The sequence below is a fragment of the Petromyzon marinus genome, chromosome 49, assembly GCF_048934315.1.
Source record: "Petromyzon marinus isolate PM22_M1 ecotype Great Lakes invasive population chromosome 49, UKy_Petmar_22M1.pri1.0, whole genome shotgun sequence".
Classification (NCBI taxonomy): Eukaryota; Metazoa; Chordata; class Hyperoartia; order Petromyzontiformes; family Petromyzontidae; genus Petromyzon; species Petromyzon marinus.
In genome coordinates, this window is record NC_133715.1 from 7,828,101 (window position 1) to 7,941,585 (window position 113,485).

Consider the following 113,485-nt stretch of genomic DNA (forward strand, 5'->3'; position numbering starts at 1 on the left):
GGAGGGAGGGTTGGGGAAGGAAGTGAAGGAATGATGGAGTTAGTGGGAGAAGAGGGGAGGGAGGGGAATGAGAGGTGAGAATCTTGGAGAGAGCAACGGGGTATGGGAAGTACCAGGACTGGAGTGAGTTAGTTCAGGTGGGGCTATGTAAAGGGGGAGGGGGGATGACGGTGTGAGGCGTAATGGGTGCACGCTTAATGAGGGAACGCGTGATGAGTGGGACGGGGGGGTGACGAGGGGGGGGGTCGTGTGATGAACGATGGAGGAGGGAGCGTGTGATGAGTTGGAGATGCGTTGGGGAGGAGGAGGAGGGAGCGAGTGTCGTTGTAAGGCGCGGCCTCTGCGTAACTTCTTGTCTGGGCGTCTGCGCTGAGGCGTGACGCGGCGACTTCTCAAGCCACACGCGGAACAGTCACTCACACGCACACAGAGAGACACGCACACAGAGAGAGAGACACACGCACACAGAGAGAGACACACAGAGAGACACACGCACACAGAGACACACGCACACAGAGACACACGCACACAGAGACACACGCACACAGACACACGCACACAGAGCGAGAGACACACACACAGAGACACACGCACACAGAGAGAGACACACGCGCACTCTCTCCTACAGGCAGCGAACCAACCTGCGCACGGTCCTCAACCGATTTATCGACTCTCCGCCCCCCTCCACAACCCCCTTAAAATCATCGCCACTGCCACCCCCCCCCCCCAATCGCCGCGCGCGTAACGCGCAGCAGAAGACGCCTCGCGGTCGTGGTGAGCGCGAGGAGGGCGCGCCCTGGGAGAATCGCGACGCGGAACCTCTCGGGGTGTTTTTATTTTCTTCTTCTTCACTACCGAAGAAGACGACTTTGGCGACACCTTTACGCGTTTGGGAGCATCACGCGGGGAGTGACCCCCCCCCTCCCCCTCAAGTGGACCGGAGCGACTCGCTGACACGCCGGGGGTAAGTCCCGTGTACCCCCCTTCCCCCCTCTCCCTGTCCGTCCGTCTTTGTATCTGTTCGCGACCAAATTATACTTTTCGTAAAAAATATATATTTTGTTGACTCGAAAGCCAGCGTGCGCTTCGTCGAAAGAGTCGGCGGATCACGTCGAGGTATAGGCGCAGCCCCGCAAATTCGCTCGCTTATGCTACTGCCGGCGTGAGGGCCTCCACTAAGAGGGAGATGTAGAGACCCGCTCAAGAGGGCATTTGGCCTACTCTTCCACGCCGGTCAGCCGTCTTGAAGGATAGATCATATTTTTGTATTTAAAATAGTGCAGGTCACAGGTCCTTTGTCAATCCACCGCTGCATGAATGCCTGCGCACGCCGTGATGATCATTGGGGTTGTTTGACCATACTTCACCGCGCTGGTCAATGCGAGTTCGTGGAGGGGTGCAGGAGGCCGGCGGGAGGTCAGGACTGATTCAGGTATCGCCCGCCACTGATGTTAGCCGTGGCTGAAGCATCGAACTGTGGACCACCAGTTTCATAGAGCCGCAGTGCGCTCGCCAATAAGCCGTAGTAGTAGTAATAATAACAACATCAACAGCATAGTAGTTGTAGTAATAACAACAACAACAACAGCAACGAAGAGATTCACTTATCCAGAAAAAAAGCTCCCCAATGAGTCTCGGGGCACCTTTGTGAGGAGGGCGCTGCCACGTCAATTCCATTTTGGCAACGCGAGTTCTGGCTTTTCGCGTGCATTGGGAAATTATGGAACCGTGGAGGAATCCGCCGAGACATACGAAGGGAATAGCGACTCCAAGGGCCCGCACAGACGGATTGACGAACCCACTTGCTGTACTGCTCACGCCCTGACTCACATTGCTCGCTCGCAGCTCGGCGGGTTTGGCAGCCAAGTCTCTGCGTGATCCACCAACCCTTGCCTCCAAAGCGCCGGATATACCAGGCGCGCAACCACGTGGGTCGCGCGGCATTCCACGGAGCGTTGCTGTGAAACGTGCGGCGGCTGTGGGTAGTGCAGTAAGTCGGTCACTGGGACTCGAGTGTATTCAGAGACTCGGAGAGCTACCTATCTCACCTTTGCAAGCGTGTTGGGTGTTCTCGGGGTATTCCGGTTTCCTCCCACGCACTAAAACACAGGTGCTCAAGAAATAGACTTTTGTCTGAAACATACCAAGGAAAACATTGTTGTGTTGAAACTAGTTGCAACTGTCGTAGCCGCAGAGAAAGAGAGAGACACTCGCATTGCTTACACAGAGACCCTCCGACTTGCAAAGATGCATTGGGCGATCGCAGGGTTAAACAGAGACCTGATATCGACTCGCTGACGCACATAGACTTACACGGGCAAGCATGGTCTTACATAGACTTACATTTGAGACTCAGTGATTTACATATATACCCTGACATACACAGACTTAGACGGAGAAGCATGGTCTTACATAGACTTGCATTGAGACTCAGTGACTTACATACAGACCCTGACTTACACAGAATAGCATTGCCTTACATAGACTTACATAGAGACTCAGTGACTTACATACAGAGACTCAGTAACTTACACAGACTTACACTGAGAAGCATTGTCTTACATAGACCTACATTTGAGACTTAGTGACTTACATACAGACCCTGACTTACACAGACTTACTCAGAAAAGCATTGTCTTTCATAGACTGACATTGAGACTCAGTGACTTACATATAGACGCTGACTTACATATACTTACATACAGAGACTCAGTAACTTGCATAGACTTACATAGAGACTCAGTGACTTACATAGTCGTATACCGAGACCCATAGACACACATCGACATTCGTGACCTTTATTTTATTGCCAGAGGGGAGAGCCCGTTGAGGCGCAGAGGCTATTTTGTAATGGAGACCCGGGGTTAAATAAGTGCAGCTAAACACCACAGACTAATAATACAGGCTGACGACGAAACCCATAGGGTCCCATAGACACCAATAGGGTCCCATAGACACCAATAGGCTTGGAAAACCATAGCGCTACATCAACTCCTCGAGACTTAGAGACCCACACGTTTATATAGACACACCGGCAGAATGAGAGGCATGTAGATTTACATAGACAGCCATAAAACTACAAAGACGTCCAGAGACCAAGATCCATAGGCTGACATAAGGGACCCAGAAACCTAGAGACACGCACACTTACATTGACACCAAGGCCGTAGCCATGGAGTCAACATTGTGGGGGGGGACCAAATCTTCCAGGGGGTATAGGGGTTCCCCCCCAGGAAAAAAAATCTAAATTTGAAAACGAATTTCCTGCCTAAAATATAAAAAAAATCACTAACACATAGGATGGATTTTTATTTATTTTTTACAATAATGTCTAATAGTGTTATTGTATTTACATTGCTCTGGTTTTACTTTTTTACCTTTTCTTGTTTCATTGTATTTAATGGCAGATATAAGGGATTAATAAAGTAAAACCATAACCACAATCATATAAACAGAAATCTATTTTATAGCAATATATTGGGGGGGACATTTTGAGCGTATTTGAATATTGGGGGGGATGTGTCCCCCAATATAAATATTATAATTACGGCCTTGATTGACACAATATATTATAATTACGGCCTTGATTGACACAATACAAATATTATAATTACGGCCTTGATTGACACAGTATGAATATTATAATTACGGCCTTGATTGACACAATATGAATATTATAATTACGGCCTTGATTGACACAATTAGAACTAGAGAGCCAGAGAAATGACACGGAGATCAATAGACTTAGAGACCCGTATCCGAACCAAAAATCTCTCTTTAGACTGGAGAAATCCGATGAGCTATAAAGCTCTTTTTCACAGATGTTCAGTAGATCCCCATAGGGATGCCTAACGATCCAGATACTTACACCGACTGATAAAATTGCCTCTGGAGTCAGCTAAGAGTCACGTGATACCAAGATCCTCTCCTCTGATGAACGCCTGGGATGCAGTGTTACACGCAGAGTCCCCTTGCTCGATCCACTCCTGGATGAGGTCCGCCCGCACTCCAGTAAGCTAACCGTGCTTCGAGTGAGTGGCAGCAAAAAGACTGCAAAATTCCCAATGTGCACACAAAATCAAGCCACGTGGACTTGCGATTCTACGCCATCTTCACAGTTAACGAATACACATTGAAGAATACAAATGTGGTCAATTGTCAAGCGCGTTCCTCGTGCACGCCGTGGCAAATTGTGTTTGCCTGGCCCGCTCGGCGTTCAGCCGCCGAGGTGGCGACGGGTTTCATTTTTCTCATCCCTGGTCGCTCCGTGCCACCCCCACATCCCCTCTCCGCGTGCATCGCTCCCGTTCCGTCGCCACGCGCCACCGATAGCCCGCGGTGATCCAGGGGCGATGTAATGATAATAGTTGTCGTCGTCGTCGCGACAAAAAAGTTTAAGATCCGTTTCCTTCGAGCGTCGCTCGAATTGTCGCGATCTGTGCAGGGCACGCGACCCGTGGCGTCTGCAGCTTGGGGGAGGTGGGGAAACGATCTCCGTTTTACTCTGCTCGACAAACGGCGAGTTGGGCTGGCGCGTAACACGTCGGTGAAGAAGGGGTTGGGTGATGGTGGTGGTGATGGCGGTGGTGATGGTGGTGGCAGTGGTGGTGGTGGCGGTGATGGTGGCGGTGGTGATGATGGTGGTGGTGATGGTGGTGGCGGTGATGGTGGCGGTGGTGATGGGGGTGGTGGTGGCAGTGGGGGTGGCGGTGGTGGTGGTGGTGGTGATGGGGGTGGTGGTAGCGGCGGTGATGGCGGTGGTGGTGGCGGTGATGGCAGTGGTGATGGTGGTGGCGGTGGTGGTGGTGATGGTGGTGGTGGTAATGGCGGTGGTGATGGCGGTGGTGGTGGCGGTGGTGGTGGTGGCGGTGAGGAGAGGCTTGCGGAGCCCCAATGCGGTTTCAGGAAAGGGCGGTCCTGCACAGATGCCATATTATCTGTCCGTCTGCTACAGCAGAGGTGTAGGGAATTCCAACAAGACCTACATCTCTGCTTTATTGACCTGGTCAAGGCCTATGATACTATCAGTAGGCCTGGGCTCTGGGTTGTTCTTCGTGCTTTTGGAGTCCCTGACCCTCTGCTCATGATCATTAAGGACCTTCATGATGGTGAACGGGCCCAGGTAAAACTACGTGGCTGGGAGTCAGAGCCATTCCCTGTACACCTTGGGGTGCGACAGGGATGTCCTCTGGCTCCCACATTATTTAACATCTATTTCGACCACGTAGTTCGTGAAGCCTTCAATAGCTGTACTGGGGGAATCTCCATTTGGTACAGATATAATGGGAGGCTGATCGATGCCCGGGTGCGGTCAAGGGATGGCTCCCTATTGCTCAACCACGTTACGTATGCCGATGATCTGGTAATAGCTGCTCATTCAGAGGAGGAGTTGGAGACGCTGCTGCTGAGACTAGAGCATGCCACTAAGAGATGGGGCCTTACCATCAGCCCCACCAAAACTAAGCACCTGCCTGGGTATTTTGTACCATCGGACACTCCACCCCCACAACTCCCAATCGGTGATGGGGCAGTTGTGGAGAGAGTGGAGAGTTTCCCATACCTGGGCAGTGTGCTTATGACCGGCTCCAATTTAACAGCAGAGGTCTCACTCCTAATCAGTCGAGTGGCAATATCTTTTCATCGGTTGCGTAACGCTGTGTGGAAGCTACCTGGTCTGTCGGTCCGCACTAAGCTTCAGGTGTTCTCGGCCATGGCCATTCCCTCCCTTCTCTACGCTTGCGAAACGTGGACCCCCCTAATGGAACATTTTCGCCGGTTAGAAACCTTTAAGGGTAGCCTGCCTACGACCCATCCTGGGTTTAACCAGGCTGGATTGTGTGAGGAGCTCACAAATCTTTGAAAGATCTGAGCAAGGTCCCATCGGTGAGCTCCTCCGGCAGGCAAGGCTGCGTTGGCTGGGTCATGTAGCCCGCATGCCCAGCCACCGCATGCCGAAACAGCTTTTTTTCGGCCTGATCGAGGGGGCTAAGCGGGCGCGGCACGGGCTAGAGAAGAGATGGAGTGATGTGGTAGAGGAGGACGTGGAGCTGAGTGGACTTGCCGATGACTGGTACCAGCGGTGTCAAGATCGGCCTCTGTGGAGGAGGCTCCTGAAGGACGCTACTGGGCAATTGGAGGCAGTCGCCCTCCAACAACAACGGAGGGCGGAGGAGCGACGCTCACAACAACGAGCGGAGCGCCGGGTGGTTAAAGCACAGCAAGTTGGCACAGTCGGGGGCACAGGTGGTGCATCAGCCAGTCATCTCAGTCATTTTAGTCAGTCGACTCGTGGCACTTGGGTCTGCTCCGTGACCAGCCAGCGGGCGTTCGACACTTCACGTCGCCTCAGGGTGCACATGGCCTGGCACAAGCGTCGTGGTGACGTCACCGCCACTTAATGGCGGTCGTTGGTGGCGGTGATAGTGGCGGTGGTGATGGGGGTGGTGGTAGCGGTGGTGGTGGTGGTGGTGATGGGGGTGGTGGTGGCGGTGGTGATGGCGATGGTGGTTGTGGTCGAGGCTGGGGATCGGGGTGACGGCCAGAGTGGCAAAACGCGCCCGGAGAGAGAGGACGCCCGGTCTAGAGAGATGGAGCGGCAAAATCAGCTCCAGGGTGGGTGGGGGGGGGGGGGTGGTGCAGCGTGCTCCAGTGGATTGCTCCACCGCCCGGTGACCGTGCGATATTTCGGTGTCTTGGTGGGGGAGGGGGTTCACGTAGCAGGGGATAGATCATGACCTGATGATAGAGCACCGCAGTGTTCACGGCAACCGATCCGTGGTGACTCTACCAACTTGATCCGTGAGATCCTCGGATCGCCTTCTGCTCAGTACTCCGAGGTGGAGGCACCGTTCCTGCAGGGCTGATCGCGCTTCTTGCCAGTGCAGAGCTCTCCAGCCTCTGTTTTTGCTCACGAGCAGTGCCGGATTTATCCTCGGAGCACAAGTAGCTACACATTCTACGGGCCCCGCACTTTCAAGGGCCCCGCGCTAAACGCTTCCAAGCTATCAATCCCGGTTCAGTGAGTCTGCACTTGCTCTGTTACTATAGTACTACACCACCTTCAACTTTTACGAACGACCGGGTGTTTGAGGTTAGCGATATGTCGTATTATCTGGCTGTATAGCAAATGAAAAAAATCCAATTACTTTATGATGCAAGTTAAACGTTTGTGTCGTAATATTCACGTGTTTTTTTTTTATTTAGGGCCCCCTTTATAGCATTATGCTACAGGCCCTGCACTCGCTAAATCCAGCAGTGCTCTCGAGACAATGAGAGTGCACCTCTTGAGACTGGCCTTCAGCCCCTCTTAGTCCTGGCCGTGTGCCCTGCAGATTCTCTTCTATTCCCTGCTTCCCATACACGGCGGCGAATTGGTGAAATCTCCGGATGAAATGCGCTGCATTGCAAATGTAAATTATTTTTATTATTAAGAATGATGATGAAAGTATGAATTGTCCAGTAATCATGGAAAACTATGTCCGACTTTCCATGCGTAGCGCCCTGAGAATGATTTTTTTAAAGCCGCTTAATGAATTGAAAGTATTATTAATAATGATTTGAAGCTTTCGTGACTGCAGGAATCCATACTCTTTGCTTCTTTCGGTAAAGTCACGTAGTTAGAAATAAATTAAAATTAAACAAATCACGACGTTTCGATTGCAACACAAGCAATCATCATCAGATGGGAAAACCACAGCAATATATATTTTAATTAATAATACACTTTGCATTTAGTACAATCGATGTGACTGTGACTGCGATTCGACATTAGGGGTCGTCGCGATGAGCGAATGGGGATGATTTAAGAAGCGGCTGTCACTTAATTTAATCTGGTAATCAATCTGTTATTTCTACCGCGCAGATTCCCGACGCTGCGCCGTACATCTCGTATCGCGCGTTTGTTCAGAACCATGTCCGACGTTTCGCACCAGGTCCTGAATCGAGCCGCCCTCCCCCCCCCCCCTCTTCTCTCATTCGATTCTCCCTCCCGCTTTCTCCCCCCCCCCACCCCACCACGCCGGACTATTGCATCGCGTGGTGTCACAACCACCGCGAGCTGACCAACAAGCCAGGAAATCTCGCCGGCACGCGCAGCGAAACGTCGTACGTCGCGACGCGCGCGGAACGAGCCGGAAGCGCGCGTCGCTCTGCCGCTGCCGCGCCGCGGAAATGCGTCCACCGCGGACGAAGGCGACCTCCCTCCGGCGGACTCGCAAACTCGCCTCTCTTTTTGCGTTCCGCAGAATGGACCGACTCATCGGCGCGTTCGCCCCGCTGCTCCTCTGCGTCCTCGCGGCGACGGAGTGCGCAGGTGAGCGAGTGAGCGAGAGAGCGAGAGAGCGAGAGAACTAGTGAGCGAGTGAGCGAGTGGGCGAGAGGGCGAGTGGGCGAGAGAGCGAGAGAACGAGTGGGCGAGAGGGCGAGAGGGCGAGAGAGCGAGTGGGCGAGAGAACTAGTGAGCGAGAGGGCGAGAGAGCGAGAGAACTAGTGAGCGAGTGAGCGAGAGGGCGAGAGAGCGAGAGAGTGAGTGGGCGAGTGAGCGAGTGAGGGAGTGGGCGAGTGGGCGAGAGAGCGAGAGAGCGAGTGGGCGAGTGGGCGAGTGAGCGAGTGAGCGAGAGACCTAGTGAGCGAGTGGGCGAGTGGGCGAGAGGGCGAGAGAGCGAGAGAGCGAGTGAGCGAGTGGGCGAGTGGGCGAGTGGGAGAGTGGGCGAGAGGGCGAGAGGGCGAGGGAGCGAGAGACAACGAGTGAGATGGTCAAAATGGGAATCATTTTTATTTGTACGGGAGGAGGAAAGCGATGAGCTATGAAGCTCTTTTGCGCAGATGTCGATTCGGGGACACGGGGTCAGAACGTTACAACAACAAACAGTACAAAAACACCACAGGGGTGTAAAGTATCGGACAGGTAAACATATCACTTATATTTTTTTATATACTAGGTAAAGCTCACTCAGCTATTAGCTTCTTGTTAAGACGCGACCAGTCCACAAATGCTAGCTCATCGAAGTGGCCTATCATCACGTGGAAATTTAGAGCAGGAACAAACTCTGAATAAGCTAAACGTGCGTTTATAAATTTAAGAGGGAAATAATGGGAGGGCCCGCGTAAAAAAAATCCACGCGACCACGGGGAGAGAGACACGCAAACCCCAAATATACAGCAGGCGTCAGGGTCGGGATCACAAGCCCCCGACTTCCTGCATACCAGGCGAAGATACAAAGAAACGGAGAGATGCCGAGATAAATTGAGAAGTAGAGAGCATGAGGGAGTCCCCGTGTCTACCTAACCATACAACAGGGTGTCTACCCACACTCTCACCGTGAAGTTAGTCACTCCTGAAATGAAGCGGTACCGATTTTATCGATCTCCAGAGGGATGATGATTATGGCGGTGGTGGTGGTGGTGGTGGTCTGTCTCAATGCTCCAACCAATCAGTATGAGAGGCTCTGCTGGACTTTATTCAAAGCCACCAAAAGATTCGTTTTTTGGGGGGCTCACCAATCTGAGCCTGGACGTGTAAATTGTAGCTGGGAATGGAAATTCTTCAAGTACACTCGTTGCTGGAAAATAAACGGATCACCTCTGTTTGCACGTCGTCATGTGCCGCTGGACGGGAGGTGTTCGATGGTGACGCCATCTCGGTGGCATCATTCATACCTGTCAACCCCTTATCAGTGCCCCCTCACTTATTACAGACCAATTCAGACCTTATTGGCCACCCCGTGCCCTTAAAAATCTCAGCGTTCATCCTACAAAGTCCCATCACAAGGGAGAAACACAAATAAATAGACATATTATTGGTTCTTTCGGTAAAGTCACGTAGAAGGGAAATAATAAAAATACAATTTTATTGTTGTATTTTTATTATTTTATTATTTACCTTCTACGTGACTTTACCGAAAGAACCAAGAATATGAATCCCTGCAGTCACGAAAGCTTTAAATCGAAACTCAATTTCCCTGTACAAGAATACTGGGTAAACCGTGTGGGATTGACAGATATGCGTCATCTGGCTGTTCCTTGTCAAGATACACCTAAACACACACACATTGGTACACCCAGACACACGCGGACACACTGCCTATAATTGAACCCTTATTGCACTGACGTCACACACCTATGGGGGGGAGGGGTCAGATATTTGTGACGATGTGTGACGAAGGGGGGGGGGGGGTTTGAGAAATGTGACGTCACATCAAAATGCTGCAACTTTAAATAAATATAGACAACACGTTCTACTTAATTAAATAGACTTTTTAATAAATGCTTTCTCCTACAACATCAGAGTGCAGCGCCACGTTAAATTAGCAACTACAATGACAATAGTTTATAGCGATTTGAAGCATCTTCTTGGTTATTTCGGTAAAGTCACGTAGAATAAAACAATAAAAACAAAATAAGACAATACAATTCTCACGACGTTTCGGCCACAACACAAGGAGGCTACTTGTGTTGTGGCCGAAACGTCGTGAGAATTTTATTGTCTTATTTTGTTTGTATTTGTTTTATTCCCATTCTACGTGGTGACTTTACCCGAAAGAACCAAGAAGATTAATCCTTGCAATCACGAAAGGTTTAAATCGAAATTCGATTTGAAGAATGTTTAATTTTGGTGGGGGGGGGGGCAAAGCTTTGTGACGTCATATTTGAGGGGGTCGGTCTGCCTTTTTGTGACGTCGTGTGACGAAGGGGGGGGGGGCTCAAAAATCGTCCCAAATCGCGTGACGTCATTTATGGACGGCCCCAAACTGAAATCACCCGTCACGCATCCACACGCCGAATCACCGCTCGCCGTTGCGGCAATGCGGTGTCACGGACGCGTGTATGATGGAACTTCTTTCGCACCGTACGGTAGCGTGTTGACCACAAATGACGTCGTCAATGAACAATGAATAGACGGCCATAGAAAGCGGGGACGGCCAAAGTCTTTGCGATAGAAAACAAATACTAAACGATAAAAAAAAAATTGCCTTTTCGGCCAAGACAAATTACGTCACACGCCACGCGCCTCGCCCTATGACATCATCGTGCGTGACGTCATCGGGAATACCCCCCGCGGTGATGGTCAGAGTTACACAATCCACGTGCGTGTGTGCGCGTGTTGTGGTTTGTTTGTTTTTTTAACCTTAGTATTATTATTATTGACAATGTTGAGTGTTTTTTGTTGTTGAAAATGTGGCCGGGTGCCTCATGTGTAGAGCGAGTTCAAATCCTGGTTGGAGGGTTGGCTCAGCACATCATCCCTCAAGGGTGGCTAAATTAAGTACCACTGTCTGGGGTAGTCAACAGCGGTTTGTCCTAAGGCTCGAATCCCCACGCTAGCCCCGCCATAGAAATGTGAAATTTCCACCACTGTCTCAGTTCAACGGGAGATCAGCACCAAAGCCTGGACGCTCACTTGACCAGCAGGAACCCCACTTTGAAATGTTTTTTGGCAACACGTCACCAAGACATAAAATTCTCTCCCGATCATATCCTCTTGGCCTGTTGGGGGCAAAGTGCTCTTAGCGAGCGCCCTGCGAACCCCAAGCGAGCACCTAACGAGGGTTGGCGATGTGGCTAGCACCACGCCCGGCCGCCTTTGTCTCCCCAAATGCTGCTGCTGCTGTTCGCAATAGGGTGTATTTTGTTTTTTTTTTTCGCTTCTAATTCGTCGACTCTCCAATCCGCGCTGTGCGTGCAGCGGCCGCTGCAGGCGCGTGCGGAGGGCCGTTGACCGACCCGCCGAACGGCACCGTCATCGAGTCGCCCTCCTACCCCAGCAAGTACCCCAGCAATCTGAACTGTCGCTGGGAGATCACCGTGCCCAGCGGCTCGTCCGTGCGCCTCACCGTGCAAGAGCTGCTCCTCGAGTCGCAGACGAGCGGCTGCAAGTACGACTACCTGCTCGTCTCCTACGGGTTCGAGCACGTGAGCGCGCCCACCATGGTGTGCATGATGCCCAGCGCCGGCCAGCGGGCCATGAGCTCGCCCGGGAACAGGCTTGTGCTGCAGTTCATCACGGACGCGTCACTCGAGGAGAAGGGCTTCCGAATCACGGTCGACACCATAGGTGAGTCGCGCCGGCGCGCGCGTGGTGTGTGTGTGCGTGTGTGTGTGCGTGTGTGCGTGCGTGTGTGCGTGCGTGTGTGTCTGCGTGTGTGTGCGGTTGGGCGGTTACGCGGGGTGTGTCGCGCGTGGTGTGTGCTGGGTCGGTTGGTGGTATGCGAGGTGCGGTGGGTGGTGCGTGGGGCGCGATGGGGTTGTATGCGGTGTGTGGTGTGCAGTGGGTGGTTAGCGTGGTGTGCGCTGGGTGGTTTGCGTGCTGTGTGGTGGGTGGTACGTGGTGTGTGGTGAACGGTACGTGCTCTGTGGTGGGTGGTACGTGCTGTGTGGTGGGTGGTTGCATGCTGTGTGGTGGGTGGTATGCGGGGTGCGGTGGGTGGTTACTTGCTGTGTGATTGGTGGTACGTTGTGTGTGGTGGGTGGTACATGGTGTGTGGTGGGTGGTACGTGGTGTGTAGTGGGTGGTACGTGCTGTGTGGTGGGTGGTACGTGCTGTGTGGTGAGTGGTACGTGGTGTGTAGTGGGTGGTACGTGCTGTGTGGTGGGTGGTACGTGCTGTGTGGTGAGTGGTACGTGGTGTGTAGTGGGTGGTACGTGCTGTGTGGTGGGTGGTACGTGCTGTGTGGTGAGTGGTACGTGGTGTGTAGTGGGTGGTACGTGCTGTGTGGTGGGTGGTACGTGCTGTGTGGTGGGTGGTACGTGCTGTGTGGTGGGTGGTACGTGCTGTGTGGTGGGTGGTACGTGGTGTGTAGTGGGTGGTACGTGCTGTGTGGTGGGTGGTACGTGCTGTGTGGTGGGTGGTACGTGGTGTGTAGTGGGTGGTACGTGCTGTGTGGTGGGTGGTACGTGCTGTGTGGTGGGTGGTACGTGGTGTGTAGTGGGTGGTACGTGCTGTGTGGTGGGTGGTACGTGGTGTGTAGTGGGTGGTACGTGGTGTGTAGTGGGTGGTACGTGCTGTGTGGTGGGTGGTACGTGCTGTGTGGTGGGTGGTATGTGCTGTGTGGTGGGTGGTACGTTTTTTGAGTGGCGTTTGCATGGTCCGTGGTGCGGATGGCTCCCTGGAGGAGTGACACTTTCAGGCCAACCATTTACAGCCACAGGTGAGGTGGTGAGGTGGCGAGTCGTGGTGGTTGGGTGGGTGTAGAGCGTGGTGAGTGGTCTGGTGGTGGTTGATAGGTGGCAGGCGACAGCTAGCAGGTGGCAGATGACACGTGCCACGATCGCGATAACGTTGACCTCCGTTGAGGACCCTCTCCTGCGTGCCACATGATTTTCTTCAGTTCAGTTTGCTATACTATGTCGGGTTTATTATTATTATTTTTACAAGAACGCCCGCTATAAGTTTGGACTGAATGCTCAAGTTTATCCCACCAAGTAAGTGGGGCTTGGGCCAGGGCAGGCCGCTCGGTGGGTTGATGGCCGGTGGTCGAGACGAACGATGGAGCGGCAGCCCAAAGGTGGGAATCGCGGCACAGTCGTGAGAGGTGTCGTTCTCTACGGAGATGGAGCAACCACATCGACTTGTGTGCAGTAGTTGGATGGATCGTTGTCTCAGGAGTTCGATGTGGTGTAGCGGGCAACGCGCTGCGCTACGCACCCGGCGAGCCGAGTTTGATTCCCGCTCACGGCCAATATCAGTGACGATTATCTGAACCGGTCCTAGGTCTCTCCTAGGTCGACTCAGCCTCAAATTAGTACCTGGTGCGGTGTGTAGTAAACATCGGCACTCGCGAGACAAAGGCGGTCGGGCGTGGTGCTGGCCACCCACCCCCTTGTGTGCTGTGCCAGCCTTCATATGTGCTCGCTAACAGCACTTGCCCCTACAGTCTGTTACAGGCTACACGGGGGATCTTTGTCTCTGTTCCTTCACGATACTGTAAGGGATCGTGATGGCTGTGGCGGGGGTGGGGGGGGTCGAGGGGATGCCGTCAACCAGCAGTGGATAGATCATGGCTGCCACCCTTCCCTCTTGGTGCGGCTGATGTTGGTGTCTGGAGCAGCAGCTGTGACGTTTACGTTGAGGTGGCTGAGCCAGATGGTCGCGTCCGGAGTAAACGAGGTGTAGCGTCATCGCAGCTGTGACGACGACGACGATGACGATGACGCCTCCTTCGCGTTCGTGAATCGGGGACGCACCGACCGGAGGCTGACAAGATGATGACGACGATCATGACGCCGATGACGATGATGACCACGTTGACGACGATGATGACGCGGATGATAACGACTTTGACGATGATGATGACGACAACGATGCCGACGATGACGACGTCGATGAGGTGCCACGATCGGTAATGAAATACCTCGCTAAGAGAAACAAAACAGACAAACACCCTCCCCCCCACACCCCCGGGTGGATTTTAATTTCCGCAAAAAGTTTCACGCTCGCGTAATGAACTCCCGTCGACGACGATGATGATGAGGATGAGGAGGTGATGGTGGAGGAGGTGAGGGTGTCACCGTGCGGGTCGCTTGGCAGACGCCGTCCCCCGCACGGCGGGCACGTGGGGAGGCGCCGTCCAAACACCGCGCGCTGATGAACGCCGTCGTCTCGTCAAGGGTTGCTGGTGGTGGTGGCGAGGCACGCGTTGTTGGTGTGGAGTGCATTCGAGGCCAGGAAGTCGCCCCCCTCCACCTCAACTTTTCTAAGCCAGACTCCCCCTCCACCCACCCCCGCTTGCCTTCCCTCCCCACCCAAAGCTCCCCCCCCCCCCAGCCCGCTCCTTTTAAAGGCTCCCCAAAACAATGTGGTCGTTTTCTGGTCAGCAATAATGAAGCAGCCCCCCCATCCAGTGCTAAGTCAACAGCCCTCTGGCGCGGCTCTCCCTCGAGTCGCGGGGCCCCGCTCGCAGGAGGTGGCCCACCCACCACCCGTGCCAGCAGGGACATTGCAGGGCGACCCCACGTGGTTACCACGCGCGCGTTTTTCGCTTCTCCTTCTCGCTGGCGTTGAGCTGACACGCGTGGTGCCCTTGCCTGACGCTGCCTCGCTTCTCAGCGCACTCCTATCCCGAGGCCATCGTCTCCGCGTGCACTCCGCGGTCCTTCACATCCTTCACATCCTGCACCGCGTTTCTCTCTCTCGCTCTCTCTCTCTCTCTCTGTCGGCCTGCCTCTCTAACTCCGCCCTGGTGCTTCCACGTTCATCGTCACCGTTCTTCTTGTGGCGTGGCTTTCCTCTCTTCTCACGGCGCATCCTACCCAGACACCTGTACAGACTTTATCTCATCTTGTCAGAGTTGGGTACCACTATCCCTGAACCGTAACCGGCAGTCCTCCTAGCCACCAGAGTTGACTTTCTCTCATCTTGTCCGAGTTGGGCCCCACCACTCTTCCCGTCTTCATTTCTGACCCGACACAGTCTCTGTGGTCCCTGCCATCAACAATTCAGTCCAAAATGCAGACCCCCCCCAATACCGCTGGAGAATTGACGAGGGTTTAACCCGCAAAGTTCGGAGTCAAGCAGCGGGCCACCCGTGCAATTTCCATCCACCGCCTCGACAAGTCTCACGCCGCCACTACGCAATCTCACGGCACCAATGGGCAATAACCCCTGGATAATTGACAATCCCGGGATAGCCACCTCGAGAGAGATGACGTCCTGGGAAAACCAGGGCAGGTGGCAACCCTATACGAACCACCCAATGTGCTTGTTTATTCCACCACCACTCAGATGATGTGACGATGTGATGTGTGTGACTTCGGTTGCCACCTGTTCCACTCTTGACCAATTCCGGGGCATATTTCTCAGTCAGCACTCGATATGTACCACAAACCTGTCTACCCATATGGTTTACCACGTATTCTTGTACAGAGAAATTGCGATTTCAGGTCCATACGGCGTACAGCCGTTTCAATACGGGCAAAAAAATGTCTATTTGTTTGTGTTTCTCCCTCGTGATGGAACTTTGTGGGATGAACGTTGCGATTGATCAGGGCACGGGGTGACCAACGAGGTCTGAATTGGTCTGTATTAGGGGAGGGCACTGATGAGGGGTTGGCAGGGATGGTACTAGGGGATCGGCGACCTGCGCCCCACCAGACGCACGCGGCTCTTTAAGGCGAGCACTGCTTCGTGACCCGCATTCACCACGTAGCTCTTGAAATATGAAAAACATATTTTTCTTATTCTTTTGGGGGTTTTTTTCCCGTAAAGTCACGTAGGTAGAATAAAATAAATGAAATCAATTAAATTAAATCACGACGTTTCGGAGGCAACGCAAGCTTCCGTCTTCAGGTGGAACCGACAGCACAATCAGCTGTGTCAAGTGAACAGCTCTGGGACACACGAGATTATATACAGGTTTTAGGGGGGGGGGGAGGAGCCAGGAAGGGATGTGGGTGGGGGCTAAGTGTAGCCGTTTTTTGTTATTCTGCAGGGGGTTCTGGGGGAGGCGGTGGTGTACTTGCGCGTAAAACCACCTTTTGTTATGCTGCAGGGGGTTTGGGGGGAGGGTGATGGCGTGCTGCACGAGAGCGAGTACAATCCCGGTAGAAACGGAAACGGCTGTATAATTATAAGCCAGCTAAAGTTTGACTTGGTTGATGACATCTTTCCCAAAAGTTGCTCAATTTAAAACCGTCCTCTCGGTTGAAGTTGTGTCTATGTTTGAATATCTGGATGGCTTCATGGACACATCTTTGGTAATAACCGGGAGGTCTGCATAGTACTTTGATATCGGAGAAAATAATGTCATGAGAACCCGCTGTGTTGAAACAATGATCAGCCACGGCCGAAGAATTCGTTCTGCCATTTTTCTTACCGAATTCTATAAAAAAAAGGATCGTCTTGTTATTTTGCTTGCCGATCCCCTGGCTCTGTACCAGCCGTCAGAGTTCTGCGCAATGCACCGGTACCAACACACAGACACACACCAACACACAGACACACACCAACACACAGACACACACCAACACACAGACACACGCCAACACACAGACACACGCCAACACAGACACACGCCAACACACAGACACACACCAACAAACAGACACACGCCAACACACAGACACACGCCAACACACAGACACACGCCAACATACAGACACACACCAACACACAGACACACACCAACACACAGACACACACCAACACACAGACACACGCCAACACACAGACACACGCCAACACACAGACACACGCCAACACACAGACACACACCAACACACAGACACACACCAACACACAGACACACGCCAACACACAGACACACACCAACACACAGACACACACCAACACACAGACACGCCAACACACAGACAAAAAGATCCCCCAAATAGCCTTAACAGACTGTAGGGGCAAGTGCTGTTAGCGAGCACCTATGAAGGCCGGAACAACCGCCATTTGCCACTAAGTGGCGGTGACGTCACCACGACGCTTGTGCCAGGCTATGTGCACCTTGAGGCCACGTGAAGTGTCGAACGCCCGCTGGCAGGAGGTCACGGGGCAGACCCAGGTGCCACGGGTTGACTGACTGAGATGAGTGGCTGATGCACCACCTGTGCCCCCTACTGTGCCAACACACAGACACACACCAACACACAGACACACACCAACACACAGACACACACCAACACGCATAGACGGCCAATTTGCAATACTGCCCCGGTTTTTACCCGTCAAGTCGACATTCCGAGTGGGGGGCCAGAGGTGGGTGAAGGGCGAACGGATGGAGTAAGCAGCGGAGAGGGCATTCCATCCGTGAGAAACTCTCTTTCGGAGTGTTGCTCTAAGTGGTTCTTAACTTTTACCGCAGCCCTGCACCTCTTTGGTTCTCAATCGCGAAACAATGTACAATGTTCACAAACATATATATACATCTGGCCGTCTGCCTGATGGAGCGAGTTGTAATTACTGGCCCTCAATTCTAGATTTGAAGTTTTCGTGACTGCAAGGATTCATACCGTTTATTTTTTTTCGGTAAAGTCACGTAGGTGAAAACATTAAAAGAAATTAAACCACGACGTTTCGGGCGCAACACAAGCGTGTCACGTTTAAGCGGCGTGCTTTCGCCAAGTTGTTCCCACCTCAAGAAGGACGCTTGTGTTGCGCCCGAAACGTCGTGATTTAATTTATTCAATTTTCTTTTACCTACGTGACTTTACCGAAAAAAAACAAAGAGATCGTCCTCAGATTGTAAATGGTGTGGGTTTAATCTCCAACACACCGGTTTGTGCTGTACTAATAACGAATTGGCCACGTTCTGTCTACGTGACAACCCTTACTAGTTGGCTGTGTCGGGTGGTGGCGGGTTTAACGACGCAACATTTATATATTTACGCGATCTAACCCAAACAAGACTATTATGACTACATAGAGGGTGTGATTAAACAAAGTAAATTTCGATTTAACTTACGTTCCCGTGCTTAATTTGTGTTTCGATGATTTAGCTTTAAAAAATTTTTTTTTTTTAAATCTGACCATGCCTCGCACCCCCAGAAAGGGGCATCTCGCACCCCCTAGGGGGTGTTGCGTGCACCCCCAGGTTAAGAAGAAGAACAACTGCTCTAAGAGAGAGGGGGGGGTGGGGAGGGGGTCACGATCGGCTACGCCCGATGCGCGATGGAGCAACTTTTGTAAAACAAGTCGCTACGAAGGACGCGCGCGGAACGCGACGCAACTGTTGCCCGCTCCGAAAGCGACGAAACTTCCACAACAGCAGCAGCGCGTCTCGACTGTTGTTGTTGTTGTTGCTGCTTCGGTGTTGTCTCCGTTACGCTGGGTGGAGCCGACCGGGGTTGGGTCTGCGCGTGGTGAGATATCTCGAGAAGGCAACGCCACCACCCCCTCCACCACCACCACCACCCCGACTCACCCCCCACACCAACCCGCTCGCTCCACACACCCCCCCACCACCACCACCAAGTGTTATTTCAACACGTCCTGTGTGCCAGCGAAATGAGTTGGTGGGGGTGCTAAGGAGCCGGGGGAACGAGGGGATGTTGAGTGTGTGTGTGTGTGCGTGAGTGTGTGTGTGTGTGAGTGTGTGAGCGTGTGAGAGTGTGTAAGTGTGTGAGCGTGTGAGTGTGTGTGAAAGTATGTGAGCGTGTGTGTGAGTGTGTATGAGAGTGTGTGAGTGTGTATGAGAGTGTGTGAGCGTGTATGAGAGTGTGTGAGCGTGTATGAGAGTGTGTGAGTGTGCCAGTGTGTATGAGAGTGTGTATGAGAGTGTGTGTGTATGAGAGTGTGTATGAGAGTGTGTGTGTGTGTATTATAGTGTGTGTGTGTGTATGAGAGTGTGTGAGCGTGTATGAGTGTGTGAGTGTGCCAGTGTGTATGAGAGTGTGCGAGTGTGTGTGAATGTGTATGAAAGTGTGTGAGCGTGTTTGCGAGTGTGAGTGAGTGTGTGTATGAAGTGTGTGAGAGAGTGTGTGTATGAGTGTGTGAGTGTGTGTGTGTATGAGAGTGTGTGAGTGTGTATGAGAGTGTGTGTGAGTGTGTGTGTGTATGAGAGTGTGTGAGTGTGTGTGTGTATGAGAGTGTGTGAGCGTGTGTGAGTGTGTATGAGAGTGTGTGACAGAGTGTGTGTGAGTGTAGTCCGGCAAAAACAACCCCCTACCTCCTCGTGGTGCCGGACGGCAACGCTGTGGTGGGCAGTTGTCTAGGGAGGAGGGTCAACTTAGGTTGACCTTTCCCTTCGTGGCGTTCGTAGCCACCACAGGGGCCAAATGGGGACTTTGGACGGGTGCGAGTGGCTGGTAACCCCTCCACCTTCAATTAATTACCACGCGCTGCGCTACGAACCCGGCGACCCGAGTTCGATTCCCGCTCACGGCCAACACCGTTGACGATTATCTGAACCGGTCCTGGGCCTCCCCTAGGTCAACTCAGCCGCAAATGAGTACCTGGTGCAATGTGTAAACATCGCCACTGGGGAGACAAAGGCGGCCGGGCGTTGTGCTGGGCACCCACCCCCTTGTGTGCCGTGGGAGCCTGGATAGAGGTACTCGCTGACAGCACTTGCCCCTACAGTCTGTGAAGCCTACACGCTTCGGGGGAGGGGTGGCTCAGATGTTGGCCGTGAGCGGAAATCGAAATCTGGTCGTCGTTGTATTTGAAGCGCACCACCACCACCACACCGCCACCACCACCACACCACCACCACCACACCACCACATCGCCACCACCATCACACAAACCACAACAACACCACCACCGCCACCACCACACCACCACCACCACACTACCGCTCCCCGTGTACACGCACACACACGCGCACTTACAATGGACACACACGCGGACGCAGTGTCGGTGTCTCGACAGAGAATGTCCATCGGGATCGCATCTCGACCTTGAAAGCTTCTGCTAAGTGATCACAAACCCAGAATGGGTACGGGTGTCTTTCAATTCGAGCGGTACCCCTTGTAGTGCACGCGAGGTAAAGGCGCAGCCCTGCAATTGCCCGCTCACGCCACTGCTGGCAGCAGGGCATTCACTGGAGGAAGCTCGAGGGAGAGAGGGCGCGCGTGCACACTCACACGATGTGCACACGCATGCACGCAGACAAAGATCCCCCGTATAGCCTTCAGCAGACTGCTGGGGCAAGTGCTGCTGGCCAAGATAGCACTCACAGAGAGGGCGTGTGGTCAGCACCACGTATCTGTCTCCCTGCGAGCATCTTGGGCTCACTTGGGGCTGCGTCGACCTGGGGGGGGGGGGGGGCGAAGACCGGTTCAGATAGTTGTCACCGGTGTTGGTGGCCGTGAGCGGGAATGGAACTCGGCTCGCCCGAAGCATGGACGTCGGAAATGTCCGTGCGGGGAGCCCTCATTGGTGCGGATGTGTAATACAAGGCCAGCCGGCCGAGTTACCATCGATCGAGCACCCAAACAGCGCTGTAATAACACGGGGCAGGATGCTCCGGTATTGATCGTGTTATTTATTTACATCACGTGTCGTAGGGTAGGTTTGATTTTCTGTCTGCCTATTCTATTTTTCCGGCGAACGCACGCGGCAACGCTCAGATCCCCTAATGCAGTTGTCCTTAACCTTTCGTGCAGCCTTGCACCACTCTGGTTCTCACATCGTTAAACGATGTACAATGTTCATAAATGCATACAATACTTGTGGTATATATATATTTTCTTGGTTCTTTCGGTAAAGTCACGTAGAAGGGAAACAATAAACTAATAAAAATATAAAACAATAAAATTCTCACGACGTTTCGACTGCAACACAAGCAATCATCATCAGGTGTGATAACCACAACAAGAAAAAATGGTTTTCACACCTGATGATGATTGCTTGTGTTGCAGTCGAAACGTCGTGAGAATTGTATTGTTTTATATTTTTATTAGTTTATTGTTTCCTTGTACGTGACTTTACTGAAAGAACCAAGAATATGAATCCCTGCAGTCACGAAAGCTTTAAATCAAAATTTAATACTGTATGCATTTATGAGCGTACTTGGCTGCTGCTGTACACCTTTTGGCGTCTTCTGGTCTAACACCGTTTGAGACGAGGCTCAAAAGAAAGCTGTCTCTGGTGTGGACCAATCAGTTTCAAGGACAATGCATCATATTATCAGTGTGTTTTTTGTTTGTATTTTGACCACAAGTATTGTGGTTAATTCAGACATGATCCCTTGTAAAAGGTTTCAGCTTGGTGTTTTAACAACTAAACACCCGTTTTGTTGCCAGATTAAAGGGGACAAACCTATTCTCATGTTTTGGAACTGGCAAAGGAGGTCCCATGATTAGAAACACGCGTTTAGAACATTTGTCTGCTGCTATAAATTTGCGCGCGGTGAGCCACTCCGTGGCTGTATCGTATGTGGCCAGAGCTACACAGCTCGTTGGACTTTACCTGGCCAAATAACAATAGTTGGTTCGTTAATTAAATACATTGCTGCTTCGGCACACCGGTGTCTGGAGGTCGGTGTACGACCCATGTACATTCATGCATTCCAACCCCCCCCCCCCCAAAAAAAAAAAACCCCGCTTAAATCGTGAACAGTATCGCTCGCGAAAGACCCCACGTGTTAATTTTGTTAATTAAAATAAAAAAAAACAACAACACTAAAGTAGGAATCTTTCTCCACAGACGCCCCGCGGTTGCAGGGCAAGATGGCCGTCTTCCTCCAGAGTCCCGTGTCCTTCATGAGCCTCAGCGACCCGGGCATCCTGCCGGCCCGCCTCTCCTCCATCGCTCTGTGCGCCAGCGTGCGCATCGCCGGCCCGGCCGACTGGACGCTCTTCACCTACTCCTCGCCCCAGGCTGACAGCGAGGCCACCACGCCCACCCTGGGCCTCTCGGGCAACCGCACGGCGCTGGCGTTCTGGCTTGGCGGGCGCGCCACCTGGGTCCCCTGGAAGCGGCCTCACGACGAGGCGTGGCACCGCGTTTGCGCCCGTTGGGTCGGCGGCAGCGGCGGCGGCACCGGCGGCGGCACCGCCACCGTCTTTGCCGACGGCTCCCTGATCCTCAACGCCAGCCTCGCCTCGGACGATCCCGCCGAGCTCCAGGGCTCGGGAGACCTCCTGTTGGGGCTCTTCCAGACGGCGGCGGCGGCGGCCGGCGGCGGCGGCGCGAGGGCGTGGGTGGCGGTGCCGCAGCGGGCGCTGGTCGGCGAGTTGGCCGACGTGCGCCTGTGGGCGGAGGGCGCTGGGGGCGAGAGCGACCCCGGCCGCGCGGCGTCGTGCCAGCGGAACGGCAGCCTGGCGTGGTGGAGCCGGAGCTTCTGGCAGCCGACGAGGGAGGGCATGCTGGTCGACGCGGGGCTTCCTGCTACCCGTGAGTCCAGCCCGACCATTGGCGCCGTTCGGGCGTACGTGGCCGCCGCTGTAAACGTCCGCTCGGTGGCGATGAGCCACTCGGTTGAGCTGTCATTTGTGATGGCCGGGTCGCTTCTGGCAAAGAGATACGTGGCTCAGCGGGGCTAACCTGGTCAAATTAAATAGTTAAAAAAAAATAGTTTATTCATGTTTAACCGAGGAGAGCCGCACCGAGTCTCAAGGCGCGAATTCAGGATGGTCCTGCCGGATTTTTTTGCAGAAGGTGGGGGATGTTGCTGCTCTCTACTACTACTGCTGCTGCTGCTGTGTGTGAGTGAAAAATAAGAATAGGTGTTACCCTTTCTGGCAGTAAAACAGGAGGTGGTAAGATGTTCAAACACCAAATATAAACCATTTGCAAGGAATCAAGCATGAATTTACCACATGTACTTGTGGTGAACATTTAAACAAACATGTTTTCATAATAGGTATTCGGCTTTTCGATTTAAAGCTTTCGTGACTGCAGGGATTCATATTCTTGGTTCTTTCGGTAAAGTCACGTGGAAGGGAAATCATAAAATAATAAACGAATAAAACTATAAAATTCGCACGACGTTTCGATTGCAACACAAGCAATCACAGCAGGAAAACGTATTGCTGTGGCTTTCACACCTGACGATGATTGCTTGTGTTGCAATCGAAACGTCGTGAGAATTGTATTGTTTCATTATCTCACTATTTCCCTTCTACGTGACTTTACCGAAAGAACCAAGAACAGGTATTCGGCTGCAGGATGAAACCGGAGAACCCGGAGGGAACCCATTGCGGAACAGTGGGGTGGACACACACAAACCGCGTACAGACAGGCGCCCGGGTTGGAAATTGAACCCAGGTCCTTCTTGCTGCAAGGCGCGAGTGTTGTACGGCCGCGCCTCCCTGCCGCTCGTCAGTGTTGTGTGCGGCGTCGCTGCGCAGCACTGGGATTGCGTCTTCCATAATTCGCCCGTGATTGGCAGCTGTCTCAGCGACGTGGTTTATTTACATTTTCTTTTATATTTTTCTTGAGGCTTTATCAACAGGGAAAAAAATGTTTGTTGTCTAATATGAATACCGATACCAATGAAAATATGGAATGCTATTTCAATCGCACGACAAAGTTTGCGCGATCGGGTTAACGTGGATTTTGGTGGAAATTATTGGGTTTTTTACGAGAATGTAAATACCGTGGCACGCCATCCGTGAATCTCCGCCCGGTATTTCGAGGGCCCAACTGTGCCAAGCGCGGCCACGTCTTTGTGCCAAATCTCCGTTGCTCCTCTCATCTCTTTGTGAACATCGGTGAAAAGGGGAGCTTTCGAGCTCATTGGATTCCTCCAGTAGAAATACACACATTCTGATCCTGATAAATACCAAAATAAAATATCCCACTCTGATTGTGATCCCTTAAATAGCCCCCCTACCCCCACCCACGTCGCTTACGAGCATTGGGCAGTGGTCACCTCCCATTTACAGCCAGAGGTCAAATATTCTACATTCCGATGGGAGTGCCAGTCTGTCCAAAGAACAAGCGCTGTTGATCGCTTTTGTTTGTTTAACATCTAAGCCGTGACTCGTTAGTTTTTTTTTTCTGGAGTGGGGGGGTCTGGGATTAAAATCAAATCCTTTACAGGGACGATTGGACCCGACTCTGATCCTTGACCGGTGTTTGAAACTCGGTGACATTTGAGCCAAATGTGAGTTGAGTGCCTTCGTCGCGTGCCGCCACCCCGCCCGGTGCCTTTGATCGTTGCGCAACCTCGGGCGGGGAGAGAATTGACCCGAAGCGCGCGCACGAGAATCGGTGATCCGCCCACATTCCTTGCCAACATGGACGACGCGGCGTCGTCGGCACGCGCTGTTGCCGAAATTCTGCGGCGAAGGAACGATGGAGCCCCGCGACAAGGAGGTGTTCACCACTTCGCCTGGTATACAGGAGGTCGTGGGTTCGGTCCCAACCCTGACGCCTGTTGTACATTTGGAGTTTGCGCGTCTCTCTCCCCGCGATCACGTGGATTTTTCTCCGGGTTCTTCCCTCCACACTTGGAATCAACATCACCACGCGTTCAGAGTATTTGGCTGCTGTGAATTTGCACGCGACAAGCCACTTTCGTTCAGCTAATCATTTGTGATGGCCAGGTCGCTTCTGAAAAAGAGCTTCATAGCTCAGTGGGCCTTGCCTGGTCAAATTTAAAATATTTAAACAACAAAAATGTCAAAATAGTTCCTGAATACGTTTTGCTTACTCGTTGTCTTGATGCACCGGAAGGGCGCGTAGCTTTGGATTCACAAGTCGTGAGAAAAGGATGCACCTGCAATACGCCAGCCCGCTCTCTCTCGGAGATGACATCAAAGTAACTCGTGGAGCGGCGGGTGCCGCGGGTTAGCGCGCTGCGAACGCAGCGGAATGGGTTGAATTCCCGGCCAGGGCTAAAAACAAGTGGCGATTGATCATCTGAACCAGTCTTGAAGCCCCCCCCCCCCCCACCGTCACCACCGGGCAGTTACCAGTGTGGGGAAGTATGGGCAAATAACTCTATGCCTGACACAGCGTGGACAGACCTTCGAGCAATTCGTGAATTGGCAAAGTGTAATTGAAAAACATGTGAGATGAGTCTACTGGTCATTAAGCATATTATTCAGACGGTGATACTCATTGTCCCAATCAACGCAAATGTGCCAGCGACATCTTATCAGTTTAAAACGTAGGCTTTCGCGACCCAATATCATCTATAATAAATCTAATTATGGATGAAATGTTATCACTTTAACGTTGAATATAAATGTTTTTTTTTACGAGTAACATGTTGAGATAATTATTGAAGGGGTTTCGTCTGTTACTCAATAAGCCAAGGTCAGTGTAACTATTCATGCGCGCCTATTGAAAAAAAAACTGGTGTCACCGGAAAACGTTTAAAAATATATAATTGTCACCAGTTCCCCGCGGTGTACAGAAGTGCGGTTTCCAGCTGTTATCATCTCCTCTCGACTGACCTATTTATTGACGTGCCATGAAGAAGGGCCATCACCCGAAACGTCACGTATTACGTTTTTATTTTGTAATTTAAAGGCCACGCGTTGACGGTGCTGCTATCATTGCGAGTTAATTCATCCCCCCACATGGTCGCCGTGAAGATCTGCAGACTCCACCCTTCTGTCGGTAGCCTCGATCCCGGCTGCGTCCCTGGGGGGTGAGCGGGCGTTTGCTGCGTCAGCGCCACGGTTGTGGAATTGCCTTGCGTTAGGAAATTCGTTCATTCGACGGTGTGGATACTTTTAAAGTCTCGTCCCAAAAACCACATCTTCTTAAGTCAGTTGCATCTATTTGGCTTCTCTGTCTATCTCGGCCTTTCCTCCGCCTCGTTCTTACAAGGCTCCTTGGGACATCAGCGGAAGACGCCTTACAAATAAATGTCAATTATCATCATCGCCATTCACAATTGCGCGCGTGCGTCAAACGTTGCAGCATCCGCAGCAGCAGCAGCAGCGCCACAACAATTAGTTTTGACTCTTCTCCCGTCGATCATTCTCGCCCATTTAATGAAGCGAGTTTGCATGCTCACGCTCACTTTGAACATGTTTAGGAATTATAATTGTTTTCTGTAACCAGACCAGGGCGGGGTTGGTGGCGGTGGTGGTGGTGGTCGAGGCATGAGTCGTGAGCATCGCGGCGGCGGTGATGTGACGCCGTCTCTGTTAGGGAGCAAGTCGAATCTCTCTCTCTTTCTCTCTCTCTTCTTATTTTTTTTGTTGTCCTCGTCGAGCCGGCAAAACCGGAACAGCTGCGGCCCGCGGCGACGAGCAACAGCGCTCGTTGCACAATGCGAAACAATGCCGATGCAGCGAGCGCATCGCATCGCACGCACGATGAACGTAGCCGACCGTGCTCATCGGAGGTGCATCTCCACTCGTTAGCCTGCCGACCCCGATCGTTACTGGGTCCCTCTCCCCGCCCGCACCCCCCTAACTCCGCATCTCCATTTGGGAAGGGAGGGAGGGAGGAGGGGCGCTCCCCTCCTTACGCCGAAGCGTGCCTATGAATTAACGTGTGTACGTATGTACAGCGCCTCCTCTACTTACGAGCGTTCGACTTACGAACTTTGAGAGATACGAACAAAGCTGGTACGTATGTCCAGTTGCCTGTTCGTAAGTTCAACCGCTGCGCAATACATGGCGGTGGTGGCACCTACATCTGCAGAACGTGAAGAACCGGTGACATCTACAGAACGTGATGAACCAGCGGCATCTACATCTACAGTAGATTATATAACGTTTAAAGCTACTCCCCGTGCTTAGTGTACCTGCCGTACAACATGTTTGGAATCGACAGGAGTAAAGTTGGACTTACAAACACATCGACTTACGAACAGACCTCTAGACCCTAACTCGTTCGTAAGTATAGGAGTTCGTGTATGTTTGTTGAACTTCTTTTGCACCGTACGTCGCCGCCAGCCGTGCTGATCGGAGGTGCTATGGACGAGTCAGCAATCCACGTTCTCTAGGCACGACGTTTTGTCCAATCTTATTCTTGTTCTAAGCCACAAGTCCCATTGTTTCCTGGGGTCAGCTGCTCGGATTGTCTCTCTCTCTTTGATCACATCCGCTGTCCTCGTAACTAAAACTATTTTTTTTTATTTTGGCAGGTGAGGCCCACTGAGCTATACAGCTCTTTTCGAGAAGCGACCGAGCCACACATGATTACTCAACTAAGTGGCTTATCACGTGGAATGTTTTAGCAGCCAAATACTCTAAACGGGAAAAACATGCAAACCCCAAATGTACAACAGGCGTCAGGGTCTGGATCAGACCCACGACCTCCTGTACACCAAGCGAGGTAGTTAACATCTCCTAGCCACCGTGATGATGAGAGAGAGAGAGACACGTAAACCCCAAATATACAGCAGCAGGCGTCGGGGTCGGGATCACTCCCACGACCTTGTGTATACCAGGCGAGGTAGTTAACATCTCCTAGCCACTGTGATGATGATGATGAGAGAGAAAGACACGCAAACCCCAAATATACAGCGGGCGTCAGGGTCGGGATCAATCCCACGACCTCCTGTATACCAGGCGAGGTAGTTAACATCTCCTAGCCACCGTGATGATGAGAGAGAGAGACACGCAAACCCCAAATATACAGCAGCAGGCGTCAGGGTCGGGATCAATCCCACGACCTCGTGTACACCAGGCGAGGTAGTTAACATCTCCTAGCCACTGTGATGATGATGATGAGAGAGAAAGACACGCAAACCCCAAATATACAGCAGCAGGCGTCAGGGTCGGGATCAATCCCACGACCTCGTGTACACCAGGCGAGGTAGTTAACATCTCCTAGCCACCGTGATGATGAGAGAGCGAGAGACACCACGACCTCCTGTGTACCAGGCGAGGGAGTTAAAACCTCGCCACCACAGGTCGGTGGCATCACCATAGGCCTTCTAATTGCACCCACAGATTTGGTGTAATCAATAACAATATTATTGCTAGAGCCCTTTATCTATCGAGAAAGCCTTTCAACCGAGTCTCAACAACAACATGTGCCACGAGGGGTTCCTGGCACAACGGGTTGTGTGGCCAACCCCACTGCTGAGTGTGTTTGGCTTCAGTGTGCGCAGTGAACCTGGACAGAACCCCGAGAATGGCCCGATCAGGCGAGGGGGTCACGCCCCGAAAGCTCCACACGGACAGATTCAATAATCCGATGCTGTGCCGCAAACTCCGGGGGCCTGCGACCCCCTTTGCAGTGCCAAATCCGCAGGTGGCCTCCCGTCCAAGCATCAGCCGGGCCCATTCGCTGCCGAACTTCTGAGATCATGGCGCAGTCGGGGTGGTTCATTTGAAGCGACGAAGGGTTGCGTTTCGCACCTCCCACCTCGTCGTCGTCGTCGTCGCCTTCATTTTTTGTCAAATTTGAGATCACCGCGAGGCAGCGGAGGGACAACCGCCCCGCGCCGTCGCTTGTGATGGCCCTGTATCTGTGTACGCACGGCGTGCGGGGGGGGGGGGCTAATTCGTCAATCGGATTAAATCATCCCCCCGTCGGTGACAAAGCTGCCCAGTCGTCCGCGAAAAGTCACCCAAGCTGTATCTTCGTCCCGCCGCTCGCCGTGTTGTTGGTGAAAGTTGATGCTACCCGGCGCATGACGCAAGTCGCTCGCTGGCAGGCATCTTCAATTTGTGTCATCTTGAAGTTTTTTGTTGCAGTTGTTTTTCGTCGTCGTCGTCACCGTCATTCTTTCCCGGTGTTATCCTCGGCTGAGTTTATCGGCGTCGTATTGCGCCAGCAAAAAGGGAATCCTTTCCGGTCTCTCAGACAGCCAAGCATGCTGGGGGGTGGCCACGGATGAGCCAAGGTTGAGATTGAGAACCCCAAAAGCGGGAGGGCGAGATGGACAACGATGCTTTGCACAGCACGCGGCGCTTACACAACGTCCATCAAACGTCTTGCGTAACTTCTCACGCCTTAAGGGGGCGCCCGTCGCCGTCGTCGTTTCGTTTCGCTGCAACAGTTGCAGGTTGACGGTACCCAGGAATATTTTCCACTGCAGAGCGGCCGCGGCACAGAGTGGCGGTGGCTTCCGCCCGGCAAGATTTGGCCCCAGCCAAGCCAGAACAGAACACTCACCGCACACAGCGACAACTCAATCTGACTCGTGGTGGACATGCTGGGCCATTGATGGGGTTGAGGTTTTTTTTTTTGGGTCATGTGTCGCGTAAATTGTTTTATTTTCTCAAATAATTACTAGTTTGCTAATTGGCACGTTTTCTTTACGTGACAATGCTTACTAATTGGCTGCGTAGGGCGGTGGCGGGCTGAACGGCACATTTATATTTCATACGATTAAACTACACAAAAAAACCCTTTATTATGGATGATATTGGTCATGAAAGCCTACGTTTCGAACTATTCTTTTTTTTAAATCATACGTTGCATCAACGAGCGACTTGGCTCGCGCACTGCGCTAGACGTGAGCGGCACGGCTCCCAGTCCCGCAGTGGAAAAACAAAAACGAATTGGCGCCTTCTAAGCTGGGCCGGGCTGGCTCGGCAAGGCAGCTCGGAACAGCTCAGTTGCAGAGTCGAGGGAACAAAAAGTTCATGGTTCAGTACAAGGCCCGCAGGCCACTGGCAACCCCTTGGTGGCCTTTAGTGCGGCCCCTGACGTCCGGCCATCCGACAGCACACTATGAGTGACAACACCACTCCCATCATCGTCATCACCGTCGCCATCGTCGTCATCATCGTTGTCGTGCTGCTGTCAAATCCCCATTGGTTTAAAATGTGCGGCTGCAACCTCACTCACACGGACGATGTCTCATCCGCGAAAGTGCCCCCACCCCCTCCTCTCCCTCCCCCCCCCCCCCTGAACATGAGTGAAGAGCCACTGAGATAGTTTGTTAAACCCAATGAGGGTTTAAGGGAGGTCTATCGGCCTCCGGACCCCTGCCCTCACCTCTCTCGATGAGCCTGGCAGGGCAACCAGGGCAAGGAAAGGTGCCTGTGCTGCCCGAAAGCACGGAGTGTATTGGCGTTGCGATTATTCATTTGCTTATTGATCCCATTCATTGTTGATATTAGCGAGGACTGAATATGGTTTGTCTCGCGTGCACTGTCTGTGCCTCATTTGTGCTGTCTGTCTCAAGGGTAGTATCTGCCTCGTTTGTGCTGTGTGTCATCTGTACCCACTCCTTTCTTTGGAACATTTGCCCAACGAAGGAAATATTTTCATAAAATTTGCATAAACCCTCTGACCCCCCCCCCCCACTATTTCCACCAAGACCCCCTGTGTAGCCTTAACAGACTGTAGGGGCAAGTGCTGTTAGCGAGCGCCTATGAAGGGCGACACGGCACACGAGGGGGTGGGTGGACAACACCACGCCCAGCCGCCTTTGTCTCACCAGTGGCGATGTTCACACACTGCACTAGGCACTCAATTAAGGCTGAGTCCACCTAGGGGAGGACCAGAACCGGGAATTGAACCCCGAGTCGTTGGGTTCGTAGCGCAGCGTGGCTATCCTCTATACCACCGCTTCCCACAGTTGCCACACACACATACACGTACACACACACACACACGTACACACACACACGTACACACACACACACACGTACACACACACACACACGTACACACACACACGTACACGCACACACGTACACACACACACACGTACACACACACACGTACACACACACACACGTACACACACACACACGTACACACGTACACGCACACACGTACACACACACACGCACACACGCGCGCGTGCATTTCGTATCTACTGAGCAACGAAATTATTCACAAAGCCTGCCTGGGGCCCAGGGTGACTTTAAATGAGCCAGGCGAACTGCATTTGTGAGTCGATGCCCAGTGGCATCGACGTGGTTGGCATGGGCCCTGTGGTGGTGCGACGAATGAGACGGGGCCGCCCTGGTCGGTCAAAATACCACTTTGGAAACTGTGGGTGTCCTACGAGTTGTGTGTATGGACACAACTGATAACAGCACAGTATGTTAAGGGAACATGGGGGACATTTGTCTTTGGTGCTGGCCACCCCCACCCCCTTGTGTGCCGTTCCGGCCTTCATAGATGCTACTCGCTAACAGCACTTGCCCCAGCAGTTTGTTAAGGCTATACAGGGAATCTTTGTGTTTGGTTTTTTTTATGTTGAACGTCTTTCGCACCGCACGTAGCCAACCGTGCTAATCGGATGTAGTTGGTTTAAACACTCCAACTATAGGACCGTAAAGCTTGGGCAAATTGTTGCTTTTTTGGGGGGACAATTGTTGGCACCGGTTGTGTCTGCCTTTGCCTGTGGCTTCCCACGCCTCCGTGCGCGGTACAAATTCTGCAGCGGCGTTTCGAGACGTAATTTGCATGTCTGGCGCCGTGCCCGCTGTAGATTTAAAAGCAATATTTGTCTATTATGTTACAATGATATAGTATTATAGCGAATGCTTCCGAGTGGTTATTTAGATTATGGTGCCGCAGATAATAGGGGTCACAGGTAACTGTGCTCCGGATAAGTAGCGTTCCACTGTCCCTATAATTATATTAATAATATTAAATATAATTAATATAATTATATTATACTACTGGTATGTCTCTGCACTAGGCCTGCTTGTTCACGCGCTCCTAAACGCTTCAAGGTTTCCGTCATCAGCGTTATTGGCGTCAGCCCAGGATGGCTCATGGCCAGAGGGTCCATCAACCCAGACCAGGTTATCATCTCACTTTGTCGGTGACCACCGGACATGGCATCGCTTCGGCTGGTTCCAACGTCTCTATGTGGCCAACAGCAGTTAATTCTGCGATAACCAATTAATTAATGATCAACGATAACCATTGTTCAACCGAATAAATGCATCGGTACGACGGGAGACGGTCTGCCTCAGGTGGTATCGCTCTCTGCTCAGGCCCTGCACTTAACAGCCGATCTTGACACCGCTGGTACCAGTCATCGGCAAGTCCACTCAGCTCCACGTCCTCCTGTATAACATTACTCCGTTTAGCCCCCTCGATTCGGCCAAACAAAAGCTGCTTGGGCATGCGGTGATTGGGCAAGCAGGCTACATGGCCCAGCCAAGGCAGCAGATACACACACAGACACACACCGACACGCACACACACAGACAGACACACAGACACACACAGCCACACACAGACACATTCACAGACACGCACACACAGACACACACACAGATACACAAACACGCAGGTGCGTGCGCGGGCACGTCCCTGCCGTGAATGAATAAACTGTCAATCGTGTGGCTGGATAATAATTAAACAGACAGACAATGAGTCCGGTCGGCAGCACTGCTGGCAAACGACGGAGGAAGCGATACGTCTTTTGGGTGCTGTTGACGAACGTTATTTCATTTGCGCTTCGAAGCATCCCCGTGCACTTCACCAGAAACGTAAACCCTAGCCCTAACACTGTCTGTGTCTGCAAACCCTACAGCCTAACCCGAGCCTTGCCCTGCCTCAGGCTCCTGCGAACCCTAACCCTCAGCTCTAACCCTTTACCGTTCCCACCATACACTCGCCTAACCCCTAACCCTGACCCCTAACAGTACACCTAAATCCTAACACTGACACTACCAGAACACCTACATCCTAACACTGACACTACCAGTACACCTACATCCTAACCCTGACCCTACCAGTACACCTACATCCTAACCCTGACCCTACCAGTACACCTACATCCTAACCCTGACCCCTACCAGTACACCTACATCCTAACACTGACCTCTACCAGTACACCTACATCCTACCCCTGACCCCTACCAGTACACCTACATCCTAACACTGACACTACCAGTACACATACATCCGAACCCTGACCCCTACCAGTACACCTACATCCTAACACTGACACTACCAGTACACCAACATCCTAACCCTGACACTACCAGTACACCTACATCCTAACCCTTACCCTACCAGAACACCTACATCCTAACCCTTACCCTACCAGAACACCTACATCCTAACCCTGACCCTACCAGTACACCTACATCCTAACCCTTACCCTACCAGAACACCTACATCCTAACCCTGACACTACCAGTACACCTACATCCTAACCCTGACACTACCAGTACACCTACATCCTAACACTGACACTACCAGTACACCTACATCCTAACCATTGCGAGGCCCGTGGGCCACTGGAGGCCCCCTGGTGGCCTTTAGTGCGGCCACCCGACAACACACGAAGAGTGACGGCAGCCACCCCCATGATCATCATCATCGTCGTCGTGCTGCTGTCAAACCCCCACAATGGTGCCAGACGTGCGGCGGCAACCTCGCTCACGCTGGCGATGTCTCCCCGGCGACAGCGCCCCCCCCTCCCGTCCCTCTGAAAGTTCGTGAAGAACCACCGAGTCCAGCCCGACCCGGTGTGTGAGACATGGCAGGGTGTGCGAGGGCTCCTCCTCCCCCTGACGCCCCCCCCACCCCCCCTCTCTGTGCTCCACTCACGCAGGAGACGTCGTTGACAACTTCCGAGTTCGATTCCGGGCCGAGGTGACCGCCGCGGGCAACCGGTCTGTGGACGAGCAGCTCCTGGCGACGGTGGCGACGTCCTGGGTGAGACGGAAGGGGGTTGGCCCCCCACCACCCCCCCACCCCTCGCACCGGGGCCCCCCACGTGCCGGAGGGGGCAAACAAGCGCCGGGCTAAGAGGGGTGGGGGAGGGGTATACAGGAGGGGGGGGGGGCCCATTGCGTTGCTTGGAACCCAGGCAATGCCAACGACGCCACACGATTGAGACCTATAGACTTACGCAGAGACCCATGGACTAACATTGGAGCTTTCGTCAGTCTAGCACGGGACCCACAGACTTGCATAGAGATCCATAGACTTACTGTCGACCCATAGACTTACGCAGAGATCGTACACTAACATAGGACCTAGAGTCAGTCGAGCATTGGACCCATATAATTACATAGAGACCAATACACTCCCATATCCCACGATTGACTAAAATAGAGACCAGTAGACTCACTATCCACCCGTATACTTACATAAACACCCACAAACGCACGATCCACCCGTAGACTTACATAGAGACCAATCGACCCACTCTCGACCCATAGAGATACATAGAGACCCGTAGACTAACATAGGACGCAGGAACGTAGCTACTGAGTGTGCAGGCGGTGCAATTGCACCGCTTGAGGGGCCCAGATGGCAGCTACAAAGTTTGGGGGGCAGGCGTTGGTGGCCGAGGGTGGGCATTTGGACGGGGGGGGGGATGTAATGTACTGCGCGAGGACCCACGTCAACCACGCTCCACCACTGCCCATCGTAGCCCTAACGGCCTAACCCTAACATGGACAACCACGCCGAGGTTAACCATAAACCTCACAAGTAGCCACCACAGCCCTATAGCGCAAACACCAATCAGTGTGTGAAAGAATAAACATTTGGGTGAGTGAATGAAAAAAAAAAAGCTTTATTATGAATGAAAAAATTGGCATTTGGGCGAGCGAATGAGTGAATGAAATAATTAGCATATGAGTGAGTGAGTGAAGGAAAAAAATTGCATTTGTGTCAGCAAGTGAATGAAAGAATGATAATTTGGGTGATTGAGTGAATGAAAGAATGAGCATTTAAGTGAGTGCATGAAATAACTCCCACGTGTGTGGGTGAGTGCGTGTTTTAGCCTCCCTTAGGTCGACTGAGCCTCAAATGAGTACCTGGTACGACGTGTAAACATCGCCACTGGGGAGACAAAGGCGGCTGGGCGTGGTGGTGGCCAGCCACCCCCTCGTGTGCCGTTTTGGCTTTCATAGGTGCTCGCTAACAGCACTTGCCCCTACAGTCTGTTAAGGCTATATGGGGAATTTTTGTCTTTGTTTTATCCATTTTGTATAAGTGGGGAGCCGTAGTGCACCGGTTAGCGCACTGCGCTACGAACCCGGCGACCCGAGTTCGATTCCTGCTCACGGCCAACACCGAGCGACGATTTTCTGAACCGGTCCTGGGCCTCGCCTAGGTCGACTCAGCCTCAAGCGAGCACCCAGTGCGGTGTGTAGTAAACATCGCCACCGGGGAGACAAAGGCGAAACATTCCCCTCTGGCTGCGATTGTTCACAGCAGCCGCTCGAGACAGACTTAGCAGGGCCTCTTGGGAAGGGTTACATACGCACATGCGCACACACACGCGCACAAACAAATCAACAATAACCCCGTCTTGATTGAAAGCTTTCGTGACTGCAGGGATTCATATTCTTGGTTCTTTCGGTAAAGTCACGTAGAAGGGAAAACAATAAAATAATAAAAATATAAAACAATCCAATGAGGAGTCGAAACGTCGTGAGAATTCTATTGTTTTATATTTGTATTATTTTATTGTTTCCCTTCTACGTGACTTTACCGAAAGAACCAAGAATATAATAACCCAGTCCTTTTGCAGTTGCAAAACTCGAGATAAGGAGGCACGCACGCACGCCCCCTCGCTGCCTTTTCGCACAGTCAGAATCGGAATCTTTATTTAGGCCGCATGGAATCCGATGAGCTATGAAGCTCTTTTTGTCCCACACACGTCCAGTAGTTTCAAACACGTCCAGTAGTTTCACACACGTCCAGTAATTCACACACGTCCAGTAGTTTCACACACGTCCAGTAGTTCCACACACATCCAGTAGTTTCACACACGTCCAGTAGTTCCACACACATCCAGTAGTTTCACACACGTCCAGTAGTTTCACACACGTCCAGTAGTTCCACACACGTCCAGTAGTTTCACACACGTCCAGTAGTTTCACACACGTCCAGTAGTCTCACACACGTCCAGTAGTTCACACACGTCCAGTAGTTTCACACACGTCCAGTAGTTTCACACACGTCCAGTAGTCTCACACACGTCCAATAGTCCCACACACGTCCAGTAGTTTCACACACGTCCAGTAGTTTCACACACGTCCAGTAGTTTCACACACATCCAGTAGTTTCACACATGTCCAATAGTCCCACACACGTCCAGTAGTTTCACACACGTCCAGTAGTTTCACACACGTCCAGTAGTTTCACACATGTCCAGTAGTTCCACACACGTCCAGTAGTTTCACACACGTCCAGTAGTTCCACACACGTCCAGTAGTTCCACACACGTCCAGTAGTTCCACACACGTCCAGTAGTTTCACACATGTCCAGTAGTTTCACACACGTCCAGTAGTTTCACACACGTCCAGTAGTCCCACACACATCCAGTAGTTTCACACACGTCCAGTAGTTTCACACATGTCCAGTAGTTCCACACACGTCCAGTAGTTTCACACATGTCCAGTAGTTCCACACACGTCCAGTAGTTTCACACACGTCCAGTAGTTTCACACATGTCCAGTAGTCTCACACACGTCCAGTAGTTTCACACATGTCCAGTAGTTTAACACACGTCCAGTAGTTTCACACACGTCCAGTAGTTTCACACATGTCCAATAGTCTCACACACGTCCAGTAGTCTCACACACGTCCAGTAGTTTCACACACGTCCAGTAGTCTCACACACGTCCAGTAGTTTCACACATGTCCAGTAGTTTCACACACGTCCAGTAGTTTCACACATGTCCAGTAGTCTCACACACGTCCAGTAGTTTCACACATGTCCAGTAGTCTCACACACGTCCAGTAGTTCCACACATGTCCAGTAGTCCCACACACGTCCAGTAGTTCACACATGTCCAGTAGTTCACACACGTCCAGTAGTTCCACACATGTCCAGTAGTTTCACACATGTCCAGTAGTTTCACACATGTCCAGTAGTTTCACACACGTCTAGTAGTTTCACACATGTCAAGTAGTTTCACACACGTCCAGTAGTCTCACACACGTCCAGTAGTTTCACACACGTCCAGTAGTTTCACACACGTCCAGTAGTTTCACACACGTACAGTAGTTTCACACATGTCCAGTAGTTTCACACATGTCCAGGCAACCCGTTGTTGAACGTAGACGTAGCACGGTTGGCTAAGTACGGTGCTAATTAAGTCCAATATACAGACGTTCCACGTATGTGTCTATGTGTACATATGTTACACGTGTGTGTGTACGCGTTTTCCACGTGTGTGTGTACACGTGTTCCACGTGTGTGTGTACACGTGTTCCACGTGTGTGTCTATGTGTACAAGTGTTCCACGTGTGTGTCTATGTGTACACGCGTCCCACGTGTGTACACGTGTTCCACGTGTGTCTGTGTGTACACGTGTCCCACGTGTGCATATATGTGTACACGTGTTCCACATGTGTGTTGCACACGCGTTTCACGTGCGTGTGTACACGTGTTCCATACGTGTGTATGTGTGTATGTGTACACGTGTTGCCACGTGTATGTGTGTATGTGCACACGTGCCTCGTGTGCGTACACCGTTCGCGTTAGAACCCGGTTGCGTCGTCAGAGTTGCCGCCACGTGACACAACTTGCGATTTGCCCACCCGCAGCTTCAGCAGGCGATGAGCGACCTCCCGTTCAGCACGGCGCTCGGGAACATCAGGCATGAGCTTCACACACGCACCCCGCGCGCCAAACCCTCGTCGCGATCCCAATTTTGGAAGAAGAAAAAAAACATTTTACTATTCATTGCCACGTGCGCTCGATGGGGGGGGGGGGGTCACACACAGCAAGAGACTCGTTCCCTCTTGCAGGTTCCATGCAGACTCGCTGCAAAGGGACAGCTGCCGCTGGGGGGGGGGGGGATCCGTTGAGCTAAATCACGCGGCAACTTTTCCCCCCGCTGGCAGATCCATGCCCGCTTGGGGGGCCCGTGTGTTGTGTCAGCCTGCGCGAGACGGAGGCCCCGTTACTCGGCACCTTGACTCGGCCCCCTCCTCTCGAGTTGGGACGATGTCTTTCGCACCTTTGGGCAGGATGGAGGTCGTGGGGTCTCAGACCTCCACCCCCCCCCCCCACCCCCGGAGGGGAGTTGCGTCTCCGCGGCTTGCCAGCTCACGAGATGCGCGTGAGCGCGTGCGTGCGGGGGGGGGGGGAGCGGTGGTGGAGCGGTTAGCGCTACGCTGCGCTACGAACCCTGGCGACCCGTGGTCGATTCCCGCTCACGGCCAACACCGGTGACGGATTATTATCTGAACCGGTCCTGGGCCTCCCCTAGGTCGACTTCGCATCAAATGAGTACCCGGTGCGGTTGAGTAAACATCGCCACTGGGGAGACAAAGGCGGTCGGGCGTGGTGCTGGCCACCAACCACCTCGTGTGCCGTTGCGGCCTTCATAGGTGCTCGCTAACAGCACTTGCCCCATTGGCCTGTTAACGCTATACGGGGGACCTTTTGTCTTTGTATGATGTTGAGCTTCTTCTCGCGCCGTACGTAGCCAATTCGTGCTAATCGGAGGTGCGGGAAGCGGGAATCTAGCGAGCACGTGATGATGATGATGCTGAACCTCAGCGACCCCGTGGGTTCTCGCCGTGCAGCTCTCCGGGTTCTGCCGCGCGTCCATCGGCGCGACGCCCGACGTTTCGCTCCACAAGCGCCGGGAGTTTTTTGTTCAATTCTTCTTCTTTTAGGAAACTCCACGATGCAAGCGCTGATTGTTCCCGAAGAGCCGAACTGATGTTGGTTCTCACTGCCCGCATCGTCTTCCCTGCCACCATCTCTCCCCCCCCCACACCCCCGTCCCCTCCACCTCTTTCCTTTGTCATAGCTTTGTGAGGTTGGACGCAGAGGACGTGGAAGAGGTGAGTGAACGTTGCTTCGGGCTTACCTCGGCGCGCTCTGGAATGCGAGGCTTTAGTCGCAGATGCCTTACGGATTATTCGAGTGAGAGAGAGGGGAGCAAACATGGCAAAGTCCGGCCGTGCAAGTGACTCTCTCAACGCCACTACTCGCGGACAGAGTTCCACTTGAACGAGCGATACGTTGGGCCACTCTGCGGCGTTGGTCAGGCACCCTGGAAGATGTCCGAGTATCCACACTTCACCCCACCACACGATTGACTAATTGTATGTACGCGCACAAAGACAAAGATACCCCGTATAGCATTAACAAAGTTGTTGGGGGCAAGTGCTCCTATGAAGGCCGGCACGGCACGCGATGGGGTGGGTGGCCAGCAACACGCCCGGCCGCGTTTGTCTCCCTAGCGCTGATGTTTACTACACACCGCACCAGGTACTCATTTGAGGCTGAGTCGACCTAGAAGAGACCCAGCACCGGTTCACATAATCGTCACCGTTGTTGGCCGTGAGCGGGAATCGAACTCGGGCCGCCGGGTTTCGTAGCGCAGCGTAGCGCTAACCGCTACACCACCGCTCCCCCCCCCCCCCACACACACACTAACACAAGACAAAGACAAAGATCCCCCGTATAGCCTTCACCGACTGCTAAGGGGCACTCTCACACACGGGCGCGACAGTGACAGCCGCTTAAAGGCACCGTGCCGGGGCAACCCGTGACATTGTTGTGTTGTTGCGATCCTCCTGCGGTCGAAGCAAGTGGAAGGGGAGATAAAAAAAAAACATAAATTCCACGTGGTGTTTATTGTCCAACGTGTGACACACGTGCGTCCGCGTGCGTCCGCGTGCGTCCAGGCGCAGGGATCGCGAGGTGTCACTCAAGGCGGGGGAATTGCGTCACTCAGGTGAGGCGCGCACCATCACACAGGCGCGGCTTGATCTCCAGAATTCGTTCTGCGTGCCCACAGCCGCATTATCACGAGGGAGGCTTTAAGGGGGTGCAGACCCCCGGGAAGGGGGAGGGGGGGGTGCTGAGGCTTGGATTTTGAAGTCCACCCCCTCACCACCGCCCACCACAATAAAACTTAACTTAATACAGCGTTATATTCTTAGTTTTTTCGGTAAAGTCACGTTGAAGAGAAACAACAAAATAATAAAATATATATAAACAATAAAAAATTCTCACGACCTTTCGACCATAACTCAAACGGTCATCTTCAGGTGTGTTGGTTTGCATAAATTTATTTTTAAACGGCGCATTTATTGTTTTATATATATTTTATTATTTTGTTGTTTCTCTTCAACGTGACTTTACCGAAAAAACTAAGAATATGAATTACTGCAGTCACGAAAGCTTTAAATCAAAATTTAATACAGCGTTGTAATGAACGAAATGGAATATGTGCAGCACGGTGATCCATCCTACGGGGTAAAGCTGTGATTACCCATAGCGTCACTGCGCGTGTTACTACTGCCGGTCACGTGCAGATTGTGAATACGTTTTGTTCGTTTTGACCGCGATTTCGTCTGCACGGGTCGCATATCGCGATGCATTTAAAGCACGGAACTTCACGCAGCAATCAACGGCGAATGAATGCCCACGGAGCGATCGTGGTAGAACAGTGAAATAGTTGAATATACAGAGGGACCCACCTCCCCCCACCTCCACCTCCAAACTATAACAGCCCCCCTCCCCTCCCAACTTCCCCACCCATCATCAAACTTAATCCGGCTCTGTGGGCGAGTAGTCTCACACAAAGACGTCCGTTCATTCGGTCAGCAGGTGTTCACATGCGTGCCGTGTTTCGTGTTGACATTGTTTCCTTTGAGCGTCAGGTTCATTCCGAGCCACGCATTGCGAGCGCAGGATATGCACGTGATTTGCGCTCTAGCTCTCTCTCAAGCACGGCGGGTTCCGAAATTAAACAGCCTTTGTGATTTTGAGCGTTTTTTTGGTGCGAGGACATTTTATTCGGTAGTTGGGACGGTTGGGCTCCTGAGAATGGGCAGGTTCCTGAAAATGGTCGGGCTCCTGAGAATGGTCAGGTTCCTGAAGATGGTCGGGCTCCTGAGAATGGGCAGGTTCCTGAAAATGGTCGGGCTCCTGAGAATGGTCAGGTTCCTGAAGATGGTCAGGTTCCTGAAGATGGTCGGGTTCCTGAGAATGGTCAGGTTCCTGAAGATGGTCAGGTTCCTGAAAATGGTCGGGCTCCTGAGAATGGTCAGGCTCCTGAGAATGGTCAGGTTCCTGAAGATGGTCAGGTTCCTGAAGATGGTCAGGTTCCTGAAGATGGTCAGGTTCCTTCCTGAAAACGTATCAGTGGGATGTAACTTTTTGTGTGTGTGTGTGTTTGTTTGTGTTGCGTTCTTGCCAACCTTGTGCCATCGGTGTCGTGTCAAGACGAAGCGATAATTCGGAACTTTTGTCGTAGACTGGCGAGACACCCCCCCCCCCTCCCTCCCCATCCGTGTTAGAGAAAACGACCCTTGGAAGGAGATGTCACATAACTACTTCTGAGAGCCCTGATGGACTGGACTCATAAGAGTGTGCGCAATATCAAATGTTCTTACTTACTTTAAGTCAGAATCAGAATGAGAATATGTTTTTCATACTTTGATACTGGCAAAAAAGGTCCAATTGAGAATCAAAATAAGTATTTATACGACAGGAATCCGATGAGCTATAAAGTTTTTGTCACAGATGTTCAGTAGGGGCACGGCGTCAGAACGTAACAACAAGCAATACTAAAAAAACGATAGGTGTGCAACGTATAGGAAAGGTAAACAAATCACTCTTAAAAGAATATTAAATGAAACGGAGCTATGTTTATGTTACCAGCTAAAGCCCACTGAGGACTTAAATTATTTTTCAGAAACGACCTGGCCACAAAATCTAGCAAAAAAATAAGCGGCTTATGATGTGGAAATGTATAGCGGCGAAATAATATAATCTAAGTCACTTTATCCACACGAGGGTTCAGTGCTTTGATCACATGGGAAGTACAAATGATTAATTCTTAAGTGCTGGAACGTGGCCACATTTAGGAAGAAATGTATTTATAATTTTACCACCGTGATGGATTTCTTAGTGCAGTCATTCGGTGTGCGGAAGTGAGACCACTACATCCATTAGACAGGAGGCGCTGGTTTAATCACGGGTGGCTGAATCCCACGGTTCAGACTCACAATGTCATTCGCTGCCAGCTTGAGTGCCCTTGTGAATTTTTGAACCACGTGGCCACTCTATATATAAAAAAAGACATTTGTTTTATATTACCTTAAACGCAATATATATATACATGTGAACTGAAATGAAAGCGCTGACATGCATGGCTTCTTTCAAAATATTGAGAATATATCGGTTACATTTTTTGAGCTTTTGGCGGATTCATGAGCGACTGGCGTTATACATCTGTTTCGTCTGATTTGCGGTTGAAGTTATTCCAATGTCCCCACCACAAACAATACGGCAATTCACCAAGGTAATATGCTTCAGCTGTTCAATCAAGGGTCAGACCTGGCCTCGTTGTTATTGGGTTTTTCACAACTTTATTTGATGCCATTAAGTCTGTGCATATTAACGGACGCAAAACACGAGTTCACATCAGCGTTGTCATCCTCTGCCATACAACAATCGTCGTTTTTTTTCACGTCCTCAATTGTCACAGTGAATTGCAAAACATTTGTTAATCTTTTTATGCATTCCGAAGGGTCATTGCCCGAAACGTCACCTATTATATTTTTCCTTAAAGGCCACACAAAGATAAAGATCCCCCATATAGCCTTAACAGACTGTAGGGGCAAGTGCTGTTAGCGAGCACCTATGAAGGCCGGAACGGTACACGAGGGGGTGGGTGGCCATCACCACGCCCGACCGCCTTTGTCTTCCTAGTGGCGATGTTTACACACCACACCAGGTACTCATTTGAGGCTGAGTCGACCTAGGGGAGGCCCGGTTCAGATAATCGTCACTGGTGTTAGTCGTGAGCGGGAATCTAACCCGTGTCGCCGGGTTCATAGCGCAGCGCGCTAACCGCTACACTATCGCCACACATACACACACACACAGTTGTTATTCACGAATCTGTTGAGTTGCAATTAAATGGAATAGCTCAGAAAATATGGCATCATTAATCGTGATCTCGTCACATTCTTTTTAATGATCGGTCATATCATTGGCCGGATGTTGCCTTAAGGTGATGGCTCACTGGACTTGCAATCCAGAGGCCGCGCGGTTTCATCTCCAGGCGCAGCAGTTAAAAAAAAACAATGGCCAAATTTTTTCTTAAATCTCCGACCACCTCTCTACCATTCAGTACGCCACGGTCGATGGGCAGATTTGCGTGTGGTGGTGGTGGTGGTAAAGTGTGGGTACTCTCATCTCTTCAATGTTGGACGTCTGACCAGCATGGCAAAGGCCAATAACACTGTCCAGAGGGGTTATCCAGAACGCCCCCTAGTGCAGGCCCTACTGGCAGCAGTGGCGTGAGAGAGAAAATGCAGGGACTGTGCCTCTATCTATCACCTTCTCCCTCGTCTCAACCATACAAACGTCATTCCTGCATCATCATTTTGTGCAATGGTCCCAAACATTAGCGGATGGCAATCTTATTTTTTTATGTAGTTGACCTCACGGGATTAAATGGATTAACGCATTAAATATGGCGTCATCATCATCATCATCTCGTCATCGCATTACACACGAACGAGTGACATTTTTAATTCGATTACATTGTACGGTTCCACTTGTTAATGATGACACCGTTTTAAAATGCCACACGCAAATAGAGGTGGCAGGGCGTGTGTGTTGTTGTTTTTTGATAGCTGAACCGGCATAACAGGACGGGAGAAAACTTTTGATTTAAAGAAAAAATAAGAAACCGATGTCTCCCTTTGCGACGATGTCCCCACACGCAGCTTTGCGGGGACGGCGCAGCTGACGGCTGTGGGCGCTCTAGACGGCGTGGCCTGTGACTCTGCCACCACGCTGAGCGAGATCATCCGGAGCCTCAACACCAGCCGCTCCATCAACAACGCGAGCGGCGTCACAAACAACAACAACAACAGCAGCAGCAGCAGCGCGCAGGTCTCAGACGTCAACCAGACGGGGAGCTACAACAGCAACCGGAGGAAGCGATCAAACGGAAACAGCGACAACAACAACAACAACAACGGCAACAACAACGGCAACAACAACAACAAAAACAGCGACAACAACAACAGTAACGGTGGTGGAAACAATAGCAGTAGCAGCAGCAGCAACCAAAACAACAGCACATCCACGAGTGCCAGCAGCACCAACAACCCGGACAACCGCTCGAATGACAGCAGCAACAGCAGCTCGGCAATCAACCAGACTGAGAGCTCCAACACCACCCGCACGGATGGCCCCGACGACAGCCAGAACAGCAGCAGCAGCAACAGCAGCAGCAACAGCAGCAACAGCAACAGCAGCAACAGCAGCAGCAGCAACAGCAGCAACAACAGCAGCAGCAACAGCAGCAGCATCTCGGTGGGGGACGTGGGTACAAGTGAGGCCGGCACCAGCTACGTCGCCCAGCCGGAGCTGAGCGTTCGTCTCGTCCTCTCCTCCGTCGCTGATCTCGGTACGGGGGAGCACGCTGAGAGTTGTCTCTCTCTCTCTAAGTCTCTCTCTCTTTAACTCTCTCTCTAGCTCTCTCTTTAACTCTCTCTCGCTCTCTCTTTAACTCTCTCTTTAACTCTCTCTCTAGCTATCTCTCTAGCTATCTCTCTCTAACTCTCTCTCTCTCGCTCTCTCTAGCTCTCTCTTTAACTCTCTATCTCTCTCTCTAACTCTGTCTCTAGCGCTCGTCTTCTTCGAACGCTGGGGTCGGGAACAGCCCCTCTGTACGGGCGTGAATGGCACCCTCGTCACCGTCCCGCGTGCTCGGTCGTCGGGCGTGGCGTGCGCGGCGACCACCATCACGTGACGTTTCTTTGTGTCGCGCGTGGCGCGTGTAGTGCCACGTGCCGCAGCGCGTGGTTTTTCTTTATTGTGTTCGGTTATTTGTTGCTGGTGACATTGTTTCGTATCGATATCGGCTCCAATGCCGTTGCTGCTGGCAGCAATGAAAGTGGTTTAAAAGTCTAGCTCTCACTCTCTCTAGCTATCTCTCTGTCTCCCGCAAGAGGTCACACGTTTCAGAATCAGAATATTTATACTGCAGGAGCGATCCAAATAGCTGTAAAACAAACAACACAAAAAAACATAGGAGTACAAAGTGCAAGAAAAGTGAAAAAAATCACCCATCCGACCACTCCACCCACCGCTCTCCACCCCGTCGCATGCCAGATAATTTTCAGCGCTGCACGCGTGTGTCTCTGTGTGTCGGCTGTGTCGCGGTTAGCGCGCTGCACTACGAACCCGGTGACCCGAGTTTGATTCCAGCTCACGGCTAACACAAGTGACAGCGATTATGTGCACTGGTCCTGGCCCTCCTCTAAGTTGACTGGTGCGGTGTGTAAAATCACCGCTACTGGGGAGACAACGGTGGTTCGGGGCGTGGTGCTGGCCACCCACCCCCCTCGTGTACCGTTCCGGCCTTCGTAGGTGCTCGCTAACAGCACTTGCCCCTACAGGTATGTTAAGGCTACACGGGGGACCTTTGTCTTTATCTTTGTCTGTGTCTGTGTCCGTGCGTGTGCTCCTCGAGCAGCCGTCTGCCAGGACGAGGTGAACGCGACGCGCAGCAAAGGCGTCTACAGCTGGCCCCGGACGCGGTCGCCGTTCAGCGCCTCCGTGCCCTGCGCTCAGAACCCCAACCGGACGGCCACGCGCACCTGGTCAGCGACGCTACAGCCCGATATAAAGAACTAAACTATCATCACGTGGAAATGTATAGCAGCCGAATACTTGACACACGTGATGTTGATTTTAAATGTGGAAGGGAAGAAAACCGGAGGACCCGCAGTCAAATCCATGCGACCATGGTGGGAGAGAGACACGCAAACTCCAAATGTGCAGGCGTCAGGGTTGGGATTGAACCCACGGTCTCCTGCATACCAGGCGAGGTAGTTAACATCTCGCCACCATGGCGCCCTCCTCCACGATGCCTCCAAACTCACTGGAGATGCGCTCCCAGTTTGTGAATTCAACAGCATCATCAGCCATGGTCAAAATTAATCAGCATCGTCGTCACCGTCCCTCGCAGCAGCGGCTTTTGGCTGGCCATCGAACAAAGACGGTCACCGCATCACGCGCTTTCAGATGCGATTCTGTGGCCGTCTGGAACGCTCATATTAGGAAGCACATGGAGTCATGCAACTTTTAAATCTAAAATTTAAAAACGCGTTTCTTTAGAACTGCTTTTTGTGTTCAGTTTGTTGCCCTTCCCCCGCACCTCCGATTAGCACGGTTGGCTAAGACAGGTGAAAAAGAAGTTCAACATACATACGTACTTAATCCACTGCTGGATGAAGGCCTCCCGGAAGCCGATTTTGATGTTGTTTGTTGTTGATGTTTGCGACAGCGAACGGGAGCCGTTTGCAGCCAGCGCCCATTGGCTGGATCCGGACGTCAGCGCCTGCGAGAACATTCAGGGTAAGAGTTTGAGTCGCGGTCCGAGCCGGCGCGTCTAAGCGGGCACGGTGCACAGACTGCCCCCCCCCTATCACCCCCTCGAAAACCTGTTTGCGAGCAGCCTTCATAGGTGCTGCTCGCCAGCAGCACTTCGCCCAACAATCTGTTTAGGCTATCCGGGTAGGGGGATCTTTGTCTTTTATTGTATCCCTGTGTACGTTTTGACGCACGTGCGTGTCTGTCTGTCTATGTGTGTGTTTGTCTGTGTGTGTCTGTGTGTGTGTTTGTGTGTCTGTGTGTGTGTCTGTGTGTCTGTGTGTGTCTGTGTGTGTGTGTCTGTGTGTGTCTGTGTGTCTGCGTGTGTGTCTGTGTGTGTCTGTGTGTGTGTGTGTGTCTGTGTGTGTGTGTTTCTGTCTGTGTGTGTCTGTGTGGGGAGTGGTAGTGTAGCGGTTAGCACGCTGCGCTATGAGCCTGGCGACCCAGGGTTCTATTCCCGCTCACAGCCAACAACAGTGACGATTATTCGAACCGGTCCTGGGCCTCCCCAAAGTCGACTCAGCCTGAAATGAGTACCTGGTGTGACGTGTAAACAACGCCACTGGGGAGACAAAGGCGGCCAGCCGTGATGTTGGCCACCCACCCCCTCGCGTGCCGTGCCGGCCTTCATAGGTGCTCGCCAACAGCACTTGCCCCAACAATCTGTTAAGGCTATACGGGTGATCTTTATCTTTGCTTGTGTGTGTCTGTCTGTGTCCGCGCGCGTGTTCCTCGAGCAGCCGTCTGCCGGGAAGAGGTGAACGCAACACGCGACAAAGGCGTCTACAGCTGGCCGCAGACGCGGTCGCCGTTCAACGCCTCCGTGCCCTGCGCTCAGAACCCCAACCGGACGGCCACGCGCACCTGGTCAGCGACAATACGGCCACCCCCCCCCCCCCCCCCATCTCAAGAACTAAACTATCCCCCCCCCCTCTTGATTTGAAGATTTCGTGACTGCAGGAATCCATACTCTTTGATCGCAACACGAGCAATGTTCATCAGGTGGAACAACCACCTGATGAAGGTTGCTTGTGTTGCGATCGAAACGTCGTGATTTTGTTTTATTTGATTGTATTTCTACCTACGTGGCTTTACCGAAAGAACCAAAGAGTATCCCCCCCCCCCCTCTTCCCCCTCCACCCACCCTACTACACCAGGTTTCCCTCACTTGGTTGGTTATACTTCCCCCTCCCTCCGTGACCTCCGTCCCTATACGACCGTCCACTTTCTCCCCGACTTTGCGTCCTCACTTGGTTGGGGCAGTGAAGGGCACCCCCCCTCCCCTCCCCCCACCACCTTTTACCTCCGGCCTCCTCCATACAGTTCAGTCGCTTCGGGGGACTATCGTCCGTGAATTACAACACCCGCTTGTGTGCTGTATCGGGCTCCCGTTTTGGTAATATAAAAGCAAAAGGAAACCCCCATAAACTATTTTTACCGGGACAGGCCCGCTGAGCTTCACCGTAGAGCTCTTTTCCCAGAAGCGACCTGGCTATCACAAAATGACGAGCTCAACTCAGTGGCTTATCTTCACGTGGAAAAAAATATATTAGCCAAATGCTCTGAACGCGTGATATTGATTCTAAGTATGGAGGGGGGAAAAAACTGGGGTACCCAGGAGACAAATCCACGCGACCACGGGGAGAGAGACATGGAAACTCCAAAATACAGCAGGCGTCAGGGTCGGGATCGAACCCACGACCTCCTATATACCAGGCGAGGTAGTTAACATCTCCTAGCCACCGTGGCGCCTTCCACGATGTCTTCATGCTCATTGGGGACGCTTCTCCCAGTTTGTTAAGTCATCAGCATCATCAGCCATGGTCAAAATTAATCAGCATCATCATCATCCCTTGCAGCAGCGGCTTTTTGGGTGGCCATCGAACAAAAATGGTCACCGCGCCGCATGCTTTCAGATGTGCTTCTTGCGGCCGTCTGGAACGTTCTTCCGTCCGATATTTGGAAGTCACGGGAGCTCTGCACTTGAAAACGCAATCGAAAGCTCAATTCCTTGCAACTGCTTTTCGTGTTTAGTTTGTTGTCCTTCCCCCACACCTCCGATCTGCACGGTTGGCGACAGACGATGTAAAATAAGTTCAACATGCATACACAATCCATTGCTGGATGAAGGCCTCCCCCAAGCCGATTTTGATCGTGTTGTTGTTGTTTCTTGTTGATGTTTGCAACAGCGAGCTGACGCCGTTTGCCCTCAGCGCCCAGTGGCTGGATGCGGACGTCAGCGCCTGCGAGGACATTCAGGGTGAGAGTTCGAGTCGTGGTCGCGGTCCGAGCCGGCGCGTCGTGGTGGGCATGGTGCACAGACTGCCCCCTCCGTCACCCCCCCCCCCCTTCCCCCCACTTCATAAATCCCACTCAGCGATGTAAACGGGTTCATCGGTGCAAGTGTAGGTACTCCCACCGACAAGACGTCTTTCCGGCGTGGAAGGCAAAACCCAAAATCCCGTCTGGGGACGGTTGTCTAGAGCTCCCGTCCGCTGTGAGACCTATCAACCTGCGGTGTCGCGAGCAAGCAGTTGCAGGGCTGCACCTTTGTCCCTCTCTGCCGTGCAGTGGAAACGTTGGCGAGGGTTAAACAGCACTGCCCTTTGTTATCAAACCAACTTGGAAAAATAGTTTGGTAAAAAAGTTTCCTCTGGAAACGGGGGGGGGGGGGGTGGGGGGTGCGTGTGGGAGTTGGGGGGGGGTGGGGGGGAGTTGGGGGGGTGGGGATCAGGTGTCAGTGCGCGCAAAGCCTACCCGGCTTGCGTTCATCCGTGTCGTGTTTATCTGAACGCCACTCTATACGTGAGCACGTCTATACGCGCTTTCCCACTCACGTGTGTGTGCATTTGCTCGCTCTCTCACTCACGCGTGTGTGCATTTGCTCGCTCTCTCACTCACGCGTGTGTGCATTTGCTCGCTCACTCACTCACGCGTGTGTGCATTTGCTCGCTCACGCGTGTGTGAATTTGCTCGCTCACGCGTGTGTGAATTTGCTCGCTCACGCGTGTGTCAATTTGCTCGCTCACGCGTGTGTGAATTTGCTCGATCACGCGTGTGTGAATTTGCTCGATCACGCGTGTGTGCATTTTCTCACTCACTCACGTGTGTGTGCGCGTGCTCGCTCACGCATCCATGCGCCTGCGCTACAAACCCAGTGGCCTGAGTTCGAATTCCGATTACCGCTCGTGGCCAACGGTGCTGACAAATATCCTAACTGGTCCTGTGCCTCTCCTAGATCGACTCAGCCTAAAGTCAGTACCTGGTGCGGTGTGTAAACGTCGCCACTGGGGAGACAAAGACGGCCGGGCGTGGTGCTGGCCACCCACCCCCTCGTGTGCCATGCCGGCAATCATGGGTGCTCGCTTCCAACACTTGACCCAACAGTCTACTAAGGCTACACGGTTTGTCTTTGCAGTGTTCTGTAGGTGGACCTCAGCGGTCATCACGGACAGAGGAGAGTACAAGTGGCCGCCGACGCAAGCTGGCCAGTTGGCATCCGTACCGTGCATGCAGAACCCCGAGAGTAACGCCACGATGCGATGGTACGCGGTCCGCGCGGTATCCACCGGGTGCGACGAGTCGTTGCCAAAGGGAACGGTGCCCTTCATCCAGCAGCGGAACGAACGCGGCTGATGAGCGTTGATTTTTGCGTCCTTTATTTAATCCGGGAGATGAGTGCAACCCATTGGGTCGACAGACAACGGCTGAATCCAAGGTCCCAGAGATTTGGTGGCGGGATGTTAACTCCCTCGCCTTGTATGCAGGAGGTCGTGGGTTCGATCCCGACCCTGACGCCTGCTGCTCTATATTTGGAGTTTGCTTGTTTTCTCTCTCTCTCTCTCTCACCCCGTGGTCGTGTGGATTTTTCTCCGGGTCCTCCGGTTTTTCCCTCCACATTTGGAATTGACGGTAGTTGGCTGCTATAAATGTTCCACCTTGATGATAAGCCACTTCGTTGAGCTATTATTTGTGGCCAGGTATAACTTCATGTTCTGATTCCGGTTATTTTTCATGGCTCAACGATCACTTGGCTCTGATTGCTCGCTGGAGCTAAGGCCCACCGGCCGGCTGGATTCATGATTACGTTTTGCAAATCATCCATTGTCGTCGTCGTCATCATCTTCATGCTACTTTTGCACGTGCTCTGAGACACGTTTTGTCTATCCCTCGTTCAGCTTCTTAACTCCGAGTGACAAGAGTAGATCAAGTCCTGTGGGGCAGAGCCAGCGATGACTCGAAGTAGCTCGGGCGAGAACACACGGACATATTTCGCGCAAGGCCTTGCCCCAAACGTCCCTTCTGGGAGTGCAGAATTCCAGCAACGTCGATTGGGCGCGAGAAAAATAGAAAAATCCGCCGGGACTGCTTTCGACATCCAGTGTCTCGTCAGCGGAGTCGGGCTCGCTTGAATCATTGCTGGTGAACTGCCAGATGTTCGCCTTTTGGCGCTCCCTGGTCTGATTACTGGTGAGAGACTTCGCCATTAAGAAGTCTGTCTCTGCTGTAGGGCCAATCAATTTCAAAGACAATGCTATATATTTATCATCAGAGTTTGTTTGCATGTTCACCGCAAGTACTGTGTGTGGTTAACGCAGTAACTTGATGCCATGCAAAAGCTTTCTGTTTGGTGTTTGAACATCTTAGCACCTGCTGTTCTGTTGCCAGAAAGGGCAAAAACCTCTTCTTACTTGTCATGCCAGATGTTTATGGGCGAGGACCTCTCTCCCGTAAGGATATGGGTCCCGGTGATTATTAAATCGTTCACATTCCCGGCTCACGTCGCGCACTGGGTAACACGACACTTGGAAACAACTGTGCCGTGGGATCTGCAGCGTGCGTTGTTGAGTATGGATGAACGAGTGTTACGTGGCTGCTGCATGTTTAGTTAATTCCGTCTCTCTCTCGCTCTCTTGTTGACCCTGTTGGACAGCTATCGGGAACCGTACGAGATGGTGGCTCGGTGGGCAGAGCCCAATGTCAGCAACTGCAACGTCGTGACAGGTACATTCACTGCCAGGGCTACCCACGGCCATTGCAGGGAAATCTTTTGAGCTAACTCCTGGCAAAATAACTTAATTACCCACGTACCTTTTTTATTTTTTATTTTGTCATACAACGCCGGCCTTGGCTAACGTCAGTCGGTGAGTTCGACTCCCGCTCGCAGCCATCATCGGATGACGAGCATCTGAACCGGTCCTGGGCATCCCCTCGGGCCGACTCAACCTCAAGCTGCTCTATATAAAACCGGGAACAAGCGAGGGCTTTACCATTCTGGCGAATTGCCCGATGATGCTGGATGTATTTACCAGCGAAACGTCGTACTCAAACTGTAAATGTTGTGGATTCACTCTTCAACACACCGGTGGGCTAAAGTAGTGAATTATTTCTCTTTTGTCAACGTGACACTTTTTTTTTTGCTGATTGGCCGTGTCGGGTGGTGGAGGGTTACGACACATTTATAAATAACGCGATCTAACCCAAAAAACCTTTATTATCAACCTCAGGCGTCGACCTGGTGCTACGGGTGAACATCGCCACTAGGGAGAGACAAAAGGCGGCCGGGCGTGGTGCTGGCCACACGCGCCCCCTCGTGTGCCATGCCGGCCTTCGTAGGTGCTGCTCGCTAACGGCGCTTCGCCCCGACAGTCCGTTGAAGGCTACGCCGTGGGATCTTCTGCCTGTTGTGCAGCTTCGTGCCCCAACGAGACGACGCTGAGCGACAAGAAGGGGTCGTACGCCTGGCCGCAGACGCCGCAGTCGCTCAACGCGTCCGTGCCGTGCCGGCAGAACCCCGGACAAAACGCCACGCGGGCCTGGTGAGCGCCGGTTTTACGGGGTTTTCGTGCCCGGCACCGATCGCCCTGGACGAGTCTATCGGTCGAGTTCGTTTTTGTTTGTTCGTGTGGCATTTTCGTCGAGATAACGAGAAAGTTCTTCTCTTTCTCTCTCTCTCTCTCTGTCAGTGGCGATCCCCTGCGTCGCCATGCCAGGAAGTCAGCATCGCTCTCCCTCTGAACCCGCCGTGTGGGACTCTCCGCGCGTGCGATTCACGAGCTTGGCGGATTTTAAATTTGCCGTCCGATTCTCACGACAAAAATAATCACAACAACAATACGGAATGAGAATCGGAATATTATTTATGCTGGGGGAATCCGATGAGCCTATGAAGCTCTTTTTCACAGATGTCCAGTCGGGGCACGAGATAAGAACGTTACAACAATATACAATACAAAAACGTGATAGGAGTGCATAGATGTCAACCCATACGGTTTACCCCGTATTCTCGTACAGGGAGTTTTCAGGTCCATACGGCGTACAGCCGTTTCAATACGGGCAATTTTTTTGTTTATTTTTGTCTATTTGTTTGTGTTTCTCCCTTGTGATGGGACTTTGTAGGATGAACGTTGAGATTTATGAGGGCACGGGGTGACCAATAAGGTCTGAATTTGGTCTGTAATCTGGTATGGGGCAGTGATAAGGGGTTGACAGGTATGGTAGTGCAAAAGACAAGAAAGGTAAAGATCACCCAAACACGTACAAATACAACACGAAATCATCCCCATCCTACCAGGCAAAGCCCACCGAGGAACTTAACTTATTATTCCGAAGCGACCTGGCTAGGACAAATGATGGCCGCTCAACAAAAGTGGCTTATCACGTGGACATTTACAAGCAGCAACGTAACCTCAAAGCACGTTTATGAATGAGTTGTCGCAAAAGCCTGCTCCCCCCCCCCCCCCCCGCACGTTCACAAGTCGGTGATGTCATCTCCTTGGTTCTTTCGGTAAAGTCGCGTAGAATGGAAATAAAATCATAAAAATAAAAATCATTTTTTATTATGTTTTATTTTTATTATTTTATTGTTTCCCTTCTACGTGGCGACTTTACCGAAAGAACCAAGAAGATGAATCCCTGCAGTCACGAAAGCTTTAAATCGAAAGAAAAAAAAGTCGGTGATGATTTTGGAGAATGAACCGACGGGACTTTTTTTCGTTGGTTTCATCTTAACGTCGCAAATGGGAGCTCTCTTAATTTCGTCATCCTGTTTTTCCTCCGCCGATCTTAGCAAGAAGGGAAACGCGGCCTCGCTGTTGCCGCCGCGAAGACGACCAATTCGACCGCGGGGGCCGCGCCAACAACCGCTGAAATCGGTTCCCGAAAAATATTTACGAAGAAACTATCCTGTGCGGGAACCAAAGCCCACGTTTTTAAGGGGGGTGATAAGTGGTGGGTGGGCGGGGGGGTTGAGGTAGGGGGGCGGGGGGGGTGGGCGTGGTGGGGGAGGCGACGTCCTGTTATGCATTGCATAGCCGACGGGCACTCTGCGGATCCCGATGAAATTGAAATGAAATACGCTTCCGTCAGCGGGCGCGCTCCAACGTGAACCGTATCCTGTCAGCCGGACACGCGAGATTAAATAAACGTCGGGGCCGCTCCTCGCATTTCTCGCGCGCCCTCTCTTCTCCCCACCGCGCTGTCAAAACGCCCGTCGACCGCGGCCCCCCTCCCCCTTCCCCCCACCACGCGTATTTGCCTTAAAAGTGTGGAGAGATTACCGTCGATAAAATGATTATCCACAGTGAGCAACACCGTATCTGTCCGAACACGCAGATGGCTCACGCAACGCTGGCGTCGGGAGCGAGGAACTGTAAAATGTATAAATAACATGGCCGGGCGAGCGAATCTTAACACTGGGATCGCGTATTATTTTTTTTCAACGGCTATAAACATTTCATTTTTTTTTCGCGGTGAAAACACGTGGCGGGGAGGGTAGAGAGACATCTTTGCAAAGTCTCGTCCAGCCCGTGGCGTTTTGTTTACAATCGCACGCGATGAAGCAGATTCCCCCACTCGTGCCTGCCGCTCGAAAAATCGACGGTGACAAACCGGCGCACGAATGAGGCCCAAATTGTTCGATTTCGTCGAGCGATAACACTGCTGCCATCTTCAACGGGCGTGAAAATGTCAGCAATTCGCGAGAATAGCATCTGCCAGTTGTGAAGTCGAACATGAGCTCCTGCTCGAATGAGCACTGAGGCATCGGCGCTATTCTCCCGTTTACAGATCTGAGCCGGGGTGGAAATTCCACATTCCTACGGCTGGCGGCGTGGGGGGCAAGTCTCTCCGTAGGAGTAAATCCATCGATAACATTGTTAATGGTATTAATTCAGCCGTTTCACTGAATGTCAAGGAACTTTTTTTAAAGGAGGGTCCTGCATTGGACATTGTTGGCCAATTACATTTAATGAGTCCTTGGCTCGTGCGAGGAAACCGGAGGACCTGGAGAAATCTCACGAAATACGTGGGGGACTAACACTGCGATCTCCGCACAGATGAATTCAAGGATCCATTGCTCAGCTGCCATCTCCTTGGCCTTCGCAGGGCAGCCTCTCGTCCCAGTACTCTCCAGACGCAACCCAAGCTTTAGCTCCCAGGCTCGGATGAGATCAGACGCATTCCGGGTGATTTCGCCGCAAGCAATGCGGTGCAGCGTTGTTTTCCATTGCCGATTATCTCGCTCGGTACCGAGGTGCGCCACGGTGGCTCGGAGATGTTAACTACCTCGCCTGGTATGCAGGAAGGTCGTGGGTTCGATCCTGACCCTGACGCCTGCTGCTGTATATTTAGAGTTTGCGGTGTGTCTCTCTTTCCCCGAGGTTGGGGTGGATTCTTCTCCGGGTCCTCCGGGTTTTCCCTCCACATTTAGAAACGCACGTTTAGAGTATTTGGTTGATAGACATTTTCACGTGATGAGCCACTTTTTTTAGCTATCATTTGTGGCCAGGTCGCTACTGGAAAACGGCTAATAGCTCTTAGTCGGCCTTACCTGGTGAAATAAATGTCTCAGCTTCTTTTTCCTTTTTTCTCTTTCTCACCTCAGCCCTCTTTGAATTTCACCCCCCCCCCCACCCTCTCGCCCGTTACGGCCTCCCCTTCCTCCCCCCTCTCAGATCTATACAATGTCTCGTCACCATGGCATGCTTCTCTCTCTCACCTCAAAACGATTGCTTGTTGTTGCGATTGAAACGTCGCGATCTATTTTTTTACTTTCCTACCCACGTGACTTCACCGAAAGAACCAAAGAGTAATGAATTCCTGCAGTCACGAAAGCTTCAAATCAAGAAATGAAAAATAATTTCTACTTTCGTTTCTGATATGTCCACATCTAGAGAAAATTCACTGTTGAAACCACGCGCATATGTACCGCACTGGGTGGCGGGCGGTTAAATGGTCGGTGAAATAATGGGGCAAGTTTCTTAAATCCAAGCCCCCTCCCCTCCTGCCTCTGCCCACTCAGCAGCATCAACGGGTACACCAGCAGTGAGTCGATACTAATAATGACAACACTCATCATTTTACATTTATGAGGCACAGTTCATCCGGGGATCTCAGTGTGCCCTACGCACGAAGTTAGGAAATGTAAATACCACAGAGGTCGGCATGTCGCGAGCCGTGGGGAAAAGTGCGGTGGGTTACGTCCACCTATTCCGACACGCCTCTGACCAACCTGGAGGAGTCGCCCAAATGACCCCTCCGGAGCCTTGCTGTAGTGGCGGCGGGCGCGATTGAGCGGTCACGGCGCTGCGCCTTCACACGTTTTGTGCCCCCCCCCCCCTCCCGTTTTTGCTCCGACCCCACAGCCACCGGCCGTACTACACCACGGATGCCGTGTGGCAGGACCCCGACCTCGGCGACTGCGTCGAACTCTTCGGTGAGACGAACGCTCGCGTGCGTGCGTGCGTGTGTGGGTGCGTGTGTGCCTATGGGTGCGTGTGTGCATGCGCGTGTGCGTGCGTGCGTGCGTGGTGCATGTGTGCGTGGGTGCGCGTGCGTTTGTGAGGGTGCGTGTGTGTGTGCGTGGTACGTGGTGTGTGCATGGTGCGTGTGTGGGTGTGTGCACGGTGCGTGCGTGTGTGCGTGCACGGTGTGTGTGTGTGTGGTGTAATGCGTTGAACTTCTTTCGCGCCGCACCGAGCTAATCGGAGGGTGGCGGAGCCGAACGAGCTAATCGGACAGCCGACCCGTTCGTGCCCGCACTCGTCTCGTGCGGAAATCCTTGACGTCCCGGTGCCTCGCAGGACAGCCGGGCCGGGCCGGGCCGGGCCGGGCCGGGTTGGGCGGGCGAACCGGTCCGCGGCCGGCGCTTTCCCCCGGCTCAACTCGGTGTAAAGCGACAGACGCGTCGGTTAATTTCGCCGCGCCCCTCGGCAAGAAGAATGCGACGGCTTAGATGTGCGGTGCTCGCGGCGGGCTTAGCTCCTGGATCCCAGGGGGGGCGGGGGGGGGGCGAGGCGGGGGGGGGGGGCAGCAGCGACGCTGGAGACCTTTGCGCCAGGGGTTAGATTTGGTCGGCTCGAGCCGGTGCCCCGCTCGAGGTTCAAAGGGCGCGGCCAGTGCGACGATGATGTTAGAGAGACAGCGAGAGACAGCGAGAGAGAGTGGCACACAGCGAACGCTCGCTGTGCTCCTCGCGTGGATTTCCCCGACAGCGCACGAGGGCCTCGCGCGGCGAGCGGCGTTGCCCGTCGCCTTCGCGAGTGGCCAGCGGAGGCGGGTGTCGCCCAGCTACCGCCGAGATGCCTTCCAGTGACCCCCCTTGGTTCACGGAGTTAGGGGGGTGGTGGCGGCGGCGGGGGGGGGGGGGCAGCGATTTCCCAGCCTCCCTGCCACGACTGAGAGCGATGTCCGTCACGTGACGGCGATAGTGCAATGTTCTCTATTCCCAGGGCTGGTATTTCACCAAATTAAGTGCAGATCCACTTTTCTTTTTTACACGATGGTGGTCTCGGCCCGGTCATTGGTGACCAGGCCGAGACCGCCAGGTCGCTGCGCTTGAGGGCCCTGTTTAGTTACTTGCGGCTGTAGGCCCGGATTCCAACCCAGCAATCAGCAGCGCCGTACCAGGGCCGGACAGATGGAGGGACAAACGGAGGGACACATGGATGGACGGACGGACAGACTTTGCTTTTCCATGAACGGAGAGCCTGGAAACTGTGTTTTTTTTTCTCTCTCTCATGGTTTCCCGATCTCCCCCCCCCCCCCCTCTCTCTCCTCCTATTCGCCCCCATCACGTAAAGAGCTCTTCAACTCGAACGTGATGATGGCGTTTTTGACCAACAACAGTCAACTGAGTGAGGAAACGGTCAAAACCGAGGTGACCTCGTGGGTGAGTTCGCTGCTATCACTGCTACCATGGTAACCGTTTCCTGCCGCTGCTGCCATGGTTACCATTCCCTGTCACTGCTGCCATGGTTACCATTCCCTGTCACTGCTACCATGTCCCTTAACACTGCTACCATGGTTACCATTCCCTGTCACTGCTACCATGGTTACCATTCCCTATCACTGCTACCATGGTTACCGTTACCTACCACTGCTACCATGGTTACCGTTCCCGTGAACTTCACGGGTTGATTCCTCCAGCCGTGTCTCTACCAGACACTGAATGTTTTGTCTCATCCACAACATGGGGTTCAACCACCCCCACACTGCAGGTCACAGTAAAATACTAACCCACTCACTCACCCACTCACTCACTCACCCACTCACTCACTCACCCACTCACTCACCCACTCACTCACTAACTCACCCACTCACTCACTAACTCACCCACTCACTCACCCACTCACTCACTAACTCGCTCACTCACCCACTCACTCACTCACTAACTCGCTCACTCACACACCCACTCACTAACTCGCTCACTCACTCACCCACTCACTCACCCACTCACCCACTCACTCACCCACTCACTCACCCACTCACTCACTAACTCGCTCACTCACACACCCACTCACTCAATAACTCGCTCACTCACACACCCACTCACTCACTAACTCGCTCACTCACTCACCCACTCACTCACCCACTCACTTACCCACTCACTCACCCACTCACTAACTCACTCACCCACTCACTCACTCACCCACTCACCCACTCACTCACTCACCCACTCACTCACTCACTCACCCACTCACTCACTCACCCACTCACTAACTCGTACACTCACCGATGCACTCACCACAGGTCACGACAACACACTCACCCACTCAACCACCCACTAATTCACTCACTCAACCACCCACTCACTCACCCTCGCCCACTCACCCACGCACTCACCACAGTTCACGACAACACACTCACCCACTCAACCACCCACTCACACACTCACTCACTCACCCACTCAACCACCCACTCACACACCCACTCACTCACCCACTCACTCACCCACCCACTCACTCACCCACTCACTCACTCACCCACTCAACCACCCACTCACTCACCCACTCACTCACCCACCCACTCAACCACCCACTCACTCACCCACTCACTCACCCACGCACTCACCACAGTTCACGACAACACACTCACCCACTCACACACCCACTCACTCACCCACTCAACCACCGACTCACTCACCCACTCACTCACCCACTCAACCACCCACTCACTCACCCACTCACTCACCCACTCACTCACCCTCACCCACTCACTCACCACAGGTCACATTGCTTCTTTTTCTGCATCTTCATTCTCACTTCTCCACTGTGGAATTCCCTCCCCATAATCTCTACTCCGTCCTCGTCCCCCAAGCTATATTAATAATTATCTCGCTTGGTTAAAGAAACGCGTTTAACTCTTTTTCTTTTACGACTTAGATAACCGGTGCTCTGTGTTGCTAGCTTGTACTCAGCAATATCATTTGTTGAATTAACGAGCAGAATTATGTTTATTGTTTCATATGCATGCCGTTATATTTTGCTGGACTCTACGATCTCGTTTCTCTCTCTCTCTCTTTGACATTCGCTGGTATGATGTTCTGTGTTAAGTCTCTATGCACGTCTATATAAATGCATGTGTGCACTCAAATCGCCTGGCAAGGGCAGAGGCTCACTCAATGGATTAGGATTGTCAGCTTGTATCAAAACGAGAAATGCTTTTAGATTGTGTGTGTGTTTTTTTTAATGAGTTTGTGATTTGGTTTTCTAGGTGATAAATGACCTGAATAGTACACTCAACTACACCGTGGACTTGAAGTACATCAGGTGCGTGCCACTTCTTCTTCATCTTCTTTCGTACGGCTGTTGATGTAGACGCAGAGACAACGGACTTTCAATTTCACATTCAGGCGGTCAAGCACAGATACCCGCGCCGCGAGCCAGCGGAGTTGTATCACCGCCGTGACGTCTCCTTCGTGTTCGCCGATCGGACGTTGCGTCGCTGTACGTTGCACTCCGTTCTCTGTTCTGCACTCCGGACTCTGTTCTGCACTCCGGGCTCTGTCCTGCATGACCACGGCGCTTGCGCCAGGCCGGGCGCAGTCCCGGTGATCTCTGAGTCACCTTAAGACGGTGTCAGATTCCAGCGATGAGAAACGAAATGTGCAGTCACGCCCCACGTCACCTGACAATGGGAGCTGCAGGGTGCGTCCTCGCGTGTGGGCTTCTGTTCGCACGCATGTGTGTGTGGCTGCCCGTGCATGCGTATGCGTGTGTGTGCGTGCATGCGTATGCGCAAGTGTGTGTGGGTGCGTGCGTGCGTATGCGTGTGCGTGCGTGCGTGTGTATGCGCAAGTGTGCGTGCGTGTGTGTGTGCGTATGCGCGTGTGTGCGTGCGTGCGTATGCGCAAGTGTGTGTGTGGGTGGGTGCGTGCGTGCGTGAGTGAAGGCTTAAGCGGCATTGCAGCGGTCAGCGCGCTCCGCTACGAACCCAGCGACCAGATTTTGGTTCCCGCTCACGGCCAACACCCAATGACGATTATCTGAAACGGTCCTGGGCCTCCCCTAGATCGCGACTCAAATGAGCACCTGGTGCGGCGTGTAAACGTCGCCACTGGGGGGAAGACAAAGGCGGCCGGGCGTGGTGCTTGGCCACCCACCGCCCTCGTGTGCCGTTGCCGGCCTTCACAGGTGCGACTCGCTAGCAGCACTCGCCCCGGCGGCCGTGCTGAAGGCTATACGGGGGATCTTTGCCTTTGCGCGTGAAGGCGCACCTGTTACCTGGTTTGACCCGACGAGCGATGAGGATGATGCCTAGGGGAAGGGAGGAGGGGTGGGTGGGGGGGGGGAAATTTGTTTCCGTTTTTTTTGTCTCGCCATCGTCACCCCGTCATCGTTGTTCCCACTCGGAGATTGTCATCCTCCGTCTCGTTCGGCTCCAAACGGCTCGGCACCGCGGGGTGCGGGGGGGGCGGGGGGCGCTCACACGCGGGGCGAGCGGCGTGCGGGGCAAGTTCGGCGCTTTGTACGTCTGTACGTTGAACTTCTTTCGCACCATACGTAGCCTTACCGTGCTAACCGGAGGTGATTCGTTGCAGAGGTTCGCTGTGTGAGCCACCCCGGCCGCCCTCCACCCCACCCCCCTGCCCCAAAACTGGCCACTACTGCGACTGTCTTAACCGCGAAGTTAATCGACGAAGGGAGTCGAGAATGTCCGAATATTTGACGCATCTAAACAAACACACACACGCACGCACAAATTGCTTCGTTTGGGACAAGCCACGAAGCAAAACGTCGCCCGCTTAGCGGCAGAGGCGACGCCCCGCTCGCAGCCCGGCGCTGGGACAGCCGCCACTGGGCGCAGCCCTTGGCTGGACCGCAGCTGGGGGCCTCATTCATTGGGAACGACAGCGCGGCGACGCACGGAGACGAGATCAAGACCACCGGGCGCTCGTCTCTCCAAGCCGCGGCGGTGGCCCATTCCTCCGTGCTCAGCCCGCCATCGCCATCTGTCTTCTTGTTTCGCATGCCATTGTGAAAGGCGGACGTTTTTACTTTTTTTCTTTACCGATCGTCACGAGTGAATGCGAAAGCGGTCCTCGTCCCAGTCCAGTGAGGTGGCTGGCGCGGCGCGGGTATCGGCGACACCGCCACGCATCTGCGTGGATGGAGCATTCAGCGGCGATGTGCTCGACGGTTTGGACTTCTCGGTTCGCTGAGCCCCGTGGGCGCGGGAGATCGGTTTGCGGACGGCTGGCGCGCCCTCGCGCGATGCGACCGCCCTCTAATTCGAGCGAAATGTTCGCCTTATTTTCAGCGTGACGAGACAAGGGAGAGTGCGAGTGCGCCGTTCGGTAAGTTTTTCGACCGTTGGAGAGTTAGAGGCTCGTCAGAATCTCCGTTTATACCGGAGGAGGGATCCCATGCGCTATGACGCTCTTTTTTTTTTCGCCGCAGATGTCCGGCAGTTATGTTGTTGATGATGCTGCTGCTGCTGCTGCATTCGTAGTGGTGTGCAAGCACAAACAACGACAAAACATAACAAAACTCGACATGTTCCTCGTCAATAATGCCATGCTCTTAAAAGTAAAAATATATATATAATAGCACACGGTTCATTTCTGACACGTCCCTATGACGTCTCTAATGTGCATCTGAGCATGGCTGACGATAATCATGATCACATAATCTCGCCTGGACATACACAGTCATGGATATGCATGACACTGTACCTTGGCTGTTGATGTATGCGTGTTTTTTGTTACTTTCTCACCGTTACGTAGCCAACCCTGCTAATCGTGGGTGATCAAATGCCGTTAATATTCAAGGTTTCTCAAAATAAACTTAAAAGTAATATTTCCTGCTCGACTCAGCACTGAGAGCAGTGCCCATCTCCCATTTACAAGCCTCAGCCAGTAGCAGAAATTCCACATTCTCATGGCGGGCAGGGAGGGGGAAGTTTATCCAATCGGAAAACCACTTTTGACTTCCCCAACAATGTGGTACTTATTTTATGGACCCCCCCCCCCCCCGAGAGGAACGACAAGAGATGATGGGGTCGAGTAAATCCCTCCAAGAGGAAATTGAAAACATGCAACTGGCAGCTCGGGAGCCTCCTCGCTCTGCCCCACCAGGCCGCAGCGGGTCTGTGGGCGCGTCCGTTTTGGAATGGGCGAATCGCGGACGCAATCGGTCATCGTTGACGGCTGCTGCCCGCGTGTGTTTCTCTCTCTCTCTGTCTCTCTCCGTAGATGGGCGAGCTGTGGAAGTAAGCCGGCGGTGGCGGGGTGGGGGACGCACGCAAACAGATAAATCGTGGCCACGAGCGACATCGCGGAAGCGTTCACAAGCACGCTCGCCCAGAATCTCACCGCCGCCCGCGGTGGTGGTGGTCGTGCAACAGTCGGGGACGCGCCGCTGCACTCGCAATCCAGAGGGCGGAAACCGGTTCAATTTCACCTCCCAATTCCATTGCCAGAGGGCACTGGTTCAATTTCACCTCCCAATTCCATTGCCAGAGGGCACTGGTTCAATCCCATCACCAAATTCCATTGCCAGAGGGCACTGGTTCAATCCCATCTCCCAATTCCATTGCCAGAGGGCACTGGTTCAATCCCATCACCAAATTCCATTGCCAGAGGGCACTGGTTCAATCCCATCTCCAAATTCCATTGCCAGAGGGCACTGGTTCAATCCCATCTCCAAATTCCATTGCCAGAGGGCACTGGTTCAATCCCATCACCAAATTCCATTGCCAGAGGGCACTGGTTCAATCCCATCTCCAAATTCCATTGCCAGAGGGCACTGGTTCAATCCCACCTCCCTATTTAATTGCCAGAGGGCACCAGTTCAATCCCATCTCCCAATTCCATTGCCAGAGGGCACCGGTTCTATATCACCTCCAGATTCTGCTCCTAAACAGGCTGGATTATGTTCAAAATGCTTCTGCCAGGGTGTTAACTGGTACACAAACCTTTAAGGATCACATCACATATATGCTCCTGTCCCTTCACTGGCTCCCTGTCCGTACCCATACTGACCTTCAGATTCTCTTGCTGGTATTCAAGGCCTTAAATGGCCTTACTGCTCCCTATATTCATGACCCAATTCAGCCACGCATATTCCATCAAGATCATTAAGGTCCTCAGACTGTACATTGCTCACTGTCGCCACGGTCTCCAGCTTCACACTTGGGGGGTGGTGACGGCGCCTTTTTCGATTGCGGCAGCTGAACTCTGGAACTCGTTATCCCTTCGAGGTCAGGACACTTCCGAGACACTTTACAAATCTTTACGTCTCGGCTAAAAACGGATCTGGTTACAGTGGCTTTCTGTCTCTCTCTCTCTCTCTTCATCATGGGACCTCCTTTGCCAGTACCAAAATATGAAAATAGGTTTTTCCCCTTTTTTCTGGCAACAAAACAGGAGTTAAGATGTTTAAACGCCAAACTGACAATGCATATATTATCAGAGTATGTTTTTTGTTTGCATTCTGACCACAAGTATTGTGGTTAATGCAGGCATGATTCCTTGTAAAAGGTTTCAGTTTGGTGTTTTAACATCTTAACACCTATATTCTTAGCTCTTTCGGTAAAGTCACGTTGAAGGGAAACAATAAAATAATAAAATATATATAAAACAATAAAAATTCTCACGACGTTTCGACCATAATGCAAACGGTCATCATCAGGTGTGAAAAACCAACGGCAAGAAACGGTCATCAACCTCAATGATGATGACCGTTTGCGTTTTGGTCGAAACGTCGTGAGAATTTTTATTGTTTTATATATATTTTATTATTTTATTGTTTCCCTTCAACGTGACTTTACCGAAAGAGCTAAGAATATGAATTACTGCAGTCACGAAAGCTTTAAATCAAAATCTTAACACCTATTTGTTGCCAGAAAAAAGTCGAAAACCTATCACTTCTTCTTTCTTTGGTTGATGTTAAACCATGTCCGCCTTTTTATGCAGAGTGCCCTGAGAACGATTGTGTAAGGGCGCTTTATAAATGTAAGTTATTATTATTCCATCTCCAACACAAACCTGGCGACCCGAGTTTGATTCCCGCTCAGGGGCCAACACCAGTGAAGATTATTTGAAATATTCCTGGGCCTCCCCTAGGTCGACTCAGCATCAAATGAATATTTTACAATTGACAGAAATACACAGGCATTCCTCGATTGAGGCCTGTTAAGCTTGTCACGGCTTTAGGACCACAGCGGCGTCATGATTCTGGCCCTGGATGCACGCGCGACGAGATGCATGCGCCTCATTCTCATCTCCTGTCTCGCCTCTTGCCCCACACGGCGGCTCCCAGCTTCACGGTGAGCATGGTGCTGGAGATGCGGAGGGCGGGCAATGTCGACGACATCGCAGCCATTGTCAACATCTCCAGCGAAATCCGCAGCCAGCTCAGCTCCACCATCGTCAACCTCAAGCCCCGGCTGGAGCAGTCGCTCGGAGTCGGCACGATCCAGCTGGACGTTCCTTCCGTGGGGAACGCGAGTAAGCCGACCGCATCGCACCGCTCATCGTGTTCACATGTGGCTAGGAGATGTTGACGACCTCGCCTGGACTACAGGAGGTTGTGAGTTGGATCCCGACCCTGACGCCTGCTGCTGTATATTTGGAGTTTGTGTGTCTCTCTCTCATCATCATCACCACGGTGGCTAGGAAATGTTAACGACCTCGCCTGGTATGCAGGAGGTCGTGGGTTTGATCCCGACCCTGACGCCTGCTGCTGTTTATTTGGAGTTTGTGTCTCTCTCCCTGTGGTTAAGTGGATTTTTCTCCGGGTCCTCCGGTTTTTTTCCCCTCCACTTTTAGAATCAACATCACCACGCGTTTAGAGTATTTGGCTGCTCTAAATATCCACATGATAAGCCACTTCTTTTAATGATCATTTGTGGCCAGGTCTCTTCTGAATAAAAAGAGCCAGACAGCTCAGTGGGCCTTGTCTGGTAAAGTAAAAGGTAGTTTTAGTTGTGTAGATTAGTTCAGGTGTGTTATCAAATCGCGACAAAAGTAGACCGAATAGATCGGAGCGCAAATTTGTAACGGGCGCTCAGTTTGAGGCCCTGGAGCGATCGTGGACGAGCGGCGAGGGCACCCGGAATTGGCACCGACAATTTGCCCAAGCGGCCTGTGGCCCCACATGAGGATGTTTTGGTCAATTCGGTCCATGAGCGTTTGGACACGCGGGAAGAAAACCGGAGGCACCCGGACAAAACGCACGCGCGCAAAGCGGGGAAACCCTCAAATACCCCTTCCACACATGTAACACAGATGGGAATGAACCCACTCTGGCTTTGAATTCCGCCGCACGCTGGCAAGCCAGGAGGTGGCGAACTCAACAGCCCAGCGGGTTTAGAAGTCGCGTGACCTAAGGGGTTGGAGCGGTAGTGTAGCAGTAAGCACACCGCGCTACGAACCTGGCGAGCCCCGTTCGATGCCCTCTCACGGCCATCACCAGCGACGATTACCTCCAACGGGTTCCGGTCCTGTGCCTGCCCTAGGTCGACTCAGCTTCAAACGAGTACCCGGTGCGGTGTGTAAGCACCGCCACTGGGGAGACAAAGGCGGCCGGGCGTGGCGCTGACCGTCCACCCCCTGGTGTGCCGTGCCGGCCTTCATAGGTGCTCGCCAACAGCACTTGCCCCAGCAGTCTGTCACAGGCTACGCGGGAGTGGACGGGGCGATCTTTGTCTTGACCTGGCGCTCGACTAACCGTGGTGAACCTGTTCATACTGCTGGGGCTGGACAGACGCGAGCGCAGATGCGTCGGCGACCTCCGCCGCGCGCAGTTCACGGGGTGATGCGTCGCCTTGCGCAGCGCCGCAAGGGGGGAAGGGAATCACCGTCAGAATCCTCGATTTGAACCCTAGAGCCCCACTGAGCTATAGTGCTCGTTTTTTTCAGAAGCGACGTAAATGATAGCTCAACGAAGTGGCTTGTCGTCGTCATCGTCGTCGTCGTCGTCATCGTCACGTAGAACTGTATAGCGGCCAAATACTCTGATGCGCACGTCGTTACTAAATTTGGAAGGAAAAACCGGAGAACCCGGGGGAAGATCCACGCAAGCACGGGGACCGCACGCAAATTCCAAATATACAGGAGTCGGGGTCGGGATCGAACCCACGTCCTCCTGTACACCAGGCGAGGTAGTTAACAGATAGCAACCATGGCGTCCCTTTAGACTGGAGGAGGAATCCGATGAGCTGTGAAGCTCTTTTCACAGGTGTCCAGTAAGGGCACGGGGTCAGCAAGTTACAACCAACAAACGACGCAAAACACGCACAGCGATAGCCAGCAAGCAAGGCAGCAGCCAGCGTCATTCATCAACTGCTTCGAATATCACTCCGATTTATCAGGATTTGGCAAGGCAGCAAAGCGACCACAGCAAGATAGCTCAGCAGCAGCAGTCCCTCAACAAGACGGCGTGTTACATCAGCGTTACAACAGCGTTACAACTGTTACAACAGTGTTAAAACTGTTACAACAGCGTTACAACAGCGTTACAACAGCGTTACAACTGTTACAACAGCGTTACAACAGCGTCACAACTGTGTTACAACTGTGTTACAATAGTGTTACAACAGCGTTACAACAATGTTACAACAGTGTTACAACTGTTACAACAGTGTTACAACTGTTACAACTGTTACATCAGTGTTACAACTGTTACAACAGCGTTACAACATCGTTACAACAGCGTTACAACTGTTACAACAGCGTTACAACTGTTACAACATTGTTACAACTGTTACAACAGTGTTACAACAGTGTTACAACAGCGTTAGAACTGTTACATCTGTGTTACAACTGTTACAACAATGTTACAACAGCGTTACAACAGCGTTACAACTGTTACAACAGCGTTACAACTGTTACAACAGTGTTACAACAGTGTTACAACAGCGTTACAACATTGTTACAACAGCGTTACAACTGTTACAACAGCGTTACAACTGTTACAACAGCGTTACAACAGCGTCACAACTCTTACAACAACGTTACAACAGTGTAACAACAGCGTTACAACAGCGTTACAACTGTGTTACAACAGCGTTACAACAGCGTTACAACTGTTACAACAGCATTACAACAGCTTTACAACAGCGTTACAACAGCGTTACAACTGTGTTACAACAGCGTTACAACAGTGTTACAACAGCGTTACAACTGTTACAACAGCATTACAACAGCGTTACAACAGCGTTACAACAGTGTTACAACAGCATTACAACAGTGTTACAACAGCATTACAACAGTGTTACATCAGCGTTACAACAGCGTTACAAAAGTGTTACAACTGTTACATCAGTGTTACAACAGTGTTACATCAGTGTTACAACTGTTACAACAGCGTTACAACTGTTACAACAGTGTCACAACAGTTTTACAACAGCGTTACAACAGCGTTACAACTGTTACAACAGTGTTACAACAACGTTACAACAACGTTACAACAATGTTACAACAACGTTACAACAGCGTTACAACAGTGTTACAACTATTACAACTATTACAACAGCGTTACAACTGTGTTACAACTGTGTTACAACTGTGTTACAACAGCATTACAACAATGTTACAACAGCGTTACAACAGTGTTACAACTGTTACAACAACGTTACAACAATGTTACAACAGTGTCACAACAGTTTTACAACAGTGTTACAACAGCGGAGTGGCGCTCGACATTGTCGGCGCTGCCCCCCAATGGGGGGCGGTGTTTTTCCCGCTCTCTGCCCCCCCCCCCCCGCCCTGACACGTCACCCTGCACGTCGCCCTGACGCGTCGCCCTGACACGTCACCCTGCACGTCACCCTGCACGTCACCCTGCACGTCACCCTGCACGTCACCCTGCGCGCCACCCTGACACGTCGCCCCGCACGTCTCCCCGCAGTGTACTGCCTCGGCGAGACTCTGGTCAACATCAAGGGGGAGTTCTGCTGGCCCACGGTGACCGTCGGTGACACCGCCGTCATCGCGTGCCCCATCAACAAGGACAAGAACGTCTCGCGACAGTGGTGAGGTCGCGCTTTACCCTGTGCACGCGAGTTCATGGTAAACGTCGTCATCGTCGTCATCGTCGGTTTACCACGCAGGCTTTCGCGACCAATATCCATGATGGAGGCTTTTTTTTGGGGGGGGGGGGGGTGGTTGGAGCGTGTAAATGTGAAACCCGCCACCAACCCGACACAGCCAATTAGTGAAGTTTGTCAGGTCAACGTGTTTTGTTAACGTGACAAACCCCCTCCAACTCCGTGAAGCGTGTGACGATTCGGTTCTAGGGTGAAACTCCTCGCTTACCACGCGGTTGTTCACGCCGTAACGAGTTTCCACTGTAACGCGGTTCTTCCATGTGCGAACACTTGTTGCATAACGCGTAACTCATGCCGTTATAACGCGGAACTTGCACCGTTAAAATGCGGTTTCTGAGCGGTTGACGACTCGCCAGGCGTGGGAATGTTAAACGAGGACACGCCAGGTGTGAGAATGTTAAACGAGGACTTGCCAGGCGTGTGAATGTTAAACGAGGACACGCCAGGTGTGAGAATGTTAAACGAGGACTTGCCAGGCGAGTGAATGTTAAACGAGGACTTGCCAGGCGTGTGAATGTTAAACGAGGACACGCCAGGTATGTGAATGTTAAACGAGGACTGGCCAGGCGTGTGAATGTTAAACGAGGACACGCCAGGCGTGTGAATGTTAAACGAGGACTTGCCAGGCGTGTGAATGTTAAACGAGGACACGCCAGGCGTGTGAATGTTAAACGAGGACTTGCCAGGCGTGTGAATGTTAAACGAGGACACGCCAGGCGTGTGAATGTTAAACGAGGACACGCCAGGCGTGTGAATGTTAAACGAGGACACGCCAGTTGTGTGAATGTTAAACGAGGACACGCCAGGTATGTGAATGTTAAACGAGGACTTGCCAGGTGTGTGAATGTTAAACGAGGACACGCCAGGTATGTCAATGTTAAACGAGGACATGCCAGGCGTGTGAATGTTAAACGAGGACACGCCAGGCGTGTGAATGTTAAACGAGAACACGCCAGGTATGTGAATGTTAAACGAGGACACGCCAGTTGTGTGAATGTTAAACGAGGACACGCCAGGTATGTGAATGTTAAACGAGGACTTGCCAGGTGTGTGAATGTTAAACGAGGACACGCCAGGTATGTCAATGTTAAACGAGGACATGCCAGGCGTGTGAATGTTAAACGAGGACACGCCAGGTATGTCAATGTTAAACGAGGACACGCCAGGTATGTGAATGTTAAACGAGGACACGCCAGGTATGTGAATGTTAAACGAGGACTTTCCAGGTGTGTGAATGTTAAACGAGGACACGCCAGGCGTGTGAATGTTAAACGAGGACACGCCAGGCGTGTGAATGTTAAACGAGGACTTGTAAGGCGTGTGAATGTTAAACGAGGACACGCCAGGCGTGTGAATGTTATACGAGGACACGCCAGGCGTGTGAATGTTAAACGAGGACACGCCAGGCGTGTGAATGTTAAACGAGGACACACCAGGCATGTGAATGTAACCGCGTACCGTGTTAAGTGAATAATGTGCGCGTGGTTTGTCGCCCCTGGCAGCACGAAAGGGAACAATTACTCCTCCTCGTGGCAGCCGATCGACGCCGATGTCTGTGACGTTCCACGTGAGCCTCGACTCAGCGCTCACAAACCACTCACTGCTGATGATCATGATGGTTGCGGTGATGATATTGATGGTGGAGTTGGTGGTGATGCTGCTGACGATGATTGTGGTGATCATTATAATGGAGGTGGTGGTGATGCTGCTGATGATGATTGTGATCATTGTGTTGGAGGTGTCGTAATGATGCTGCTTTATTTTCACGAGGAAGAAAGAGATCGCCATGCTGCTGCTGCTACTGTACTGCTGCTGCTGATGATGATAATAGTACTAATACTGTTTCTGCTGCTTAAAATGATGGGGATGGTGATGATAACAATTATAATGGTAGTACGATTTCTGATGATGATATTGAAGATGACGAAATTGCTATTACTATCGCTAAAGATGCTGCTGATAATGATGATGCCTTTGATGCTACTATTGCTGCCAAGGATGCTGCTGCAGTTTTGCTGATCATGATAAGCTTCGGTTGAATCTTCTGCTGCTAATACAATTGCATCTGATGGATCTGACGATGATGAAACCGACACACAAACTGAAAACAACGCCGCCACTACCGCCACCACGACCACCATGACCACCATCACCACTACCACCACCGCCATCATCACCACCACCACCACCGTCATCACCATCATCACTACCACCACCGTCATCACCACCACAACCACCATCACGACCACCACTACCATCCCCACCACCACCATTTCCACCACCACTACCCCCACTGCCACCACCGTCACTACTGCCACCACGACCGCTATCACGACCACCACCACTACCACCACCATCACTACCACTGCCACTACCGCCACCACCACCACCACAACACCATGACCGCCACCACCACTACCACCGTCATCACCACCACTACCACCACTGCCACCACCGTCACTACTGCCACCATCACGACCGTCACCACCACAACCGCCGGTACCACCACGACCATCACCACCACCACTACTACCACCACCACCGCACCTACTACCACCACCACTACCACCACCACTAACACCGCGACCACCACCGCGTGGCCCCGCGTAGTGCTGGAGAACATGGACAGCAAGTCGGCGGAGGAGGTGAGCAAGGAGATGGACGGCCTGCTGGCACTGCTGGAGCAGAGCCCCACCATCTCCGTGAAGGGCGCCCAGATGGTGGCCACTCGCTTCAGCAGCATCCTGGAAGCGCCGTCCAGCTCGCTGGCCAACTCGTCCGAGAAGTGAGCGGCGTTCGCTCGCGCGTGCATTCGTGACTGCGTGCGTGAGTGCGTGCGTGCGTGAGTGAGTGTGCGAGTGAGTGTGTGAGTGAGTGAGTGCGTGCGTGAGTGCGTGTGTGAGTGAGTGAGTGCGTGCGTGAGTGCGTGTGTGAGTGTGTGAGTGAGTACGTGAGTGCGTGTGTGAGTGCGTGTGTGAGTGAGTGTGTGAGTGAGTGTGTGAGTGAGTGAGTGCGTGAGTGAGTGCGTGTGTGAGTGCGTGCGTGCGTGAGTGCGTGTGTGAGTGAGTGCGTGCGTGAGTGCGTGCGTGAGTGCGTGCGTGTGTGAGTGAGTGCGTGAGTGCATGCGTGAGTGCGTGTGTGAGTGAGTGCGTACGTGAGTGCGTGTGTGCGTGAGTGAGTGTGCGAGTGAGTGTGTGAGTGAGTGAGTGCGTGCGTGTGTGAGTGCGTGTGTGAGTGAGTGCGTGCGTGAGTGCGTGTGTGAGTGTGTGAGTGAGTGCGTGAGTGCGTGTGTGAGTGCGTGTGTGAGTGAGTGTGTAAGTGAGTGAGTGTGTGAGTGAGTGAATGCGTGAGCAAGTGCGTGTGTGAGTGCGTGCGTGCGTGAGTGCGTGTGTGAGTGCGTGCGTGAGTGCGTGCGTGAGTGCGTGCGTGAGTGCGTGAGTACGTGTGTGCGTGCGTGAGTGTGTGAGTGCGTGAGTGAGTAAGTGCGTGCGGCACCATCCCGGAGGGGGGCGACTGCGGTCACCCAGAGCAAGCCCGTAGTCGCAACGTGTAGCGACGCAACGCCCTGATTCACCACTCACGAAGGAGGCAACGCGGCGACAATACGCTGCTCTGCTGGCTGCTCCTGGCGCCGCCACCTGGGCTTGACCACGTGAATGTCAACTTGTTTAGTTGCCGTCTCTGGGTCTACATCATCGTGAATGTCAACTTGTTTAGTTGCCGTCTCTGGGTCTACATCATCAAGAATGTCAACTTGTTTAGCTGCCGTCTCTGGGTCTACATCATCAAGAATGTCAACTTGTTTAGCTGCCGTCTCTGGGTCTACATCATCAAGAATGTCAACTTGTTTAGTTGCCGTCTCTGGGTCTACATCATCAAGAATGTCAACTTGTTTAGCTGCCATCTCTGGGTCTACATCATCAAGAATGTCAACTTGTTTAGCTGCCGTCTCTGGGTCTACATCATCAAGAATGTCAACTTGTTTAGTTGCCGTCTCTGGGTCTACATCATCAAGAATGTCAACTTGTTTAGCTGCCGTCTCTGGGTCTACATCATCAAGAATGTCAACTTGTTTAGTTGCCGTCTCTGGGTCTACATCATCAAGAAGAAGATTCTCGATTGGACGACGCAGAAGCAGTGGCCGGGCGCGGTGGGAAGGCAGTGGCTTGGGGTTAGGTGGGGGATGGAGTGTGTGAGGGGGGCTGGTACTGAAAATTAAAGCTTTTTAATTAGGGCCCTACATTAATTACAAACAATATATAGTGTATAGTTTGAATCGATGCATCTTATCGGGGGGGGGGGGGCGGGGGGGTCAGGGGCCCAGCAGTTTATTCGACGTGCAAGTTTCTCAAATCGCCTTTCGTGGTCCACCCAGCGGTGTAAATGGGTTCACCGCGGCTGGCCGGCCGGCCGGTCGGTCGATCGGTCGGTCGGTCCGTGATCGGCAGCTCGCGTGCAGTGGGGCTGAGGTGCGGGCGGTCTCCCACGACTTCCAAGGCGCCTCGTCGGCGTGGGAGAGTCGCCCCCAACGTGCCGTCGACGAAAGGCTTTTCTGGAGCTCCGCCGTACCGCACGGCCGGTGCGTTGTTTTGGTAACGAAAGTCGCTCGCTCCGTTTGCAGGGCACTGCACATGGTGGACACCCTGCTGCAGAAGATCGACTTCCCCAGCTCCAGCATCTCGCTCCCGACGAAGAACCTGTTGCTCTTCGTGTCCAAGATGAACGAGAGCGACAGCTCGCAGCCGCAGGAGTTCAAGGTGAGCCGTGCGCGTCATTCCGAGAGCCAAAGGTCAGGCAAGATAAACTAAACGATAAACTAAAAGTATTTTTTTTTGTGACCAGGTAAGGCCCACTGAGCTACATAGCTCTTTTATCAGAAGCGACCTGGCCACAAATGATAGCTGACAGAAGTGGCTTATCATGTGGATATTTATAGCAGCCAAATACTCGATATAACATGTCGCCACCGTGACGCCCATGATGATGGCAGTGACGATGGTGACAATGATGATGGCAGTGACGATGGTGACAGTGATGATGGCAGTGACGATGGTGACAATGATGATGGCAGTGACGATGGTGACAATGATGATGGCAGTGACGATGGTGACAATGATGATGGCAGTGACGATGGTGACAGTGATGATGGCAGTGACGATGGTGACAGTGATGATGGCAGTGACGATGGTGACAATGATGATGGCAGTGACGATGGTGACAATGAGGATAGCAGTGACGATGGTGACAATGATGATGGCAGTGACGATGGTGACAATGATGATGATGATGCATGATGGTTGTCCCCTGGTGCAGGATGGGGAGACATCGGTGTCGCTGCCGGCCTCCCTGCTGGACTCGCTCGACCCGGCTCAGAAGGCGATGGCGACACGGGCCCAGTTCACCGTCTACAACAACACCAAACTCTTCCCGCAGGCCAATGCAAGCGGCGCTCCCACGCGCAGCGCACCTTCACTCCGGCAGCGCATAGAGAATGACTGCTGCTTAGGCATGCAACGAGGCATGGTTATTGTGACGATGATGACGACAGCAGTGGTGCTGTTGACGACGATGATGATGATGGTGGTGGCGACGGCGGTGATGACGACGACGTTCGATGTTGCATTGTATTCGCACAGCTGTCGAGCTACGTGGTGGCGGCGAGCGTGGGAAAACTGGCGAACATCACGAACCTCAAGGACCCGGTCAACATCTCGCTGTGGCACACCAACCAAAGCGCCCTGGATCCCGTGGAGGGGATGATAAAGGTGGGTCCTGTTCCTTACCTCTAACCTCCCATGGGCTCCGGGGCAACAACGGGGGGCCGAATGAACCCCCTGCAAGTGCATGGCCGGGCGCAGGGAAGTTTCAGTCTTTGCGCGGGCAGCATAGGAGAAGAAGCGACCTCCTTGGCTTCTGGATTCGTTGGTGCAGTGGATTGTGTATGTATGTGCAAGGACTCCTCTACTTGCGAACATTCGACTTGGGAACTTTCAGAAATACGAACAAACCTGGTCCGTATGTCCAGTTGCCTGTTCAGACCGAGAGTCGTAAGTTCAACTGCTGCGCGATAGATGGTGGTGGTGGCATCTTCAGAACGTGAAGAACCAGTGGCATCTACATCTACAGGAGATTTAACAACTTTTAAAGCCATTCCCCGTGTTTATTGTACACGCCGTACAGCGTGTTTGGAATCGACAGGAGTGAAGTTGGACTTATGAACAAATCGACTTACGCACAGACTAAACACAAGGTTCGGCCCTCAAGAAATGACGTTCTCAATCGAGATTGTTGAAAGTAAAAGTACCACGTGGCACTGGTTTTGGTTCACCTCAAGAGCTGTGCCGCGACTCTCCACCAGGGGACGGAGGCGCCGTGTTTATTTCCTTCCGGCAGCTCCGATTGAGCAGTCGAGGCTCGGGTGCTCGTCCCGCCTCCAGCTGTACAGCCCCGCAAGAGCCAGTGGCGGAACTTGGACACTGCCGTGGCTGGGCTGAGTCTCTACCAGAGGACAATCACTGCTGACTTGCTCCAAAACTGGTCCATGGTTTAACACGTGGTAGGCTTTTGCGACCAATATTAGCCATAATAAAGTGGGGGGGGGGGGGGAGTTTGGATTAAATTGCGTAAATATAAATATTGTGTCGTTAAACCCGCCGCCACCCGACACGGCCAATAAGTGAGGTTTGTCACGTAAACAAAACGTGACAATTAGTTAGTACTTCACACCTGTCAACCCATCCGGTTTACCCTGTATATTTGTACAGGGAAATTGAGTGTTCAGGTCCGTACAGCCGTTTAAATACGGTTAAAAGATAGTGTGTCTATTTGTTTGTGTTTCTCCCTTGTGATGGGACTTTGTAGGATGAACGTTGAGATTTGTAGGGCACGGGGTGACCAATAAGGTCTGAATTGGTCTGTAATCAGGTAGGGCACTGATAATGGGTTGACGGGTGTGGTACTTCAGCACACCGGTGTGTTGGAGAGTAAACCCACAACGTTTTGCCGATGATTACACAGTAGTCGTTTCTTATCGACCGTGGAGAGATAATGGACTGAATGATATCCCAACCCGAAACTTGAATACTTCAAAGCCAGGTTGGGCAACCACTGGTCTATGTTTGTAAACCGCGTGTCTATGTTGGGAAACCACTGGTCTATGATGGGAAACCACTGGTCTATGTTGGGAAACCACGTGTCTATGTTGGGAAACCACGTGTCTATGTTGGGAAACCACGTGTCTACGTTGGGAAACCATTGGTCTATGTTGGGAAACCACGTGTCTATGTTGGGAAACCACGTGTCTATGTTGGGAAACCACTGGTCTATGTTGTGAAACCACGTGTCTATGTTGGGAAACCACGTGTCTATGATGTACAGGGAGTTGGAGGTGCCGGGGGGAATACCCCCTTCCCCCCGGCACCCCCACCCCACCGTCTCCCGTCCTCACCCACGTGCACCCCTCACTTCAGTGACCCCAGGCGGCGGTGTTGCCGTGCCAAGCGTTGCTCTGTTGCGATTCACCCCCTCTGTGTTGCGTTGCAGAACGTCAAGTGCGTGTACTGGGACTTCGTCAAGAAAGGTGAATATAGCTTACGTGACACCCCTTTTCTCTCTCTCCCTTGCTTTCAAGGGCTTGTTGCGAAGTCCGAATTCTCCCCCGCTCCTGGCTCCGACGTGAATCCGATATTCACCTGGGGAGACGATGTTCACGACGTGAGAAGCTTCGCGCCGCGACGTGAAGCGACGCCTTTGTGCCGTTCACCTTTCCGGCGTTCGTTCTCCGGCCTAGCCGCCGGTGGCGAGGCAAGGCCGTGAAGTTGTAGGCCAATCGCTTTCGAAGACAAATGCATACATCTGTGAAACGAGAGCTTTATAGCTCATCGGATTCCTCCAGTATAAATCAACCTTCTGATTGTTATCAAACCACGTTTGTTTGCATGTCTTTCCACAAACATGATGCGTGGCTAACGCAGACTTGATGATGCCTTGCACTAGGTGTCTATTTGGTGTTCGAACACGTTTTATATATGCGTGTGTTTTCATTGCAACAAAAGGCGAGGCCTGTACTTCACGCCGATGGACTTGAGTGAAGGGATACGACGGATTGAAGGGGTGCAGGGAACGGTGTTCGAACATCTTCACACCGCCTGTTTTATTACCGGAAAAAGGGTCAAGCCTGTTTTTTTTTTTTTCATCAACTCGACATGCCACTCGAATGCCCTGCGGTGTTGCCCCTGGCCAGACTGGAACAGCAAAGGGTGCATCGCCGTGCCCGGCGGCTCCGACCACAACGTGACTCTGTGCCAGTGCAACCACCTGACGCACTTCGCTCTGCTGCTGGTGAGGTCGGCGCGCGCGGACAGCCTCCTTACTGTGGCCGCAGCGGTCGTGTGGTGACAGTGACCACGGTGACAGTGACCACGGCAACTGTGACCACGACGACGACGACAACGACCGTCGCCGTGAGGACCCGCGGTGGGCGATGACGACGACCATGACGACGATGACCGTGATGATGACGAGCGTTACCGCAGCAATGCCGATCGTGACCACGACGACCGTGACCACGACAACCGTAATCGCAACGATGACGACGACGATGATGATGATGATGATGACGAATAATTTACCACTGCGCAGGATCTCTCCGCGGTGGCGGTGCTGCTGCGCACCTCTCCAACGTGGGGTTTTTTCCCAATCGATTCTGCGTGTTGTTCGGCACGATGTCCGACGTTCCGCGGGTACTCCCACCTCTTCCGGCGTGAAAGAGGCGGGCCGAAGCATCGTCTCGAGGGGCTGTCCTCGAGCTCGCCTTAGTGGCGGCCCTTCTGCCAAACGCGGCATTATTATTTTGACTTTTCACTGAATTTCGTTTGGATTTTATCGAAAAAGAGCTTCACAACTCAATGGGCTTTACCGGAGAAATACATTTCTGATTCAGATTTTTTTTTTGCATAGCGCTTTGAAGTATGGAGGAAGCTTCAGAATAAAAAAGATTGTTCCACTAATACACTAACAACTCAAAAGGCATTTCCTTCTGACGCTACGGATTCTTGTCGTTGCAACCCGCTGACCCGCTCCTAATTGGACATCTGTGAGAAACGAGCACCATCACTTGCACGGGATTCCTCCGGCAGCCCAAATAAAGATTCTGATACCGCTTGTCGCGTGCGTCGCCGTGTCGTCTTGTTTCTTTCTGCCCGACCAGGATTTCTCTCCGGGCCCAAAGTACTCGGAAGTGATCGAGCAGTCCCTCAGCTTCATCACCTACATCGGCTCCGGCCTCTCGGTCATCTTCCTCGGCATCACCCTTGTCACCTACATCACATTCGAGTGAGTCCCCATCCCCCCCCACCCCCCCCCAGCCGAGTGTTCATATAAGCAGGGCAGATCGAGTCAGCCGTTATTGTTGTTATTATTGTAGTCCTAGTCTTCCTCTGGCCAAAGACAAGCCATAGAATGTTCGTCTCTGGTGCAGGCCACTCAGTCCCAAGGATAATCCGTACATTATTATCAACTCGTGTTTGTTTGCAATGATTTATCACAAGCGGCATGTGTGGTTAACTCAGACTTGTCACCGTGAGATCGGTGTCTATTTGGTGTAAAGCCTATTCTTTGCTTCATCACTACTAATAATTATTATAGCAGCAATCACAGATGGCTCGGGGGAGAGGCGTGGAGTGAACACAACGAGGCTGCGGCTGTGACGACTGCGATGCCGATCTGCTGAACCGCCCTCCCTTGCAGGAAAATCCGCACGGATCACCCGTCCAAGATCCTGATGAACCTGTGCGCAGCGCTGCTGCTGCTGAACCTGCTGTTCATGCTGGACGCGTGGATCGCGTGGTTCAACATCTACGGTCTGTGCCTCGCCACCGGCGCCCTGCTGCACTACTCGCTGCTCGCCTCCTTCACCTGGATGGGCCTCGAGGCGGCCCACCTCTACCTGGCCGTCGTCAAGGTCTTCAACACCTACGTGCGCAACTACATCCTCAAGTTCTGCATCGTCGGCTGGGGTGAGTTGGCCGCGGTGATGGGTTGAGTGGCGCTGGGATGGGGTGGGTGGTGGAGGGATGGGGTGAGTGGTGGAGGGATGGGGTGAGTGGTGGCGAGTGGTAGTGGGATGGGGTGACTGGCAGCGGGATGGGGAAAGTGTCTGTGGTTGCCTCTGTGTATCTGTCTTCGTGTTTCTGTGCACGTGTCTGTGTGTGTGTGTGTCTCTGTCGTTGTGTCTCTGTGTGTTGCTGGGGAGCGGTAGTGTAGTCGTTAGTGCTCTGTGCCACGAAACCGGCGACCCGAGATCAATTCCCGCTCACGGCCAACACCAGTGATGAATAATTGAACCGCTCCTGGGCCTCCCCTAGGTCGACTCAGCCTCAAATGAGTACCTGGTGCGATGTGTAAACATCGCCACTGGGGAGACAAAGGCGGCCGGGCGTGGTGCTGGCCGCTCACCCCCTCGTGTGCTCTGCCGGCCTTCATAGGCGCTCGCTCACAGCACTTGCCCCAGCAGTCTGTTACAGGCTATACGGGGGATCATTGTCTTTTTTGTTGTGTCCCCGTGTGTTTGCGTCTTCTCCTCGCAGGTGTCCCAGCCATTGTCGTTGCGGTTCTGCTGGCTATAAACAGAGACTTTTACGGGAAAGGACAAAAAAATTCCACCAACTATCGAGAGAGAGACGACTTGTAAGTACCCAGAGAACCAGGGTTCGGGATCACGGGCACCAGTAGCTACACTGCACATTCCCTGTGATGCAGGCGTGCTGCTGGCTAGGCCGCATTATAAACCTTACCCTGGTCTCCCGTCGCATCCCCCCTCCCCCACCCCCCGCAGCTGCTGGATCCGGCTGGACGTGGTGTTCTACGTGGCGGTGGCCGGCTACTTCTGCCTCGTCTTCTGCCTCAACTTGAGCATGTTCGTAGTGGTGCTGCGCCAGATCTGCCAGCAGAAGCGCAAGCACGGCAAGGAGAAGCACTCGAGCGTGGCCCGCGAGCTCCGCGGCAGCGTGAGCCTCACCTTCCTGCTCGGCATCACCTGGGCCTTCGCCTTCCTCGGCTTCGGCCCCCAGAAGCTCGCCTTCATCTACCTCTTCATCATCTTCAACACGCTGCAAGGTCGGTCGGGGTTGGCGGGCGGCGGTGGAGCGTGCGCGCGCGTGCATGTGTGCGTGCATGGGGAGCGGTGGCGTGGCGGGTAGCGCGCTGCGCTACGAACCCCGGCCATCCGAGTTCGATTCCCGTTCACGGCCGTCACCGGTGATGATTATCTGAACCGGTCCGAGCTGGGAGTGAGCAGGGAGGGAGCGGGGAGGGAGCGTGCGAGGAGCGGGGAGGGAGCGGGGAGGGAGCGAGCGAGGAGCGGGGAGGGAGCGGGGAGGGAGCGGAGAGGGAGCGGGGAGGGAGCGGGGAGGGAGCGGGGAGGGAGGGAGCGAGCGAGGAGCAGGGAGGGAGCGGGGAGGGAGCGGGGAGGGAGCAAGCGAGGAATAGGGAGGGAGCGAGCGAGGAGCGGGGAGGGAGCGGGGAGGGAGCGGGGAGGGAGCGAGCGAGGAGCAGGGAGGGAGCGAGCGAGGAGCGGGGAGGGAGCGGGGAGGGAGCGGGGAGGGAGCCTGGAGGGAGCGTGGAGGGAGTGGGGAGGGAGCGGGGAGGGAGCGGGGAGGGAGCGAGCGAGGAGCAGGGAGAGAGCGAGTGAGGAGCGGGGAGGGAGCGGGGAGGGAGCGGGGAGGGAGTGGGGAGGGAGTGGGGAGGGAGCGAGCGAGGAGCGGGGAGGGAGCGGGGAGGGAGCGGGGATGGAGCGGGGAGGGAGCGGGGAGGGAGCGAGCGAGGAGCGGGGAGGGAGCGGGGAGGGAGCGGGGAGGGAGCGGGGAGGGAGTGGGGAGGGAGCGGGGAGGGAGCGGGGAGGGAGCGAGCGAGGAGCAGGGAGAGAGCGAGCGAGGAGCGGGGAGGGAGCGGGGAGGGAGCGGGGAAGGAGTGGGGAGGGAGCGGGGAGCGAGCGACGAGTGGGGAGGGAGTGGGGAGCGAGCGAGGAGCGAGTGCCCGAATGGCGCCGTTGACGTTCCGTGCCCCTTTGGTTTTTGTGCCCCCCCCACCCCGCCAGGGTTCATGATCTTCCTCTTCCACTGTGCGCTCCGGGAGAACGTCCGCTACCAGTGGAAGAAGTTCTTCTGCTGCGGGAAATACTGTAAGTGCGCGCGCCCTGTGCGTCCCACGCCAAGCCGCGGTGGCGAGATGTTAACTTCCTCGCATGGCATGCAGGAGGTCGTGGGTTCGATCCCGGCACTGACGCCTGCTGTAAATATGGAATTTGCGTGTTCTCCCTGCAGCCGCGTGGATTTTTCTCCGGGTCCTCCGGTTTTTCCGTCCACATTTAGAAACAACGTGCGTTCTCGGTATTTGGCTGTTACTATCACTTCGTTGAGCTATCATTCGTGGCCAGGTCGCTTCCGAAAAAGGAAGCAATATAGCTCAGTGGGCCTTAAACTGGTCCAATAAATAAATGAATAAGCCCCTCGCGTATGGCCGCCGCGCGATTTGACGATTTCAGCCTCCTGTCAGCCACGCACAGGTGCTTAAGGGCCACGGACACAAGTTGACCCTGGTGTTGCTTGCAACGCATGCCGAACTTCTTTTGCACCGTGCATGGCCAATTCACCGAGCGATGCCCACTCCACTGTGCGCCGAGGCCCGCCGCAGCTTTTGGCGTTGCTCCCGGGCAGGCACGCGCTCCTGTCGCCAGCACGTCCCCCGCGATTAATCAGCGCGTGTGAGTGACTGCCACGTTGGCGGAGCGGTGCTTTTGGAACATCGGCTTGAGGCAATTTGCCCTTTGGCACACACTGTGGTTCACAACACGAGAGACGAGATGCGTTATGCATGAGTGGTCAACTTCTTCTTCCGCTACTGTGCTTATCCAAACCGCGCTCATCGAAGGTGCGGGGGAAGGACAATAAACTTGACACGAATAGCACTTCTAAAGAAATGAGTTTCCAATTTAGATTAAAAAAAAAAATCATTGCTCTGGGTGGCTTCCTATGATCGGAAGGAAGAGCGTTCCAGACGGCCGCAGAAGCGCATCTGAAAGCGCGCGATGCGGTGACCGTCTTTGTTCGACGGTTAGCCAAAAGCCGCTGCTGCTGCCGCGGCGAGGCTGACCGGAGTTTTCGTGATGACGATTTACGAAACGATTTTAATCAGAAATCCGAGGCTTTCAGCTAAAGTTTACACGATTCTTTTTTGCCCCCCCCCCACCCAACACTCCTCCATCCCCCCACCCCTCCCTCCCTCCATCCGTCCGTCTGCTCAGCTGATGGAAAAATGGGCTACTCCTCGGGGAACAGGTCCACACAGCTGCTGACGCGAAAGCAGAAGCAGCGGCTGTCGCACTGCAGCGGCACGTCTCATTCCACCGAGCAGACCGACGTCACGAGCCTCAACAACTCGGGCAAGCCAATAGGTGGGTGTGGTGCGAGGGTCGGTACGGAGCCCTGGCAGGGTCACGGGACGGTAAGCAAGGGCAGAGGCTTTGCCCTTTCCCGTGCTGATGATGCACGACGTCGGAACGGAACCGGAGGAATTCCAGTAAAACCTTGGATTGCGCAGCATAATTCGTTCCGGAAACGTGTTTGTAATCCAAAGCACTCGTATATCAAAGCACTCTTATATCAGTTGTGATCACGTGACGCTCGGCAGACAAAGCGCGTACGCACTGCTCGTATTGCAAGACCCTCGCTCGTTTATCAAATTAATACTTCTAGATTTGAAGCTTTCGTGACTGCAAGGATTCATACTCCTTGGTTTTTTTCGGTAAAGTCACGTCGGTAAAATGAAATTAAAATAGAAGAAAACAACTAAATCAAATCACGACGTTTTGGAGGCAACACACCTGAAGACGGAAGCTTGTGTTGCCTCCGAAACGTCGTGATTTGATTTGGAACAGTCACAGCAAGATAGCTGCGACTGTTCCACCTGAAGACGGAAGCTTGTGTTGCCTCCGAAACGTCGTGATTTGATTTGGAACAGTCACAGCAAGATAGCCGCGACTGTTCCACCTGAAGACGGAAGCTTGTGTTGCCTCCGAAACGTCGTGATTTTATTTAGTTGTTTTATTTTATTTCAATTTTATTTTACCTACGTGACTTTACCGAAAAAAAAACCAAAGAGTATAAATTAATATTTGTTAAAAAAAATGTTGCTCGTCTTGCAAAACACTCGCAGACCAAGTTACTCTCAACCCAAGGTTTTACTGTATATAAAAATGAAACAGCTTCACGGGTACCGAGGCTCCCGCAAGGCCATGCAGGAGAGGGAGGGCGTGTGTGCACAGTTTGGCGCCAGCTATCGTAGAGTGCAGTTGTGTCGCTACAGTTATCTGCGGTGAGTGCAATGTCTTTAAAAATAACGCGAAACATCCGAGAGAGATTTGGCATGGTACATAAAAAAAACTAAAACAAGTATATGGTGCTGAAGATTAATTGCCGAAGCTATCAACAGAAGGTGCCCCGGGTTAATTTCTGCTGTGGCAAATGCTATGTTGGTCAGACGGGACGAATGATCAGTAAGAACACCAAAGAAATATTAAATACTCCCAAACACGACTGAGCCATAGCAGAACACGCGTGCCAACAAGGACACTCAATTGATTTTGGTAATGTTGAGATTTTGTGTAAAACTAGTTACGACTAGCCAAGATTAATTAGAGAATCTATTGAAATTGAGAGAAACGAAAAATAACTTTCACCATTCTGATAGCTGCAGGCTAAGTGCTGCTTGGAAGCCTATAATCAAGTAATACACTACTCAATGGCATACCTATGCAGGTCATCATACGTCGAGTAACACGTCATAGGCCCACACCAATAACATCACCTTTACCCCATCTATTTACGACCAAAACACAGGAGTAATTCTCCACAAATCTGGCTATCGCCTGATGAAGCTGGTTATAATCACCGGCGAAACGTCATACTCAGATTGGAAATGTGGGGCTTACTCTGCAACACACCGGTGTGCTGAATTAGTAACTAATTGCCGCGTTTTGTTTACGTGACAAACCTTACCAATTGCCTGTGTCAGGTGGTGGTGGGTTTAACAACACATTTATATTTACGTGATCCAGCCCAAAACAACCTTTGTTTTGGATAACTTCCGATTAGATCGCAGGCGTAGGTCACGTGACGAGCCTAGGTTTGCACACTTCATAGACCAAACGCATTGGTCAGGCAAACAAAAACTCCCATCGCCCTCCACCAACACCGTACTGAGTTGTCGTGCCTGATCACGGTATACGTGCTGCCAGTGATAAGCGCTCACAGTCATTTGCCTGCAGTCTTCCCCCCCCCCCCCCCCCCGTGTAGCAAAGAGGCAGTGGAGGGCTGTGAGGATAAGAGAGGGCAGTGAGTCCTGATGTCACCGAGGGCTCCAAATCACAGCAGAACCGGCAGTGGCTGCAATGCAACCCATTTGCCCAATATAATTTTTACTCCCGGGAGCAAGGTATCGTAAAAAAAAACACGGCCCGACAGAATCGGCGGATTTACCCCCTCGTGCATGCCCTCTGACAGCGAATTGTGAAATGATGAGGCTGTAAAATGCAATCCTTTCCAGCCTGCTGTCACAGCATCGCTGGAGGTGTGGATGCGTTCCGCTTATCTCCTTCCTCCTGCAGGAACCCGTACGTTTTTGGGTCATTGTGTTTCCAGCCTGGCTGCCGTAGCGGGAAGGCGAGAGGCGCTGCCGAAGGGTTAATGGGACACCGATCGCACGTAAATGCCACGGAGATGATCACGTTTTAAGTTCCAAGTTCATTCAGTTTAACCAAGGGGAGGGAGAACTCGAGAGACGAGGATCGTCTCATCCGCGCGAGCGATCAACGACAACAAAGGCATTTTGACTCGACGGAGCGTTTGACCTTCGTCCTTTCGGGTCGCCGTGGCGGGGGATCGAACTCGGGGTTTTTGCCGGCTTCGCGGTGCGGCGCGGTCGCCACTGCGAAGGCACCACGCGACGTGCGGACAAAATTTCGCGGTGGGATCGCGTGGCCTCAAAACATTGGGTCCGCCGACCCCTAGAGGGCGTCCAGCGCTGTTACTTTGGCCGGCCGTGATGCCACGGGTGTGCGATGCAATGGGGCAGAGTGGGATCAACTTTGCCCAGCTTTCATGCCGGAGGTGTTGAATGCAACCCGGGCAGAGTGGGGTCAACTTTTGTCCAGATTTTATGCTGCGTGTGTGCGATGCAATGGGGCAGAGTGGGATCAACTTCGCCCAGCTTTCATGCCGGAGGTGTTGAATGCAACCCGGGCAGAATGGGGTCAACTTTTGTCCAGATTTCATGCTGCGTGTGTGCGATGCAATGGGGCAGAGTGGGATCAACTTTGCCCAGCTTTTATGCCGGAGGTGTTGAATGCAACCCGGGCAAAGTGGGATCAACTTTTGTCCAGATTCCATGCTGCGTGTGTGCGATGCAATGGGGCAGATTGGGATCGACGTTACCCCACTGTGATGCTACAGGCGCCGTGGTGGGATGCGCGATTGGATATTTATTCAGACGTCGCTGTTCACCAGTGAAATTGGCTTTGACTCTGCTCGACACGAAGAGACGGAGTTTTTTGGATTTCAATATCAAGGTTAAATTAGACTCTCTTGCCATGACGCTAGATTGACGACGCGTGACGAGGCATTTTACATTTTTAAATTCCATTTTCGAACCTAATTATGAACAACGGAAGGCGAAAGTGAGCAAATTAAATTGCGTTCGGTGGCGTGGCGGTGACGCACGCGTTGTGGCTCGTTGCAGAGGTTCGCGGTTCGGCCTTCGACCGCCGCCCTGGATCGTGCTGTGGGTGCATGAACCATACGTGGGCACCGTCTGCAGGCTATATATGTGAATCCTAACACCTTCGCGGTAGACTTGCGCGATGAGAATTTCGTGAACATGAATTCACTTGATTGGTTTTCATTGTTTCCCTTCCAGGCTAAAGCCCGCGGCTGATGGAATTTCCGTCGACTCCACAAGGACCAGATTATTCCACAAACAGAACACGGCAGCCCCCTACCGAGGATCGCCACAACGCGAGGGACGGACTCGGGATCGCCGCCGAGCCACATCCACCGCCACCGCCAGCACCATTCACTTCGTTTGGCACATTCAGGAACGACTGCCGCGCACGTTTCTGACACGCGTCCTCGTCACGTGGCGAGGAGCGGCTAAGGACTCTCGCCTCCCCCCCCCGTCGGTTTAGTCCTCCCTGGCTGTCCCCGTTTCAAATAGTGTAACGGGGATGGACGCCTCGCTCGGTGAAGCACCGCCCCCGCGATTGACGAGGTCGTGAGTTTAACTCCTGGCAAGAGTTAATTGAGCCTCGTCATCATCATCGTCGTCGTCATCATCATCACTGTCATCATCATCATTGTCATTATCGTCATCATCACTGTCATCATCGTCGTCATCAACACTGTCATCATCGTCATCATTATCATCACTGTCATCATCGTCGTCATCATCATCACTGTCATTATCGTCATCATCGTCGTCATGGTGTCATAGTCGTCATCATCATTCCAACAGGGTCGGTAAAATGAGTGCCATTTGATGAATTTTCACCATTTGGAGAGAAGTCAACAATTGTCCAGTACTCCGAAATTTTTTAAAATTAAAATCTGGTCCCGCCCATAGGCATGTGGAATTCCTAGCAACGGCTTCAAGGATTGACGATGGCTCGAAACGAGAACTGCCCAGCGATGATAATTGGAGAGTGATAATTGCTCAGAGTCTGTGCCTATCGTAATGATGGTTGCCGCCAATTGGTTTCAATTTAGGGACATTCCGCTGAAGCGGGACTCATCGGCGCAAATTGAAAACAGATGGCAGAGTCGTTAGCGGCAGAAACGCTGCACCACCACCACCACTTGGGACGCGCTGCTAAAATCTTCCTCCCAGATTGCGTGGAAATTCAGCAAACGTTAGCACATTGCCAGCCAGGGTATGAAGATGAGAGTTTGTTTATAGAAACCCCCCCGTTAAAGCGCTTTTAACTTAAATGCAACGTCAGTTATTTAGTGTTGTTGCCGAACCTCCCAAACAGTGGTGGTGTAATCTTGATTTGAAGCGGTGGTGTAACTTGGATGGCACGGACCCCATGGGGCTAGGAAATCAATGGGAGGCTTCCCCATGAACCATTCCCCCTCTCCTCCCCCACTTAAAATTTACCCCCCCCCCCCGTCTCATCACAGAGGCCTTGAACCTGATGGGGTGCACAAGTAGGTGGAAGGGCGAGCACCAGAGGCTTTCCAGGTGTTGTAGGTCCGGGGCTGCCGCGAGGTGTGACCAGGTAGAGTCTGTGGCGCGAGTGCTGGGTTTTCTCCGAGTTCTCCGGCTTCGTTCCGCGCGAAGAGCCCCTAAACCGCCTCGTTAGCGTGTGGAACGCATGGCCAAACATCGCAACGTGAGCAGCACCCTCTCTTGGGGAAAAGAAAAAAAAGCCTAACCCTTGAGACTCCGCGAGGCTCAACCGGGACAAATCATTGGCACCTTCTGTAGGGTGAATCATCGCCTCCAGGTGGGCCGCGAGTGTCGTGATTCGGCACAAACGAGTTCAGCGAGCACCAGGCGAGAGTAGCTCGCGTCCAGGCCGCTTTTGCCGTCGGCTCTCTGCGCTGCACCAACATCGCGATGCGAACGGTGGCAGGCGGTGCTGACGCAGAAACCATCGAAGTACGCCGCTGTCCAGTTTCCCCGTTGCGTGCGATAGAGCTGCTGGTCGGTCCGTGGGCCAGCACGCGTGTCTCCGCTGATAGCGCTTCTCCACTGGCACATCCGAGCCGAGCCAGAGCCGTGGGGCCCCTCTTGGTACGGATGTTTTTTTCTTTCCCTCCTCCCCCCCCCCCCCCCGAATGCCTCTTTGCCGTGCCGAGCCAAAACCAAAGCGCAAGGCATTCTGAATCTAACTTGGGGCCAAGCAGGGCCAGGGGGACGGGTTTGGTACACTGTGAACGCGCGGCGACACCGCGTCGACCCCGCACGTGCGTCTCGACCCGCTCACTCGTTGGTGTCACGTCAGCGGCGCGGCTCGGCTCCTGCAGTGGAAAAAAAACGCCTCCTGACCCGATGAGCCACGCCGGCACGGCTTGGATGTGCAGTGGTACAAAGATGTTCATCTCCCTCGCCTGGTATGCAGGAGTTCATGAGTTCAATCCCAACCCTGACTGACGCCTGCTGTATATTTGTAGTGTGCATGTCTCTCTCTCTCTCTCCGAGGTCGTGTGAATTTTTTTATGGGTCCTCCGATTTTGTTTCACTCCATTTAGAAACGTGTGTTTTATATTATTTGCCTGCTCTAGATATTCACATGATGACAAGCCCCATCGTTGGGCTATTATTTGTGGCCAGGACGCCTCTGAAACAAGAGCTACGTAGCTCAGTAGGCCTTACCTGGTAACATACAATTGTTGAGTTGCGTTTGAATAAAGTGCAAATATAACCAACAGCAGGCGTTCGACAAACTGAGGCAGTCATGATGTTAAATGTTGTATATGTCTCTTGTATAAAAAGCTATAAATACAATGCACTCCACGCAGCTCGACTTTTCCATAACCACTGCTCACCATTGCGTTCCATCGCCGGCGAATGCATGCTGTAAATGTAACTGGTAATGTATTATATTTAATGATGCGCATGCCCTGTCGTACGTCATTTTTTTCTTCTTTTTCCGAGTATTAGCCGAGTAGTAACGCCACGTAGCCATTTGTAGGAGATAAGATTTTAGCGACTTCCCGCTAATCCCCGCGTCGGAATTATGAAAAACGGAAACGGTTGAGAGTGGTAGCCGGGTCGGTGCTGCCGACTCGCCGGCTGGAAGGGTTGCGAGATCAAATCCCAGGCCAGAGGGGGGTCGACACAGCCCATCATCCCTGCACGGGCAAAAAAAGTGAGTACCATCTTCTTTGGTTCTTTCGGTAAAGTCACGTAGAATGAGAATAAAATAATAAATTAATAAAATAAAATAACACAATAATATTCTCACGACGTTTCGGCCACAACACACAAGCGGCCGAAACGTCGTGAGAATTTTATTGTGTTATTTTATTAATTTATTATTTTATTCTCATTCTACGTGACTTTACCGAAAGAACCAAAGAAGATGAATCCTTGCAGTCACGAAAGCTTTAAATCGAAAGTGAGTACCACTTTGTGGGAATTCAACAGTGCCCCCCCCCTCCCCCAGCTTTGGAAATGTGTAATTTCCACCGGCGACTCAGGGCTGTCCACAGAGACCGTTTCATGAGAGGTGGCACGGTGGGTGCCCTGCACGTAATCTCTTGTCACTGCACTCTCTCTCTGTCGAATGACGGAGGAGTTGATCAGCAGTGGTCGTGAGTTCATGTCGAGGCTGGTGAGTGAGCGAGCCAGTGGAGCGGACGGCTTCGCGAGTAACCTCTTGACGATCCTCTGGAGACGCTGCCACGGCGTTGGTGAGCGATGACCAGTTCAGACTACAGCATTGAAGGACGCCTCTAAGTTTTGGAGCATTCCTTGTACATTCCTGCTGCGGTTGACCGTTGTGTCGCATGTACCGACCCCCTCTCCACCTTGCAATCATTACCTTGCTGCGTATGCGCGGACTCGCATTTGCGATTAAATATTGCGTACAATATGTCAGAGAACGATACAGACATTGGATATCTTTGTTTTCTGCTGTTGACCATATGTGTATGTGTACTGTATAACTTAAGAGGATGACGTGTGACAAGTCAGAGTTGATGACATTAAAATATTTAAAGAAGGAAAGCTACTGGCCTCAGCGAAATTTACAAAACTGTTTTTTTTTAAACCACATGCGAACGTTGACCCAACGTCGACCCTACATTGGCCCAACATTTACTCTACGTTGACCCAACGTTGACCCAACGTTGGCTCTACGTTGACCCAAAGTTGACCCAACGTTGGCTCTACGTTGATCCAAAGTTGACCCAACGTTGGCTCTACGTTGACCCAACTTGACCCAAAGTTGACCCAACGTTGGCTCTACGTTGGCTCAACATTGGGTCAACGTTGGCCCAACGTTGAGCCAACGTTGACATGTTTACTGGGTACGTATCTCCCACTCTTCTCAATGCACCCGCTGCAATCTCATAACGCTCTCTCTCTCTCTGTCGAGATGAAAGTTTAAAAAACATTTTGCGGAACGAGGTGAGAATTAAAGAGGTAGGCCTAGGTTACCAAATTTGAAAGAACAAAAAAACCCATTTCAGTTTCAGCAATTAAGCAAAAGGGGAAGAACAAATGCGTTTTTATCAGAACGAATGGAAAATACCCCGAACATAAATCGATGCTGAAGTTCAGTGCATTTAGTGTGAACGAAAGTTGGCTTGGACAAGTCTATTTTAAGAACCCTTCTTGGTAAAGAAAAACACTAAGTGAAGGTACAGAAACATTATCCAGGAATTAGGATGATTATTGCATGTCTGCTACGCTCCTTCAACTGACGAGGAGGAACAGCAAAACGACACGAACTCTCTCTCTCTGCTGAAGCCATCTAGTCGTGGCCAGCAGCAAACATCAACATTGGCATTGAGCTCCTGAACCAGATTGCCATCGTACGGTTGAATTGAATAGAATGTATCGTATTTTTTTTTTATTTTACCAGGTAAGGCCCACTGAGCGATATAGATATTTTTCAGAAGCGACCTGGCCACAAATGATAGCTCAACGAGAAGTGGCTTATCGGCTGGACATATATAGCAGCGAAATGCACTGAGCAGTGGTTCTGAATCCTGGGTGCACGCATCCACTGGGGGGGGGGGGGGGGGGCGGTGCGTGATGCCCTTTCTGGGGGTGCGAGACACGGCCAGATTTCTTTGAAGGTAAATTGTCGAAGCACAAGTTAAGCACGGGCACGTTAAGTTACAACTTACTTTGTTTCATCAAACCCTCTGTGTATGTATTTATTAACATTATTATAAAAAAATATACGATTGAGAACCGAAGCAGTGCAAGGCTCCAGTAAAGGTTAAGAACCACTGCTCCAAACGCATGTTGTATGTATGTTGAACTTCTTTCACACCGTACGTCGTCAACCGTACTAATCGCAGGTGTTTATTCTAAATGTAGAGTGAAAACCCGAAGGACCCGGAGAAAATTCCGTGCGACCACGGGGAGAGAGAAACGCACACTCCAAATATACAGCAGGCGTCAGGGTCGGGATCGAGCCCACACGCTCCCGTATACCAGGCGAGGTAAATAACATCTTGCCATCAAATTAAATGGCAGCAGACAAGGAAATTGTAAAAAAAAATAACACACAATCATTGCAAGTTCAGTTATCAAATAATCCACAATTTCGCATTAGATTTAGATGGAGGAGTAACCAGGGACCCTTTTTTTCAGCAATTCGAGCTGTTTGTGGCATTAAAACAGAATGAATGTTTGAGGTCTATACCAATCAGGGGGGGGGGGGGGGGGTTATCTATGAATGAAATCACCCTGTATAGCTTAACATCCAGTTATGATTCATTATCTGTGGAAATTGGCTATGGCCCCCAAAAGAGGAAAAAGCAATTACGGTCAGAATTAACCCACCAGCAAATTGGATTTTTCTATTTCATATTTTGACATTTGTGAGCGATTGCTCATTCAGTGGCACGGGGCCACATCGGCGGCCTTCAAACGGAGGGGCCTCGCCTGCACGCGCGTGGATGCGTGCGCTGTGTTTCACACGTGTCGCGCGTGCTCTTCGCTCATTAGGTACAACGTGATATGAATTAGAAACCCGCACAAATTTAACTCGAGAAGGACGTTCAGACGCGCGTGAGAATCAATGAAAGACGTCTTCAGCAGATTCCGATAGAACGGCACCGGCGCCGTTGTGCGGCACCGTCAGAGAGGAAGACGAGGAAACGACTGTCGCTGCGACAGAATCTCTATGTGAGTCTATGGGTCTCTATGTGAGTTTATGGGTCTCTATGTGAGTCTATGGGTCTCTATGCGAGTCTATGGGTCTCTATGTGAGTCTGTGGGTCTCTATGTGAGTCTATGGGTCTCTATGCGAGTCTATGGGTCTCTATGTGAGTCTGTGGGTCTCTATGTGAGTCTATGGGTCTCTATGTGAGTCTATGGGTCTCTATGTGAGTCTGTGGGTCTCTATGTGAGTCTGTGGGTCTCTATGTGAGTCTGTGGGTCTCTATGTGAGTCTGTGGGTCTCTATGTGAGTCTATGGGTCTCTATGTGAGTCTATGGGTCTCTATGTGAGTCCATGCGTCTCTATGTGAGTCTATGGATCTCTATGTGAGTCTATGGGTCTCTATGTGAGTCTATGGGTCTCTATGTGAGTCTATGGGTCTCTATGTGAGTCTGTGGGTCTCTATGTGAGTCTATGGGTCTCTATGTGAGTCTATGGGTCTCTATGTGAGTCTATGGGTCTCTATGTGAGTCTATGCGTCTCTATGTGAGTCTATGGGTCTCTATGTGAGTCTATGCGTCTTTATGTGAGTCTATGGGTCTCTATGTGAGTCTATGGGTCTCTATGCGAGTCTATGGGTCTATATGCGAGTCTATGGGTCTCTATGTGAGTCTATGGGTCTCTATGTGAGTCTATGGGTCTCTATGTTAGTCTGTGGGTCTCTATGTGAGTCTATGGGTCTCTATGTGAGTCTATGGGTCTCCATGTGAGTCTATGGGTCTCTATGTGAGTCTATGCGTCTCTATGTGAGTCTATGGGTCTCTATGTGAGTCTATGGGTCTCTATGCGAGTCTATGGGTCTCTATGTGAGTCTATGGGTCTCTATGCGAGTCTGTGGGTCTCTATGCGAGTCTATGGGTCTCTATGTGAGTCTGTGGGTCTCTATGTGAGTCTGTGGGTCTCTATGTGAGTCTGTGGGTCTCTATGTGAGTCTATGGGTCTCTATGTGAGTCTATGGGTCTCTATGCGAGTCTGTGGGTCTCTATGTGAGTCTATGGGTCTCTATGTGAGTCTATGGGTCTCTATGTGAGTATATGGGTCTCTATGTGAGTCTATGGGTCTCTATGTGAGTCTATGGGTCTCTATGTGAGTCTATGCGTCTCTATGTGAGTCTATGGGTCTCTATGTGAGTCTATGCGTCTCTATGTGAGTCTATGGGTCTCTATGTGAGTCTATGGGTCTCTATGCGAGTCTATGGGTCTCTATGTGAGTCTATGGGTCTCTATGTGAGTCTATGGGTCTCTATGTTAGTCTGTGGGTCTCTATGTGAGTCTATACGTCTCTATGTGAGTCTATGGGTCTCTATGTGAGTCTATGGGTCTCTATGTGAGTCTATGCGTCTCTATGTGAGTCTATGGGTCTCTATGTGAGTCTATGGGTCTCTATGCGAGTCTATGGGTCTCTATGTGAGTCTATGGGTCTCTATGCGAGTCTGTGGGTCTCTATGCGAGTCTATGGGTCTCTATGTGAGTCTGTGGGTCTCTATGTGAGTCTGTGGGTCTCTATGTGAGTCTGTGGGTCTCTATGTGAGTCTATGGGTCTCTACGTGAGTCTATGGGTCTCTATGTGAGTCTATGGCTCTCTATGCGAGTCTATGGGTCTCTATGCGAGTCTGTGCGTCTCTATGTGAGTCTATGGGTCTCTATGTGAGTCTATGGGTCTCTATGTGAGTTTATGCGTCTCTATGTGAGTCTATGGGTCTCTATGTGAGTCTGTGGGTCTCTATGTGAGTCTATGGGTCTCTATGTGAGTCTATGGGTCTTTATGTGAGTCTGTGGGTCTCTATGTGAGTCTATGGGTCTCTATGTGAGTCTATGGGTCTCTATGCGAGTCTGTGGGTCTCTATGTGAGTCTATGGGTCTCTATGTGAGTCTATGGGTCTCTATGCGAGTCTATGGGTCTCTATGCGAGTCTATGGGTCTCTATGTGAGTCTATGGGTCTCTATGTGAGTCTATGGGTCTCTATGTGAGTCTATGGGTCTCTATGTGAGTCTATGGGTCTCTATGTGAGTCTATGGGGTCTATATGTGAGTCTATGGGTCTCTATGTGAGTCTATGGGTCTCTATGAGTACTGTATGTCGATCTCTGTGAGTCTGTAGATCTCTGTGAGTCTATGGGTTTCAAAGTCTGTGGATTTCTATGCGAGTTTGTGCGTCTCTATGCGAGTCTACGGGGTCTCTATGTGAGTCTATGGGTCTCTATGCGAGTCTATGGGTCTCTATGTGAGTCTATGGGTCTCTATATGAGTCTATGGGTCTCTATGTGAATCTATGGGTTTCAGAGTCTGTGGATCTCTATGTAAGTCTATGGGTCTCTATGTGAGTCTATGGGTCTCTATGTGAGTCTATGGGTCTCTATGTGAGTCTATGGGTCTCTATGCGAGTCTGTGCATCTCTATGTGAGTCTATTGGTCACTATGTGAGTCTATGGGTCTCTATGTGAGTCTTTGGGTCTCTATGTGAGTCTATGGGTCTCTATGTGAGTCTATGGGTCTCTATGTGAGTCTATGGGTCTCTATGAGTACTGTATGTCGATCTCTGTGAGTCTGTGGATCTCTGTGTGAGTCTATGGATCTCTGTGTGAGTCTATGGGTTTCAGAGTCTGTGGATCTCTATGCGAGTCTGTGCGTCTCTATGCGAGTCTGTGCGTCTCTATGCGAGTCTATGGGTCTGTATGAGTACTGTATGTCGATCTCTGTGAGTCTGTGGATCTCTGTGTGAGTCTATGGGTCTCTGTGTGAGTCTATGGGTTTCAAAGTCTGTGGATCTCTATGCGAGTCTGCGCGTCTCTATGTGAGTCTATGGATCTCTATGAGTACTGTATGTCGATCTCTGTGAGTCTGTAGATATCTGTGTGAGTCTATGGATCTCTGTGTGAGTCTATGGGTTTCAGAGTCTGTGGATCTCTATGTGAGTCTATGGGTCTCTATTTGATCCTATCGAGGGAGTGATTACCATACTGTGCTCGGAACCCAGCCATCCGTGTTCAGTTTCTGACGACGTCTATGGCATTCGTGGCGAATGAAACGAGCATCAGCACCTTATCTGAGCTTCCACTAGGTCGACTCAGCCATAAATGATTACTTGGTGTCGTCCACAATCAGCACAGGAGGAGACAAAGACGGCTGGATTCGTACTCACCATCCCGTTCGTCGTCCATTTATGGCCTTAATAGGTGCTTACTAACAGCACTTGGCCCCACAGGTTATACAGGGACTTGTGTCTGTGTGTCGAGCGGTGGCGCAGTGGTTAGTGCGCTGCGCGACGAACCCGGCGACCCGAGTTTGATTTCCCGCTCGCAACCACTGCCAGCGACGATTGTCTGAATCGGCCCAGGGCCTTCGCTAGGTCGACTCAGCCAAAAAATATTACTTAGTGCGATGTGTAAATATCGCCACAAGGGAGACAAAGGCGGCCGGGCGTGGTGCTGGACACCCCCCCCCCTCCCCCTCGTGTGCCGTGCCGGCCTTCACAGGTGCGACTCTCTGACAGCGCTTGTCCCGAAAGTCTGCGAAGACCACACGTGGGAATATTTCTCTTCATGCATCGATTGATCATTTTGACGCAATTGTAATTGACCTTCAGACGCCCGTGATAACGGCTTAGGCTGGCATATCGTAAGCGGGATATTGAAGACCCATTATCACTGCTCCATTGACCTAATGTGCCACCACCATCCCTGCAAACGGTCCCATCATCGCACGCTGTAAAAGCCGCGCTAATTAATGTGCAGGGCACATTGCCGTGCCCTGCGAAGGTGTCTTCTGTTTAATTGCCGATCCATTACGGCTTCACGGGACACGAGAGAAGAGCGACAGTGTTGTGCTGTTTTGTTACACTGTGATGATAATAATAATGATGATGACAATAATGACCTCAAATTTTGATTTAAAGCTTTCGTGACTGCAGGAATTCATATTCTTGGTTCTTTCGGTAAGGTCACGTAGAAGGGAAACAATAAAATGATAGAAATATAAAACAATAAAATTCTCACGTCGTGACTTTACCGAAAAAACCAAGAATAATAATGACTTCGTTTTAGGCGGCCCTTGGTATTTCAGTTCCGTGGTTCCATTCTCCTTTCGCCATATCGGCGGTGTATTTTGTATTCGACGAGCAAATTCATCTCTCCAAAAGTACTTTACACCGCTCTCCATTGGGCCCTTTAATTCATTCTTTTGAGCCCAGACTATCCTTCAATACCGCCCGCGTAGCGTAACAGCTGTTTGCGAACTCCTATGAAGGCCGGAACGACACGCGAGGTGTGGATTGCCAGCACCACGCCCGGCTGCATTTTGTGTCATGAGTTAACCCGGGGGAGACCCAGGACCGGTTCAGATAATCGTCACTGGTGTTGGCCGTGAACAGGAATAGAACTCGGGTCGCCAGGGTTTGCAAAATGACAACGCAATTTACTCAATCGGAATATACTTTATGGCGATTGTCGCCTCCGAAAATACAAACAAATTACTTGGCAGCAGCTGGACGCTCCTGAAAATAAATAAAATCCTGAGACTCACAAGTCGCTGAGGCTAACCTGGGTAAACAAGTGTAATGTAATACAATAAAATACGATCTTCTAACATTGTTATAATGGCTATGTCATCAGCAAACATGAGATGATTTGTACAATACTTCATTTATGTTTATACATTTGTTTCTCCAATCCAATATTCGGAAATCGAGTATTATTAAGTAGCACGAAGAAGGATTTTGATCCGTCTTTGTGAGGCTACCCCCACCGCCTGACCCCGCCCCCCACCCCTACCGCCTGAAACCGTCCCCACCCCTACCGCCTGACCCCGCCCCTACTACCTGAACCCGCCCACTCCTACCACCTGGCCCCGCCCCCACCCCTACCGCCTGAAACCGTCCCCACCCCTTACTGCCTGACCCCACCCCCACCCCTACTGCCTGACCCCGCCCACCCCTACCCCTGCTGTGTCCAGAGGAAGGGGCGGGGTCTAAACAGGAAGGGGCAAGGTTTAGATAAGAAGGGGCGGAGCTAAAAAAGAAGGGTGCTGCTGAGTCAAAAGAGGTGGGGCCTAATCATGAAGAGTTAGAGGCCTAAGGAGTTATGAAGGTTGGGACATCAAGACAAGAGAGCCTAAACACGCAGACCTGGGGCCTACACCCGTTGAACGTACCTGTTGATCATACTATATTATTATTTTAAAAGTTTTGCTGGCTGGCTGGGGGGAGGGAGACGTTCATGTCCAATGGACAATGGACGTGCAGGCTGCTAGTTTAAAGCAATACAAGTGAAGAGGAGACTTGAGATGGTTTAAGCAGGATCTTTGTTCTCAAGGCAACTCACACCCTACTTCTACTCATCATCGAAAACCAACCCTGAACCCTCCAAATACAGTCTCTTATATAGACAGGATTTGAGCTTACCCCTCTACTGCTAATCCTCATGGGGGCCAATCAGTGTCCTCCTCTGAATAATCGGATTGGGTGGCGTACACCAGGGACGTGCGGTCAGAGGAGGCAGGGGATTCAGAGCCTCACCTGTCATACTCCAATGAATATAGCTGTTACGAAAAGTAAAAAAAAATAATAAAATATATTTTTTATTTTTTTCCACTGATCTGTGTTATAAATGTAATTTCTGTATGATTTCAATAATTACAGAGAGATAGTAACAGGCTTATTGCCCATGCTCCATCCAGTTCCTGAGGGGTTGCACAATCAGAGGGGAGGCTGAGCTCGTAGCTGCCTCCTCGCATCTCGTCTTTCTGTACTTGCAGTGGAGCTCCACAAATTTGCCGATTTTGACTATCAAAATGATTGGAATCATACAGAAATGACAACACAGATCAGTGGAAAAACTTAATTTTTATTTCATTATTTTTTACTTTTCGTAACAGCAATTTTCATTGGAGTATGACAGGTGAGGCTCTGCCTACCCTGCCTCCCCTGACCGCACGTCCCTGGCGTACACGGCAGTGCCCCCGTGACCCTTAACCCGTGTTTGCGTGGTGTTTGTGTGTGAGGATGTCCCGAACATCCTCTACACAAGTGTAGTGACACAGCGTACACTTAGCGCACACGACGTTGAGCATATACACGGCTGTGTGTGTGCCGGCAGGGCGGAGGAACTGGGGCAAGGGTCACGGTAGACCTCATAGGGAGGCCCCTGGAACCTTCTAGGGGGTTCGAGAAGGGAGGCGCGGCCAGGGCGGAGCCAAGCCGCGCCGAGGGGAATAAAAGGAGCGGATAGCGAGAGCTCCGGGCTGCCGGTTCTGGGAGTGGATTCGTCTCGTCGCTGTCGTCATCGCCGCCTTCGCCCATTCATTGCGTGGCCGGACAGTTGTCGGCTGTCTCGGTCGACGCCGTCGGTGCAACGCGGACAGGGTCGTGTCTGGGCCGGGTCGTGCGGCAGCGTGGTCCTGAGAGAGAGGGGCCGGAGTTGGTGGTGTGAACTCGACAACAATAAAAGGGAAGGACGGTGCCCCCTGCCACTACCTCGTTTCCGACTGAGTGTGTGCGCCGCATGCCGCCACCCGCACACACACGCCTCGAGGGAGAGAAGAAGAAGAAGAGACCTACAACACTACACAAGTATAGAATCAAATACAGGCAGCATACCTTTAGTGCCCCAGATTTGGCCACATGCACACTGGTCAACTTGTAATGTCACTGAGTCTATGGTGAACGCATCTCCCGGCTGACTTATTCCCCATTATTCTTGGTTCTTTCGGTAAAGTCACATAGAAGGGAAACAATAAAATAATAAAAATATAAAACAATAAAATTCTCACGACGTTTCGACTGCAACACAAGCAATCATCATCAGGTGTGAAAACCACAACAAGAACATTTTAAAAAAGTGGCGGGTTTTTTTAACGTTTAAAAAAACGTTTCGACTGCAACATTTAAAAAAAATGTTGCAGTCGAAACGTCGTGAGAATTTTATTGTTTTATATTTTTTATTATTTTATTGTTTCCCTTCTACGCGACTTTACCGAAAGAACCAAGAATATGAATCCCTGCAGTCACGAAAGCTTTAAATCAAAATGTATTCCCCATTGTCTATTTTGTTACTTTCTTCATGCGATCTCAACGTAAAAGTTCACATGTTTATAATTGGTTTTATTGCTCAATATTCATTTTTTATGTAACTAATTTTGCCCAAATGAGATAGTTTACCACGTAGGCTTTCGCCACCAATATTATTATGGACCAAATGAGATAGTTTAACGTTTCAGTTTTCAGGCGCCTGACTTCTGGCCTTTAAATCACTTTGACTTAAAAATTGAGTTTTCAGGATCACATATAAAACATAAATCACGTTTAAGTGCGCCCGAAGGTGTAATAATGATCACTGGCAGCTGTGCGTGTGGCACTGTGAGTGATGGTATATTAAACGTATAAAAATGTAATATTCTACAATCACACTAATCACGACACGAAGAGGGCAAACTATTTCTCAGACGAGCCGACTGCGTGACGACAACCAGCGCACAATCATCGTCAGCCATGATCGATCCACTGCTGCATGAAGACCTCCTTCAAGCCGCCACCAACTCTCACGGGATGTTGGGACAAAATGGAAAACGACTAAAACGGACCTCAGAATTGTACCGGTCTACTCATGATTCCATAAAAAAACAGACTTTGTTATTCGATGGGAGACAGAGGGGGCTTTTTTGCATCCAGCCTCCGCGATTGTGGAATTCCGTTCCTCCTCGGTCCATTCGGGAATCTGATTCTGTGACACGTTTTATATCATCGCGTCTTAAAACTGACCTGAGGTTTTTTTTTGTTTTGCAACAGGCTGCCTCCATAACTTAAGCTTCATGTAAAGGAGGCTTTGATACCTTTGCATGATTTGCACGATAGAACACCGAGATCATCATCATCATCTACATTGGCCAGAGCAGAATTTGGTAGCAAGGTTTAAGGTAGATATTTAGTCAACCCAGTTTGTGTTCATGGCGAATACCATTGCATTATGGAAAAAAGTTATTGCATGGTTAACTTTTATTGGTGATTTCAACATGCTCGTAACCATCTCAGGCGGTACCAGCAAGTAAACATTTTGTATTATTCTAAAGCTTTAGTCGTAGGCTATCCAATAAACGTGTAACGTTGTCCAAACTTCGGCCCACGTTGGTCCACCGTTTCTCACCACGTGCCAACGTTGACCCAACCTTGCTTTGTTTAACGTGTAGTGGGTGAGGTTTGTTTTACTTTGGAATGACAAACGAAGTGTGACAAACAACTTGGGGATAATTTGTTCGTATATATATTGCGGGTCGGCATCTTTACTCCGAAGGATAAATGTTGGGACCATGTTCTATCTTGGCTAGACATGTAAATAACGATGCATCGGGTTTTTTTTTAGTTTGGCCACTTGGTGGTAGTTTTATGGCACAATTCTCGTCACATAGCCCTCCACCACCCGACAGGCTTGTCACGTTGGCACAGATATTGCATTGTCTCCGAGCTATAACTCATTCAATCATCGCGCACAGTCAGCGAAAAGGAACGTTGCCCCAAACGCGTGACCTATTGCGACCGCATTCGTATCAACTGCTCTTGCTGCCGTACCAGCGGTGTCTCGAGTAATTTGTTTGATCCACGTATCACGGGAGGGTGAAGGAACTAGAGCTCTACGGCACAAAAGGGCCAAACCCTACGGCCTATGTGTCGTATGTTAAAGCCTGTCCTGGGTACTGGGATGCTGCCATGGTGGTGTAATGGATAACCCTCTGAACTTGTAAACCAGAGGTCACCACTGGCACGGCAAATTAAACGATGGTCAATGTTATTTAAATTAACCACCACCCCCACCACCACCGCCCGCCTCTGTAATTGGATGTACCGTAGGCCAGTGTCAATGGACATTCAAGTTCACTGGCCAGCGTCGCAGAGTGGGCCAAACAAAGCCACCAGATAGTGGGGCTCTGCCGAGCTCGCTGTTCAAAAGTAATTGCGGGTCGGCACCTTTACCCTGCTCGCCGTGCGACAGAAGGAGGTAACACGCGGCTCATTCCAGAGGCCATAGCTTGTACACCGGCAGCCTAACGCATCTTACAATTCCCCGGGCTCGCATTTCCATGGCAGGTGTCCCATTACGCGCGGGAGGAGGAGGAGGAGGAGGCGGGGGTGGTTTCGCGCGCTCCGCAGGCTCAGCACAACGCAGTCGCGGTCCATGGTTGCGTGTCAATGCAATGGGGGCACGCAAACGCCGCGCGTAACAAACAGCACGCGGACTATTGACGCGACGGTTCCCTTGCGCCCGAGAGCGCGCGCGCGCGACCCCCTACACAACGGGTAGCCTCCGCACAGCACTTCCCGTGTCGTGTCTCACAGCTTGACCATACTTCACCACGCTGGTCACTGCGGGTTTGTGAAGGAGGTTGTGGGGGGTGGGGTGGGGGGGTGCTGGCTGGATAAGATCGGTTTGGATACCGCTGGCAAACGATTATGTACTGGGCTTGACTGTGTCACCATTCCTTCTCGCAAACGCGCACGAGAAGAGTCCTCACAAAGAGTCCCCGTTTGGCCGTTCAACCCATGCGCCCTTGGCGAGCACCCGCCTCCTTCATTCGCAGGACTTCGCATACACACAAAGCAACAGTGGCCACGCAATCCCACCTGTGGAGCGGACCCGCGGCGGTCTGAGCTCCTTCAACGGATGAAGGGGAGGAGGAAGAGCAAAACTTCACGAACTCTCTCTCTGTCTCCCGATACCCTCTCGCCATCGATCTCCCGTTGCGGCAATGGCTCACCGCCACCCAGCAGCACAGACTGGTTGCAGCGCCACGGTAGAGCTTCGATCGTCTTGGTGGGGGCAAAATGTGGGTGCTCCCACATAACTATTTCAAAGATGTCTCCTGCCAGCGTGGGAATGTAGGACAGATACGATCGATGGCAGAGGGCTTTATTAGAGGTCACCCAAGTGGAGGCCCTCCTCCCATCAGCAGTGAGCGAGCAATTGCAGGGCTGTGCATTCTGTTATCATGTTTTTTTAATACGGAATCAGAATATTTTTTCTGGAGGAATCCGATGAGCTGTAAAGCTCTTTTTCACAGATGTCCAGTAGGGGCGGGTCAGAACGTTACAACAACAAACAATACACAAACACGATATGAGTGCAAAGTATAGGACAGGTAAACAAGTCACTTAAAATGTATGCAAACAAAAGTAAACTCATTTTTGTTTTACCAGGTAAAGCGCACTGAGCTATCAACTGATTTTTTCAGAAGCGACCTGGCCACTACGTGTCTTGTCGTGTGGAAATTTATAGCAGCCAAAAATAATCGAAAAATATGTAGGGTAAAAGCCGGAGAATCCGGTGGGGATTGGGGGGGGGAGAGACAGAGGGGGGGCACTTTTCCAGACACGGCGACGCGTGAATGCACACAGACACAATCTCACGTCTTGTCGGCGAGGGTGCTTCTGTAGGGCGTAAAATATAAACCTTGTCAGCTTACCCCGGGGCTTGCTGAAGGAAGATAGGCCCTGAATAATCTCCCCCCCTCATGCCGCCGCGTTGCCTCCACGTCTTATCGAGAAGCGAAAGCCGGGAGAGGTATCCGTGGGATATTAAATCTCCCTCGCTACCCTCCCCGAGGCCCCAATGCATTCGTCATGAGTTGCTCTTTAATTTGTCATCCGAGAAATTGTCTGTCCTGATTTGTGATTGTTTAACTTCTCCCCCCCCCACCATCCTGCCTTTCTAAAAGAGACTATAATCAGAACCACGTGCTGGCTTTCCACGTCATAATAAAACAAAAACTACGTATCGTTGGGTCAATAAAGCTACTGGCATTCCACATCCAATATCAGAATGAGAATAGTTATCAGCATTTGTTTAAGCAGCAGCAACAATAACAAAAAGTCTCCTGCACTGGGTTTTGAGCGTTTGGGTCTCATCAGCAGAACATGAGGCTCGTTGAAGAAATGTTGCGAGCGAGAGCACCCCTTTACGACCAAAGTTTGAGGCCCCCGTTCAACACACCTCCGATTCGCACGGTTGGCTTCGTAACGGTGCGAAAGAAGTTAAACACACACACACATCATCATCATCCATGATCGATTCACTGCTGGATGAAAGCCTCCTTTAAACCGGACCTCACAATTGTACTACTCATTATGATCCCATAAAGATCAGACTTTGTTATTCGATGGGTAGAAAGAGGGGGCTTTTTATGCAGACAGGCTCCGATATTGTGGAATTACGTTCCTCCTCGGTCCATTAGGGAATCTGAATCTGCGACACGTTTTAAATAATCGCGTCTTAAAACTGACCTGGGGTTTTTTTGTTTTGTTTTGCAACAGGCTGCCTCCATAACTTAAGCTTCATGTTAAAGGGGCTTTGAGACCTTTGCGTGATTTGCGCGGGAGAACAGCGAGACTATTTCCATTCCGCATTGGCACCACGGGGCCAGAGTCCATCTCACTGCTGCTGTGCGCTTCAACAAACCAACTCAAACTCACCGCTCCACCGCCTTTGGCTGCCATTCTGTCAGCAGTCCCATGCATCATTGAATGATTAGTTCAATCGTAATGCCGTATTGAACTCGTGTATAACATCATTTGGTGTGTTGGTAGATTGAAAATGCGGAACATATAATTGACAAAAAGGATGCGGTCGCTACAAAAACACATTGAATAACATTTAAGTCCAACAGCCTCCGGAGAGTTGTGGATGAAACGTTTCCAGCAGCATCTGTTTAGACAGGAAGAAGCTGAAAACTGCTGATGAGACTCGGAAAGTCGTACAACTTAAATATCCATGGCAGACAGATTCTTGCCTCGCAGTAAAGGAATTGAAAACATGGTCATCAGAATCTGCCATGGTTAATCCACTGCTGGATGGTGTGTGTGCCCCCCCCCACCCATTATGATGAGTGTAGGCTGATTAAGGGGGGGTTGGGATAGGACCGGTTCAGACAGCCCAGCCCAGCAGCTAAGAGTTGCTCAGTTCACCCCCGGCCCCCTGCTCAAGGACCCGCCCACACTGGACGTCTGTGAGAAAAGAGCTTCATAGCTCATCGGATTCCTCCTCCAGGCTAAATAAAGATTCCGATTCTAAAATTGTTTATCAAGTCAACGATGTTGCGGAAGGATGCGAAGTAGCGGTGGCGGTGTGCATGTTGCCTCCTGTCATCTACGCACAGCTGGTCAAGAGCCTGAGCAGGATGGACGATGGACAACAGTAGATGCCATTGTCAACTCTCTGTATGTATGTTGCATGTATGTTCTGTGCATGTTGAACTTCTTTGGCACCGTACGTAGCCGACCGTGCTAATCGGAGGTGCGTGGGGAGGACAAAAGACCAAACACAAAGAAGCAGTTTCTAAAGAAATGAATTTCAATTTAGATGTAAAAGTGCAACAGCTCCCAGTGGCTTCCTAATATATCGGAAGGAAGAGCGTTCCAGACGGCCGCAGAAGCGCATCTGAAAGCGCGCGATGCGGTGACCGCCTTTGTTCGATGGCTATAAGCCAAAAGCTGCTGCGAGGATGACCAAAGTTCGCGTGATGGTGGTTTATGCTCGTTGGCGAGATCAGCGAGGAATTGTGGTTCATTTGTGGCAAGCAATTTGTGTGTAATATTTGGCAAGAATACTCTTTCGTTCTTTCGGTAAAGTCACGTAGGTATACAATAAAAGAAATCACGACGTTTCAAAAAAACCTGCAAATTCCATTCAAAGCTAATTTGGCTCCATGTGTTGTTCTATTATGCACGTATGTTGAACTTATTTCGCATCGTACCAAGCCAACCTGCTAATCGAGGGTGCGACCTCGCGTAAATGGGGGGGGGAGGGGGGGAGTGTATACTAATACTCAGGGAGGGGGACACGACAGTGAATTTTAAACAATATTAATAAATATGAAACACTTGACAAATATCTTGATTTGAAGCTTTCGTGACTGCAGCAATCCATACTCTTTGGTTCTTTCGGTAAAGTCACGTAGGTATAAAATAAAAAACAAAATATAAATCACGACGTTTCGGGCGCAACACAAGCGTCCGTCATCAGGTGGGAAAGCAGGTTTTTTCAAATCAAGATATTTGTCAAGTGTTTCATATTTATTAATATTGTTTAACATTCACTGCCGTGTCCCCCACCCTGAGTATTAGTATACACTCCCACATTTAAACGACATCGCACCCCCGATTAGCAGGTTGGCTTGGTACGGTGCGAAATAAGTTCAACATACATGCATAATAGGACAACACATGGAGCCAAATTCGCTTTTAATGGAATCTGCAGTTTTCCCAATTTGCACGTCTCCTAAATGTTCATTTAACATTAGAAACCCATTTGCATTAATCTATCATTTCGATACCTGTTTCATTCTAGTGGGAATATTGGCAAACTCCTATACATGTAATCATAGCCTTAAATATTAATGAATGAGCCTATTTTGTTTTTGTTGGGAGGGGGAAGGGATTTAATAAGTGAATTCCCAGGATGCTCAATTTACATTCTTCTTTTGTTTACGAGATGGAAAAAAACCATTGCTGAATTCCAACATCACTCACCGCTGATGAGTGACATGGTTGGGAATCGAACTCCGGGCGTCAACGGTCCCTGTGTTACCGACGCAGATTTTCCTGCTGAGTATCTCCGCTACCAGCTGGTCTTTTTTGTTGTTGTTGTTGTTGCAAAATCATGAAGCAGCGAAGCAAGTCCTCAAACACGACCTTCCCCCCGTGATATTGACAGCGTCTAGAAAGTGGCCGGGTGGCGCGCGGCAGTGCCGTACATCAATCCGAGGCAAACTCGAAACAAAACTCTGAACTATGTTTTTAATGTTACCAGTTAAGGTCCACTACTGAGCTACGCAGCCCTTTTTCAGAAGCCACCTGGCTATCCATAATTGATAGCTCAACGAAGTGGGCTTATCGTCACGTGGAAATGTACAGCAGTCAAATATTCCGAATTTCGTGACGCTGCTTCCAAGCGTGGAAAAGGAAAATCCGGAGGTCCCGGCGAAAAATCCACGCGACCACGTGGAGAGAGAGAGAGAAACACGCAAACTCAAAATATACAGCAGGCGTCAGGATCAGGATCGAACCCACTACCTCCTATATGCCAGGCGAGGTAGCTCACATCTCGCCACCGCGGCATTGACGATGCATCTGGTGTCAGCTGACATCCCTTTCGTCGTCGCAATAACTCGTGCCATCTGTCATCCCGCCAACTGCTTTAACGGAAAGTCACCCAGCATTCCGAAATAAACGTTGACAATAACCCACATTGTTTTACTTGACTATAATAATTAAAAAATGCGAGTGGAGTGTGGAGAGTCGAGACGTCAGTCGGGATGGGAAGGGAGTGGGGGTTACACCCCCCCGCCCCTCCAACTCCCATGTGCCGTTGCGTTATTTCATTTGCGTCACTGTCGCCCGAGTTTACTTGACCTCCGGGCTGTGTGATGGCCTCCAGTTTCGGAAATGTTTTTTAATATAAAATTTTAATTTTGTATATATTCGTATTCGAATGGCCACAGTGGTGCAAACGGGCAGTAGACTGGACTTGCAATCCAGAAAGTCGTCGGTTCGATTCGATCTCCCTGCGCGGTATCTGTGAACGAGCTTCTTAAATCTCTCCGCTGCCTCTGTCCATCGTCTCAACCGCCCGTGCACCCGGAGATGGAATCGAAACCCACAGCCACCGAATTTAAAGTCCAATGAGCTCCATTAAGGGTTTTTTTTTTGGCGTAGATTATGTTAGCGAGCACTTCTTACACACGGACTCTGACCAGTGCCGTAGTGCATGCTGCTGAATTTTGTTGTTGTTGTTGTGGCTGGTGCTTACCTAGCGGCGGTGGCTATGCTCATCTGTCGAGGCGAGGGTTGGTGGATTGCACAAACGCTCTGAAAATTCCTTCCCGTGAGCGGCGTCAAGGAAGGGGCCATACCCCAGCTCGCCGGCGGAAAAAAATGTGGACTCGTGTAAACACTCCGTGAATTAACCGATAACACCTTTGATATGTCGAGGACCGCAGAGCTTGGGAAATGTTTAGTGCCGGCTCACCATGTGGCTGCTGCTTTCCCTCTCGTCCGTGGTTCTTCCTCGCGCCTACCGGACATCTGTGAAAAAGAGCTTTATAGCTCATCAGATTCCTCCAGTATAAAGATTCTGATTCGTTCTCTCTCTCTCTCTCTCTTCGTGCGGCGCATTGCAAGTTGAAATTATTTTAGTTCATTATTATTCGGTTGCCAGAGAAGGGGGGGGGAAACACACCACGCCTATTGTAAACAGTCCCAGCTATTACGCAGGCACACGCGTGCAACGGTGCTGTGGTTGGACACCTTTGTGTAAACGATCGGCAACCGGCAGGGCTATGTGGAGAAAGACAAATAACTCATCCTCGCCGTGGAAATTACACCGCGTGCGCCCGGAGTAAGGGGCCGTCCATAAATGACGTCACGCGATTTTGGACGATTTTTTACCCCCCCCCCTTCGTCACACGGCGTCACAAAAAGTCACCCCCCCCCTCAAATATGACGTCACAAAGCTCTGCACCCCCCCAAAAAAATAAAACATGCTTCAAATCGCTTTAAACTATTGTCATTGTAGTGCGTATTTAATGTGCCGCTGCACTCTGATGTTGTAGGAGACAACATTTATTAAAAAGTCAATTTTATTAAATAGAACGTGATGTCTATATGTATTTAAAGTTGCGCATTTTGATGTGACGTCACATTTCACAAACTCTCCCCCCCCTAGGAGCGTGACGTCATTTATGGACGGCCCCCTAAACGCCACTCGCGGCGCTCGGAGGCTCGCAAAGACGCCACCAAGGTGCGTTTGAAGATTTCGCGACCGATGTTGTCAATAATGGAGGAGGTGGAGGAGCAGGGTTTTGTTGTGTTAGATCGCGTAAAATATCCATGTGACGCTAACCCCCCGCCATCACAACGACGCAGGCCATACTCGTCGGGCTTGACACGTGAACAAAACGTGCCGATCCGTTACCGGTTCAGCACACGGGTGTGTTGGAGAGTAAACGCTAACACAACACCGGTGTAAATGTTGTGGGTTTACGCTCAACGTTTCATCTCCAACACAGCGGTCTGCTGAACTCGCAACGAATCGCCACGTGTTGTTCACGTGACAAACCTTACTAATTAGCTGTGTCGGTTTTTTGGCGGGTGTTTAACGACACATTCATACATTTTTATTTAAAGCTTTCGTGACTGCAGTAATTCATATTCTTAGCTCTTTCGGTAAAGTCACGTGGCAGATCATTGTTATAATTCAGTAGGGTCACATGACATTGACTTCTCCAAGACAGAGGTTATTTGTAAGCCATCTGGCTACCATGAAAGATTCGTTCATGAGGCTATCCACATATACAAGCACAGAGACAATTTCAACCGAGAAGATGGATTCTGGCTTACCAATCATTGGAAGGATTTGATAAACCATTTCAGGTCTTAATTGATTGTTCACGCGTACAGTGGCTTTCGGACAGCATACATTAATTTTTCGTCTCCCCCCTCCTCTTTTCAGAACATAGATGGACTCGTCCTTCTAAACAAACTGCCAAATCGCTGCCCGTGGTGCTAACGGTTTTTATAAATAAATAAACACAAAACACCGTTTCAAATAAATAAATAAATAGATGCGGACCGACACTTCTTTCAAATGTTTCTTGCCGTTGGTTTTTCACACCTGATGATGACCGTTTGCGTTATGGTCGAAACGTCGTGAGAATTGTTTAAAATATATATTTTATTGTTTCCCTTCAACGTGACTTTACCGAAAGAGCTAAGAATATGACACATTCATATTTACGCGATAGAACCCAACAAACCCGGTTTTTTTTTAATGGATAGATACCGAGAAGTAAAAAGCCAACAACAACAACAATAACGTCGCCATCGCCAAAGTGAATTTTAATCTTGCCGCTTGCGCGCACGCTCAGAGCCTTCGTTGCTCAAATCCGCCAGTCGGAGCGCCGCATGAGAAATATTGTGAACGGTGAGAAATATTTATTTATTTATTTACTACATTTGACCAACTATCAATGACCACGGTGTGTGGGCTAAATAGAGAGAGTGTCCGCATCAGTGGTTATTAACATTCGTTGGCTACTGTACCCCCCCCCCCTCCCCCCTTGTTAAATTTAGTTTCAACCGAGCGGTTACCCACCCCCCTTGCTTGACCCAACATGGTTCTGAGAAATAATTCTATGAATAATGAACGGCAACATTGTAGCCAATTGTCCATGTTGTGAGGCACCCTGATAAGCTAATAACTGCAAGCGAATGAAACAAATATCAACTGACGCTCTCCATGCACGAGGAGGTAATTTGTTGCCTCGGAAACCGCTTTGTGAACGACCAATGAGTCTATAAAGGTATTTTAGATCGTCATGGGTCACCACGTGGATTAAAATGTTGTCGGCGTTATTTGACATTGGCAGATTCGTGCAGGATTAATCACCAATGAGTCTGATGCGCGGCATAATATTGCACGTTTACAAATCACCCCACGTACCCGGTGGGACATTGCCACGTGCCCCCAGGTGTCCGCATCACACCCCGGTTGAGAGCCGCTGCTCCATATCTGAGTTGACCTTTCGGCGCAAACGCCCCACTTCACACAACAGAGGACTTGCTATTTAAGCGGCAGGCTGCATGATTTATCTTTAAAAATTAGACGAAGACGACGGCGCAACCGATTTTCAAAGTCACGCATTATTTAAAAAAAACAATTTGCTCAAGATTCATTTTTTTTTGGGGGGGGGGGTTCCTTTTAAAAAACATATTTCTGTGCCTTTAAAAAAAAACAATAAAGAGATGGAAATCGGTGCGGGTGCCGGACGGGGTGAATTGTGACATCGCAGGAGGAGGCATTCAAATCAGCGGTGGATTGAGCGTGGACGAAAGGGCCATTCAAGAAGAGATGTGGGTGGGGGGAGCAATCAATGCCATCCGTCTGTGGCAGGCGCGGCGCGAATTTGTGTACGGCATGAAAAGCCGGCATCAGCAGCCGGCATCAGCAGCCGGCTTGAGTCCGATCGATCGTTTTTTGTGTTTTTTATCGTCAAATCTCTCGCGGGCAACAAAATAATTCCGTTGAGGAACCCCCCCCCCCAATCGGATAGCACTCCACGTTCGATCCTTTCTTCGCTTTGTCGCTGAGCCGAGGGTTATAAATTGTCACGGGTTTATTTCTTCGCACACCCCCCCCCTCCCCCCCACGTCGCATGGCTGCGGCGTTGAAGCGGCGGTGCTGTGAACGCGGAGACGTCCCCATCCTCGTAGCTAAAGTAGCTACTACTACACGTGTAGTAGTAGCTACACGTGTAGTAGTAGCTACACGTGTAGTAGTAGCTACACGTGTAGTAGTAGCTACACGTGTAGTAGCTACACGTGTAGTAGTAGCTACACGTGTAGTAGCTGCACGTGTAGTAGTAGCTACATATATAGTAGTAGCTACACGTGTAGCAGCTACACGTGTAGTAGTAGTAGCTACACGTGTAGTAGCTGCACGTGTAGTAGCTACACGTGTAGCAGCTGCACGTGTAGCAGCTGCACGTGTAGCTACTACGTGTGTAGTAGCTACACGTGTAGTAGCTACACGTGTAGTAGCTACACATGCAGCAGCTACTACACATGTAGTAGCTACATGTGTAGTAGCTACACGTGTAGTAGCTACACGTGTAGTAGTAGCTACATGTAGTAGTAGCTGCACGTGTAGTAGTAACTACATGTGTAGTAGCTACATGTGTAGTAGCTACAACATATGTAGTAGCTACAACATGTGTAGTAGCTACGTGTAGTAGTAGCTACGGGCCCCGCATTTTCAAGGGCCCCGCGCTAAATGCTTCCAAGCTATCAATTCTGGTTCAGTGATTCTGCACTTGCTCTATCACTATAGTACTATACCGCCTTCAACTTTTATAAAAGCCTGGGTGTTTAAGGTTAGCGATTTGTCGTATTATCTGGCTGTATAGCAAATAAAAAATATATAATTACTTGACTATGCAAGTAGTAACATTTGTGTTTTTATATTTACGTGGTTTATATATATAGGGCCCCTTTATAACATCATGCTACAGGCCCCGCACTAGCTTCATCCGGCACTGGGGCCGACCCCCAGCAACCTGCTTGAAAACCCGGCCCCCCTTACAATTAATGATTATTATTATTATCACTGTGAAGTGTTCTGTCTCTAGACAGAGGTCACAGAGGCACGGTTCTTACGCCGTCTGTCCGCGCGTCATTCCTCGTTGAACATCCTTTCTTTTCCTTCCTGTTGGTCTTCTCTCAATGATCCTCCCCACAACCACCTCCTTCAGCTCATTCCCTCTTACCACCACCACCGCCGCCACCTCCTTCAGCTCATTCCCAGTCATCACCGCCTACCCAACCACCACGGCCGGTTTCTTGGCGAGCGAGAGTTGAGTGCGAGATTGACGACTGTGCTGCCACTCTGTGGGGGCCACGTCGCCCCCCCCCCCACCCTCTCTCTTTGAAACTGCCGCACTTCTGTTTGGCGGTCGACGTTCTAAGTGAGAACTGCGACCCTCAAAGGAATGGCGCCACCCCCGTGGTTTTCGCCCCCCCCCCCTCCTCCTCCCCCCCCCCCCCGCGTGACCTGTAGAACGAACACATCACTCGAGACACCGGTGTATGGCAGCGAGAGCCGTTTATGCGAACCCGTCGTTAAATTAGCCGCTGCACGGCTACCATCAGTGGCGAGCGATATCCAAACCGGTCTTAACCACCCAGCCCCCAACCCCAAATCCCCCCCACCCCCCAAATATCAATCCCCACCATTAGTCACGAAGTCACGGTAACGTCACCACAGCGCCTGTGCCAGGCCAGGTGCACTTTGACTAGCGTGGTGAAGTATGGTCCAGCAATCGCCCGCGTGAGACGCGGCACGGCTAGGGCTGTGCGGAGGTGGTCGTGCAAACGGCACGAATATATATTCTTAGCTCTTTCGGTAAAGTCACGTTGAAGGGAAACAATAAAATAATATATATAGTTTTGTTTTTACGCGCGGCGTTTGCGTGCCCCCATTGCATCCACGCACAACCATGGACAGCGACGACGTTGTGCTGAGCCAGCGGAGCGCGCGAATGTTACAAAACTACCCCCTCCCCCACCGCCTCCGCGCGCCATGGAAATGCGAGCCCGGGGAATTGTAAGATGCGTTAGGCTGCCGGTGTACAAGCTATGGCCTCTGGAATGAGCCGCGTGTTACCTCCTTCTGTCGCACGGCGAGCAGGGTAAAGGTGCCGACCCGCAATTACTTTTGAACAGCGAGATCGGCAGAGTCCCACTATCTGGTGGCTTTGTTTGGCCCACTCTGCGACGCTGGCCAGTGAACTTGAATGTCCATTGTACACTCGCCTACGGTACATCCAATTACAGAGGCGGGCGGTGGTGGTGGGGGGTGGTGGTTAATTTAAATAACATTGACCATCGTTTAATCTGCCGTGCCAGTGGTGACCTCTGGTTTACAAGTTCAGAGGGTTAACCATTACACCACCATGGCAGCATCCCAGTACCTAGGACAGGCTTTAACATAAGACATAGACCGTAGGGTTTGGCCCTTTTGTGCCGTAGAGCTCTAGTTCCTTCACCCCCCCCCACCCTCCCCCCGTGATACGTTTGGGGCAACGTTCCTTTTCCCCGACTGCGCGCGATGATTGACCGCAAAATAACAAGAAGAGCGGAATTTGTTTTTTTATTTGCGGTAAAAAAAGTTGTTTTTAAACATCTCAATATTTCAAGAGACGCGATCGCAACGTGGTGAACAGGAGGCGGCCGTCCCTTGATAAATGATGGTCCGCTGAGTCAATCTCCACTTTCATATCTCAACTAAAAACTAATATATTCAAAAGTGTATTACAACCAGACTCGAATCCTCTACTCTCCCACCTTGCATATTCCGTCCCTTGAATGCTGCTCTTATGTTATATCCACGTGCCATTTCTTCTTCTTCTTCAAGTGATTGTTTGTTTTAGGCACTTATAAAATTGAATCATTTTTACTGTGTAGTGCTTTGAACGTGCGGGTAGCGCAGTATAAATTATAATAATTAATTTGATTAAAGAGCCACAATATGGTTCCGGAGCCACAAGTTGTCGAAGCCAGTCCCTCGAGTCGTGTTCCCGCTGTGGTGAGACACGTTTCACTTGAATGGATGATTAAATATGGACCGGCAATGTTTGTGTAAACAAAGGAAGAATGAAAATTGTGCATGCTGGGAATTCACTTGCTAAATCAAACTAAATTGACTCATGAATTAATCTTTAAGGCTATGATTAGATTGCAGGAGTTTTGCCAATATTCCCACTGCGATGACATAGGGATAGCATTAAAAGATGAATGAATATGGTCTTAGAATTTTAAATAAACATTTAGTATACATGCAAAATTTTGCAAACTGCAAATTCCATTAAAAGCGAAATTGCTCTGTTATGTATGTTGAACTTCTTTCTCACCGTATGCAGCCAACCGTGCTCGGGACAAATCACCCGGAATGTACCGGATCCAGCACTTGACTGAGCCCACCTCAACCCCATCAGCCTCATCAGGTCCAGCACGGAGAATCCCGCCCCTCCCTGCCCCCATCTTCCACGTCCTTCCCCTGTCCCTCACTGCTTCTCGGAGTTCGGGGGAAAGAGTCGAACCTGCATCACTCCTCTCCTTCACCTCGTCCGGCCACCTCGTCATCCGCGGTCTGCACCCCCCTCCTCAATCACCCCCCCCCCCCCCCCGCTTTTTCCACTGCCTTCTCCCACACTCCGAGTATCCACTCTTCTCTTCCCAGCCCCTTCGCGTCTCATGCCTCGACTCGCCTTTGTGCAAAAGTCACGGGTAATGCGGGGGCAGTAGAGGGCAGTGTAGCAAGGTTCATTGTTCTGGACCCCCCTGCCCACCATCCATTATCATGCCCGTCCCCCGCCATCCCCACCCTCTCACCCACTTGTATTAACACCCACTGGCCAGAGAGGTGAAGTATGGTCAAATATCCTTTGAGAGCCCACATGGTGTGTGGGAAGCCCTGGATTCAACAGAGGAGTTACAAGCGGAGGCTCTGGGTGAATACGGAGGAGGAATATATTCACCTTGGGTGCATCTATCATAATGGGAGGATTGGGAGTTACTGACCATACTTCACCGCGCTGGTCCATGCGG

At 51.5% G+C, this 113,485-nt stretch overlaps 1 protein-coding gene and 1 long non-coding RNA gene across 2 annotated transcripts; both read left to right on the top strand.

Moving 5' to 3' along the window:
- The first annotated feature begins 307 nt into the window (after positions 1 to 307).
- LOC116952899 (uncharacterized) lies at positions 308 to 89,178 on the top strand. The gene is made up of 37 exons (XM_032972588.2): positions 308 to 964; positions 8,244 to 8,311; positions 11,684 to 12,052; positions 22,088 to 22,777; positions 33,786 to 33,889; positions 37,746 to 37,798; positions 38,963 to 38,996; positions 39,846 to 39,895; positions 43,908 to 44,596; positions 45,668 to 45,794; positions 46,481 to 46,551; positions 47,307 to 47,433; positions 48,756 to 48,826; positions 49,985 to 50,111; positions 51,500 to 51,570; positions 52,259 to 52,385; positions 56,211 to 56,281; positions 57,648 to 57,736; positions 59,560 to 59,615; positions 61,606 to 61,642; positions 62,540 to 62,556; positions 64,608 to 64,795; positions 68,199 to 68,322; positions 69,900 to 69,964; positions 71,008 to 71,182; positions 73,019 to 73,154; positions 73,711 to 73,836; positions 74,034 to 74,162; positions 75,940 to 75,976; positions 76,640 to 76,737; positions 77,606 to 77,730; positions 78,145 to 78,413; positions 78,984 to 79,083; positions 79,232 to 79,512; positions 80,492 to 80,575; positions 81,698 to 81,847; positions 85,366 to 89,178. Exons 2-37 carry the CDS (start codon positions 8,245 to 8,247, stop codon positions 85,368 to 85,370), a joined length of 5,139 nt encoding a protein of 1,712 aa, XP_032828479.2. The 5' UTR covers positions 308 to 964; position 8,244; the 3' UTR covers positions 85,371 to 89,178.
- Positions 89,179 to 90,220: 1,042 nt separating this feature from the next.
- LOC142931125 (uncharacterized) lies at positions 90,221 to 113,030 on the top strand. The gene is made up of 3 exons (XR_012947145.1): positions 90,221 to 91,314; positions 107,049 to 107,123; positions 112,798 to 113,030. It is a non-coding gene; the product is annotated as an uncharacterized LOC142931125 (long non-coding RNA).
- Positions 113,031 to 113,485: the final 455 nt, after the last annotated feature.

Bases quoted from the DNA above. Each gene is read 5' to 3' on its own strand.
- LOC116952899 (XM_032972588.2), top strand. From the start codon at position 8,245: ATGGACCGACTCATCGGCGCGTTCGCCCCGCTGCTCCTCTGCGTCCTC. The intron at 22,778-33,785 runs GTGAGTCCAGCC...CCACTCACGCAG, and splicing joins CGCGGGGCTTCCTGCTACCC to GAGACGTCGTTGACAACTTC. The intron at 59,616-61,605 runs GTGCGTGCCACT...CCTTATTTTCAG, and splicing joins GTGGACTTGAAGTACATCAG to CGTGACGAGACAAGGGAGAG.